This window comes from Sinohyriopsis cumingii, chromosome 6, assembly GCF_028554795.1.
Source record: "Sinohyriopsis cumingii isolate HCF-2022 chromosome 6, ASM2855479v2, whole genome shotgun sequence".
NCBI lineage: Eukaryota > Metazoa > Mollusca > Bivalvia > Unionida > Unionidae > Sinohyriopsis > Sinohyriopsis cumingii.
Window position 1 is genome coordinate 64,749,675 of NC_142966.1, and position 133,907 is coordinate 64,883,581.

General features: G+C 36.9%; 1 protein-coding gene across 3 annotated transcripts; it reads left to right on the plus strand.

The window, feature by feature from the left end:
• The first annotated feature begins 229 nt into the window (after positions 1-229).
• On the plus strand, positions 230-77,530 carry LOC149797099 (enteropeptidase-like). 3 transcript variants are annotated; one of them, XM_089961771.1, is made up of 24 exons: positions 230-383; positions 21,020-21,299; positions 21,978-22,010; positions 23,040-23,156; positions 32,421-32,537; positions 35,029-35,130; positions 35,394-35,584; positions 37,794-37,914; positions 39,456-39,572; positions 41,033-41,170; positions 42,151-42,388; positions 42,799-43,088; positions 43,425-43,569; positions 44,231-44,385; positions 44,736-44,846; positions 45,241-45,351; positions 60,936-61,062; positions 61,776-61,880; positions 66,675-66,715; positions 67,970-68,141; positions 69,537-69,820; positions 73,413-73,549; positions 74,190-74,346; positions 75,711-77,530. In XM_089961771.1, the coding sequence occupies exons 1-24, from the start codon at positions 348-350 to the stop codon at positions 75,737-75,739; spliced, it is 3,354 nt and encodes a 1,117-aa protein (XP_089817897.1). In that variant the 5' UTR covers positions 230-347; the 3' UTR covers positions 75,740-77,530. The 3 variants fall into 3 exon arrangements, with proteins under 3 accessions (XP_089817897.1, XP_089817900.1, XP_089817898.1); XM_089961774.1 differs by lacking the exon at positions 73,413-73,549; XM_089961772.1 differs by lacking the exon at positions 32,421-32,537.
• Positions 77,531-133,907: the final 56,377 nt, after the last annotated feature.

Consider the following 133,907-nt stretch of genomic DNA (forward strand, 5'->3'; position numbering starts at 1 on the left):
ATGAAGAAGATTCGTTTTGACCAAGTAACCTTGAGCAACGTATGCAATTCAAAGTACACCGATGTAATGCTTAACTTTATATGCCCTAAACTCTACCAGTGATTACAGTTTCTGTATTGACATTTCTGATTAGATAAATCTTTCGCACGAATGCACACTTTATATTTTGTACAGGTAAATGTTTAAATTTAGCAAACGTCTAACACTCAACAGTCTGAGAGTATACTGATCCAAACATTTTGCAGACCGGGAAGTATCATGTTTTACAGGTTCGTTACATTGTTGGATTGTGAGTCATGATTCATTATTGATTTGGGACATACATTTTCACCCATCTTCTTCCTGAAATGGATTTCTTGCGGCAAGAAAAGATCCCTGAGGAGGTAAGAGACCCCTGACAATAGTAAGAGAGCTTGATTACAGTAATCATTCTGCAAAAATCTGTCGGCGTATGCTTTCACCTGTGTCAAAATCTGCCATTTTAACACTTACCTTCGAGGCCTTGATTTTACATCAATGTCCTTTCCTTTTCCATGATCTTCTGAAATATTTTGTTGGATTATTTCAATACTGAAAATCAGTGGAACAACTGTTTATGCTTATCCATACAAGTATTTTGTGAACGGCTAATTCTCACAAAATATCACTCTGACCTGAATGTCGAATATCATAAACGTGAGATCTATCGAATGCAAAAATGCAAACAATATATAATAGAAAGAACGAGTGATTTGAGTCGTAATGTGGTGTATTGATAAGTGGGAATAATCTCTTTCTATACTGTGTGTGTATGTATATATCTGTGTTGAAGTATTTAAATTTGTGCTCAGCCAGAGAGGGAAAGAGAGAGACAACGAAGGAGAGATATAGACAGCAAATGATGATTGCGCAATAACAGGACAATTCAGCGGAATTTCTAGACTTTCATAGAAACGATTTTAGCAGTTTAGTGTTTGAAATACACTATATTCTCGTTATTAAGGTATTAATTAGGAGGGACAAAAGGAACAAAAATATCATGGTGGAAATAAAGTTATGTAGGTCTTAGTTTGATTTCAGTTTTGCAATGACGGTTTTTAAAATGTAATGATTTAGAAAATTGCATCGGATTTTGTCGCAATAGAACAAATGAGTTAATATTTTAAAAGTAAATTGTTGCTGATTACGACACACACACCTGTTCAGTGATATAATACTCATTTATTTATACGAAGCCTTACTCTGTTCTTGGAGGCAATTATAATAAACTTAGGTCTCTCTGCCTCCTCGTGACTATTTAATTCAAATTTGATCACCAAATAAATGCTAAACTGTTCGCACAGTTGCTATGCATATATTTACTTGTCTTACACCGTTGCTGTGCATATATTTACTTGTCTTATAACGAGTGACTACAAATAATAAGGCAATAAATTGCTCTTTTGCATTTAGTTATATATTTCTTCTATGTACTGAATTGTAAATTGGAGCATGCCATTTGCAGCATGTTTGTTTACGAGATTTTCATTAAGACACACTAATTAGATTTACATTAAGCAACAATAATAAGAATTTCTCCAAGCCACACTAATCAGGAGATTTACATTAAGCCACACGAATCAGGTTGCGATTTATATCATCCTTGATAACTTGAAACCTCCGGCAATAATCTTATTTGGAAGCTCTGCTAAATGGATGGAGATCATTGTCAAATAATTTAAGTAGAAAATATGCTACTAAAATGATGGTATTAAAGTCTTTTAAAAACCACAGAGAATATTAAAAAAGGGTTTAAAAAACTAACTTTGCATGAACACTTTATGATTCGAAGACTGAATGAATTTCAATAATACTAATGATATTTCGTCATTTTCAAATATTGATACATGTACATGTCTTTTATCTTGCATCAAAGATCATGTTACTAGTCAGTTATTTTTTATGAAACAACATTATATATTTCTTCGGGAAGCAGCAATCATAGAGTAAAGAAAAGGAAGAATCATATCAAGGAATGCTATTACTGAATGACAAAAAAGAGTATCAGCGCAGAAGAGCGAATAAGGAGCTGAGAAAATTAATCACAGAATGAGAAGAAATAAAACCAATCGAAGATAAGAATATTTATGGGAGTTTGCAAATCGTTTTGTCAGCAGTGGTGGAAGCTGAAACAAACGTATATATGAATGGACACGGATAAAAACCAATAACTGAGAGAGAGAGAGAGAGAGAGAGAGAGAGAGAGAGAGAGAGAGATTATTGTTTCCAAGAATGTATACATGTGCCATTCATTACATTTTAATTCACATAATTAAGTATCAATACATCTGATATGAACTTAAAAAAGACTTTTTCTTCCCCGTTTGTTATATAGGTGTCATATTGTAACTATTAAAATATAAAAGGTTAATTTCATTTCAAATTCTAATATCCTACGAGGAGAAACTTTTGCTGTTCAGATAATTTATAAAGACAGCAACATATTGTGTACATAACATATCATATCAATTTGTCCCTGAATTATTTCCTAATAGGTCAAGTAAGAAATTATAAATGAATCTAAGAACGAGGTCAAAGCAGACAAGATTTAAAAATAAACACGATTGCATAACAGAAGGTATACCATTAGATTCGTTATGTATATTTATTTAATTTATATCTGATTTAATTGTTTGTAAGCTTTAAAATCTTTTAATTTTTTAGTATCATTACGTGTCAAAATAATGTAGTTTCGCTTGCTAGGAACTCGTACTGTTTCCAGGAAATATTTTGACCTTGATAGTTCTTTTTCGTAAACATAAGGCTGACCTGGTTTCCGGCCTTAATTCAAAATTAGTAACAGCCACGTGAACAAGTTATTTTTAATTTATTTTTATTGTGGGAATAATAAGGTTGAGATCGAGGCTGTGTTGGATACATGACCCTCGACTTGTAAATAGTTTTAGTGAAGTAAACAACTTTTATTCTCGGAGAAAAATGATTGGTTCTTGTCAAGGACATACAGGGCTACGTGACTTTTTTTATTTATTAACATGATCACGTGATAGTAGTAAATGGGGATACCGTAGGGACTAGGGAACTTATCATTAAAAACATGGGTTTTGTACCGTAGGGACTATAGGAAAAAATCCGTTGTACTATAGGGACAACATAATGTTATTTTCCCATAGTCCCTAGCGTACAAATAACTTTACAAAAAATCATAGGTATTATAGGGACAAGGAAATTGAACATGGGGGGAAAATAACATTAGTTTCCCATTGTGGCTCTACAGTCCCAAGGGAATGGAACATGGATGGGTTTGTATAGGGACAATGGAAATGTAACATAGGAATACAGGACCGGTACTTGGGGGACAATGGGACTGTAACATGGTGGGTTTGTCTAGGGACAATGGGACTTTAACATGGGTGGGACTATAGAGAGACAAAAGGTATTAGGACTGTCTAGGGACAATGGTAAAAATCACGCTAGAAACAAAACAAACTCTTGCTTTGCTATTCACAAACCCCTAACCAGGGTGTATTGCCTATGTTAAATTTCCCCTTGTCGCCAGGGACTGTCTAGCGACAATGGGAATTTAACATGGGAATTTGAACAGGGATGGGTCTGTATAGCGACAAGGGAAAATGAACATGGGAATATATCTTGGGTTTGTATAGCGTCAAGGGAAAATGAACATGGGAGATGGAAATAACACAGACAAGAGACAAACACTGAGTTGACAAGCCAAATCTAACCCCAAGCTCTATTATCCACACAGAAGGGGAAGGTTAAATAACCACACACTCTACTATCCACACAAACGTACGTGAGGGCATACAAAATTCAATCATATACTATCAACACAAACGTACGTGAAGGCATACAAAACCCAATCATATACTTTTCACACACGCTACGCTGAAAAGCTAAAAACATAACCACAATCTATGGGCAGGGTTATACAGTGCAATGTCACTCGCGTCATTCTTCAACATTGTTACAATTTTTTTTCCGAACGTGTGTTTTGGGTTTAGATTTCAGAGTTAACCATAGGCAGGGTTATACAGCGCAATGTCACTCGCGTCATTCTTGAAAAAGCCTTGTGTTTGTTTCCTTTCTTGAAAAAACGGTAGATCTAAGGTTAGAATTTTTCCGTGACACATTGCAGTGCCAAAATAAAGAGAAAGCTACGATACCTGAATTGTACAAGCTCGTCCACTCCAGATTTTATTTCATCCACCGATTTACTGATTTACAATTTGTAAGGATATAAGTGTTTCAAAAAAAAAATACATGACAAACGGAACATTTCACAGAAATAGGATGACTACTGGTCACAATTTTGGAGAGGTATCTTCACACGGGAACAGATACCTTTAAGATTTCAAACAACACTACTATGACGGAGAGAGAGAGAGAGAGAGAGTTATTCCTACTGTAGAACATATCAAGACACTTACATTTGTTTTTACAGTCTATTTTCGTGTAGAAAGATTCAAAGAAACACTCATTCCACTCAGATAATCACAGCCATAGAAAAATTTCACCATTATTAAATATCACCAGAGTGAACTGCAGATTTAGGCAACTAAAATTCCCTCCTTTTTTGATAACGTGGATGTAAAGTTCTCACAGAATAGTTCATCCAAAATATGCTGTGATGTATTTGACTATAAAACTGATACAATTTCTGCGGGATCGCCCAGGGTACGATTGTTCTTGCGTTAGTTATACTTTTTTAATTATTTTATTAATCGACTAGCAGTGAGACACGACTTATCTCGACACTGTGTGAAGAGATATTGAAGTCAATTCGTAGTGAACGCGGTCAGAAAATAAGTCTAGCCAATGAAATCGTTTATGATGAGCGATGCATTGTTTTGTTCGAAGTTAGTGTGGCAAAATAATGCCTACGCTCTTGCATTGTTAACATTGCAGTGCAGACAGACTGAATATGAACTTGAATCGATCTGTTGTGTATTGTACCATTTCTTCTAGCCGTATCAACTACTGAAAGGTCACAGTACTGGTTCACTTTTCTGACATTGTCAATTTCTTTTTTACCTCACTTAAACATTTTGACATACACACTCACATAGGTGGAGTCAGAAGTGTACTGAGTGGCATGTTTTTTTGTTGTTTTTTTTTAATTGTGAATCTGGGGTTTTTATGAAGTAAATAAACTAAAGTATAGTGAACCTCAAGGATGGTGACCCAAGCTGTCTGTCTATTGATGCGTGCATTTACTTCAGAAGAAATAGGACTTCTAAAATAACAAAGATATACGGCAAGCATGATTAGAATGAACACATCGGCGGCTAACTGTAGGAACAAAGGGGGTGTTTTCCTTCACGTCCGTGTAACTTAGAGTTTCAATCCTCTTTCAAGACAAACTTGTATCCTTTTGTAGGGCTTGAAATAAAAAACTGAACAAACGTAAGCATTTTGCTCTAGATATTTCCATTTTGCAGCAACAGACTATACAGCATAAATACTGTTACAACAATAGAAAGCCTTAAATCTTCTAGCAAAAAAGTAATCTCGACTTTCACACATTGGCAAATGGAATACTGTTTCTTTTCTAGGGTTTTAGTTAGCCCCTATGTTCTTATTCTACAACAAAGAGACACTTACGTTTTATGCCAGGTCTATTCTGATCCAGTGAGAGTGAAATGAATAGTGGACCGTAAGACACACCCCCTTTATATAGGCGCTTGGTCTGCCATGGATATAAAGTAGCCCATGGTGTTTAAACTTTAGTCATTTGACGTTTTGCTATCAAGATGAAACGATTGAATCATTTCGAGAAGAAAGAAGAAGAAGAAAGCAAGAGGCAGAAACGTGATCCATCGCCTCGTACCATCGCTGAAGTCTTGGCACAAATTCATGCCAGTGATTTTGAAGATGATATGAGTGAACCAGAATCGAACCCCAGTGAGTCTGCACCTAACCCAAGTTCACGAGTCAACCCTGAAAAGTACTATCACATTCGAGAGACGGAAAAGTGCCCCTCTAGAAAATTTAGAACCACGACTTACAAATATACGGTGAAGTTTAAAGATTTCAAGTCCGACGTACCCTTGGAGAAAGCAGAAGGGTTCATTTCCGAGGTGTGGGATTCTTTGCAGACCACACTCAAGCGACAATGTCAACCCAAAGAAGACGATCGCTTGGGACTATCCATATATCACGACGGCTTGAAATCCCCTGTTTGGATCGAGTTTATCAGACCCGCAGAACTAACCCCTTCCAAAGTCATGGACAAGATACAACAGGTGCAACAGTCCAACGACCAGTTTGACATCACCGATGGAAAAGCCACAGTGAAAATGACCCACATCTCTCCTCCTCAAGGGAGCGGTCGCAAAAAGGTCTTTATGGTGAACGGCCTTCGTAGTATTAAGCGTAGCCTCGTCCAAATTCACAACCCTCAAGACCAGATGTGTTTAGCCAGGGCTATCGTGGTGGGACGAGCGTATGCCGACAAGAACGACACGGTAGAATGGAAAAGAGCCTGGGAGAACATTCGAAAATCGAATCGAGCCAAACAACGAAACGAAGCAGAACTCCTGTTACAACAAGCCGGCCTGTCCAAAGACACACCCTGTGGCATTCCTGAAATGCAAAACTTGCAAGACGTCCTAGCTCCACGCTACACCTTGAAAGTGCACCCTCAAGAAATGCGTGGGCCTCTGTTGTTTCGAGGCCAAGATTTTAAAGATGGAAAATACATTCACCTTTATCATCACGAAGAACATTTCGATATCATTACCACCATCACTGCATTCCTAGGATACGGTTATTATTGTGAGAAATGTGATTATGGCTATAACAATCGAGAGCAACACAAGCATTGTGGATTGAAATGCTCAGGATGTTTGGCCTCTCCACCCTGTCTGAGCGAAGGGCAAAAACCAGTGGATTGTCCAGATTGTCAGCGCACGTTTGTCAGCCCTGCCTGTTACCAACAACATCTCAAGACGCAAGGTTCACAGAAGAAATGTGCTTGTCAACTCCTGAGATTGTGCCCTACGTGTGGACAAGGCATACGTACCAATAGTACCAAGGCACACGTATGTTCAGGAAAGAAAAAATGTCACATTTGTCATCACATCGTGGACTTGGAACATCAATGCTACATGCAAAAATACCAACCCCACCAAGAGGAAGATGACAGAAACAAAGGCAATTTCATCTTTTTCGATTTCGAATGCATGCAAGAGACCGGCACTCACATTCCTAATTTCTGCGTGGCTCATCGAGCGTGCGAAAAGTGCATTGAAGAACCTATCGTGAGTCATTGCCCTCACTGCAGTAAGATTCCTGGAGGGCGTGAAAAAATCTTTCGAGGACCCAAGACGCTAGAAGATTTTGCCCAATGGGTCTTAGACCCCATCGACGAAACGTGAAGCCAAGAGGACATCGAAAATTATGGTAATTGTCATCGTCACGCCACAGCGATGGCTCACAATTTCTCCGGATACGATGGACAGTTTCTTCTCAGATACTATACAGAACATGGCACCGAACGTCCTAAAGTCACTTTGAACGGAGCCAAAATCATTTTCATGCAAGTGGGACAAGTACAGTTTAAAGATTTGATGAGCTATTTGGCCATGCCTTTGAGTCGAATGCCTAAAACGTTTGGAATGACAGAAATGTCTAAAGGGTACTTTCCACACTTTTTCAATACCAAAACCAATCAACACGCCGTTCTACCCCATTTGCCTAACGCTCACTATTACGACCCCGACAACATGCATACCGAACAACGAGAAGCTTTCTACGCTTGGTACCAGGCTCACGCCTCCGACCCTTTTGACTTTCAGGAAGAAATGTTAAAGTATTGTCGTTCCGACGTGGACATTTTACGGCGTTGCTGTGGAAAATTTCGAGAACTGTTCATGGAACACGGAGGGGTCGATCCTTTGAAAGAAGCTTGCACCATTGCCAAAGCGTGTTCTTTAGTATACCGGCAACGATTCATGCCTGAAAACACCGTTGCTGTCATCAGTCCTCAAACGACCAACTATGTCAAACGTCAACTCTCGGTCAAAACCCTACGGTGGTTACATTACTTGTGCGATAAAGAAGACAAATGGATTCAACATGCCCGCAACGGAGGAGGCGAAAAGACCATCCGAAATTGTTCCGTGGATGGCTGGGACTTAGAAAACCCCAAGATCGTGTACGAGTTTAACGGTTGCTTATTTCACGGATGTCCCGTCTGTTACCCTGACCGTGGTACTAAAAATCAGTTTTTACAACGAACCATGGAAGACTTGTACCAGGACACTTGTCAGCGACGCCTAAAGTTAGAACAGCAAGGATACCAAGTGTTGGAAATGTGGGAACACGAATACGATCGCCGTTTGAAAACCGATCACGATTTTAAAAGTGTCGTGGAAAGTTACAAGCTGATGGACCCCCTGAACCCGAGGGATAGTTTGTACGGAGGAAGGACCAATGCCATCTGTTTGCTGTACCAAGTCGACGAAGAGAAAGGAGAAGAAATCAAATACTTGGACGTGTGTTCGCTGTATCCCTACGTGTGCAAATATTGTCACTTTCCTGCAGGGCACCCGCAATTGTTGACGGAACACATCGACCTGGGCAACATTCGACAATACGAAGGCTTCATCAAGTGCAAAGTTTTGCCTCCCACCGACTTGTACCATCCCGTCTTACCTCACCATTGCCAAGACAAACTGATGTTTCCTTTGTGTCGTACATGTGCCGAAACGTGCAACCAAGACCAACCTTGTCATCACACCCAGAAAGGACGAGCCTTGACGGGAACCTGGGTCAGCGTAGAATTGTTCAAAGCTCTGGACATGGGATACCAGCTGTGAGAAGTGTACGAAATTTGCCACTTTCCCAAGACACAACAATACGACAAGGGTGACCCCACTCAGAAGGGCATTTTCGCAGACTACGTGGATGCCTTTTTGAAACTGAAGCAAGAAGCCAGCGGCTATCCTTCCTGGTGTCACACTCCCGAAGACCAAATAAAATTTAAAGAGAAATACTGGGAACAAGAAGGCATCCCTTTAGACCACATCGAGAAAAATGTAGGCAGGCGATCGTTTGCCAAAGTGATGTTAAATTGCTTGTGGGACAAAATGGCACAACGACCGTGTTTACCCAAGACGGAATATTTGACTGAACCTTCCCGCTACTTCCAGATGATTCACGACAAAACGAAATTCATCAAAGACGTGGACGTCGTTCGTAAGGATTTGATCTTAGTCAATTACGAAGAAGATCTGAACTTTGTACAAGACGATCCATTTGGAAATGTCATCATTGCGGCTTACGTGACAGCCCATGCTCGCTTAAAATTGTACGAAGCTTTAGAACTGTTAGGGGATCGCGTCCTGTACTTTGACACGGACAGTTGCATCTACATCCATCGCCCGGGTCAGCAACACACTAACATCGAAGGAGACCGATTAGGAGCCTGGACAGACGAACATCCTGATGACAAGATTCTAAGTTTCGCGAGTGGCGGTCCTAAAAATTACGGCTACGAATACCGTGACAAACAAGGAGAAGTGTACACGAAGTGTAAAGTGAAAGGATTGTCTCTGAATTATCGTACCAGTCGAGTGGTGAACTTTGGCGTATTCAAAGAAGCCTTGCAGTCTGGAGATTATGAAAATTTTAAAGTGACCACCCATCAACGGAACAAGATTGTACGTTTACCCACTCACCACATCCTTAGTCGACCCTTGGAAAAAGTCTATCAAATCGTGTACCAGAAGCGAGTGCGTCTTCCCAACCACTTTACTTTGCCGTACGGTCACATCGATATCGGACAGTATATCAAAAGGAATCATATGCAAGGCCAATAGTAAATGGTCAAGTGTCAGAAGAACCCGTTACCAAGGACAACCATTCCCTTCAGGACAGGACTGTCGTTTACATTCCAAAAGACCCTTTCGGGAGGACACTTGTGTGACAATGCCTCATGTAAAGATTGTCAGAACATTACACTCTGTCCCTAAGACATCTTAGTGACCAAACACGTTTTACAGAGACTTGTTTCTATTTCACTTTGTTCGTTTTCATGTGCCTTTTATCGTTGTACATAACTATTTGACTTTGATGTATTTTATTATTTCGTGTTTTTTTTTGAAACCTCAATAAACGTGTCCTGAAAAAGTATATAAACTCTTGTCTTGTCTGTTTTTGTGTCACAAGTGACATTCCTGACACTATGGCTACCTCTGCTGTCTCTGTTCCCTCTTCCTCCACTTTCAAAGTCATTGACGAACACTTAGATCGTGCCAGTTGGGAGGCTTTGTATCTTCGCCATCCCTTTAACATGCTTATTGCTGGACCTAGCGGTTCAGGCAAAACCGAATTCGTCAAACGTTTGATCGAACATAAACATCATTTGATCGATCGACCACCTCAACGCATCGTGTGGTGTTACAAAGAGTGGCAATCGGCGTACAGTCTCTTGCGAGAAAATCAGGGTGATTCCATCGTCTTTGTGGAAGGCATTCCTAAAGAAGACGACGGAATCGTCTCTGACTCCCGTCAAACCCATTTGGCCATTTTCGACGACATGTTAGGAGAAGACGAAGAAGAAATTAAACTGTGGTTTACGCGTAAAGGGCATCAACGTAATGCCAGTGTCGTTTACATCACTCAAAATTTGTTTCAACAAAGTAAAGCCCATCGTACCATCAGTCTCAATGCTCATTACGTGGTCTTGTTTAAAAGCCCTCGAGATAAAACGCAAGTGCAAGTCTTAGCCAAACAGTTAGGAACGTCTTGGCTCACTCAGGCGTACGACGATGCCACTCAAACTGCACATGCCTATTTACTCGTCGATTTGAAACCCACTACCCCCGATGACTTGCGATTTCGTACCCATTTGTTTCACCACTGGTGTCAAGACGGAGGGCCTGTTCTCTACACGTCCCCGTCCTCGACTTAACTTCACTCAAAAAAATCTATAAAAGCCTCAGACACTTTTAGTCAGTCTCACACAGCGTCAACATGATGTCCCTTCACTCTCATCTTCCCGTCAAATTGATTCGTGCCTTGCATGGCATCAGTCGAGAAAAAAATCCACAAATACGTGCTCGTGTCTTAGAAGCCAGTCTCAAAGAAGTCTTACGATGGTTCACGGTGACAGCACGTCAATTACTACAAGGGATCATTCAGATTCCTCATCAAACCAAACGCTTTTTTGATAGAAACAAAGTCGCTTTGACCCAACTGGCCGATCCCCGCATCGACACTCCAACCAAAAACCAAATCATTTTGAAACCTGGAGGGAGCGGTACTCTAGGTGGGGTCATCATTCGCTCCCTTTTAAGATGGAATCCTAATGATCCCAAAGTTCTCCTCAAGAAAAAAGCCAAACGAAGCCCCAAGAAGAAAAAGAGCCACGGTGTCAAGAACAGGTCACCACCCCAGAAAAAGAAAAGCCCACAGAAAACACGCAAGAGAGGCACTTCAGCTCGGACGCAACCATACATTCGCAAACCACGACCTGCAATGGCGGTGACCGCGTCTCCGGTAGCCTCAGGTTCATCCACTTCTCCGTTGATGACACCACGGAAGCCCGTGTCTCCAAGAACTTCTCCTCCAGGGGTGACACCCTCCTCCTCTCCCTTAGTGCCAGTGGCCGCTGCTCACAAAGTACCTGCTCCCAAAATCAAAGTCCAAGAGAAATCGGGCATGTTATAGAGTTTACTGGATTTGTCCAAGCCAGAACTGACTCTATTTAGTCCGTTGCGAACCCCTCCACGACGTGTGATGCCTGTCCTCAAGTTGATACGAAGTAAAGACAATCAGTGGAGACGCGTTCCAGTATAAAAATGACCTGAGATAAAGCCTGTGTATCAGTGTTTTTGTGCTCCTGAAGAACCAAAGATGTCACCCCCCAGAAAACATCCCTCTTCTAAACCCCAAAGAAAGAAAAGGAAAGGACTACCTCCTCGTTTAGTCAAACATGGGGACATGTCTGTCCTGTCCAAAGCTTCTCCACCCCTACGAAAAAAACTAATTCATCAGCCTCCAAAGATGTCATCGATACCGTGTGCGAGTGTTGTTTGAACGTCTTTCCATTTGATGGCCCATGCCAACGAATACAAAACTATCATCCAAGAAGCCAGGCTCTACGTACGTCGTGTGGAAGTGTTACCCAAAGTTGGAAACGACATCAGTCACACTTTGAGCAGAACCACCGCCAAGTATCCGATACAAAGAGTGGAAGTGAAAACGTTCACTATTCCTGCTGGACAGCGATCCATGATCGAAGATCATCTCTTCCAAGGACAATTACCCAAACGTTTGATCGTTGGTATCGTCAAGAATTCAGCCTTCAATGGACTTCACAACGAAAACCCTTTCTAGTTTCAACATTACAACGTAGCCAAAATCGAAGTCAGTCGCGATGGCAAGACTTTGTGTTCCAGACCCTTCGAACCTAAGTTTGGTGACAGGAATTATTTGAGATCGTACTTGTCCCTGTACGAAGCCACTGGTCAGTTAGGAACCAACACCAGTCACGGTATTACGTACGAGGATTATGCAGGAGGCTATGCTTTGTTGGCTTTTGATTTCACTCCAGACCAAGGCAGCGACGAGGGACATTTCCACCCTATAAAATCCGGCCGAATTTGACAATACCCTAGAAATCAACAGTTTGAGAGAAGTCATTCTAGACTATTAGAAGCATGGAAGACTGTTCTCCCTCTTTACCTAGTGGAGAAGCTTTGAAGATGGAATGTGAGGAGACCGTGGAAGGAGAATCCCAAGACAAAGACGAAAATGACATCGTGATCAAGTCGAGATGTCCAGAACAAGAACAGCAATTGGTCTCCTACTGTGCTACATACCTGGCAGACACAATTACGATATGGATGAAGCATGATTACTATGGATGTCAAAACATCAGTCAAGAAGAAAAATTCAACGAATATCTTTACGAAGCTTGGAGCCTGTTTAAAAAAGACGTGTTACGTTGGTGGTATAAAGACTTGCGTGAACATTTCTGTCCTCCATTAACGACTCAAGAAATCCATTACATCAAAGCCCTCTTTGACAAATTCAAGAGAAAGTCGAGATCGAAATTGATCACTTATTATCAGCAAAAGAACATTTAGTGACTTATTTTGATCGTGATTTTTCTAGAAACGATGAGAAAGTAAATCGTTGATTTTGTGACTAGTATGCTTATTTTGTTGTCTTCAGCTAGGAAACGTAGTGTCCATCCATGACTCAATGACTTGCAACAGTGGAAATCTCAATTTCATTCACAATGTTGTCTACCTAAAAGAGTGTGAAAAAATGTTTGTTATTGAATTGAATGATTATTGTTGAAAAAAATGTTTATTGTTAAATTGATTGATTATTGTTGAAAAAAAAATTGTGAATTGTTAGTGTTAAGTGATTTGAATAAAAATGTTGTGTTTTGAAAAAAATGCCTTTGTCGTTTGTTTTGCTATGGATATCATGATTCATGCTCTTTGACTTCTCTCTATCCCTCCCATGTCACTAATTTAGCGTTCCGACTCGATCTGTTGCTGCAAAAGGAAATATCTAGAGCAAAGTGCTTACGTTTGTTCAGTTTTTTATTTCAAGCCCTACAAAAGGATACAAGTTTGTTTTGAAAGAGGATTGAAACTCTAAGTTACACGGACGTGAAGGAAAACACCCCCTTTGTTCCTACAGTTAGCTGCCGATGTGTTCATTCTAATCATGCTTTCCGTATATCTTTGTTATTTTAGAAGTCCTATTTCTTCTGAAGTAAATGCACGCATCAATAGACAGACAGCTTGGGTCACCATCCTTGAGGTTCACTATACTTTAGTTCATTTACTTCATAAAAACCCCAGATTCACAATTTAAAAAAAAAACAACAAAAAAACATGCCACTCAGTACACTTCTGACTCCACCTATGTGAGTGTGTATGTCAAAATGTTTAAGTGAGGTAAAAAAGAAATTGACAATTTCAGAAAAGTGAACCAGTACTGTGACCTTTCAGTAGTTGATACGGCTAGAAGAAATGGTACAATACACAACAGATCGATTCAAGTTCATATTCAGTCTGTCTGCACTGCAATGTTAACAATGCAAGAGCGTAGGCATTATTTTGCCACACTAACTTCGAACAAAACAATGCATCGCTCATCATAAACGATTTCATTGGCTAGACTTATTTTCTGACCGCGTTCACTACGAATTGACTTCAATATCTCTTCACATAGTGTCGAGATAAGTCGTGTCTCACTGCTAGTCGATTAATAAAATAATTAAAAAAGTAAAACTAACGCAAGAACAATCGTACCCTGGGCGATCCCGCAGAAATTGTATCAGTTTTATAGTCAAATACATCACAGCATATTTTGGATGAACTATTCTGTGAGAACTTTACATCCACGTTATCAAAAAAGGAGGGAATTTTAGTTGCCTAAATCTGCAGTTCACTCTGGTGATATTTAATAATGGTGAAATTTTTCTATGGCTGTGATTATCTGAGTGGAATGAGTGTTTCTTTGAATCTTTCTTCACGAAAATAGACTGTAAAAACAAACATAAGTGTCTTGATATGTTCTACAGTAGGAATAACTCTCTCTCTCTCTCTCTCTCCGTCATAGTAGTGTTGTTTGAAATCTTAAAGGTATCTGTTCCCGTGTGAAGATACCTCTCCAAAATTGTGACCAGTAGTCATCCTATTTCTGTGAAATGTTCCGTTTGTCATGTATTTTTTTTTTGAAACACTTACATCCTTACAAATTGTAAATCAGTAAATCGGTGGATGAAATAAAATCTGGAGTGGACGAGCTTGTACAATTCAGGTATCGTAGCTTTCTCTTTATTTTGGCACTGCAATGTGTCACGGAAAAATTCTAACCTTAGATCTACCGTTTTTTCAAGAAAGGAAACAAACACAAGGCTTTTTCAAGAATGACGCGAGTGACATTGCGCTGTATAACCCTGCCTATGGTTAACTCTGAAATCTAAACCCAAAACACACGTTCGGAAAAAAAATTGTAACAATGTTGAAGAATGACGCGAGTGACATTGCACTGTATAACCCTGCCCATAGATTGTGGTTATGTTTTTAGCTTTTCAGCGTAGCGTGTGTGAAAAGTATATGATTGGGTTTTGTATGCCTTCACGTACGTTTGTGTTGATAGTATATGATTGAATTTTGTATGCCCTCACGTACGTTTGTGTGGATAGTAGAGTGTGTGGTTATTTAACCTTCCCCTTCTGTGTGGATAATAGAGCTTGGGGTTAGATTTGGCTTGTCAACTCAGTGTTTGTCTCTTGTCTGTGTTATTTCCATCTCCCATGTTCATTTTCCCTTGACGCTATACAAACCCAAGATATATTCCCATGTTCATTTTCCCTTGTCGCTATACAGACCCATCCCTGTTCAAATTCCCATGTTAAATTCCCATTGTCGCTAGACAGTCCCTGGCGACAAGGGGAAATTTAACATAGGCAATACACCCTGGTTAGGGGTTTGTGAATAGCAAAGCAAGAGTTTGTTTTGTTTCTAGCGTGATTTTTACCATTGTCCCTAGACAGTCCTAATACCTTTTGTCTCTCTATAGTCCCACCCATGTTAAAGTCCCATTGTCCCTAGACAAACCCACCATGTTACAGTCCCATTGTCCCCCAAGTACCGGTCCTGTATTCCTATGTTACATTTCCATTGTCCCTATACAAACCCATCCATGTTCCATTCCCTTGGGACTGTAGAGCCACAATGGGAAACTAATGTTATTTTCCCCCCATGTTCAATTTCCTTGTCCCTATAATACCTATGATATTTTGTAAAGTTATTTGTACGCTAGGGACTATGGGAAAATAACATTATGTTGTCCCTATAGTACAACGGATTTTTTCCTATAGTCCCTACGGTACAAAACCCATGTTTTTAATGATAAGTCCCCTAGTCCCTACGGTATCCCCATTTACTACTCGTGATCGTCTATTCCGCAGTTAGGCATTTCCAAAATTGCCATATACTTAGTTTAATAAAGATGCTTAGAGAGAGAGAGAGAGAGAGAGAGAGAGAGAGAGAGAGAGAGAGAGAGAGATATCTCACAGTCTGAGCTTAGAAATTGCTTGATGTCAAGTCGTTTCCTTCTGTTGTAGCCTGTTTTCGAGTTATATGTTAATTTTTCTTTAGATTATTTGGATTCTAAAAGATTAATTCGTTTCTCTGGAAATATTTTTGTGCTCATACAGAATTTTCGAACAAAGACATTTCGTAAAAATTTTATTTGGATTTCCAAAACCGGAGGATGATTTCTTGTGTTTGCACAAGGAACTGTAGACAACAACATTGAATAGGATACAACATACGTCATCGCCTTCCATATTGGATTTTTCGTGGGGTCTGGAACCTGAAATCATTAAAACATTTCAATATTAGAACTTCTAAAATTTTATTCGTGGATTATTCTTGGATTATTTTTGGATTTGATTCTTAAAACCGTAAGTTCTTATTTTTTTATTTTTACAGTATTTTTTCAGGGAAATAAATTATTTATTAAATTTTTCAAAGTTTGTTGTTTCACTTTTTCTTGTGTTACTGTTTATTCGAGCCTAAACACGTAACATAAGAGATAAAATAAATATTTTTCAAAATAAATGTTTCTTTCTCAAAATGAATACCAAAGTTTATAACTTCTACTCATGTGAAACAAAAATAGTTCACACACTTTTGTGATTTGATTTTCCAAGAACCAGTCCCTGTATCCTTTGGGAATTCGATACTTAGCTAGGAAAAGGCAATCATTGGAAATTATTAAACTTGTCTTTCAAGACTCCCGATTGTACGTAGATTTGGATTAGACCATAATGCTTAATACAATATTTACAAAGGGGAGACTTAAATAGTATGATAAAATTCACACTGATTTGAGTACCATTTCCCATTTGGAAACATGAGACTTCTTTCACATATTCTTGACTGGTCCGAAATTAAGATATTCTTGAGAATTATGTAGTTTATCAAATACATAGTAGAGTTCGTTTAACACTGTGGAGTTCATGTTGTTACTAGTAATCCTTATGAAAAAAATGTGTTCCTGGTAGGATATAAGGGGATATAATGTTATATATATATATATATATATATATATATATATATATATATATATATATATATATATATATATATATATATATATATATACCACATACATTAAAAATAGCATGGCCTTTGAAGTGGTGGTATAAAGCAACTTGATATACCAATAGTATTGGTATATCAAATTGTGATTTGCCCATGGCGTATGAATACACATAATGAACATGCTTTCATAGCTATTGTACTCTCTAAACATGGACATGAATTTATTGTAATATTACATTTAAAAAGGAAAAAAATAACAAGAAAATGATTTTCTTGTAAAATATTTTTTATAGAAACTAACATTTTTATACACAAAAAAAACAACAACCATACTCAATCCAGGAAAAAAATATTAGTGAGCTCCACCCTGTGTCGTGTGCTGTCATCTCTGCCAACACTGCTGTTTCCAGCCTCTCCCTCTGGCAAAAATCAAACACTGCAACTCTGGAAAAATGAAAACAATGACATCAGGTAAGGAGCAAGATGATGAAGCAACATTTAATCTACTGAACTGAGTTAATTGGAGAGTTTGATAGAGACATGGCTGAGACATTTGTAACTGAAAATGATCAATTGTGTTAGGGAAGACAGATTTGTACACCATGAGCCTGATGATATACTGAAATTTATAGAACGTGAGCAGAATGCAAACACTTTAAAAAGACACTTTTTGATGTAAGGCTAGTGACAGAATTCTTGCAGTCAAAAAATTAATTCAGAAATTTACACAAGATACACCCATCTGAATTGGATCAGCACCTGGCTGGTTTTATGTTCAATGTTAGGAGAAAAGATGGATCTGAGTTTGAACCGAACAGCTTAAGAAGCATCATCAGCTCAATTGATCGCCACCTTAAAATCAAGAAATATGCAAGTACAATCATGAGAGGAACAGACACAAATTTTGCATTAACAAGGGAAGCTCTTCGGGCTAAGCAAAAAGATTTAAAATCTAAAAGAAAAGGAAATAAACCAAATCGGAGTCAACCGATCACAGACGAAGAAATGAATGCCTTGTAGAGTAAAAAACTAATGGGGATGGAAAAACCTGAAGCCATTGTTAACACATTGTGGTTTAACAACTATGTGCATTTTGGTTTGAGGGGAGTGACTGAACATTACAATCTGAAATGGGGGGGGGGATGTTACACTAAAGAAAGATGTGAATGGCCTCGAGTATCTTGAACTCAGTGAAAGACAGACAAAAACAAGAACAGGAGACAATGTGAAGGACATCAGGGATATTAATCCTAAGATGTATGAAAACAAAAACAACAAAGACAGAGATCCACTTGCTATCTACAAACGGTATGCTGAGCTAAGACCAGCTGAATTTTGTCAACGTGAAGATCCTTTCTATATTGCGCCCAACACTATGCCAATCTCAGCGACAAACCCAAAATTGTCTAGGAAACAAGTCATTGGAATTAACAAACTTGGATGCATCATGAAAAAATGAAAGAAAAAGCAAATATTACAGAAAGAAAGAAATTAACAAATACAGGTAGCCGAAAATACTTAATTCAGAAGTTAAGAGACGAAAACATTCCCCCAACTGATATCATGCAAATTTCAGGCCACAAAAACGTAGTCTATAAACAGCTACGCAAACATTAGTGAAAAACAACAACAGACGTACTCCAGTTACCTGAGAAACACCGGACACCCAAATAATGATGCTGTCAACCACCACCCCAACAACAAAGAAATTTCCAACCGCACAGCAACAGAATGTAGTATATCAAGTTCCCAAACGTGTAATATTCAGTAGAATCAGATGATCAGCAACCCATTCTACGGATCAAACATCACCGTACAAAATATGTTTGTTATGAACCTAACGGAAAACATGAACGAGATCCCTAACTGGGTCAACTTCTTTCAACAGGCGACTTCTCAAATAGGGCCCACGCAGTGGAAACGTAGGAGAATTATTGAAAGTGACACTGACAGTCAGTAGGAATAGCGAAATATGGAGATAAACGATATCATTGAAATATGGTTAAGGTTAAATTGTTTAATTACCTATTGTTACTTCATTAATTTTATGTTTCTGGCTCAAATCGTACTGTTGCTATAGATCTATGAAAATGGCCGCCCTGTTACTGTTCATGACAACGAACGCTGCAGATTTAATGTTTGCATGCACATTATTAAAAATAGTTTGAATGTTAACTATCAACCTTGTGTTTTCATTTCATTTAATATTGCTAAAGGAAACAAATAGGAATTAATATGAATGAAGTGTACAGAAAATTATGAATCACAACAGAACTTCTTTTTTGAGCGTACATACATGCGAGGGGTTGTGAGGAATTCACTCCCCTAATGTGCACTGTTTGTGGCCGTCAGTTTTATCTCCCATATAAAATGAAAACTTTGATGTGGTATAAATAAAATATATGTATAGTATGTACGCTGTATCAATGATACACCACTCGTTTCCTTTTAATGAAAAATGTATACATCTCATGGTATAATATATATATATATATATATATATATATATATATATATATATATATATATATATATATATATATATATATATATATAGTAAATGCATGTATCTATACTGTGCCATTTTTAGTTATGACTGAAATATAGTGATTATCTATGAAGAAGATATAAATCTAATTTTTGTACACGAGTATAGATACTATTTTAAGATATTGAGATTGCATGTAGATTGGATGGGACTTATAAATAGGTTTTTGTAATGCTTTTAAAAATATTTATAATAAACCTGTTTAGAAACATGGGATTATTTCCCTTTAGATAGGTCGGTCATGAGTTTTATTTTACAATGTGGATTATTACAAAATGTCACGTAGCAAGTAGGGGAAACTTGTGTTTTGGGCCGTGTATGCATATATAAGGAGAGAACAGAGCAATTGCTTCATTCCTACTTAAGATTTTTATTTCATATATTCTTATGTTAAAACTGTCTGCAGATGTGAATATTCTTTTGTTTAGATATAGTTTGAGAGAACATTTGTTTTGATTATTAGTTGGAATTCCAAAGTTCTCACAGGACAAAAATGTTATTCTGGGACTATTGTGAATTTATTCAAATAAATTCTGTACATTGCCTTTGTGTTACATCATGCCTATTAGCAGACTAGTACATTCGAGATCAGAAATTCATACGGATCATTCGAATCTTTTGCACTTGTATATAGCACCTTTAGGATTACTTTTTAATTTATATAACTAAATGTGCCTCTTAAATGTTTGTTTGATAACTTTGAGAATTAAATTATTTCTCAAGTATTGCGAGCATTGTGAATGTCTGGTTTTTAAACTATATTCTGTCTATTGTTAGAAAGTGTATATACAAAAGAGAAACAGCGAGTCATTATATATATATATATATATATATATATATATATATATATATATATATATATATATATATATATATATATATATATATATATATATATATAATGCATAGAGTATACTCTTCAACATTTCAAACATAAATGCTTGTCTCTGTTTGACAATATTTTGCACAAGACAATCCATTAATAAGAATAGGTCAGGTGAAATATATTATACCATTGTACATTTTAAATTCCGGTTTATTATTACACAATATAATATGTGCATAAAGATTGCCCATATACATTCTAACTTGTATTGAAAAACGTATTTATTGTTGTTGTAATAAAAAGGGAGAGAGCAATATCTTATTAAATCAAACAACAAAAGAGCACTGGATCATGAGATCAGTGTACGGTTTTGATTCCAGTTTGCAATTTAAATGTCATTAAATTTGTATTCGTAGGTATGCATGTATGCAGGTATATTCATATATATATATATATATATATATATATATATATATATATATATATATATATATATATATATATATATATATATATATATATATAGTTACTTTAAATGATACATCTGATGGAAATTTCTAGGTACCTAAACTTGGCGGCGTATCTCAAAAGAGATATATTTATGCCACCGAAAACTATGCTTCCTCGGCTTCCTCTGTGTCAGCGTATGAAAACCAGGTTTACCCAGCTGTCTCCGTGCTAGAAATTGGAATGCAATCACTAGTTCCATATATGAAAAGTACAGATGGTCTGACCTCCAATGACAAACGGGAAATGAAATACAGTGGCAGACTGATAGTATTTACATCGATTTTAGTGATAGTTCTGATGATTCCCGTCGCAGGTGCTATCTACGGAGGAAGTAATGTATCGCTGAACCATCTTGTACCTCTTACAAATATAATCCTGATGATATGCAAACGTAAACGTATCACTGTTAAATTTATTGAAAGATGAGTTAGTAGCACAAATTATATGGATTATACATGTTACCAGTTCAGTATATTTCTAACTTGGTTAAAATTTTGGAAATATTCGTATCCTAATAACATTTTAAACTTTATCCCGATTTAAAGATGATGCCCATTTGTATATTTACATTCATAATCAGTTGTCTGTTTGTTAGAGAATCTTTCTTGAAAGGAATAATTAATACAATAGCAATTTTCTACGAGTGGTAATGAAAAGCGACCATTGCTACTCTTTGTTTTACCATATCCTATTATATTTTCTTGCGTATTTTAAATACCTTTCTCTCAGTAAAGTACAACATATTGATTATATTTGATTTGAATATCAGGTACATTCGCTATTTCGATGCCTAACCACACTGTTAGAAAAATGATTTATGTTTAGGAAAATTAGCTCATAGAAAAAGGAAAAGAAACTTTTAAAGGTTTGGTAAAACATATTACAGCAAAGCACATAGACTGCCAGGTGAAGTATTACAGAACAATAACTTTATTTCACATACTATAGCACATAAAGATCACAATCGGCAGAAATGAAATTTGACAATGGTCTTGCACGTCCTTTTCAGGACCAGTAGGTCCAATGGCAGAAGTCATCAGAGGTATGTTTGATTGAAACATATGAGAGAGAGAGAGAGAGAGAGAGAGAGAGAGAGAGAGAGAGAGAGAGAGAGAGAGAGCGAAAGGTGATATGTCCATTATCAAAACAACTTTAACATATACAAGTAATAATTAACAAAATTTGTGCGAGTGAACGATGTAATCTTACCTTCTTTGTCTTTATAATCTTGTTAAAATTAACATTGTTTATGTCTGGTTAGGAATTGTCCCGAAGTTACTGATGCCGAAAAGCAGCACCCCCCCCCAAAAAAAATTATATATATATATATATATATATATATATATATATATATATATATATATATATATATATATATTCGAGGTGCTGCTTTTATATACGTACTGGTTTTTACATTTATTCTTTCGATTTTACAAAAATGAGACTTTGTCGTTTTTAAATGATAATTCATTTTTAGTGTCCACTAATTGCTGTCAGTTACTATTCTAAATTTCGAGGTTTCTGTGGTTGCTATAAAACAAGAATCTCAAGATAGAACCAAACAACGTTAATTTTCAGGGAGGAATAGGACCTCTTTTTTAATTTTCAAATGTAAGTGGCAACAAAAGTGACATTTTTATCAAAGCCATAGATATTAATAACCACATAAATAAACGGACTCTCGATATAGCACTCATAAAAACTTCACGGAGTGTAACACCTCAGTTACTAGTAAACATTTATTACCCTAGTAATATGCAACCTTTTATCACAATTGTACAAATTTAAGCGTTATTAGACAATCATATCTTAGATTAAACCACAACGCTTGTAGAACATATAATGTGAGAAATTAAACATTTCAAATTCATATGCTACTATATGATGGTTAATTTGAAATTTAAATCTGGGATGAAAAGTCCACGTCAAAAACTGCCATTTAATGCTTTACCTCTTTGGAACTCCGAACAGTTAAATGATTTCGGATTTATTCTAGTAAGTATTCTTCTAGTGTTAACAAAGAATTTACATAAGTGTCATACTGAATAATATATACTATATTTTATTTCAGAGTGTGTCAACGATAAGTTTCTGTGCAGAGATGAACGTAATTGCATTAGTGTTTTGAAATTGTGTGACTCTTTAAAGGACTGCTTTGACGGATCAGATGAGGACCTTCTCATTTGTGGTAAGTCATCATTATCGAATATACAGCAGTCATTATGAAAGAGAATTACATTATAGTCAGGGTAACTTGCTAGGTCAGCAAACAAGTGGGCCATGTAGAAATGCAGAGATTATGGATTCTGAATTCCTCGTGGAGCTATCTTTGAAGTATATCGGATTACTACGAACAAACACGTTTTAGGACAACCTTTAAGATCCAGCAGTGAAGAACGTATGACCTATTTTGTCAGAGGATTATCAACAAATTTGCGTAAGGAAGGATATAACGAAATTGTGTGTGTGTTTGTGTGTGTGTGTCTGTGTGTGTGTGTGTGAGAGAGAGAGAGAGATTGAGAGAGAGAGAGAGTGAGAGAGAGGCCCGTGCTACATCTTATTTGTTATATTCTTTACTTTCCAGAGCCATAGATTTGCTATTGGTAGTATCTTTGGATATAAGGGATGGTTTATTTGATTCACCTCTTGATACCATTCTTATCCTATGGTACTTCAGGCGTGGTATAAATCGTTTCATACCTTATAGATAATATTGACAAGATTTATTTTTGACCAGTACTCCTTGCAACGTTTATAATTGTAAGTTTCGCACTTTTTTCCTTTTCATTTGTATTTTATATCTTATCCTTAACCCCTCCACCCACAAAAATAAAATATTTACCTTAGAATTCTCATGGCATCTGAGATATCCATATTTACCTATAGCAGTCACTTCCTGTATAACATTACTTCCCAGGACATTGAATGTACACTATAAGTAGCTTCCTTCTCTAATGAATAACATGACATGATTTTGCATCGATAATTTTCTTTTCGCTCAGTAAAAAATAGCGAAGTCCTCGCGTAATATGTATATGGTCATCAAAGACCTCTTGTGTTCAAGCTGGTGATTGGATCTGAAACCTGGTTCTTAACACTGATGGGTACTTGTAGGATCTCCGGGATCTATTCAGTTAGGCGCATGCCTCGTGCACTTTGTACCTTCAGTTTGGACAGTTTGCATATTGGCACAACTTAAGAAACTGTCTCCTATAAAGTGTCAATGACAAGCGGCAGCTTGTTGTCTCCAGTATTATACATGGTTTGTCGTAGACATTTATGCAGATAGTTCTCTTGAAAGATTAATAAAAGAATAAAAGATAAATGCACCAATAAGAAAAGAAAAATCAATAAATTCTACAAATGAAATGTATATATATATATATATATATATATATATATATATATATATATATATATATATATATATATATATATATAGTTACGATTCTATGGTCATAAATTAAGTAACAAAAAAAAGTGAATCTAACGTCTTGTAAAACTCAACAATTTAATTACAGACGTCATACAATTTAAGAGGAACTTACTGTTGAATGAATTAGATAAAAAATAATCCTGAAATAGTTATGTTAATCTCATAAGGAATAAAATGTTCATTATAAATTTTAGGTTTCTTGAAGTATGTGTCAAAATAGCTCTGTATAGCAGAACTCCTTTGGATAATTCACAAAAATTTCGGAATTATATTATAGTCCAATGAGCACTTTCTTTTTCCATTGAATAATCCAAACAAATGTTTTCCTCTAAAATAATACCTTAATACATCATAAAATCCGTCTGCAGACCTGATGTTAGAACGAGAACTCAAGAATTAGGAATCAGAAATATGAATCAATCCAAAATAGACATGAATTTGATTGTTCAGTTCCCTCCTTATATGAAGCTTAAAGAGTCTATTATGACTATATATCGCAATGTGCCCCACGTAACAGATCTTACTAATACCTATTAATGCGATCTAATCCACCAATGGGAAATAACTTAATTCTTTCAAGAATATACAGACTTCACCAGCAAATGAGAAATTACCCTAGTTATCAACATGTCTTATTATTAAAATTATTTTTTTAGTAATTATCAACACAAACTTAAGCATCGATTTACAGATCCAATACAAGTTTACGTTCCTGATATATTGAAACAGGCTATTCACGTAGGTTAAATCTAGCTATCGATAGTCACTAAAAGTTACAGTCACGAATAAAAATTAAAGAAATTATGGATATACATAACACAAATAAATATTTCTTTTTTCAAATTCATCAAAAACGCAATTGATACTAACAATGAAATTGCAAGGCAAGACGTAAACTGATTGTAATGAATGTACACAAATGTATACAAAATACAGAAATATAGAATTCCTGTACACGTTAAAATGTATATGCGATTCAGTTTTCTTTGTTGATGTGCCTAATGTCGATATAGTATTCCTGCAACATCAAAACTCCACCCTAACAATGTCTGATTTATATTTGTCATTTTTTTATGAGAGTTAGGGTGTTGTGATCACTGAAAATAATAATGCAAGAAGGATGTGAATTAACATAAACTTCAAAGTGTTGTAAAACCAAATTTACATCACAGCGCTCTTTATAGGTAGTGAAATAATTTCTCGAGTACATATTTCTTTTATAGAGAGAAATGGCACAGTGGATGATTAACGTCATCATTATATTCTTGAATTATTATGCCGCCTACTCCTACCTCACTTGCATCAACATACATTTTAATTGATTGTCTAAAGTTTGGAGCTGAAAGAATCGGTGCACTTTTAAATATCGCCTTTAATTTATCGAAGAATCCTGATTTTTTTTAGACCAATGAAGCTGGAAATTCTTACTCAATAAGTTTGTCAGAGACTCAGAAATAATGGAAACATTTTCAATAATATCCAGCCACACCCCAAAATATCGCATCAGTTGCCTCTTACTGATAGCCACAAGGAATTCAGAGATAACTTTACCACTAGCTTTTATAGGGTTAACTTGACCATGTCACACAATATGTTATCAAAATGTAAGAAAAGCTCGGCAACACTCAAATTTACTTAAATTAATTTTCAAATTGGCCTTTCTCAGTCGAACGAAGTTTTTCCGGATTGTTTCCAGGAGATTTTTTTATGTTTCTTTTCATATAATTAAGTCGTGGATATTAGCACCACAACCATCTAGACCATACATAACCATATTCATTAAACGCTGTATTGTTGAGGGAGAATTTTTCATGCCAAGTGGCATCACTTTGTATTGGTAGAGTCCGTCTGGAGTTGCAAAGGCCGAAATATCTTTAGCTCTATGCATAAGCGGAATCTACCAGAACTCTTTTAACAGGCAAGATTTGGTGGCATATTTTGCATTTCCAATTTTATCAAAACAGTCATCAATTCTTGGCATTGTAATTGAGTCTATTTTGGTTACACTGTTCACTTTTCTGGTGTCAGTGCACATATGGAAAGTGTTATCTGGTACCAGCATAAGAATTACTTTTGCTGGGTTCAATAAAACCTTTCACTAAGGATTTTTTATTGTCCTTTTTAGACATTCATGCTTTCGATGATTCGTCATGTAAGGATGCTGGTTTATAGGCTTATACTATACAATTTCAATATCATGGTAGAGTTAGTTTTAGTTGGAATGAATGCTATATAGGACTATCTCGATCAACATATTCTTTTGATATATTTATATAGTAGAGTTGTGTCTATCATATAATTTAAGTCACTGCCTTGCAATATAACTGTATAAGGACCATACTACCTGGACCGAAGATGACTTTGAGGTATGGGTAAAAGAGCCCAAAGTTTATCACCATGCTGAAAAGTTCTTTCCTTCTCAGTTTTTTATACCTTAATTTCATTTTTGACTGGATAGACTGAAACATATGGAGAGGAACGTTTTCAAAGCCGCATTTTAAGCCTTGAATAAAAACACTTTAACTAGATGAAGATTTCTCAGATAAACGCAAAGTACGTGACAATGAAAAACCGCAGAAGTTCCTGCGTCACTTGGAATATCTCTGTCTTTATTCTATTGCTTATTTTTTAATTAATAGCAATCATAAATAACGTGTCCTATTTTCTTGCAATAAGTTCACTTAGGAGAAAACAAAGAGTTTGAATCAATCTTATCAGACGTATGATTCTTACAATTGTGCCAGACTGAAATTTGTATTTGCTTGAGACCGTGGTGTTTTCTTACTAACCATATGCTGAGAGGAAGACATGTTCACTAATAAAACTTTGCGAGTCAAGGGATAGTTGACAGCTGTACGAGCAGCATTTTCTAAATATCTATTTTGTGTTTATAAAGTAAATCTTACCGTCACAAAGGATGGATTTCTTGAAGTCTTCAACTAATATGAGTTGTTAATGTTTGTCATAATCTTTATCAACATTTTTAGAAGCGCACCACCAATAAAATTGTAGCGCTTATTCCAATGCAAATTCGGCATTGGTTTTGGTCTCTTGCCTCCCTACAATTCCCAAACATCTGCCGATATGCTTCAAGTAAAACGCATTAGCTTTCAAGATCTATTCCTTAACTACATCATAATCAGCTCATGCTACTACTGACAATGAATTATAAATTTCACGAGCTGTGACAATAAGTTAGACTCTGTAATAGGAAAATCAAGTGCTTTATTGGCCAATGTAAATTCTCGGCTATTTTTCAAAATGTGAAAAATATTGACCTACATCTTTTTACCGAAAAGGGTAAACTAATTTAATATATTTTGTTAACATCAAAAACTGAACTTCGTAAGTGGAACGTTTCTGTCTGCCTTTTCCATTTATTTCAATCTACTTTGCATTTTCCTTTCTTCTTTTTGTATCGGCGTATGCATTTGCATCTACTGCATCTTCGCTTTCTGTTGCTTCCTATTGTGTTTGTTCATTTTCTCTTTCTTTCTTCATTTTACATTTGTAATTTCATCTGCATCTCTCTTTTTTCCTTTTGTATTTGCATTTTTCTTTCTTCTTTTATGTTTTGAAGTTCAAATATTTTTTAGTTATGTTTCCGTCTCGTGTTTTAATTGCAATCCTTTTAATTACATTTTTGGGCCATATACAGGTTGCCTGATTAACGCAAAGCATTCGAATCAAAATTATTTTGACCAAATATTTTATCTAAACCTTCCCAGTGTCTGTTACGAATCATTGGTCATAAACTAAGTAACACAAAGAAGCAAAACCAAGACGTTTTATAAAACTTAACAAACAATTTCGTTATCAACGTTATAAAATAAAAATTTAAGAGGAACTTAGTTTTATAAATTGTGTCCAAAATAATTTTGCAAAATATATACTAATGTCCAAGGAAATGAAATGTCCAGTACTGGTCCGCCAATAATGATGACGTATTAAAATGGAGCTGTCCAGCAGAATACCTGATCGAATAATTCACAACAATTCCAAAACAATATTATAGTCTAATGAGCACCTTCTATTTGTACTGAATAATCCAAATAAGTGAATTCCTCTAAAATAATATCTAAGTACAACATAAAATCAGCCTGCTGACTTGATGTTACGACAATGCAAGAAATAGGAATCCGAAATATGAAGGAATCGAAAATAGGCATGAATCTCAGTTCTCTCCTTATATACAGCTGCAAGAGTCTACTAGGATATAAGTCGCAATATACCCCACGTGAAAGATCTTACTACTTAATCTAATATTTCGAAATAAATATTCATGTGGTGACCTAATACATACAATGGGAAAGAGCTTAACTCTTCTAAGAACCTCCTGACACCACCAGCAAATGAGTAATTACCCAAACCTTGTCAGAAGGCCATTTTATTAAGATTATTATTATTATAGTAAAAGTCACACAGGTCATGTAGTCATTCAACGCCGATTGTTTCAGTAATGGGTGACAATTTTTAGAATTTGATTCTACATACCTTCAAATTTCAAGTATTCACTTCATTTGGATTCTTATACATCAAAATTCCCTTGGAAGGTTATTACTTAGAGGCCCCGATAAGTCCATACGGGAAATTCATGGTTAAAGTACGTAGACATTTTTGGAAATGAGCCTAAAGGTGTGATCCAGTACAATCCGGGTTCAATATCGCGTGTTGTAATGTCACAATGAAAGCTACGCATATTGATAAACCAATTCTTCCTACCTTATATTGTTACTATTCCACTCGAAGTGCTCTTTTCTTGAACAAAGTTTTAGTACATGGCCAACACTGTAAAAGACGTTAGAGATCGATAATTTTCGTCTGGAAGGTTCTTGATGACAGTGAATGTGCATATCGTTTAATAATCATGACTGAATAGACTTTTGGTTCAAGCAAAGTAGTGTTAAATTTTGAAAGCACAATTTATATCTAATTTAAAATGAGTAAATGCGCATGCATGACCCGTTTGATGTCTGCTATAGCAATTGTGAGCAATACGTAGGCATCTGATTATACAACCCACGCAATTTTGTGTTCTTAATATCTTAAAACATACCCGATTAAGGCAGGTTAAATCTTGCTTTATATATACATATATATATATATATATATATATATATATATATATATATATATATATATATATATATATATATCTTCTTCTTGGCATCCGTCCGTCTACGAGAGACGATGGCATATCTCCAAAGTACGCTTTATATATATATATATATATATATATATATATATATATATATATATATAGAGAGAGAGAGAGAGAGAGAGAGAGAGAGAGAGAGAGAGAGAGAGATGAATAAAAATGAGTACAAAGCATTCTAAGGTCTTATCTTGCCACTTATACTAAAGCGATACTATTGCCATATTCTGAAGAAAAAAAAAACACTAGGAAATTGCAAGTTGTTTGAAATGGAATATGCACATGAGGAACATTACTACTCAGAGACTGCTCTAACGTAGTTTCTGAAAAATAATTAGGGACGCATGATAAAGTTTCGACAAGGTAGGAGTTTTCAATGTTGCTTTGATAAACATATTTCCGACAATAGCAATGGATTCATTACATACGAATGTAATAGCCATTTCAGCAATTGGACTTTAATGGACTGAAAGTGGCTTTTATTACACTAGTCCTACAAGAAAGTTTGTTTCATTTCATTAATCTTTGGCTGTCGTCTTCTAAATAATCCATCTGGCCTTCTACCCGCCATGCTTTGCGTTGTGATAGGATGAAAGAGGACCTTTCTCAGAGAAACAAATAATTTCAGTTGTTTAACTTACTAAGTTTAAAATTAATAGATAATTTTATTTAATTGTCTAGAACAAACATGTGAGGTAGAAAATTTATTACATATAGCACAAAGTTCAAGCTGCAGATAAGTTCGCTTTTTATATTTTTCTTCTAATATTACTTGACAGTTTTTTAAGTTATTAGTCTGCATGGTACGTTTTAAATAAAATCAAATATCTGAAGCCGAACTGCGCATTTAATCGGTAACAATTGCGGTAATTATGGCAAAGATATCTAAGATGAACAGCAGGCTGAAGATTTTAAATTTCAAAGACGATCTACGAAATTGTTACTATAAGAACCTCCTTATGCACAATCAAGATACACCTTAAGTGTTTCAAAGTAGCAAAATTAATTGCAGAATCGGACCGTATGCGCTTGTTCACTGCGATTAAAAATGATCAACTTCTGACTCACTGGATTATTGGATGTGTGACAAAGGACTTCAAATATTGCTGAGAAACATACTGATGATATTTTGGAATGTTGCTCTCGTTGTCATTTTATCTAAGCCAGATTAATATTTGTTTTTATGCCAATGTAGACCTAGGTCATATTTCCTTCAAACAGACCACTATTTGGAAACAAAGCCCATTGCTACAAGATGAGTTCGTTGACATAAAAGTCGTAATTTTTAGCTCTGTTTATTTCTTGATTGTATGACATTGCTCCAGGCGTACTTTAACTGAATTGATTGTTTTTGTTATTATATCTAAATGGTTAAGAAGTCATTCACTAGTAACATTCGTTGTTTGCGTATGTTGCAAATCTTACATAAGTGTGGTTGCCGTCCTGTTAGGTTTCTCCAGAAAAGCTCTTAAAAGATGATAATATCCTAAACTAGTTATGCTTGTGAAAAATATAAAATAAATAATGTGTCTATGCCTATACGAATAGTATTTCCTGTGCATTGTTTTCTTGGACATATTTACTATTTGCATTATAGGCACAATTATTTAAAAGAAAAGGTTGAGTATATGTTAGAACTGACAAAGAGACTTAACTTACAGAATTGCCCAATTTGTTACCAGATGCTTCTGACAATTTGAATAAGATCTACCGATTAATTATATTGGTTAAAATAGTACCTAAGAAGTATAAAGTCTATAAGTCCTTCATAACTACGTTGTTTTTTGTTGTGTAGTCTGTCAGCTTGGTGTACTGCATATAGTTCTTTAAGGAGTATTAATGTAATTGTAAAGATCGACTAAGTTCTGTTCCAAAAATAACAACTGGCTTTTGGGTGTGTAAAATATTTCTGAATCTTTTGTCCTTCTTATGTGCGTTGAAAATTTAGACTTAGCATTCTAAACAGATCATTCGAGGTTTTGATATTAGTGATGCTGTGCAAGATCTTGTTGTGGAATAATGTTAATAGGGCGTAATCGTACTGATTTTACTGGGCTGTTTGCATTGATTCTGGGATGTTGCTTATGAATAAACGAGATGCTTATGTAAACAAATACATTTAAGTTATTTGATGATCCATGTTAAAATGATTGAATCAAGACGTCTATAAATGTGTTAATACCAAAACTTTAGGCAATGACGGAATAAGTTACTAGAATCCGTGATCTGGTACATGAAACTCTTACGCCACCCTGACAGTGAACGAGTTATCATGTTTTGCATTTATAGGACTCAAATTTTTTTCCTGCTTATTTTTCCCTCATGAACCACATAGTCATCTGTGTTTCCCGTACCAAGGTTTCATTCGTTTTAGCTCATGATTTGAATTTTTAATCAAACTAATTATTTTTCATGACATGATCTTTCCAGTGATAAATTATAAGCACTGACATTGAAACAACTTGAGCGGGTGTTCTATTCTGTACTTTGCCAGACTTCAGACACTGACACGGAAACAACAGGTGTTCTATTCTGTACTTTGCCAGACTTCAGATTCATATTTGGTAGTCATGAGATTTCCATGTGCAATTCTAACAATCTTACCTGGAGTGTTTTAAGCTATATATGCGTTTGGCACAACATATGGGAATACAACTTAGCCCCTTTTTTTAAAGCAAGACTGCCAGTTCTGTTTTTCAAGGCCCTAACCATTGTCTTTATATGACTTTTCACTATTGTTGAAAATAATTTTCATTGTACTTTTGTAAGCAGATATAAACATCATGCTACGAAATCACCTCACCTTACATTTGTATCTGATAGAACGCGTCATTTTCCATACAAAATTATTTCTCTTGTAGATATCACTTGCGACTTTGAAACAATTTACGGATGTGGCTACAAGAATGTAAGCTTAAAAGATAGATGGATACGGACAAATTCTGCCACCTCAGGCTTTATTGATAACAATAATTTTGGTATGAAAACCACTCTTTTCATTTCAAAGAACATAAGTATATGCATTAAAATCGATGTAGGAAAACCCAAAAGGAAGAGTAGAGTACGTTATGTCCAACTATTTAAACTGCAATAATAACAGTTTCATTTCTTGCATATTTACGGTGATTGAAAACTAAATGAGTATTTTGGATAAGAACACATTTGCTTTGATAGTTCATTTAACACCTTCACCTCTATGTTTGTTTATCATCTTCATCTCGAAAAATTGAAAATCATATTTATGTTATAAAAGCAATCAAAACTGCGTAGTGGGCTGTTATGAAGACAATTATAAATAAACAATATTGAAATGGATAGATATGTGGACAATGGGAATTTAGCATTATACAGCCATGCAATAGATCGCTACAGGTAAAATGAGAATTTAGCATTGGTTGATAGGTTTAATATTACGGGTCGCTAAATGAACATTCTGAATTTAACATTAGTGCTTAACATGGGTTCTGACAAGGAAATTGGGAATTTAACAACATCCTATTCGATTTATATTGTGGATCACAATAGCGACAATTGAAATTTAATATTACGATTTAACGTTGACATCTTTATAAGGGCAAGGGGTAATGTCCAGTTCAAACTATATCTTACATATCAACATGTTATTCAAGTGACTAACATTTAGCTATCTACTAAAGCACATCAAATTTGCTAACAAAATCCCAGTTACATATTAACCACAACGCATATTTACTATCTAACAATCCGATTAGAATGACTAACACCCACTCAACATTCAACTAACGCCTACACTAACTAACCATCATGTCGTTTGAGTGACAAACACCTAGTCATATACTGACCAACATTTATATTTTGAACCAATTCGCATTTTTAATCACCAAAAGTCATATGCTAACCAAGACCACACCTGATAATCAATGCGCTGTTTCGACTCATGAAACGCCCTCTCATCAATTAACTCATCTACTGACTGCCCATTTAATGGCGGTCTCTGTGAATTTACAAACAGTGCTCTGATGTTATAAATAGCTATACTCTAGGGCATCATCTGATAATAACACCAAATAGAATGACTAAAATTAATGCTAAAATTACTTAATAAATGTGGGTACTGGTCATTAACAAAATGTATTGGTGAGAACGTACGGGTGTTGGTTAGTGTAAGCGTTTGTCGGATGGGAGGAGTGTGTGCTAGTCAGTCAGATGGGTAATTGTTTGTAAAAGCTTGATTCTGAGTCAAAAGATATATTGCTTAGTAGATGAGCTGGTGTTAGCCATTCGAAATCAAGTAATGGTTAGTAGATGTGGGTCCTGGTCAATAAATTGCAAAGAGTTGCTCACTCAAACAGCCTTTTAGTTGCTATGTCTGATTGTCGGTTAAAAGATGAGTGGTTGATAGTAAGTGTGGGTGTTGGCTAGTTGAGGACCTGTTATTGTTTGGTATATGTGGTGCTGGTTAACAGATGACCAGTTGCTGGTCACTCCAATGCCATCTTGATTTGTAGGTATAGTTTTAACATTATATTGCCTCTTATCTATACTAAGTTTTCAACACTTAAAATACGCATTTCTCCTTTTGTGACTCCTATGTAACCAAAGTTACGGGAATTAAATATGTCTTGTTATGAAGTTTAAATTCCCATTGTCCCTGCATTGGCCAATATCATGGTGGTTTAATGTTAAACTCCCATCGTCCCCCATATCGACCTATTTCAACGAAGCGGTCTTGGGTTAATTTTCCATTGTCCCCATATTAGACAAGTATACTATTAACGAACCTTTGATTTTGTTTCAGTAAAAAGATCTAATTAGTTAATACTAGTTGTTGAAGGGATATTTTACATATTTTATCTCATTTTCATTTATCGCATTTTTCATCAGTTTTATTTTCTCTTGTATGTATTTGTTAAAAATGATTTATTTAACCTGTTACTAACTTTATTTAGGGCATATTATCTTCATCAAGACAGCAAACCTAAATTCAGTTAATATAAGATAATATATTGTTTATAAAAGAATGAAATAATTTAACTGTACATATGACTCGTTCTTATGACATACTAAAGTAATATTCTTGATGCTTGCATGTGACTATTCAGTGACGTTAAAATGAGACTATACCATGATATAGAAAAGTATTACAAAAGTTAGGTATACATAATGGAATACTGAAACGTTTTGTTTAAATATTGTTGAGAAATCCATACTCTGCATTTGGTTTTTGCAATAACATTTTAATGATCTTATTTTTAGGATGACAGTTTTCCACAAGCCGCTCATAATGACACTTCAAATAATATTTATTAATTGGTTATTGCAACCATATCTGATAACAGTGTAAATTATTTACGAAAACATCAGTTCTATGTCTGTACGTTTATCAATATAAATAGTTTAACAAAATATATCATGGTGACGCGATATGCAATGAAGTCTTTATTTGTGCTTTTTTACGAAATGGGAAAATTGTTTTATCTTTTTTTTCAGGATATTTCATGCTTGCATATCCTTTCGAGAATTTTCCCATGAAGATGCAGCCTGCAAACATAACTTCGCTAGAAAATAAATGCCGACTTTTCGACTACTACAGTACTAGAAGATTAATCGTAACATTTTTCTTAAGTCGCACGTAATGATACTTTGAATACAATTAGCAATTTTCTATTGCAATCATATTTGACGTAAAATATTTATATGATGAGAAATGAATATTTACATGAACATCAATTTCATGTCTGTACATTTAAAAATATAAATAATTAAGCAAAATGTCTAAAGGTGTAAAAAAAAGTTCCAAGAAGTCCGAATTTATGCATTCATTAAAATATGGAAAAAGCTTTTCATCTTTTCAGGATTGATCTTTCAAGCATATTCTTCCGAATATGTTTGCATGAAGATGCAGTCTCCTAAAGGAACTGTGCAAGAAAATAAATGCCTACATTTCGACTTCTACAATACTGGAAAATTGACTGTAACATTGGACTCGCCTTCAACAATTAAATGGACTGACAAAAGCAGACACAAATATTGGAGAGAAGGACAAGTTGGTATCCTATTTTAAATAATATAGCACACATGTTGGAGGCTCATTACAAATATGTATATCAGCACTAATTGGTTACTTTAAGTCTTGTAACCCGCGATATAATCCTGTACTGGTGACAAGGATAAATGCCAAGTAAAAGAAAGCTATTTTCCACCTTTATACAAGTGAGTGTTAGACATAACAAAATCAAATGTGTAAAACAAAATATACAGAAGCTTAACTAAATGAAAGGCAATACATTATCTCTGAATACTACAGAGACATATTTGACAAGTCCCATGATAACAAAATCAAATTAAATCAAATTGATTTTGAGCAAAAACAGTATAACTGTTTCCAAAAAATGATTGAAAAAGCTCCCTTTGATAGTTTGCAAAACGTAGGCAATGTCTGTAATGAACAACGATGAGTCCTAAGTCAGTTGAATGCACGCAAACGAAGGTAAATTCCTGAAATAAAATTTAAAAAAAAACGCAACTCCCAGATGAATGACAAAATGAATATCTACGTGAGATGAGTTCATTTTGTGATTGTTACTTAGTCGATACTTGATTAAACTATATATATATATATATATATATATATATATATATATATATATATATATATATATATATATATATATATATATATATATATATATATATATATATATATATATATATATATATATATTAAAACTTAATTATAATTACGACGTTCCTTTCCCATTGACAATGAATTCAAAATACCATGTTGTAAAGGAAGACACTCCTTGGTAAATCTATGAATACCTATGACCGCTCCGGTGGCCTAGTGGTTAGAGCGTCCGCCACGGATGCGGAAGATCGTGGGTTCAATCACCGGTCGAGTCATACCAAAGACTTACAAAAATGGTCCTAACAGCTGCCTCGCTTGGCGTTCAGCATTAAGAGGTTAGTGTTAGGTCTGGTCGGCCTGGTGTTAGGATAATGTGACTGGGTGGGACATCATATTACATGTCTGCGGCATGATGCCCCAGTGCTAGACATCACTATAAACTGCCACATTGCAGACATCGTAGCGATATGACTGAAAAATTGTTAAAGCTACGTTAAAAATCCAAGTCACATCATATCACATGATATGAATACCTATGACTGACCGCTTCAAATTCAATGTGACCCTATTTTCTGGGCAGGTTGATATCTCTTTATCCGGTAATGATACTTTTAAGCGTAAATAAGTTGGAAAAAGAGGACTCAATGCAATTAGTCTTGTGATGAAACACAAATCAAACGAATACTATTATCTATAACCAGTCGGTCTAGAACCTGAAGCCGGATGGATATTATGATATTCAGCCACACTGTATGCTGTTTTTAAATCATTTAGCAAGAATAATAAAAGATTCATCGCTGCACTTGCTGTGAGGTATATTCATATTGCATATGATCATCAGTAAACAAGCTTGATACGGACAACACTACAGTGTCTTATTGATAGCTCGTGGATTTGAATTAAACTCGAGCCCTGCATATGATCCAGACCCTGACGCTGTTAAATCGACGTGATACTGCAATCCGTATGAATTTACATCAACACTAATACCAATGTACGTATGGTTTCGACAGCAAAATATTGCATCTATACTTTCTAGATTAATTTTTAGATGAATCGCTACAAATTCAAGAAAGTATTAACAGTCCCCGTTTTCTAAATGAATTAAAACTTACACGTTTTCATCAAAATTGCCTCTGCTTTGGTCTCTCTCTCTCCCTCTCTCTCTCTCTCTCTCTCTCTCTCTCTCTCTCTCTCTCTCTCTCTCTCTCTCTTAATGGAGTATTATTTATTACTTTCAACATCCTACACAGCAATACTGTGGTGCAAGCAGAGACAAATTAATCTTTGCATACAAAATGATACAGATAAATTGATAACTTTGGAACAAAATGTCAGTTACCTTACTTGAACCAAAGCAGAAAATGATTTACTGTCAAAGACGTGCACATACCAAGTGCTTTAAATCAGCCAAGATTCATGTCAAATAAAAACAAAATCAACCTTTCGATGTAGATATTTTCGGTATTTCTCAGCCATTAGTCGCAGAATGTATTGTCAAACCCAACATAGTTGCTCTTTTGTTATTTCAGATTAGAGTACAAAACTAAACAAAGAGATTAGATTATCAATTAGCATTTAATATTCAATATTCGAAATTAATATTTCCTTTTTTAATATTTCGTAGCTCGATGTCCCTCCTGGTGATACTGTAGTATACATTACGGCAGAATGGAATGAAATGGATTCCCGTGTTGCGATCGACAACGTTAAACTTCTGGATGGTACTTGTAGTGAAAACTTACTGAGTACGTTGACTGCTTGACGTAGGAGACTTTTCGTTATTACTTTTATGAAATGTTTCTTGGTTGTGTGATGTGTTTTGTTCTTAAGTCAGATTTCATAAATGAAATGTTTATAAAACATGTTTTTCTAGTATGGTAAATAAAAACAACGGAAACATTATCCATTTCGTAGTTTAACTGAATAAAAACGAAATAATAATCGTGAGGTGTTGGAAAATTAATTGACAGTTGAAAACTAAACTGGATATATTTACAAATTACGCAACTGCAACATAAATATTTTGAACGCAACTGTTTAAATCATTACACATGTATGTATGTATGTATGTACGTAGTATGTATATAAGTAGGTAGGTGGGTAGGTAGGTATGGGAAGAATACATTTTGAATAGTCAATGACGAAATACTGTTTTGTTGTTAATGTTTTAATATAAACATTCCTCAAAAACATCAATCGAGACTGAACATATTTACTGACCTAGTTTGGTAGAGCAAGCCTTCGCTCAGTTTTCACGAAAAGAAATTATGTACTTGTATTTTATTCTAAAACTAACACGCAAATATAGTTGTTCTTGTACATTCAAAGAATGTGGGCAATGCTATTCAATAATGCATGTGCATCTTTATGACGTAAAGTCCTATTAAAATTATTATTAACAGTGCAGTTTGCAAACTTACTTAATAGTGACAGTTTTAAAATGTCCCCCTCATTTTGTTTCTTTTTCTACTTGTCCACTATTCCTTTTTTTGATCGCAAAATCACCCGTGTAGTGATGATTAATTATGATGGCTTGATATGTTGACGTAATTGTGTACTTGTATGGTGTTTGAATACAAGGGGTTTTGTTCAGTCAGATCGTGTATTTAATTGATAATCATCCTATCTTCTTTTTACTAACGATAAAATACGCCGAACCATCGCCTGATTGTTTCCCCATTTTGTGCGAAAATGCTTCCGTGCGGCAATCTGAAATTGGCACTGCTTAATAGCTTCTCCGGTTGTATTCTACCATTGTCTATGGTGTTCAACCAGAACATGTCTTGTGTCAGTCATGGTCTCTCCTGTACTACAACAAAATTGACCCCTCTTTAAAGCTTTTAGATACATAACACTGCTAAATAAGTTTCATTTGTGTTATGCTGAAGCACTTAAGGGTTATTACACTATGTTTCTTAGAACTGCTCAATTTAAATATCTGTCAAATGCAATAGCTAAATAATTAGAGCATTTAAACACGAACAGATAAATACCCATCTCACGCATTTTTAAAAGTTAGCCATAAACATCATATAAATAAGTCGATAACTTATCTATTTTTCATCTAAGAACTACAACCTAAGTCCAAAATGAATAAAATTAATTTGCATGTTTTCATTGCAAGTAATACACACACGATATAGACGGTAGTAAAAACGGTATGCTGATGTTCTCTGTACCGGTTCGAAGCTTTGCATTTATTTAGTAATCGCACAGATAGAGCTGAAATATTAATATCATTTGGAGATAGGGGACGATGACATACATTGATTGTGTATTATTTCAGAGTGCACAGACACGATGGCCCCGTGCGGTGATAATTATAAATGTATTGCAAAGTTTGCATTCTGCGACTCGAAGAGGGACTGTCTTGATGGATCAGATGAGGACCTTCACTACTGCAGTAAATATTCACTATCAAATAACCGAAGCCACTTCTAATGTATTTTGTAAACCATAAGAATGTTTTTCAATTGACATAATATAACAAAATTGTTTTATGTAAGGGAATAGTTTTGACATCAGTAGATATTTCAATAATGAAACCCTGACATTTTAAGAAGGCATTAATGTAATGTCAGCAAATCAAACTCTTTCATTTAAAAGTAGATCATTTCTTACGGGTGAAATTAATAGCCTAGGGGGTTAAAATGACATATATCATATTTAGGTATATATACAATTGTAGTAATTAGGGAAATTAAATTCCTGACTACAGGCGACCTTTGAGGCTTGTTAAGCTTTACTGAAACATGTATTATATCAGAGGACATCTAAGTTGTCATTAGAAATGCTATGAAATAATCAGCGCAAACTTGTGATATATATATATATATATATATATATATATATATATATATATATATATATATATATATATATAATGTTATGAGGTTGCGTAATTTTCAGCGAATTTAATTCGTGTTATTGGTTATGGGTTGTTCTATGTGCGCTTTTAGCAAACTCTGTCAATGGACTGATCAAGGGGAAAACTCATTCATCGACGTAGTTAATTTATCTCGATATCACCCATGCAATGTTGCTGAACAAATATTTTGTTTAAAAATGTTTAATAATTACTAACTGAACAGCTTTGAACGTTCAGATAATAAAACCTGTACTTTTGTATCTTATAGCAAACCTCGTATCCAATAATGTATTACTACGATCGTATGTTGCTCAGTCATTCGCAGATGTTCGTAGGACATGCATGAATGCATGATGATCAGCAAGTCACATATACAACACCGTTTGCAAATAATGGCGCAACTCCCGTATTGTAAGCATTTGGAAAGATAGAAACCAAACACAAGCGATTTATCAGTACCTGTGTGCCAGTGGTGCATAAAATTATTAATCTGTATTCATATATATACACACACACACAAACACACGCACACACACACACACACACACACACACACACACACACATATATATATATATATATATATATATATATATATATATATATATATATATATATATATATATATATATATATATTGGTACTAGCTGTTGTTCCTATATTTTCTTCTTTTAATTTTTAAAACATACTTATAATGTCCACTGATTCATCCTGGATTATGTGTCCTTGACCTCTGTGTTATTTACATAATGATGACCTATTGGATCATGCTATGCTACAATCTTCTCATCCTCCTCACGGCCAACACTACCATCAGAATCATCAATATCATCCTCGTTACCATCATTATCATTTCTTAATCTTTTCTTTTTCATATTACTCAAAATAATATTGCTATCTTGTTGTCATTGTTATTTTTAGCATTGTTATTGATAATATTATTAAAAATGGTATTATTGAAATTATTATTATTATTATTATTATTATCCTTTTAGAGTTTTCTATACAGTGCGACTTCGAGAAAAGATCATGTGGATACACTCTTGCATCTAACTCGGGCATACGCTGGAATCAACGGACGGGAGATCAGTTTACACGACCTCAGGTTGACAAAACATACGGAACACACAAAGGTTCGTCACAATGAATGCTTTCAGAATATGTACAATATCAATTGGCTTTGACAACTTTAGTGCTGATGTCTGTAGAAAACCCGGTAAAGTATTTTTATCAATGACAAATGAGCTGTGAAAACCTTATGGCACGATAAAATGTCGCTATTTATCTGCTTAAGTAGTGTTTCTACGGTATAGTTAAACTGTAATACTGACTACCAAAAATAATGACGACACAATATTTTTTTAAACTATAAGCAAGATCAAATGACGCCAAGTTAAGAACTGAAAAGAATGATCTAGATCAAATTCACGACTTTTTCAGTTAGATGCATTAATATGTGTCTGCATGTTTATGTTTGGACGTTGGTAGTCACGATGCTTACAATTTTGTAAGGTCATATTAACAGAGATACTTGTCAGCGTCTGAAGTTTTTCTCTGAAAATAAATATGCATGTGGTAAGCTTGAAATAACTGTAGCGACACTGGAGGATCGTATACAGTATAAATCCTTTGTTTGCAGGGTTCATATGAGGTACTTGATAATCCTAGTTTCGGACACAAATCGTATCCCCTTCATTAGATTTCCTTATCCTACTAAAATGGATGTAAACGATGTTTGTAACATACCATATAAATCTAATATTGAATTTTGAACATAGTTATCATCATCTAATCTCTGCATAAAATTCAGACTGACTTTACTCTTTTATGCAAAGGAATTCCTCCTATGACGTTTGCTGCATGTGAGTGATTCGTTTATGAACCTACTGACCTAAATGAAAGTTTGGTTGTTAGTAGACTGGGAGGGGAAATTATTGTAGTATGGCGGGGGCAGCATGATATTAAGAATGAGATGATCAATTTAATAAGGGTGATCAATATGAAAGTATTTAGGTTGCTATGATATTACGTAGTGATAATTACCAACAAACGTTTCTGATACCTATATTAGTCATGTCCTAAAATAGCGTCAGGTCTGAACTCTTCTATGCAGGTCATTTCATGGTCATCTCTGATAATAGCGACCCAAAAGACTATCTTGTAGATTCAGAGGGACGAGTGAGGCGGATTGGATACAACATTGCTTCTTTGATATCTCCGGAAGAAAATATTCAGTCGGAGTCTTGTCTAGAGTTCTATTATTACTTAAATGGAAGTGCAGTTCGACCCAGTCCTTTGTCGGCACAATTGTTGGTATACGTCATCAGTGACAATCGGAAAATTCTTGCCTGGTTAGTAAAAACGAGTTACTTTACATATATGAAATTTAGTTTCCCTTGTTATTTCTCAGCTAGTTACCTATTTGATCTTATTCTGCATTTGTTGTCATTTAAAATCCAATGTAACTATTACGATTGTAAGAAAGTAAGAGATACTATGATAATAACACAGTAGTGATTGGTAGTGGTAATTAGCAAACTAAATTGGATAGTATTGGTGCTTTTATCGTATGTTAATACATAACATATTCTGAAGAAAACCCTCTTTGGTAATGATTGTAACAACTTGAAGATAAAATTGACTTTAATTGACAAAATCTCTAGATTCAAAATTGTAACTTTCTTTTTTATACAGACGGATTGATCAGCTATTTATATACCTGCCATCGCCACTTAACCATAAAATGTTGTCTTCGTATTAGGTATGATAACGTTAACAGGACAATAAATGGATGGCTCAAAGGATGGGTGCTCGTTCCACAAGGTCGTACTCGTATTGTCTTTGAGGGAAAAACCACAACTACTTTAGCTGTCTGGCCCGGAGTTGTCGCCCTTGACGAGATCTCTATTAAACCTGGCTCATGTTTAGAACCACCACAATGTGGTTCTAATGCTTTCAAATGTGACAGATCTAGAGTTTGCATACCAGTCTATCTGCAGTGCGATGGCAAAAATGATTGTTTAGATGGATCGGACGAAGACGGATGCACCAGTGAATATATTTGATACATACATACATACATACATACATACATACATACATACATACATACATACATATACATGCATGCATATCTAACTAACCAAACAAATTGATATATTAGCCTGTGTACCTTCGGCAACATGTTACAGCCACCAGCTACAAACCGTAAAGTCTGTAAATTAGATTTGAATAAATGGATTAGATATATGCAACCATTTCGTAAGATATCAATATGAAAGAGGTATTATTGATATTCTGGCCAACTAAATAAAGCTTAGATTTTAGCTAATGGTCAGCAGATTTCAACATGTTCATATGAATAAGTATCTCATTTTTCTTTATCAGGTAAACCCGATTACGAAATTATTCTAGCTAATGGGGATGGGTCATATGGTGCTCTCGCAATATTCTACCATGGACAATGGACACCTGTTTGTTATGCTCATGGTGACACACTCGCCCCGCTTACTTGCAAAAAGCTGGGATACAAGTGAGTTTAAATTGAATATTTCGACTTAGGGCCCAACAATTAATGTAATAATGGCAAAAGTTAAAAAATGTGATCAACTGAAACGTTGATTATATTTCTTTGTTAGTTACGACACAAATATGTGACTCAGTGTTCTTCAACTTAATGAGAATGAACTGTGTTATTTTATTCATAGTTATATTTGGACTCCTCTAGTCTAAAATGAATTGGAAATTACTTATGCAAATATGTTCTCTGGGGCAAACATGTTTTAGATGCATTACAGTAACATTCAATTCGTTAGATTTCACGTTATTTTCAATTGTATTTACTTCTTTCTCACCATAGTGCGTATACCGTGATAATATGAACAGAGTGGAAATGTACGAATTTTTAAATGTATTTGGATACATTTAACAAAATCGCTGACATTAAAGCGGAAAGAAAATAACCATATTTTGCTCCATATTGATTTGGACGTAATATAAACAATGCAATCATGAACTAACGTGCCCTAACAATTGTGTTTCGATAAGGTGTATGAGTAACATAGTACCCATCGTATGTTTATATAAATCATATATAATAAAGGGCGCAAAAAAGAACAAATTGTACATTTGTGCATTTGTTTACCATTCGGTAAAGTTTGACTGTTTATAAATTTGTGATCTTTATTTTCAAGAGGACGGTACCAAAAAGCTTATGCTAATTCTTGGCACAATTCGGTGAGTCACACAATGAATATTACATGCAATCTGAAGCATACAGACCTTTCCCAGTGCTCAGTAACAACTTCCTTCTGCGATCTGTATCAATCAATTCTATGTAGCAACACAGGTAGGTATCGTACAATTCGCCTGCATTACATACAACTTTGTCTTGTAAAAGAGTCTATCTACTTAACAAGATTATAATTTAGTTGCTTGTGACCCCAGATGGTAACAGTAATTGAGTAGATATATTTCAAAGATACAGAGAATCACTGAAATTTATCTCATGAATTTTCCTGTTAGTTTGAAAGTCACATTTCTCAAGAGAGTAAGGTTCTTTAAATACTAACGATATCAAATGTCCGCATGAACTATTTACGCTGAAAGATTGCCATATTTATATAAAACGCATGACATACTTTATTTTAATTAGTAAAATATTATTTTTAAATATGTTTTATACTATCTATATTTCAGACTGTTTCTCTGGTGAACGAATTTGTTTCAACTCCAGCAAATGCATCCCTGATCAGTATTACTGTGACGGAATTATAGATTGTCCGTATGCTGATGATGAAATTAATTGTGGTAATTTCTTCTGTTTCCGTCGTTCATATATGAGTTTGCATAAATATTGAGGTAATATATCAGGACCACTTGATTCACATCTCAAGAGTATAATCAAGTACCAAATATTTTCATAATTGCAATTTTAGTAATCACATTATCATAAATAATTCCAAAGAATACATGTAATTAAGCTTTTGTCAATATCGCGTGATAATCAACATAACAAACAGCTTATATCAATATCAGACATCTAGTAAAATAATACAATTTCTGTTTTTTCATAGGCACCGATTTACAGCATTTCTAAGCGTATCTTTTAGAGCAAATTTGTAACATTTGAGTTGTTTTTAAAGGATTAATATAAGTTTTCAAATAAACAGTTAGTGTTACTGCTTTTTCTGTGCTATTCCAGCCAACTGCACCAGCTCACAACTGGAATGTACCAGCCATGAGTGTATCCTTATATCGCAAAGATGTGATGCTGTTCAAGATTGCAAAGATGCATCTGACGAATATCGGTGTGGTATGTAGACATAACATATATATGCAGCAAATAGCGTCTTTCCAAATGACCAGATGTGTTTTGTATATCGTTTTGTCAAGCAAATATAGTATAAAATCGTATACATTGAACAAATATAACAAAGTACAGTGCGGTAATTCACACAAACTGAGCAAGTGATTCCACCATCTATGGATTCCTTTACAAGGAGGACTATACAAACACAGAACAGTCACAAAAACAAAAACGTATACAAAATATGTATTTCTAACACTTTTATGGTGAAATCAACATCACAGTGTACTAATCGAAAATTCGAAAACCTGTAATCTTTGCAATGAGGCAAGAAAGTAATTGTGTGTTCAACTTGCACGCAGGCTAACCACTTAAGAACCTGAAGCAATAAAAAATACATTGTAAGTTACGACAGTCAACTATATATGGTTACCCAATAGTCTGTCCTGAATAACATCTAGTGAACAGTTGAAGTCCACAGAGTACAGATAACACACTTCCGAACGTAGGACGAGATTAAATAAACATAACTGAGGGGCGAATCCAAAACGTTTTCTTTGCTCTTCTGAGCCCCGTTTCAAGACGCAATGTAAGTTTACGCACATAATATTCGTAAGTTTTAAGCGTAAGAAAATCTTACTCTATTTCGTTAGCATGTTTCACAAAGATATCCGCAGGAACATTTCGTGCGTCTAAGGAAAACTTTTGCGTAAGCTACTGTTTTGGTAAATAATAAATCGGTAAAATATAACATAGCACATGCAAGATACTTACAAAGGAAGGCGACGAAGATTACGACGAAAAGAACAATAGCAGTACATTGACCCATGAAAATATCAAGCAAAAATGCCTTGACGTATTGGTCATATTGAATGAAGATATTATTTATGATTAAAGAATAACGTGTGTGTGTGTGTGTGTGTCTGTGGGTGTGTGTGTGTGTGTGTGTGTGTGGACATATTCATGATTTTGCAGCCACAAGGCATAGTTAGTGTAGCAGCACCGTCCCCACCCCGTCCAAAAATAAAGGTTTACAACTAAAGACCCTTAATCTCTTAAATAATGAAAAACTTGTAACTATATAGTGTTGTTTTTTGTGCAATATAAATAAACTTTTCAAAGAATCAAAGGTTTTGTACTTTAAAATTTTCAGCTGCTTGAATTTCTTTTCGCTCTAGGCAGGCAGCTGCCTTGTATGTCTAATGGGAAAACAGTAATTGTGTGTGTGTGTGTGTGTGTGTGTGTGTGAGAGAGAGAGAGAGAGAGAGAGAGAGAGAGAGAGAGAGAGAGAGATTGTCAAGCTATAATAATAGTCAATGAATAAACATAATTTAGCTTACTTGTTGAGGGTAGCGGCTAAGCCATACATCTTTAGCTGTCTATATCAATAAGGTTATATAATAAGATCACTGTATTTATCGACTTTTATTTCCTTTAAATTCATATATGCAGTTGAAGGTCCTCATCTTGTCCGTTTCAATGACAAATCAGAATAATCCACCATCATAAATGAGAAGGTAAACGTCCCTTTTGATGCAACCCCTTGCGTCAGTTAAAGCCTTCCTAACTTATTTGGTATTCATCGCAATAATACATGTTTAGTTATGTATTAATTTACTTTTGCTTAAATTAGTATCACTATACGACAAAAACTGAAAAGAAATCACTAGTCATTCGTGCTCCAACACCCCCTCCTTGTTTATAGGCTTGTCAAACCTTGGAATAAAATTTCATTGTACACAGTTCGACGTGATGCAAATGGATATCTTTCGAACGAAATCACCCACTTTCTCTCTCTCTCTCTCTCTCTCTCTCTGACACACACATTTAGTAGTTTATTCTTTCTATCTAATGTATCCACTAAAGTCTGCAAGTTCTAAAACGTCTAATACATGACTTAAACATTATAACCTATATTTATTTAAAATATTATGCATCCACTGATGAATGTTAGGAAAATCACTAAATAGTAATGAAGTCTGATCGAAGCAGGCGCATGATTATAAACAATTCAATACGGCTTCACTTATCTTCTATAGATCTGTCTTTCTCGAGATTTTTAACAGCCACGGGCAAGAACCATTCAACAAATACGAATGACTTGTAGCTAATTTTGTGCATGCTTACGTATATGAACTTATTAGATTTTAAGAGCGCAACAGCAGTCTATGTTTTGAGCATATTTTAAAACTGTCTGGAACTGGAGATTTTTTGAAAACAAATAAAGCCTTGTTACTAAGATTAAGCATTAATCGGTCGAGGCAGAAACAATGAAATTTAATAGTCTTATTTCGATCTGTAAGTAAAGAACCTAATGAAACTTACTGAAAATTCCATTATTTTTTTTATTTATTTACTTTTTACACATTTTTCAAACTTTTGGACAGCTACTTCTTAATGTAAACCTTGTAATAACTATTAAACAGGAACACTGGAAGTTGACAAAGGAATGAATGAAAATGTAACACTTTTTAGCATATATATATATATATATAAAACCGAGATGATAAATAAATATATAAATAAGTAAGTGAAGTAGCACATGTACTTATGATCGTTCTCGAAGCATAGAATTTCGGTAGAAAAGATTATCATTTCAGTTTTCTGTTCTGATAAGCATTTAAATACTCAACAGTATCCACATTCTAACCGTTGCTGGAGTATTAATGTTGTATGTAATATTAATGTGTACACCTGAATGTCATACAAGATGCATTGTTGTCTTTTGTTTTCGTTTTTGTAAAATTGCTTTTGTAAACCAGCGCACTTGAAGAAGAAATGCACATTAAGATCAGATGCCATAGTAAGGCTGGATGAAATAAAGAAAGAGTCATGTGATACTCTTTCAAGATGTCTGAATGTACTGATAGAAAATTCAATAAAATTTAATTTTGAAAAGAAATAATATAGACTTGTATTAAAATAGACAAATTTTTTCAGTAAAAAAGGCAAGCAAATTTATAATTATCTAGGATTAGAGAATACCAAAAAAAATTCTGCACACTACTACAAACTCAAATTAGAAGCCCGAATACAATATAATTAATCTATCAAGATAATTAGAGTTTTTGTTTTTTCAAATCTTATTCCCTTGATTTGCTACAATATTCCGCCACTATCTGAGTAATTGCCACGCTTTTTGGTAATCATTATTACCAGAAGTCAATGTACATTAGTAAGCAGCCATCGTGATTAAATTTTTTCAATGAAGTTTTGATGTCATGCACTGTGCACGATATGTTAAAATTTAACCGGCATACAGAATCATCGTATCGTTTGATTTAATAAAGGTGTGCTCAGGTTTACATAGATGAAGCAATGTTTCTTAATTACAACAGTTGTAGCTCTGAAGAATCACTGTACAAATATGCAATTTCAATGGATATAGAATCATAGAAAGTGAGAATGGTTTATTAAGATCACAATGGAATCAAAATAAAACACTGGCAGTAGTATATTAGTCTCTCTATAGAATAGTGGTGTCAATATGAAAATTTGTGTAATATTCAAATGGAATTAAATACTTCACAAATGTTGTTCCAACCAATATTTTTGTTACTTTCCATTTTAAATATTCTTGAATAATACAGATGTTGTTACTTTTATAAATATTATTTTCTTGTTTTAGCTGTTTCGCTGACACAATATTTTTAAACATGAAAGTAGGCCCACCATGGTTTGCATAAAATAATTCCCAATATTAGCCGTAAAAATTAATTCCCGTTTATTCCAGTTTCTTGAGGATAGGAATATCTGATTTTTGTGGCAATGCAAATGTTCCTGACGATGTTGATCATCGCTTACAGTAAAGGTTGTTTGATTTGTTTTTCATTTATTAAAAGAGAGAGAGAGACCCTAGGTGGCCGAGTGGTCTTATCACTGCCATCTTCCCTCCATCTGCGTGGTTTCGAGTATCGGGCTCGTCCAGTGTGGGTATGTCGTAAAGCTTGACAGTAGCTTCCCCATGGGTCGGTAGTTCTCACCGGGTTATCCCGAATTCCCCCTCCACCAGTTATTCTAACCACCATATATTGCCTATCATGCACTGAAAAATGACGATAACACAAAACATCAATATCAAAAGACAGCTGCTACTACCATAAAAAGTGGAAATGATGGCTTCGTCACACGTAAACATTCAGATAAAAAATGTATACGTACCAAATATAAGGTGTGAAAAAGAACTTAGTCTGATGGTTTAGATTTTCAAAATCTTGATTTATCTTATTGCTAACATCAATATATTCTATACCAAATTGGATGTTATACCTTTATGTATATCTGCAATTCCTGACGTTGACACACCGTATATAAATGCGTAGCAATCTAAATAAATTGATGACATAATATCTCGCTTGTTTATATTTTTCGGAATAGTCAACACAGGAAAATGTTTCATACAAATATTATTGTTCACATATTTATTTGTTTTTACCCGCTATACAGTATATATTAGAATGTCTTGGCGTATCTCATAAAACCCTTTCATGTGATTCTCGCTCTCAATAAACATGCTTACGAAAAAACGTGCCACTTACAGCTGTATGGTACTTGCCGTAAAATTACGTAACATTATAAGGGAAACTTAGGGGAAAATTTACGTAATTCTCGTTCCTGAAACATCCGTAATCAAATACAAACATCGTACGTAAAAGCTTCAGAAATTTTTGGGCGTACGTTGTTTTGTGAAATGGGGACCTGGTTTCAAAGTACCAGTCCTGACTATAGACTATTATAGTTATTATAATGTCAATGAAATGGTGTACAGAAGAATAAAATTGCTTGTTTTGCCAATCATATCTCTATAGGCCTCTTCACCAGCTTAGTTTTCCTGTCTCCCGGAACAATTGTGTTGAACGAACTTAAATTTAAAAATATACATCACCTTTAATGTGTTTTATAAATGATACCGTTGCTAGGCAACATAAATTATTTCTGTTACTGTGTTGTAGAAATCGCTAGTTTTTGGTATTTATCTCAACGCTGCATTTAGCTACTCCTAGACGGATTGAATTATCCATTCGTAATTTGGCTTATGACCGGAAGTAGTGTTTCAAATATTTGCAGTAAGAGGTATATTATGGTCGATTTATAGGATTCCGATGACTTAATGATGGATGGTGATTTTGTTCTCAAGGTGGCTAACTGGGTTGAAGTTAGGAGGAATGTCTTCAAAATATAACTTTGATTTAATGTAAAAGTGCGATCCGATTTTCAATTTTAAGTCATGTTATGTCATTATCGACAACTGTTCCGTACTTGTTTCTCTTGAGTAGGTATTAGGGCAACGCTTTAGATCATTTTCCGAATATCTTTTTGTCAAAACAGGTCTTTCTTACCCTTAGTGTCTGAATAAATATGATATTTATATACAGAATGTTTTGTGTCGCTGATAAATGATTGAAGATATTAATGTTTGTTTGTTGGTTTTTGGTATACATCCATGTGGAGCATGTTTTCCGTAATCTTTGCTGTAGAGTCCCAAAACAGATAGTTTATATACATTTTCTGATGAGATATTTACAGAAAGAATGAATTCATTTGTTTATCTCATGGTGCAACATCATTTCACTGCAGTCAGTGTAACATAGAAACTGGAGTAGATTGTACTAGCTCAAATGGTTTCACAGTTTGCCAAGCTGGCGATTTCTTCTCTGGTCTTGTTTGATATGCATCCCGCATTATGCGGAACATTGATATTTTGGGAAATTATGCCTAATAAAGTGAAGAGAGCAGTAAGGGGTTAGGTTTCAACGTTTATACCTTTTAGCCAAGACATCAGTGATGCTTGAAAATACAAAGAGAATTATTTCATAAATTTTCCCTGAAGGGTGATAATTACCATACATGTTTTGTGTCTCATGGTTTCCAGTTGTATGTATCTTTGGTAGTATGTTAAATATGCCTGCCTACGAAGATGGCAGAAAAGCATTCTAATGTAGGCGATATACAAGCCCAGCTTCGTACCTAAAGTGACGGTGCTAACAAAATATCTGCAGGGATACATAGTAACGAATGTACAGCGCTAAGTGCGGGCGGTGTCCTCTAAGGTATAGCGGTGCTTTGGTTTTCCAGAGTTAAATCTATTCACAGAGAACAACAGAAACACTCCAGAGACTATAAGGACGCTTCATACATTTTCTGCGTACTAGGTAAAAAGTTGCGTCTCGATGCCTTTCTCAGTGCACATGAACTTAGGTTGTTTTTGTATCCATTGTTTATCGCCACCCTTGTCAATCGGGACCATTTGTGTCTTTAACCTGCGAACACCGTTGGTCATCGTTAGAACTAATGTGGTTATAATCATTCCCAGTGTCGTTCGGATGTTCAGTATTGTGATGCCTTGCTCATTTATGATTGTGCAGAGACGCTCGGCCAGGTTAGTGTCATTGAAGACACGATTAGTGGCGTCGCAGATGCGATTTATCTGAAAGAGTATGGTCTCTAAATTTGCATCTGCCGACTCGAGTCTAGCCGACCGTTGGTCTTCAAGGCCGCTAAAGGCATTACGTATTTTTTCCGTTCTAATTTAGGTATTTTCATATCTTGTAGTTTCTATTTTGGGGCGATTGGCTTATCGAGCAAATCTAATCTCTCCAGATTGTTGACAACTGCATCTTTTGAGCGTGAAGCTCCTTGTCTAGACCCAGAAGAGTTAGAATGGGCATCTAGAACTGCTGCTCGATGGACGTGGCAATGGTCGTTAGCAATGATGGTGCATGTATTACGATATTGGGTCGGGTTTGAATTAGTAAGCTCCACAATATCTTTCCAGAGATATTTATTGTTGGTCACCAAAAACGCTCGGGGATTTTCATCGCGAGTGATGCAATTATGGCCAGAATCTTCTGATACCTTCTCACTACCATTATCTTTTAATGATGGTATTTCTAGTTGTATTTATATGGTTGCTGAGAATTATATCCATATCATAATATGTTCCTCATATTCCCCGCTTACATAAATTCTCGTATACAGTAATCCATTGATTTCAAATAACGTTCTGGACAGCTTCCTTGAACATCACTAAGAGTTATGTTTGTGTTAATCTGACATCAGACTTAATTTCAAGCCCCGTGACTGTTGGAGAATTGATTTTCTTGCCTATAGCGGGTTTCCGTTAGTATGAGATAAGGTCACAGTTAATCGGGTTGAAACTGACAAGCCTTGCTACGATCCAACGTTAATCCTATTGAGAATAAATTCCTTGATTTGTACCCTACTAGTGCTGTTGCTAAAGCTGCATCAAAAAAGAACTCTTGAGAATGATGTTGATCAAGAAATTGTGCCTTTAGCTGACACATGCATTGGGCGATCTTTGATGAGGTCACCTTTGCCACCAGTATTGACCTATTCTCTCTATTCCTATCAGGGTGACAAAAGACATCCACTAATTGCAATGAAATAACAAGATCATGATATCTTCTGTTTGTTTCAGCGTCTGTTAGTGAAACTAAAGACACATAAGTCTCGGTCCGTTTTTTTGTGAATAATGTGGCCCTTATAAGAAATGGTGATCACCTGAGGAACCTGATGGTGACGAGTGGTTCCTGAGCTGTCAACTTGTTGTTTTTAGGTCGTATCAACAGGACATTCGTAGTTTTGCATATGAAACTCAGGCGGCTGGTCTTTCTTTTAGAATGAATTCTCAGAAGATCTTCAATAAGTTCTATTGGTCGAAACTTAAGAGTGATATTTATAAATACTTTAGATCGAGTCACACTCGTCAGATGGTGGGAAAACCCAATCAGACGATCGCAACATGTTCCTGAACCATTTAGCAGAATGATGGTAGACTGTATCGGTCGTTACCTAATACTTCGTCAGGCAGCTAATACATGTTGACCATAATGTGTGATTTGTAAGACTTTCAGAGGTAATTCTTTTGAAAACTATTAAACTACACCTATTGTAAAAGCTTTGATATAGCTTTTAACGCATATTGGACTTCCCAAATCTGCCCAGTCTGATCGAAGATAAAATTTTATTTTTGGAATTTTTTGACAAGTTATAAATGAATTAGGCATCCAGCAGTTTAAATCTTCTGCATATCACCATTAAAGTCAATGAGCTTTGGAGGGATTTAATCAAACTTTAAAGAGTATGAATCGGTCAGATTGTTTTGCACATGGAAATATTCGGATGAAGATGGATATTCTGTTCGTGGACCATTCAATTTTTTAAAACAGATTCTTCATTCAATCAAGGACACAGAAATTAATTTTCCTGACTATGTCTCTAATTTCAAAAATAAATCGTGAAAGAACTGCTAAGTACCAACAACTAATGCTCACGTTTTGCAGTCAAAAATAACCAAAGAAGAAAGCATTTTTAACCAGGTTATATGGTTCAGACTCTCTTGCCCATACCTAAAATTCTTCTTTTCGCGCTAAACTTTATGTTCCTTGCAAATTGGAAAGAACGCAAATGCCTTATTTTGGAAGACAAATTAGTTATTCTGTCCGACATAGTGAGGATTTAAACGACCGGATGCAAACTGATTGTAGTGACTCTGGTTTAGCCAATATTCTGAATCAGAAATATTAAACAATCAGGACCGAAAATCTTTCCATCCAGAACTATATCAAATGTTATTTGAATATGAGCACTTGTTTCCTGATTTTCCATAGCGAACAAATAAAATCTGCTATGACGATCAGACTGTAGATTGTAAACCTGTGAAGCAGCGACCTTTTAGGATTATTCCTCTCAGGGAGGAATATTTGAAAAGAGAAATTCAATAATTACTGGAGATTTACTCCATAGAACTTTGCAAAGTAAAGTTCATAGCTTATTCTTGCGCCTAAAGAAGTTATTTCACTCCACTTTTCTACTGTCTGGTTCTGTGACTACTGTGCCTATAGCAGAGTCGACCCAATAACTTGGCCTACAATTCCTGCCATTACATCTTCGGCCCATTACATACTCTAACTTTCCTTGTTCAACTGTTATTTCAGCTTTGTTTTATTTATTTTGCAATAAAACATACTATAAAATAAACAGAATCAAATATTAATTCAATCGTATGCTGTATAATCAACGTTTCGAATGATTTATGGCAGTTATAATGATAAATAAATCTTTATTACAAAATGTGCTATCATAAGTTCAATCTGGCCGCCTTGTGCGACTGCTCCTGATTTATATGTCTTTGTCATGTAATTGTTGTCTATGTTCATCTGCATTGGTGGTTTTGTCATGCAGCAGCTGTTCTGTTGGAGTGTGCTTGTTCATGTACTGGTTTTGGTGGGGAAAGCTACTTGCCTTTTTCTCGGTTGCTTTGCCACAGTTACATTACAACCGTCTTTTGTTTTGAACTTGACGTCATCACGTTATAATCGCTTGTAATCCCGTTTATGCTAGGATAGACCCTTATTAATTGCATTATAAACTAGACTTAACAAACTGAGATTACATTCATTTATATTTAAATGTAAGCCGGCGATCAGCCAAAGTGTGTAATCTAACATCCTCCAGTAACTCCATCAAGTCGTTCCAACGCCACTCCTGCTGAGGTGCAATTGTTGTTATCGCAACATTCTCAATAATTCACCGTGTCAGTTACATTACAACTTTCAATTAGGAACATAAATCATTTGAGCTGGTCCAAACCTCACTCACAGTAGAGCATGGGTCTGTCCATAAATTTTTGCCGACTTTGTTGTGCGAAAACTTCCTAATGTGCCGAGTATGCTATGAGGAGAATTCTTAATTAAATTTCAATCCGCCGAATAAGTAATGGGCCGACTTTGATGTGGGTCGACACTGCTATGGGCCTAGTCTTGTAAATAAGCACACACCCTCAACAAAAATATGTGTTGATACTAATAGACAATATGTGGTTCTAATGTCACCTGTTTATTAAAATGTGCAGTTTTGCTGCAAGTAGATCTTTCCCGAACACAAATGCTTACTGTTTAGGCACTTATCCGTATTTAGTAGCGCAAAATTCTAAATGGCCGCAGAACAGTTCGTTGTGCTATTACACGTGGATTTGTAAGTCGCCGAGCATAACATCTGATATTATGCACATATCGCCTAATGAACTATTCAGCGGGCGGTTGATCAGTATCGTACAGAAATACAGGTAAGCGTATAAAATATACAATGATGTTTGCACAAAAAAGTGTCAGCAGTTTTTTGCCGGTTTTAATGAATAGGCGATATCATACCATAAAACGCCTGTCAATGTCATTACGGGTGTGAGGCTGACTTATCGGCCAAGGTATGGACCGAGATCTCCAGTCACCGTACTGACTATTGAAAAGTCAACAGTCTAACCAAAATGGACTAATTTCTAATGCAAAGAATATATGATTACATTAAAATTGTTGGAAATGCAAAATGTGCCATCAAGTTTGACCTTTTAAAGGATTTTTAGCACATTCCACTCACGGTATGAGAGAAACAAATTTCGGCATTTGCAACTCCAGATGGACTTTAGCGGTATAAAGTGATGTCATTTGGTGTGACAAATTCTCCGTGAAAATAACAACGTTTACTAAACTTGACAACATGTGGTCTAGATAATTATTATGCATACATCGATGACGTCATCATATATAACAATACCTGGGAAGATCACTTGGAAACAGTTCTGAAATTCTTTTTTTGACTCAGTGATGTAAATCGGACGGTTAATTTAATCGAGTTTTAGCGTGCTCGAGTCATATTTTTGGCAAGTTGTGGGACTCAGTCAAGTTAAAACTATAGATGGTAAAGTCAAGGATTTCTTTGAATTCCAGGTGCTAATAATAAAAAGTAACTGATGTGATATTGTGTATTGTTGGATATTATCAAAATGTTTGCTCAAAGGTTTCCATAATTGCTGACGACTGACAAATCAGTTGACTAAGAAATCAAAGTATGATTGGACTGAACATATCGTTAATCATTTTAAATGTAAAGACTGTATTTAAAAGCGCAAATGTTCTTTCAGCCCCAAATTGCAAAGAATCATGTAAAATGTGGTTTGATGCAAGTGATGTAGGGGTTGTTGGAGTATTGATTCATAAAAATGAAAATGGTGTATATCATCCAGTATGGTATCATTTTAAAACCCATAACAATCAGCAGAGATATTAGTAAAAAATCGAGAGCGAATGTTTGGCTTCTATTTTGTTTTGCAATACCTTGATGTGTATATTAGTTCAGCTTCTCTCCGATTACTGAATTTAGTAATCACAATCCTTTACTTTCATTAACAAAATCGAAAACATAAGTCAGAGATTTTTGAGATGGTGTTTGGCGCTGCAAGAATATAACACTGACAATAGACAAATCAGAGGAAAAATAATGTGATTGCAGAGTCACACTGTCATATGTATAAAACGTATATGTTGTTTATGAGTTCATAACTTGTATCATTCATAAGACATATTCCAATGTAATTTGAATTATGCTTTATTGCATAAATCATTCTCTTCCTTTATGAGGATAGGTGTTTATAAATATATATATTTTGAGCTTAATTTTTATTCTTGATTGAGGGCTGCGGATGGAGATTTTGCATACCTAACTTTTGTTATGGTTGCGGGCAGTGAAATTATATTTACTGAAATATGAGTTTAACGCCTAACCTTATTCACAAGTTAGTGGAATTTTCCAAAGAAATAAATTAGTTTTCCATAACGCTCCATTGTGAATTAGGTCAAGTAAAAAATATACACAAATTATATATATATACGTATGTATGTTTGTGTGTATATATATATATATATATATATATATATATATATATATATATATATATATATATATATATATATATATATATATATATATATATATATATATATATATATATATAATTGCGTTATCATTGATTGCAAAGAGTAAGTGCTCACTGACTAGATTATCACATAATTTAGGGATTTTATTAATTCAAAGGCATTCTGGTTTGCACACTTGGTATATATTTTAAGCCATTTGTAACATTTTATACATTTCGATTTGTGATATAACCTTTATTAATATTTTGGGATTGGATTCACAATATTGCATCTCTTTAATGTTCAATTTGTAACTTAGAGAAATAAATTACACTGGTCAACAGTGAAATCATTACTGACTTGAAAAGGCCCTAATCTGTAGTATTTTGGTGTGCCGAACACGAATATAACCGTGAAAAATTTGTATTGGCTCTCGTTTTGAAGATATTCATATACCTCATTTTCTATGTTTCACTGTGTAAATTTCTCCAGTAGGACTGCAGCAACATCCGGAATAATGATGTAACATTGCATAATACCATCATGCTCACATCATCCACAGTTGATTGCATCATTTTCTGATGCAATGCAATACTAATGCCATGCGGCTGCTGAAGTAAGTTGACGTCAGCAGTGTACTATACATGTGTAGGCCTATTATACTAATGCCAGGCGGCTGCTGAAGCTGACGTAAGCAGTGTACTATATAAAGCCCAATCAGATAGGTTCAGCATTTAAAATATTTTAGACGTTGTGCGAGACAGTTCAAGCTACTGTTACATAAATCTTATTATTTTATCCGTTTACGTACAATAAAGAACAGTAATGCCTCGAAAGTGTGTTAATACCGCGGACAATTTTTGCTATATTTGTGGGGAAGTGACATTTGCCAACCAGAAGAAAAGTATCAATTCTCAAGTGAAGAAGGCATATCATCTTTACTTCGGATGCAAGGTTGGTGACCAAGACAAGCCTTGGGCTCCGCATATATGCTGTGCTACATGTACAACATAGCTTTCACAGTGGTTGAATTGCAAAAGGTCATCAATGCCGTTTGCAGTCCCAATGGTGTGGAGAGAGCCAAGCAACCACCTAAATGACTGTTACTTCTGCTTGGTTCCTCCTCTTTCCGGCGGAATAACAAAGCGAAAGAAGTCGAGAATAGTCTACCCAAACATTCCGTCTGCATTGAGACCAGTTCCACATGGTGAAGGACTTCCTATTCCAGAACCTCCAGCAGAATAGTCTCTTGATTCATCTGACGAAGACAAAGGTGAGTCGACCTGTTCTTCTCCTGGTCCATCAGCATGCAGTGATCCAGATTTTCACTGTGGTGCATCATCAACCCCACACAGAATAACACAGGAAGAACTAAATGACCTGATTCGTGATTTGGACTTATCAAAGAACAAGGCAGAATTGCTAGGATCAAGACTCCAACAATGGAATCTTCTAGAAGAAGATGTCACAATTACTGCATATCGAAAGCGCCACCAGCAATTGGAGCCTTTCTTCAGAAAGGAAAGTAATCTGATATTCTGTTCCGATATTGAGGGCCTCATGAATGCTTTAAAAATCACTCATGACCCACAAGAATGGAGACTATTTGTGGACTCTTCGAAACTGAGTCTCAAGGCTGTGCTTTTGCACAATGGAAACATTCTTCCATCTATTCCAGTAGCGTATGCTGTCCACATGAAAGAGACATACGATAACTTAAGGCAGCTACTGAATTCCATTGAGTATAACAAGTACAGCTGGCACCTCTGTGGTGATTTGAAGGTAGTTGCCCTTTTAATGGGACTGCAGCAAGGATATACAAAATACATGTGTTTCTTATGCGAGTGGGATAGCCGAGCAAGGGAAATGCACTACATGAGGAAGGAATGGACTCACAGGCAGAATGTAGCCATTGGAGAGAAGAATATCCAACACCCAGCTCTGGTTGAGGCTCAGAAAATCTTGCTACCACCCCTTCACATCAAACTAGGTTTGATGAAGAACTTCGTGAAAGCTATTGACCGGACTTTGCCAGCATTCCGATACCTGCATGAAAAATTCCCTCGACTCAGCGAAGCAAAGATTAAAGAGGGAGTTTTTGTGGGTCCTCAGATTCGAGAGCTTTTCAAAGATGACCGGTTCAACAACTTGCTGGAAGGTGACGCGAAACAAGCATGGAATGCTTTTCGCCTAGTTTCTACAAACTTCCTCGGAAATGTTAGGGCAGAAAACTATAAGGAACTAGTAGAAGACATGTTGATGAAGTATAAGAAACTTGGCTGCAATATGTCTCTAAAGATTCACTTCCTTCATTCCCATTTGGATTTCTTTCCTAGCAACTGTGGTATTGTTAGTGATGAACACGGCGAACGTTTTCATCAAGATATCGCAACAATGGAACAAAGATACCAGGGAAAATGGTCCACTACAATGCTGGCTGACTACTGCTGGACACTCCTCAGAGATGCTCCCGAACAGCTGTACAAGAGACAGGCGAAGAAATCTAAGATGTAGTCAATGACTTGATTTTTTATAGGTAGGCTATTACAGTTGACCTTTTACTATTGGAATGCATTTCGTTATGTAAACATTAATTTCTTGCAGATTACAAAAAAACTAGAACCAATTTTGCAATTTGACTGTCATATTCGTGTTCAGCACATAAAAATTGATAAGAATTGACTAATTTTATTTCAGTAACATGACTTTTGTAAAAATTTGTTGTCCAGTGTTATTTGTTGATTTTGGTACACTTGTTTTTTTTTTTCGCATCTTTCTGTTACATTATTTAAGACGCAGAATCGTAACAAATGTTTCTGTGACATAACTGCAAAGGCCCTGAATCTAGATGAAACTAAAATCATTATTGTCAGACTAGCGAGAGATTTCAATTAAAATGACTATCAAATTTTTCAAAGAAAGAGAAATCGAATGTTTGACTTATAATAAATGTATGGATTTATTTTATGCTACAAAACTGGTTTGGACACAAGCTAAGCAGATACTATTAGCTGAGGGAAAGAAAGCGACTACATGGATAATGAATTATCAAAAACGATTATATTGTTTTAATGTTTGACAAACGTGATTATGTGATGAAACCGATTGCTTTCTATGCTTAGAAAGGCAGGAAAATGAATTCGCTAGAGATGTTGAGTGTTCAATATAATTGTTTTCAGGCAGTGTTTAGGGGTTCATAAATATACTAATAATTCATTTGTGTTAGGAGAGAACGGAATATATCCATTCTTTACCTCGTACGATATTTCAAATGCTCGCTGAAAGTTTTAAAAAACCTTTAATTCACTATTCAGGCCAATTATTTTAAACTTTGAAAGAACTACAGGAAGATAACCGGGTTTACTGATTTACTAAAATAAAAGAAGTGTTAGTTTCTTCGGATTTGTGTATGCCTTGTTAAAGTATGAATCGAAACAAAAACGTTTGGCACTATTTTCGTATTTAGCTGAGGATTGGTTTTTCCAAATGTGGCTATTATGCGTTATGAATCAGAAACATCCTGTTTTGATGACGTTCAATCTTTACTCCTCAAACTGTTGCATTTCTATAACGTTTATCATTCACGCTCATCTTAGGTTATGATAATAGTTGTGCCTTGATAATGATTGAAATATAACCAACCCACACTTTATTTTGGACATGAAATTCAGACCATACTAACAATATGAACTGCGGTATACGCTGTTACTTTGAATTTAGAACAATTTGGATTTCTTGCCCCGATTTTATCAACATTAATGAGTAAGGTATATGTATTATATAAGACAGGTTCCCATTAAATGGCTTTCACTCATATTGCTCTCTTACAAGGACCGCTTCATTTATCCTCGTTAAGTTATTTTTTTTTCTTTTTGTCAGTGATTGTCGAGGATAATACTAAAGATGTCTTCGTTTATCATTCAACATCCAAAAAATATTTCCCGGCTTGTTTGACAAATATGAATGACTCATTGGCGAAACGGATTTGCCTCCTCTCCGGAAAAGGGTGTGTATTACATGATGGATGCTCACGATGGATTATGTCTCAAAAATATTGTTTGTGTCAAATAATGTGCCATCACATTGGTAAACGTTATCGACTAAATGCATCATTCCTGAATTTACTTATTTTTCTGAATAATTTGCCTCTTTGTATTGATTTTCAACTCGCTATCAAGATATGGATTTGCAATTTTATCATTAAGACTGTTATACTTGATTACAAATTTATCAAACAGTTGATTGTAATGACTAAATATGCATGTTACGTGCAGTGTTTCGACATTATAAAAATTGTGCTCATTTGTTTGTACTATTCCCTTATTTTTATTAGTGTTTGAAGAAACAAGACATCACCTATTTTTTGTATGTTAATATATGATACTAAATCTTAGCTGCGAGAAATTCCTAGGTATTATTGACCAGAAAATCCATTAAAGTTAATTGAAATATCAATATTTTTATACTTTACATACTTGTAAGAATGTTGCAATTTTAAGAAAAAATAAAATATTGCATTTAATGAACACATGAATTATGTCCACCCTTACAGTACCATCCACTGGTACAAATGATCTTTAGTAGTGCAATGTAATAGGAATTGTTGAATCATAATTTGATCTAAGCCACATAACTCTTATGTTATTGGCACCTTTAATGCAAATATCTTTCTAGACAGTTCTATCACATTATTTTCATGTAATTGCTTTCTTTTTGCAGAGGTATATCATCGTTTTGGCCTGGAAAAAGAACCGAAGAAGGGCTGATATTTATCCCTGATTCATCAGTAGCTAACGCAGTCATTCCTGGGTATAGCTTATCAATGTAAGTTTTACTGAAGAAATATCAAATGATGTTATATTTGCTCAAAAAATGTGAATGTACATCTAGGGTAATGGGGAAAAAAACCAAGACAAAAATTATACTTTCATTTAATGTGCAATTAGTGACTTTGCTCATTATGATAACATATAAATCAGTTTGTATAAGGTAAATTAAATGTCAGATAGGTTGCATTAGAATATTTAACAAATATACTGCATAATGTGCAAAGCAGAAAGAACAACCTCAAATACATTGTATTTATACAGTCAAAGACATCGTCTGAGGAAAAATGGAAGACTAGCTGAGTTAATTTTCTCCCGGATCCGGCAGTGAAAAAAGACCTATTAAGATATATATAATCGTGCGCCAAATTGTTTTCATCACCGGCACAAACCTCCTATTTGTACAGTATCGTAACGGCTGGTTGCAAAAATGATGCCGTGGACACTAATATGTAAAGCACGTTACACTTTAGAAGGCGTGGCACTCACTCACTACTTGCATTTAGTTTAGTCTCGATTTCCAACCATTTATAAGTCCTTAATGTTATCTATTTAAGCTCTGGTCTATATATTGGCTCTCATGCATTTAACTCGTATCTGATATGTCCTAGTAAGTTATTTCGTGAGATGTCTTCTGCGCCATGTAACAGCATATTGGCTTGTAGTGTCTGGCATGCTATACAACATCTTATTAGATTTCTGATATGATAATAGTAGTACATCAAATAACTCTGAATTTGTATTATTTGTATGAGTAACCGAAAAATAATAAAATAAGCGTATCTATTTTATCTTAAAATATACATTTAATACAAAGATTCTAACCGAAATATTTACATATTTGAATATTACCTTCTCTGGAGAAGTTCGTGTCTTGTTGAAGTTGTCCAGATTCATTATTCTTGAATATTTCAGGGCATTGATTTATCGTGATAGTGGCTCATAATATCATCAATGTTCTTTTTTGCCTTAATTTCAAATAGGTTCTGTTTTTTTTTTCTCTTATTGCTGTTTTCATTACGAATTTTGCGGAACATGTGAATGGAAATTAACACGAAAATATTATATTTTGCACGTGGGTATTATTATTTAATTTTAATTCTTCGTTCCAAAAATATTCCTTACAAAATTATTTCTTTATCATGGATCATTTATTTATCCATTAGAGACCTTTCTCGAACATTGCATGTATTGTACGTCCCTCGAGTTAAAATAAGACCACGCTGTCATTAACTAGTTTTGTTCATGTGAATGGCTGATCAGGTAGGTTTGTGTTCTGAACTGCCAGTGGCAATCTTGACAGGTGATGTCACAGTTCTGATATTTCAGCATTTGTTATGCTGATTTCCACTTGAGGCAGGAGAACAATTGCCTCCTGGCTGACATATGCCTGTTGATTGAGGATGCCTTTGAAGTGTTTTGCCTATCTTTGAAGTATCTTTTCTTATCCGTGAGAAGTGTGGCGCAGTAGGCGTTAAGTATTCAGATTAACTTCAAAGCAGCATATAACTTTCTCCAAGACATTCATAAATCTCATCGGCATTATTGCTCAGCCACAAGTCTTGTAATTCTGAGTTTGCATTGGATGTTGTTGAATACTGCCTTCTTTGATGATGAGATGCTGTCTTCTAAGCAGGCCTTCTTTAGCCCACGTTTCTCATTCCTAAGATTCGGTACGTCATCATTGTTCTCATCAAACCAGTCTTGACGTTTCAATGTGGTGGGACTAAGGGCTTTGTATGCAGTTAGGTACACAGTCTTTAAAGGACGCCTAGTTTTACTCGAAATTCGTCGATTGTGTCCAGTTGGTTACAATGTTCTTTGACAAATGCCTATTTTACATTCTCCTATTGCATTTTGGCAACATTAAGCCTTTAGGACATTTATTGCCTTGTCGTCGCATGCTTGGCTGAATCCATATAATGAGTTTGGATATTTTGAGAGTGTGGTCAGTCCAGAATTCGACCTTGCATGCTTCGTCACTCGGACATCATATCTGTCTCTTCTGCTGACGATGCTTTAGTCAATAAGATACCAGTGCTTCTAGAGCACGTGGTTCCCAAATGTTTTGCTGCGGCTTGGCAGGCGGAAGACTGTATTGGTAATTAGGAGGTCGTATTTAATGCATTTGCTCATTATGAGGAGTCCATTGTTGTTGTATTTTTAAAACTATTTTCGGAAATGACGCCTGACGCCTTTGTAGTTTGTCATTGACGTCCTCCGGGAGGTTTATAAGTTTGCTAACTTGCTGCGATGTGATGGCAAAGCCAGCACCAGCTTCACCTCGCTCCTCTGTCCTTGGGACACTCCAGAAAGAGTGTATCCGGCTCATCCTTCGGTGAGTTACCCTTCCCCTGCTAGGTAAGTTGTATTCATTCAGTGCTGCTATTTAGATGTTGAATTTGACCAGTTCTCTACAAACGTAGACCCGTTCTTCTCTCCTTATTGTCTGCGGTGTACTGTTCATTAGTAAACGTACGTTGCAGGCACCGATGGTAAGTATCGGTACCTTTGTCTTCCTCCATGGTTTATGCCTACTAAGGTGGGATTCCCGTCATGCGTGCTATGCTAACCAGGGTTAAGGTGAAGTAGGCGATGTTGAGAGCACCTTTTGCAGCGCCCCTTCTTTATGCTACGCAGGTGAGCAATGTCATGCAAAAAGGGTTCGTTCAGTCACGCCAGGCGCTGCCGAGTTCCACTGCTGCTTCAGTCTCATGCAAACTACCCCATGCCATGAGCCGCCTGTAAGAAGGTTCGCAGCTACCAACCCCAGCGTATCCACACCTGTGCTCTACCGCTCGCCCATTGCCACATGACTTGAAGGAAACTTATGGTGAAGGAGGAGAGGTCGATTTAATGAGGGAAAGTTGCGCCGAATTACTGTCTCTCTCAATGTCTCTTTCTCTCTGTGTCTCTCGTCCAGGCCTGTCTCAATTCAGTGGCATGACAATGTCTAGACGCCTGAGACAGGTCAGGAATCAGTAGTTGATCGTAGGTTCCTACTGCACCTGAAGTGATGCCCTACGCTGTCAACACCACTCTTGCCATCTGCCTTCATAGCCAAGGGATGAACATAATCCACTTGAAAAGATTTACCAGAGGAAGGCAAGTGTGGCTGTCCACTCAGGTTCAACATCCACAGGTATAACTGTTTACTGTTACTTTCAGTAGTAAGCGATCTATGACCTGACCTACTTCACGTAACGACATACATTCATACCCCTAATCTGAATGTAGCTCCTATATTTGACACCTTTAAATTCTTTGTGTCATAGATTTTATTCATAGTGAGAATATTTTTAATTCGATTGAAAATGAATATCATTTTCGTTAAGTATGACCTTTGTACTATAACGTGCTTGTGAACTCACTTCAAAAATACTTCTGGAATAACCATCCATGAACAAGTGCATTGAATTCTTAACTTTTTGTATTAAGAAAATTATATGTTCACTAGATAAATTTGTTTGTGACGCGCTTAAAAAAAGATGTCTTTATCTCTTGAGTTATTTATTATAACCGTTATGTATATTTGTCCTTCCCCTGCTTTCCAGCTTTTGACCATTACCGTTTTGAGTTTCTTTTTTAAAATTGTTCATATGTCATTTCATACCATTTTATTTTTGATGAACCCATGATTGTTGTATATTTTAATATGAAACTAATTGGTGTACAGAAGGATTGTCTGATTTCTGCTGAACAAATGGATATGTAGGAAAGGATTAATAAAAAAAAGTAATTTGGTGAGACTGTCTAGAATTTTATTCAAATACTTGTGGTGCATTTATTTAAGATATGCATACGACCACTGCTGCTACTACTACTACTACTACTACTAATAATAATAATAATACTATAAATTGACCATCCAGATCATTTTTATCATTTCTCTTTTCATGACTGCAGGCAAATATAACTACTGATATTGTTTTAACCCTGAGGATTTTTGCTGGGTCTTGTGGTCATTATATATTTTAATCAGTTGCAGGGGCGGCTAGGAAGGAAAATGATTGCACCTGAAACGTTATTTTATATGTTCCGAAACTTGTATTCGGAGAATTACTTTTATACCACTAGAGGTAGTCTCCCAAGACAAATGGTCTCTCACTTAAAGTCATGTGACGTTAACATAGATCATGTGTTCATTGATGTTGTTTTTTTAATGACAGTTGGTCTTCCAAAACGGTTGTAAATCTAAACTGTATGATATTACTGTTATTATCATTTAACCAAATATCTCCAAGTTGAATTTTGCCAAGGGAAATTATAAATAGACAACTCAAACCTGAGATGACTTTTGCTAAGGAGAATTCAAACTGGACAGCTCAAGTTGAAATTTTGTTAGAGGAATTCTAATTGTTCTACACAAACTGAATTTTTATACGAGGAATTATAATTGAACAGCTCACATTTGTGTTGAATTTTACTGAGGTGAGTTCTAATTGGACAATTCAAACACCATTTTGCTAAAGTGAATTATAATTGAACAATGTGGACCTGGGAAGGATGGGATGAGAATAACCAGTTTCACCTTCGCTAGAGAATCAAAAATCTCAGTCGATTGAAACTCATTCAATAATAAGGGCATACTACGACCAGGAGGAAAGTGTTAGATAGAATAGTCAGTGACATAATTGTAAAGGTAATTTAATTGTAATATGAAATTAAAATAAAATATAACAAATAATAAATATTACAGCTGAATGGATATGATTCGTGATGTATTCACTAAATTTTGAGCTGACTTATACAAATTTTCAGTAATATTATTTTATGTATGGTTTTATTTCAGAAAATCATGTCGCCGTACTAAATTAAAATGTGGGCTTCTGGGTAAGCGAATACTTTGTTAAAAGAACGGTAATGGTTAATTTATTCAACCTGTTTTTAATAAAGCTATATTGTTTCATGTCGTTTAAAACACGGTTGCAATTACGTTTATTATTTTCCTAACAAGTTAACATTTATAAGAATATAGGTGAATAAAGGGATTTTTTTGATAAAGGTAGTCGACGATAGTTTTTTCTTTCAAAATCTCTCAAAACGTTATGTTTGGTGAATTGACTGTTACTTCGGATATGTTGGAAATGAATTACTGTGTTTAAGATATATTTAATATCTTGCTAATTTGTACTTATCTAACAACTTCAGTCCTGGCAAAATAATAAATACAAACAATAACGCCCCTACTGCTTTCTCAACATAGATGGACTACATGATTATGCTATTCAGTTACTATGTGTAACCACTCATAGTGCAATCAACGTTTAATAAACTGTTGAAATGCAAGGATCTAAACTAGTCACTTTCGTACCGATTTCGCACAAAAACTTTAATAATCTGCTCAGCAACTTGCAATTATTTGTTGATATTTCTGCTTAATGATAGTAAAATAGAGAGTTACTAAACCAATTATTGTTGTAAGACATTGGAGTGACTTTATCAGCTGCATAGAGGGATGGAACGTTCAAATTGTTTTGTTAGCATTCAAGAGATGAATAAGTGTAATAGCATTTTAGTTTAGTAGGTGATTTATGCAATCATTTTAAAGTCACCCCCCCCCCCGAGAATTGCAGTTAAGATAATAATGTTTACAAAACGTTGTCTTGGGCATGTAATGGGACAAAATATTTCAGCAGAACAGCAAATCGTCAACTCAGGTTTTAATATTTGTGTCATTTTATAAGTTCAAGAGTACAAATATGGCACAGAAACTGGGACATATGTGTGTGTGTGTGCGTGTGTCCGAGTATATCTAAATATGTGCAAGTGACTTTTTCAAGATAACATGTAAATATTTTGAAGACCAAATGGCATATGGGTCGTTTTGGACTAAATTCTTTATCTTATGTAAATTATTGTTTATTATTATTATTATTATTATTATTATTATTAATATTATTATTATTATTATTATCTTCGTATTATGAAATCAACTAAACAATCAGTATATGTTTGATGAATGAAAACTAAATTATACGTGAACAACGTGTGACGTTTAATTTACTGTTGTTTCATACTGCGTTTATTTTCTTCTTCTACTTCATGTATAATTTAGTTATAAATTTATTTGTGTATATCTCGCAGAATGTGGTACCAGACCTGCGATGGACGTCCTTTTGCCAAGGTTATATCATGGCCGAGAGGCTATTTGGGGTCAGTTTCCGTGGCAAATCGCTTTGTATAATCATTACAAGTTTTCTTGTGGGGGATCCATTATTCATCCGAACTGGGTTCTCACTGCTGCACACTGTGTTGAGTAAGTAAAATATATGTTCATGATTATTGTGAAATTAGTCTAAATATACGAGGTGACATGAATGCAACGTATATAACAAGATTGCATTGTTCTTCAGAGATAGTTAATTCCAATACTTAATGCTTGGTAGAAGATATGTGGTGCGTTCATAAAACAGATAGCTCATTTATCATACATAGGGGAGTCTTAACATAATGTAACACTCACTGCATTAAATAAAACATTCATGTATTGTGCAGCGATTGACTAGATTACATAGCAACACATTCACACAATGTAATTAAGTAGGCACTGCTGTAACGCATCAAACATTTCTAATTGGTTCAGAAGCAATATAATTATTGTTAAATAAAGAAACAACCATTTTTGATGGCACAGATTGAATCGTCATTATATTCCATTTTATTGGGATAATTTCTTGCAAGGCTATATTTGTATATAATCATGCATTTAAATTTCAAAGCTACCATAAATGAGACATGTCAGTGTCATAGCCGTCATAGGTTTTCATCTCAGAAAACAAAGCCCAGATGTTATAAAACATTCAGATGCTAAGCCTAAGGCTCAAGTCCAAAAGTATGTTTTATGACTGATAATGGTTGACTTAAGACTGGTTATGTTTGACGCATAATTGGTTATAATTGAATGATGATTGAGTATAACTGACTCTTGCATGTATATAAGTCAATGAGAACTCAGAATTTTGAGTAGAGTAGCAGTTTTTGTAACGGCATGATTTTGTGGCTTTGAATAAACGTAATTGTGAAAATGTATATGCTTTACTATGATGGGATATATAGAGTTCACGGTAGAGACCCTGTTAAAAAGATCATTCGTACACGGAGAAACTAATAACTAAATAAAGTAATGAAGACAAACAAAAGAAGAGAAAAACAAAATAACAAACAATAACACTTAATAATCAATACATGAGCTGTTTTCAGAGACCATTTGCCGATATTTATCAGATTCTCTATCGCACTTATGATTAAGATACCTATTTTTGAGTTAACTATTTATTCATGACACATGATGGATTATTCTGCAATCACTCAAAGCGACATACTAATATTAGGAAGTAATTATACAATATTTATTGAAATAATGCCGAATGAAAATAATTATAATATGAGGAAGATGACATATTCAAAGTGTCCTTTCTCTTTCTCGCACTAAGAGGTACGTTACATATGATCGTGAAGATTAAAATGAATCCTTTCGAGCACTAAAGATCGTTATTATTATAATACAGAAATAAATATTCTTACATAATGCCCGATTCGTCGGTTGATCTTGACGAGATTCACTAATAAAACTGCAAAATTGTATTTTAAAGTAGATAAATGCAGGTATAAATGACTAGCCCATGCAAATAAAAGCTTAAATTTGTTTCAGTGAATACGACTATAGTATAAAGCTGGGTACAGTTGATCTAGACAGCACATCTCAAGGACTCACAAAGCAGGTTTCAAGAAAATATGTCCACCAGTCATATCATAAAGGAAAACTATTTAATGATATTGCCCTTTTGTACTTCTCGACGCCAATTGTGATGACTGATTACATCAGACCAGTGTGCTTGCCCTCCAGTAAATTCTACCAGGAGTTACTGAATCAAGGAAGAGATACAGAGTGCTTTATAAGCGGATGGGGTGAAACGGAACAGAGGATCTTTCGTGGTGAAGTATTGTCTGAATTTCTATTTTCTAACAAGTAATATTTATATTCGCATTTAAAGCCAATAAAAATGATTTACTCGCGCCAAATTATATATTACTTGACATGGTTAACATTTATAGTAGTTCATCTTGTTTTGGAGCGTATAGAAGATTCATATGTCCCTTGAAATATACATTTACGCAAGAAAACATGAGTGAGGCTTTGGGCTCTTTAGGTAATAAAATTCACGTGCAGCATTATAACCCGTTTTCGTGCATAGAGAAAACAGAATGCAAATATTATGCTTTCTCTATTTAAATTAATTCCATGATCTAGGAAATAAAGGTCTGGATCACTGGAACCGATACAACATCTTTTCAAAACAACATTCGTCTTGTTTTGTGGTAGCTGAACAATCAAGTATAGAGGGCACAAGTTTGATTTATTTATTCTAGATTGAGGTATGTGAGTACAACGCGCTTTATCTGGATAACATACTTTATGTTGCCTAATAACTAAATTAGCTACAGTATATATTGAAACGTTTTGTTGCCTATATTTAAGGCATTGGTACGTTAAACATATTATATATTATAATGTTAGCAACAGACCCCATTATTATATCTAAGATTTTATCTTTTAAACATTTCGCAACTTCGAGAATGAAATTTTACATTAGGTAATAGTTTGTTGTAGAAAATGCTAATTGTGACCTGAGGTCAAGTAGAGGATTATGTAAGACTTGTTTATTTAGATATTACTCATTCGTGCTGTAAGATCTCAGAATGAGTTGGATTAGTGTTGCATCCAGTATTTCATTTGGGCTGGAATTTATTTATTGAAATTATTTAATTCAAGTTATTCTTCTCTGGAAATGCACAGTGCTCAAAAATAATATTCGTGAAATGGAGACTTGGATTTTTAGAGAAATTCAGTTAAGGATATAATCTTACATTGAATTAGCATTATCCAAAAAAAGACTGTTAGCATGACACCACCACACGAGCGAACACAGGCACATAAACACTTCCAGTGTTGAGTTTATTCCGAACCTTAATTATTAAGACTTGTGTTAGAAATTCTATGATTATTGAGGATTTAAATCGCAATAACAAAATTGTTTTTTACATTTTTCACTTTGTATTTGAATTTTGTAAATCTTGTTGGTTTTCTATTTCATACTTTAAGACCATATATATATATATATATATATATATATATATATATATATATATATATATATATATATATATATATATATATATATATATATATATATATATATATATATATATAAGCAAAATGAAAAGAAAAGATAGTATGTAAGATTTAGCATGCTAATTGCATATAATTTACCATGTGACTATGGAGCTTGTCATTATTCCTTGGAATCAGATAGCTTGTCTCTTATAAAATAGGGTTTAGATACCAACTTTGTGTAATTGCGTGTTCTAGATTTACAATATGAAATTATCATTTATATGTAAAATATGTAGATCACTTTAACTGAAAATCTTCCTTAAATAAATATATAATTATTGTTAACGTATTTAATAAATGGTAATTTCATAATTGGCAGTTTATGAAATAGATATATGTAAGATATAGTAGATAAGGCTAAAAACTTTATATTAGCATAGTATGTCAAATATTGACACAATTGATCAAACGCATTCGTAACTTTGTGTTACTTATAATATGTAAAATCCTGAAAAATTCTGCCTTACGATTAGCCGTTTTGTATGAAAGTTCCATGGTCCTTTACTTTCTTATTTTTCAATAACGGCTTAGTGATAAGCTTTTAAGCAGAGGGTGAAGATTTGTTTATTTCCGTCATTAATATTAAAAGACACCAGTATTTTGGCACATCAGATGACGCAATTTAAATCAGTCCATATATCAGAATGGATTAATTGTCCCTACACTACACACTATTTATAACGATTCGCATATTCAACAATATATAATATTAGTGAATGCTGTTTGATGTGCTATCAGCTTTAACCCACTAACCCTTAGGCATTTTTAACACCCTACGTCTTTTTTTCTTCCTGACATGTACTCGTGTGTATTTTTAAACTTAGACCATAATTCCATGATCTATCTGTAGACGACTAAATGATGTGGACCGCACAAATGTGCGTTTGAAGATTTTTATTTCCTCACTATTGTGCTAAAACTACTTCGTTTTTAATTGAGTGTGGCCTCTTTCCATCTAATAATATTGGTCTTCATTGCTATCCCAAAGGAGCAATAATTCAAATCAAATATAAACTTTCTTTTCTTTTCTACAACAATAGGAGGCGTGACATTTTATATCATTATAGCATACAACATTTTCGTGACATTTAATGTGGTGTTCTTTCTGCTTGTTTTATTCGATATGCGCCATTTGTCTTCAGCCGGAAACATAAAAAAAGATCTGATCTCTGTCAAAGTGTGTTAATTATATAAATGTGGTTGTGCGCAACATACAAATATATTCTATATGTTAAAATATAAATCGTATTACAATGGTTTATAGAAACATCGCGGAAGTAAATACTTGTGAATTAGTACTATTATTTGCTTTTTATAGTCAACACCGATAGGCAAATACAGTGAAATAATGAACAGAGAGACATTGAGTCTGAGGTATTGCAAAGTTACAGAGATGTGAAGGGCTGTATTTTCAATCTTCTTGAAGCTCCAATGCAGCTGTCTGTCACAAATTTCACAGTTCGTCCAATCTAATAAAAGTTTGAAAGGAATGAAATGATTTGTTTTTTAAAAAAACTATCGAACATTAACAGTTCTTTGAAATAAGTATGATGTTAGGTTAAACGACGTTCAAATATTCAGTTTAGAATTAAGAAGTACCACCTACTAATTCAGTTGTCAAAGTCGCTTGTAATTCCGTTCGTTTTCGGGAGTGCCCCAAAGGTAGTGACGTCATGCATTCGACAGTTTCCCCTAGTGACTAATCTAATAACAACAACATTCGCATATGGCAAATAAACTGATTAGAGAAGGAAGGAGGACAGGTAGTCCCTCTTTTTAAGCGCATTTAAGAATTTTTAAATTGCATACGTTTGTACATAAATACAATATGCTTGACTTTTTTCCTTTATTTCGTATACAATTTAGTAATTTGGAACAAAGTAAGCTAGAATAATATCACATAAGGATTTCCTGCTGTATCGAACATAGACTGGTGTTAGCTTCCTCTGTTGACGCTATCAAATCTTATGTTCCAGTTCGAATGAAATCGGTTGACCCATAAATGTTGCCGATCAAAATCCGTTTAAATCGTTTACATACATACATACATACATACATACATACATACATAAACGTTATCAGATCAAATGACATGGCTCATAACGTGATGAATCGTCGATCTAGTTCTAAAGGCACCCAACGCTGTTTAGTACCAATATATTTCAGCATTCCGTATTATTCATGTGATTTGGTTCGTACGAATTTTTGCACGTAATGTCGGCATGTGTTGCCTTAAAGCAAAAAACATTGCATGGAACTTAAAAATTCAATTTGAATTTTGGTGAAAAAAATGTTCATTGTAATAATAATCGTGTTAAAATTATCCATATATTCAATTATTTATATTTGTAGTGGAAAATATAAGAACGCTTTTGGCTACTAACGTGAGGCTTATTGCTTATGAGAAATGCAAACAAATACACACATGGGGTATTCAAAATACAGTGGTGTGTGTAGATAATTCAAACTTTGGACAACCAGCATGTTTTGTAAGTATAACAAGTTTTAGTCTAGCGTCGATTTTTTTTTTATAATAAAAGTACAAATACATATTTTTGTTTCTTTGTAGGGAAAATTAATACATTAATTTCATGATCTGAATAAAGCTTGAAATCGAACATACCTTTTATTAAAAAGTACTTATCATAATATAAATAGAAATGCATTAAAAACCAAGAGAGATATAATTAATTAAAATAATCTTGCATTAAGGAAACAAAACTGAACTTAGTTCGAATAAAAATTTATAATTTGTTATTATCAAGCTTACATGCAAGCAAGGTTCTTCAACGCATATATGTATATTTTTCTTTTAAATTTTCCTTTGTAATTGATTCAGAAGTATACTGAGTGAGTAAATCTTTTTTGAAAATTTATCACAAAATTCTGATATGTTATTAACCTTACTATATATTATCTTCCATTATATATATATATATATATATATATATATATATATATATATATATATATATATATATATATATATATATATATATATATATATATATATATACATATGAGTGTGTGTGTGTGTCTGTTTGTGTGTGTGTTTGCGTGTGTGCATGCAGATGGCCACTGCAAAGGTTATGTCGCTTCCATTTTTAAACAAACTCATTATTTTATCAGGGAGATTCAGGTGGGCCATTAGTTTGCAGACACAGACGTGGACAATTTCAACTGCTTGGTATTACCAGTTTTGGTTCAAACGGAACCTGCTCCGTAGAAAAACCGGCTGCCTATCAACTAGTCCATCATCACTTGGACTGGATAAGGAGTGTCACAGGTATCAGTCAATCAGTTAATTAGACAGTCAATCAATCGACATATACATTGAAAGTATTTGACCATATTCTTTATACAATGTTCTCTTAATAGTTCATTTCTATGTGATTCTCTGAATAAATTGCCTAAGGCTGAACCGCGTTTCTTTCTTTCGTCTTTTACATTTTTTTCTTTTAACAAGTAGAATGATTGTTTTTGTCATATAAAAAAGGAGCTTTAAACTCTGCAAACTCATGAATGAGATCATTTGATATATAGGAATATTAAAACGGAACATGTTTTACTGAACACACTGGAACTTCAAATTTCCGGAAAGGTCAAAGCACATTGTTTTATTCTTATAATCGGTTTCGCGTTTTGCGAAAAAAAAAGCTCTTCGCTAAGACCAAGCAATGGTTTTATTTTATTCGACGAATATATGGCTGATAATTAAGTGTTACAACGTAAAAAGGAATGCCTTTCTTTATGAATCGTTTGACAAACTCACCCAGCGTACGTATGAATGTGCAAAACATCAACACTAAATCTGTCGGTGTATGATCACTTTGAAGATCGTCGATATTTATATGTTTAAAAAATCGAGTAAATCCCTGTAGAACCCCTTTAGTTGAGGTTTAACTGTATAATTACGTCTCTGTATTTTATTGTGTTGTTATTTTGTTCCTTTTGAAATACACTTTATGTCATCAAATATTTAATTTTAAATTTGTCAATATAGGACATCTACTGCCATGACCGAATATCATATCTTGAAATTTCTGCAAATGAATTAGGCACAGTGTTGTACACTTACCAAAATGAATTAATCAACACTTTAACAGACTTCATGAACCACTTGAAAAATAAACCAAAAGTGTATTAAAATGTGTTATAAATTTGTAAATATAGAATCCTAATTCATATGATTGAACATCATGTATTAAAATTTACCAATGGCGGATTAGGGGTGGGGCTGTGGAAGGATAGAATACCGACACCCCACACATTAAACATGATTGCGATGCACCCGCTATATTTCTAAAGTACGTTTTTGTTCCATTTTTATGGTTAAAAGTATTCCCTGGAAACGTATGAAGTGCTGGAGCTTCTACGGGCTTCGCATTCTTGGCATCCGCTGTCGGTTTTGTCCTTCAGATTCGTCGACTACTCGATTAACCCCACCCCATCCATCCAACCCCATCTATTTATTCAAGTCAGTCTGGATGCCGTTTTGTAGATGTATAAAAATTGACCATTTTGATTATTTTCATACACCTAAAGCGAGTTATGCCTTTATTACCTAAACTGAATTTGACAAATTTGGACCTTCGAAGAAAATAAATAAATTCGTCTTTACCTGATGTCATGTGTTTGTTGTTTTTACAGGAATGAGTTTTACTGACTCCGAAAGCTAACGATTAAAGGAAGTCCAGAACGGGGGAAGAAATATCATCCGACCAGTTTATACAGTAATAAACATAAATATAGAATTTTTCGATGATCCTTTGTGAAAATTGGAATATTGAATTTTTCTGATAAAATGATCACCTGTACATAGCTACTGTTGCAACGAATCCAAAACCATTGAAAACCTTGTATGTTTGTATGCATTTTCTAGCTCCACTTTCACTAAATATTGCCTTGTTTGATCTATTCCTAACAATCCATTATCTAGCGTAAGGAAAATAAACACAGCAGTTCCCTGCGGTTCGGTATTTGAACCTTTGTTACTCTTGGTTTATGAAATGATACTGATGAATCAAAGAATTCTCGTCTTTCACAGCTGACTCATATTTACAATATTCATCAACGGGTATTGTCGACATTTAAACAATGTTTAACCACGATTTTAAAAACATCCACTGATTTGTCAAAACAGTGGTTTATTACACTGGATGCTAGAAAAACGGAAGTATTCTTGTTTTTGGAGGTAGTCAAATGTACGATAAGATAACATAATAATTCTTTATTTCAGACTACAAAGTCCATACCTCTAAATTAAAATATAATTATAAAGTAAAAACATTGTCAACATAAAAGAACATATGTATCATACGTACAACTATACAGACACATCTACAACAATTAATTGTGCCATGCATTGTTAAGAATGAAATAAAGTGGCGCATTTAAAGAGTAATTTGTTCCATCTACTAATAATATGAGAATTTAAATGAATGTCACAGTTCCAAAGAGATTTCAATATACAGTTCTTACTGTTAGATATTCTTGTCATCATTGAGAAAACATACTTTCTCATTACTTCATCAACACTGAATACATTATAATTGACAAACATGTTGGAGGCACTGTTCCACCTAGTATGATCTAATATACTAGCACGTAAACTAATTTTAGACAGCAAAAGCCTACATTTTCTTAATTCTCATACATACCTTCGTTTGAGTATTTAAAAAAGATTTTAATTGGAAAAAACACTGAAGATGCAGTGAAAGAGCGAAGAAAAAGCTTTTATTTCAAGAGAGCTGTTCAAGCTTTGGAAAACAATTTTTTACTAAATTGTACCAGACCATAATAAAACTCTTATTGGAATCTGTCAGTATTGTTTTGGGGCCCTGAGTGGACGAGTGGTCTAAAGCGCTAACCGTTACGGATCACTGCCATCTCACCTCTCTCTGCGTGGGTTCGAGTCTCGAGCTCGGCTAATGTGGGTATGTGAGAAAGCTTGCCTATAGCTTCTCGTGTGTAGGTGGGTCTTTCCGGGGTTTTCCCGGGTTCTTCCTCCACCATTAATACTGGCCGCCATGTATAGCCTGACTTGTGCTGCAAAATGGCCTTAAACCCTATCACAACAACAACAACAGTATTGTTTTAATTTTGATTTATTATTTAGAGAATGTCCGAAACTATCGAAAGAGCAAAATCAAACTATTGGTTTTTGGCAGTAGAAAATACATCAAAACGTATTAAATTTTTCTATATCAATAATAAGTGAATCTTTTTCTTGTATCTCTGACATTGGATATAGATTCTTGTATCCTTTACATTCTTTTCTCTTTCTCTGTATTGTTTTGTCGTTGTAGTCACTGTAATGTGTATTTATCAAATTATTGTTATAAAAATGCCAATTATTTTAAACATGCTGCATTACAAAGTATTCTTTGCATGCAAAAGGTGATAATAATTTGCTAAAACTTTCAAGACAATCGCGACTGCATTATTTGCAATAAAAATGTTTAATCTATCATTCTCAATATGTCATGAATGCTCATATTGCAATGCGAACAATGCACACATACTTAGGATATTCTGCAACTTCACCTAAATATATGGTGTGCGAGAAAAAGAATATTTCCCTATGTAAAATGAGGATACGGAATGATAACCATCTGAGAATCAGTATCGTATCAGGACTTCGGCATGCCTCGATCCTGCAACGAATCGGCACCTTCGGATTATCTTTAGCTTCCATAACCTTCCCACATAGATCCATTGAAAAATCTTTATTTTAAACATGCACTTGAATACCAACTGATCACGTGAAGCAGGTAGGCATATACAAATACACTCAAAGAAACAACACAAACATGCAAGAATATATATATATATATATATATATATATATATATATATATATATATATATATATATATATATATATATATATATATATATATATATATATATATATACATCAGTCACAGTATAATATCAAGGACAAACAAGTGTACTTTAATTAAACCAGGAAGTATAGATAGGTACGGGAAAATATATTAATGAGTGTTTAGTACAGATATATAGATTTCAGAAATTTATGTAAAGCTGTACCCATTTAGGAATATATACAAACGACGAGATATGTGCTATATGCGGTGGTCCACATGCTGTAAGAGATATGAAGGCGCTAGACAACGAAGCAATGAGGCATTTTAATAAAATTATTTGTAAAATGTGAGCAAAAAGAACATTTAGAACGTCGGTTGACTTATATAAAGTTAAAGTTTGTGATGAACACAGCATTATATATAGTATTATTTATTTGAACTCAGCTTAGAAATGTAGATTCAGTTATATAGATCTTGTCATGAACACATGATCTAGTCTATTATCACATGTTTGAATGAGCTTATTAAACAAAAGATAATATTCCAAATCAAATATGACCGGGGACGGATGGACTACTGACAAGTATGGCCATTTTACCAATTCCTGCTCATGAAACTTTGTCTAAATAACAGACGGTTCCGACTAAGCTTGCTATTATTTGTACCCAAAGTGCAACAAGTTTCTTCTCTAACCCCTTTTTCGCCCTTGATCAGCAGCACGAACTACCAACCTTCTTTGCTGGAACCAGTCTACTATCTTCTGCCAATGGAGAAACTAAATGATTTTACCAACAGGTCGTAGGGTGTATCAATAAGTTCTCCTACGATGTGACCCCAAAGGATGTGCTTTCACGTTACATCAGAGAAGAGCTGGTACTATTTCGTAGTTGCCGTAATGGCTAGCCCTAGGTCTCATTCTTGCACATCTGCTACTAGAGGGCACCAAGGAAGGTCAACCGATGTTGTCCGCGCCTTTACTGCTAAGATGGTCCGGCTGCCATCTTTGAGTTTGACTAGCGCAGAGTCCCAGAGGTGGTCGAATTTTCCCTGCCTGCTTTTACTGAGGGGAGGCAACAAGCACTGACCTCAATATATTTCTATCGAGGCATGATTTTGTCACGGGCTTGGTTCTATTTTATGCAGATTGGCGGGGAATAGACAGTACGATCATTGAAGAGCTTATACCACACACAATTGTGCCTCTCAAGGCAACCATGGTATTTTGTGAGATGCACATCTGTGATAGCAATGAAGTCGTAACTACAACAAGAAGTATGTAACAAACCTTGTCTACTGACTTGCCGACAGACACTGTAATAAAACAACTTGGGATTATCTCTACAAAGACAAGAGCGATGCATCAGCATACAATAACTGTCACCTGCACACAGAGCTTGACCAAGACCTCAACCTAGTTGTTGACTAGGTACATCCTGCTGCATAATCTTCTTAGCGCTTTGGGCGATACTGTACAGATCGTGTCAACATGACTTTGGCGGAACAGGAAGCCTGTCTGCGTTTACAAAATGAAGCTACTACTGTGGGCAGCAAGATGTCGTTCACCTTCGTATCGATACCAACACCCGTTTGCATGAAAGTTTGCTCGCTTGGAGTCTTGATGGTGGCCGTATGACCACGTATGCGAGTCCTCTCGAACCAGTTACAAATTTACTATGAGTAACTAATGAGACGAAAATGAGACTATAAAACCGACAGAATCAGACATACCGCTAAAGTGGGCGTCAAGGAAAAAAGAGGACGTAGCAGAACTTCTAGATGAAATAGAGATCCTTGAAGTCGAGCATTTTGGGAAGCGTATGCAAATGTACATGCCAAGAAGTGGCAGTCTCTTGGTCGTTTGGCGTTCTCACAGAACTTGAAAAAAGCACCCTTATCTTAACTGTGGAAAAATAAGTGGTGAAGAAAAAGTACAAAAGCGTAACTTGTCTGCCCAATCAACCTCTGTTGCGACAGAGCCACCAAGAACTACGTTCTGGAGGCCATCACTATGCACAGCTTAAATAATTGCAGACCGGAAGGTGCGCAGGACGACAGAGTCAGTCCTTAAAGCGATGTCATCTTGCAGAAATCTTCATCTACACCGTGTCGCAGCATGAATGGATTGTTTTTTTTTAAAGTTCATCCAGATGTACAAATGGACGAATATCATTCTCGGTAAGGTTGATATGTCCCAAAATGAGCCTGTCTCACATATCCATGGCAATGAGACGTTCTAAATGGAGGTGCTTGATCAGATCATTCTGCAGTCCAAAGACTATGACATAGACCAAACTACCATATCTCAGGTACTTAATCCCTACAAAGCGTTTAATAACGTCCACGTGGACTGTGTGAATGTCTGGTCACGTGATGATCGGCGGAGAGGTCACAAACAGACAAATGGAAGGTTGCAGACCACGTGCTATATCGCACTGACGACAGGACTTAAATAAAAGAGAAAGATAAATGCAAACTCCTACTACATTGTACTCGAGGTCACATAGACCCACCTTACCATGTGAGGCTGCGATATCGTTGACCGAACTTTGAGGTGAAGGAGACTTCCACAATCGCCCATTGCAACAAGCTCTACATCCACAATTCTAGCCACAGCCCCCCCCCCCTCCAAGTAACAGCCGGCTACATGGTATTTACGAACTGCTGCCCCATGAATGTAATGGTGATCACGGATGACTCTATGACCCTTGTCCACCGTATTATCGAAAGGCGCTTTTTAAGGATACAGAATTGCTAACGACACGGTTGGCAAGGGAACGCAATACTTCAATGTCAACTTCGCCCACAAGAAAGAATGTAGCCACTAGACAAAAACTGCAACATAAACCGCATTGATAAAGCTCAAGTGTATACAGGACAATCAACCGATCATCTACAAGTGCTGCCACAACGCCAGTACACACGTTCCCACTAAAAAAATACAGTCAAGACAGTTCAAGAGCTGTTTACGCGCGTAATAAAGAGGACAGCGGTTCTGATATAGATGACATTTAACAGCTTTAACGATGAGTGTTGCGAAAGAACTCTTTGCATCCGGAGACAAAAGCACAGCTTCCTTGCATTCAGCTTGTCTTTACGCCTAAAGAGTCGACAGTTTTCGGGAACTGTGGCGGTTTAACCACGATTACAAGAGCATTTTCAGAGCAACCGACTCTAGCAGCCTCTATTTTACGCCGAGCCTCTAAATATCAATGACCAATTTCTACCTCTAGCAGTGCATTGAGACACAGTCGGCAACCAATGAACAGAAAGAGGGAATGATTTAACTTTCTTAAAGCTGATGAATGCCAAATCCCCACTCTCGTGGAGTGACTTATTTTATCTCAGTCTCAAATACTTGATTTTGGCTACCGATGCAACAACAGTGTAAACGTCCTACCCAAAACCATTGAGGGTATAATGGTGGCAGGCAACGAGGTATCGCATATGCGTGAGCCAAAGTTAGTACCAATGATATGGAACAGAGCTGAGCAACTGACCGGGCGCATGCAATGTATGCAGCATCTCGTGTTGACAGAAGCTTGTTCGTCTATTGTGACAAGAAAGTGGTGTCACATCACGTAACGGACACAGTGTAGTTTAAGAATGAGACGCTCGTCGATTGTCATTGTGCGTCAACAGGATTGAAAACCGTTTCAATGTGGATACGTTTACCTTATAAGTCGTGTCGAGACGTTTAAGCATTACGACTTGCAATTGTGTCAGTGTCAGACAGCGCGTAATCAGAACAATTTGCTATTCAAGCGCAATCGGCAAGTGTGACAAGACAATAAGAACAAAAATGGCCCTAAGTTCAGAGAAACGTGGCTTGAAAGGTTTAACACCTCTCGAGCCCTCTAAATTCACAGCGTTTGCGTAGAACAACGATATACAGAAGCACTTAAATATCTGTCGTATGCCTGCGTGCCACAATGCAACGCCGGCGAGGACATGAATTATTAATAGGCAATATAACTGCGGAGGCGAGTCGTCCACCGACAAACACATTGTATTTTTGTTGCTCGGGCTTGCAAAAATCAGAAAACTTAATCTCGTTGACAATACCTGCGATTCATTCTGTTTGAGTTTCTTTTCGCCTGTTAGCAGATAATAATGGCGCATCAAAGCATCGATATTATTATAAATGTTTTCCGCATGATGATCGACATATAACTGCGCAATGATGTAATCAAGACGTTCGGTGCTCTTGCGGGAATACATAGCGTGTGCAGCTTGGACGTTTTTCATTGCCTTGGCATGTCGAGCACTATTGACGTCAGCTTCATTTGTGTTAGCATTGCATAAATAGGTCTAATTAATTATATTGGCAGGAATAATGCCTTGTTTAATTAGCATACCCTGCATCCATATATATAGTGTTACAGCTTCAGCAAGCCTTCCACCATGTTATTAGTGGCAAAAATTGTGAAGAAGGACGGCGTCTCGTTATTTAACTTCCTTAGTCGGCAAATCATCATGCAGTTCATCCAGTACTGCATCAGCATCTGTGATACATATTTTAAACTTTCTCCTGTGGTTCTTATTATGTTCCGATGATTGACAAAATGTTTAACTCGGAGTAATTTAAAATAAAATATCCTAAGAACAAAAGTGATAAAGTATTACTAATAATACACAAAAATATGATTCCACCTCATCGGACCTGCGGAAAGCGAGCTAACAAATCTGGTTAGATACGAAGTCCACCGAAGCGTTTCCGTCTGAGAAATACATTAATCAATGCACTCACCGTGCCCTTCACGATATAGTTTTGAGCTAGTACATCCTTAAATGAGCTTAGGCCTTTATACTAAAGTAATGCCACTCTTAATATTTGCAGGAGAAACTCGCAGGCTACGGCTTCGTGTTTTTGCATTATGACCTACACACTGATTCCGTAGAGGTAGGTAGTGAAGGTAAACGCATTGGAAGCCGTTTCTTTATACCGGATGCCAAAATGAATCGTGGACTACTTTAGTAGAAATTGGTTTCTATAACTCTGGGGTTGACCAAGCTTACTTCCGCGTCGTTCTTGCTGAGAAACTTTGTCCTGTCATATGCCTCGTTTAGAAGTATTGTTGGGTATATGGTAACAAAACAATCGAAGTGGCTCTTAAATGCTGATTCAATAACACTGGTCAACAGTGAAATCATTACTGACTTGAAAAGGCCCTAATCTGTAGTATTTTGGTGTGCCGAACACGAATATAACCGTGAAAAATTTGTATTGGCTCTCGTTTTGAAGATATTCATATACCTCATTTTCTATGTTTCACTGTGTAAATTTCTCCAGTAGGACTGCAGCAACATCCGGAATAATGATGTAACATTGCATAATACCATCATGCTCATATCATCCACAGTTGATTGCATCATTTTCTGATGCAATGCAATACTAATGCCATGCGGCTGCTGAAGTAAGTTGACGTCAGCAGTGTACTATACATGTGTAGGCCTATTATACTAATGCCAGGCGGCTGCTGAAGCTGACGTAAGCAGTGTACTATATAAAGCCCAATCAGATAGGTTCAGCATTTAAAATATTTTAGACGTTGTGCGAGACAGTTCAAGCTACTGTTACATAAAACTTATTATTTTATCCATTTACGTACAATAAAGAACAGTAATGCCTCGAAAGTGTGTTAATACCGCGGACAATTTTTGCTATATTTGTGGGGAAGTGACATTTGCCAACCAGAAGAAAAGTATCAATTCTCAAGTGAAGAAGGCATATCATCTTTACTTCGGATGCAAGGTTGGTGACCAAGACAAGCCTTGGGCTCCGCATATATGCTGTGCTACATGTACAACACAGCTTTCACAGTGGTTGAATTGCAAAAGGTCATCAATGCCGTTTGCAGTCCCAATGGTGTGGAGAGAGCCAAGCAACCACCTAAATGACTGTTACTTCTGCTTGGTTCCTCCTCTTTCCGGCGGAATAACGAAGCGAAAGAAGTCGAGAATAGTCTACCCAAACATTCCGTCTGCATTGAGACCAGTTCCACATGGTGAGGGACTTTCTATTCCAGAACCTCCAGCAGAATATTCTCTTGATTCATCTGACGAAGACAAAGGTGAGTCGACCTGTTCTTCTCCTGGTCCATCAGCATGCAGTGATCCAGATTTTCACTGTGGTGCATCATCAACCCCACACAGAATAACACAGGAAGAACTAAATGACCTGATTCGTGATTTGGACTTATCAAAGAACAAGGCAGAATTGCTAGGATCAAGACTCCAACAATGGAATCTTCTAGAAGAAGATGTCACAATTACTGCATATCGAAAGCGCCACCAGCAATTGGAGCCTTTCTTCAGAAAGGAAAGTAATCTGATATTCTGTTCCGATATTGAGGGCCTCATGAATGCTTTAAAAATCACTCATGACCCACAAGAATGGAGACTATTTGTGGACTCTTCGAAACTGAGTCTCAAGGCTGTGCTTTTGCACAATGGAAACATTCTTCCATCTATTCCAGTAGCGTATGCTGTCCACATGAAAGAGACATACGATAACTTAAGGCAGCTACTGAATTCCATTGAGTATAACAAGTACAGCTGGCACCTCTGTGGTGATTTGAAGGTAGTTGCCCTTTTAATGGGACTGCAGCAAGGATATACAAAATACATGTGTTTCTTATGCGAGTGGGATAGCCGAGCAAGGGAAATGCACTACATGAGGAAGGAATGGACTCACAGGCAGAATGTAGCCATTGGAGAGAAGAATATCCAACACCCAGCTCTGGTTGAGGCTCAGAAAATCTTGCTACCACCCCTTCACATCAAACTAGGTTTGATGAAGAACTTCGTGAAAGCCATTGACCGGACTTTGCCAGCATTCCGATACCTGCATGAAAAATTCCCTCGACTCAGCGAAGCAAAGATTAAAGAGGGAGTTTTTGTGGGTCCTCAGATTCGAGAGCTTTTCAAAGATGACCGGTTCAACAACTTGCTGGAAGGTGACGCGAAACAAGCATGGAATGCTTTTCGCCTAGTTTCTACAAACTTCCTCGGAAATGTTAGGGCAGAAAACTATAAGGAACTAGTAGAAGACATGTTGATGAAGTATAAGAAACTTGGCTGCAATATGTCTCTAAAGATTCACTTCCTTCATTCCCATTTGGATTTCTTTCCTAGCAACTGTGGTATTGTTAGTGATGAACACGGCGAACGTTTTCATCAAGATATCGCAACAATGGAACAAAGATACCAGGGAAAATGGTCCACTACAATGCTGGCTGACTACTGCTGGACACTCCTCAGAGATGCTCCCGAATAGCTGTATAAGAGACAGCGAAGAAATCTAAGATGTAGTCAATGACTTGATTTTTTATAGGTAGGCTATTACAGTTGACCTTTTACTATTGGAATGCATTTCGTTATGTAAACATTAATTTCTTGCAGATTACAAAAAAACTAGAGCCAATTTTGCAATTTGACTGTCATATTCGTGTTCAGCACATAAAAATTGATAAGAATTGACTAATTTTATTTCAGTAACATGACTTTTGTAAAAATTTGTTGTCCAGTGTAAGTTCGTGGGCAAGAACATTCTTGCCGCTGATGATCATAACACAGTATGGCTGAATGTTCCCTAAGGTAAGGTTGCACTTAATGCATTTTCCGTTTTTACAGAGATACCACTGTTGTTAGTAGATGACCGACACAAACTGCCAAAACATTATCTACAAAATTATGAATTGAAAAACCGTCACAACAAATTTCTTGGGAAGGTGTTAAGCCGAGCAAATTTCCAAACTAGAACGTAGTCAAAGTATAGCATTTATGCAAAACTAGGTATATATATATGGATCACTTTCAGCAGATAAACAGTTAAACGAGGGACGGAAGACCAGGATAAAGTCTGTCAGCGGTAACCGAGAAACCCTTGCTGCACAATTCCTCATATCAAGGAGTCCATCAGTATGTTTCAATGATTCAAGCCTCGGAAATCAGCTGCAAACATTCATAGACAGAGTATCACCATAGCTTCGATTCTGAAGTCCCTGGGAATCATCATTAAGTAAGGCGGCACCTACCATTGATACCACCAGTCGTCCATACATCTAAACCAGATGACAGTAGCGTATAATAATGGATGTAAAAGCATCTGGAGCGACTGCCTCGGATGCAAAAATGCTCGCAGAAAAGGCTTTAACAGCGCTACCCAGTATTATTGGCACTTCTGAGTTGCTTCTCCTAAAAGCAGCTGGGAATGTCATTGGCTAGACGGACGGAAATTGTTTTGTGCTTGTCATTATGATAGTGATAACATTCTTTACCATTCGTTGCACTTAAACGGATAAAGCACAGAGAGAAAATCTTGTGCATAAACACGATGGCCGCAAACACCACCAGAGTATCTCGAATTTTTCGCTTTCTTGAAAGCGGGACGTATTGCACTGCCTGCGATTATGTGACACTTGTTCTGATGTCTGGGAAAATGGGTTAAAACCTAACTGGATTTGTTTTGCTTTTTTTATCTTTTTTTTTTATTATTTTCTTTTTGCTTGCTGATCCGGTTTCAACAACTGCAATATTGGGTCTGCATTGACAGTGGGGTTAGTCCCTGATGTAAATGCCGCATTGTTGAAGTCAGATATAATAATTTTGTTGCTATACTCCTCATAGTTGCTAACATTAAGATCTGTGTTGCTAGAAATCATGTAGGTTTGATAACCCAGAATGCGATCTAGATATTTGGACATAGTGGAGAACGTATTGATATTCTTGTTTGAACTTATCCACGTCGTCTTCGTGAACAATGATATATTCGATGTTTGTGACAAACCTTATAGGGGTCTCAATAACAGTCATTACGACCCATAATACGGATGTCGTCATTTGGCCTTTGAAACCTAGAACTGACCCCACATAAAACGGAATGATCTCATTTGGACACTCTTTACCGGGCTTGCGACTTGTCAAGTATGAATTTTGCTACACTTGGCCTTTGTGAAATGTCGTCAAATGTCAGCTCGTATATGTCAGTACTCTCTGGTACAAAATCCACCGGTTTCTGGGAATGTTATTTCGTTGGCTGTGGATCAGTAATGCGTCCTTACAAGTCCATTATGCGAATTGTCTTATCTTGTCAGTTTGCATCCACTTTAGACCCTATAAAATAACCAGTAGTCAAACATATCAAAACTACACTGTACTCCAACCGGTTTTATTCTGATTAAATATCACACCTGTTACATTCTTTTCTCTAGCCTGCAAATAAGCATGAAATATGTAAAAGCTGGAAGACATGGATTCGTTCGCGAACAGATGGTCTTTAACGGAGACACAGCAGACTGTTGTTGCATACTAGAAGACAAACTTCACCTAATTTGGCCAAAAATGAATTGAGCAATTGTACAACGTGTCCTTTCTATCAGCAGACCCAGTGTTAGGAAGTGCATGCTTATTGTTGTTTGTATATAACTTTGGTTTCGAATGAAGAATTCTCCCTCATAAACAATTTTGTGTTAATTGAAAGTTCTCATTTTTGTGCGCTCTCCTTATCAGTACAATTCAAGATACCGTCAATGCCATACTTTAATTTATTATTAAATAAAGATTAAGTGTAATGGTACCATTATCGTACGAAGGCCCACAATCAACGTTATAGTGACTAGTCACCTAATTGGCTAGGTGTATCTAGAACGTCTACTACTGACTTGTCATGGTACCCGAAAAAGGCAAGAAAAGATTTCATTCAGACCAGGTTGGTTCAACGTTTCGGTGTTGCCTTGCTACAACAGATTTATAGTAAGCCTGACTTCAAATAGCCAGGTGGTAGGCGTTGAAATTAGCGGGTCAACCCAAACTATCAGTTCGATCTTTGCCTGCTCGACTTCATATTTGGATTCAAAGTATCAGGTTATGACGAAGACCCAGCACACACGGCAGCCAATAGCCTACTGTTTGTTAAAGTCCTGTGGCTTTATGTAGATCTCGGTCAGATAAATACAACTGGATGTATTCTTGATGGAGTAAAACGTTACCCCGTTAAAGTCATTCCTGCAGGAGATGAGTCTTTTGGGGGTAAACACTTACTTCCTCCTACTGAAAACCAAATTGGTGTTAACTACGTGAAAGCAGCATACAGGAACTCCCGATATGTAGATTAAATGTAAAACAATCGGCGGTGAATATGCTGACGTGCACTATTACCTGTGAGAACCATTAATGACAAGCGTATTGCAGGCGCCTTGGGGTCATTACCCAGTTTAATGTCGCCACAAATGCTAAAACTATTTTTCATGAAGCAGACTGTGGTGCTGCCTTAAAGGTTTAAAAGGCTGATGGTACAATGAACAGTGTGCTGCCAATGAAGAACAAATTGATACAAAATGTACAAGACCCCTTGGAATCGCTGGATGCTGATACTAAACAATTCGTCAAGGACCTACCAGATGTGCAATACGTACTATCATCACCTTTCTTTGTGAAACAAGATGGGTTGTTTGCCAAACTTGTGTACTTGCACATCCCTTAAGTGACAACCATTTGTGTGAGAGGATAACCAACGTCATGTCTACCAGAATGACACCACATATATCAAGATATATCAAAAGGGAATAAATAACTACCACAGCAACAACCTAGTATCTGACAATAATCTCACATTTATAATCTTTTTTGTTGATTATGTAAAATCCTCAATCAATCAATTTAGCGACGACCAATGAACAGTTCTTTTGTCAGGAACACACTACAATATATGAGTAATTGGTCGCAAGGTAGAATCATCATGCAACTTTTGACGAAAAATGTAGGATAATATCAGTCCCAATTATTAATAATATTCGTGAGTCTGGTGATAACAGGGAAACCATCATCTTCTTTTACATTGCCACTATCACATCTGTACGCACATATAGTTGAATGTGTGGGTCTGCAGACTAACCATCTCCGCAGACGAACTGTGGTGTCATATCATGCTTGCTTATATAGGAATTATAATTTAGACATACCCAAAATTCCAGGAGCCAAACGATTTCTGGCTTAAAAAGATCAGCGAATTTGAAACCTTTTTATGGGCACAGATTGAAGTGTAATGCTTTATATACAAAAGGTACAAGTGAATAGTAAATGCAGTGGATGGCGCTCACTGCTGTGTATCTTGGTATTTCAGCAAATTGTGACCGAGAGTTGGTCACTAAATGTTGAGAGTACTAAAAGTGGTCCCTGTCATGAAAACATTATGTTACCATGAAAACAACAGTTTAAACAATTAGAACTCTTCAAGTACTAGTATATTTTTTAAAGCTATGATAAGTTAAGGGTCAGTGAATGTCAAAATCTTGTTATTTGTTGTCCATTCCGACTGTGTTACGCTCACACCATATCACTTGTATTTTTAAAACTGTTTAGTTTTATTGATACCTTGTCATGCCAAAATCAGAAACCAGCAGATATTTCTACAAATATGTACAGGTATTGCAAACTCACAATCGGAGGAAGCATTTTAAATGTCTTCGCTGATTCCCACCAAAATTCATTCAATGCAATCTATATATATAAAGCATGATTTGCTGTAATTTAATTGGGATCATGATGTAAGAAAATTAAAATTTCATAGGTGCCCTTGCATATTTATAGAAATCGTGCTGGTTGATATGCTTTTGCGTGACATAGTATCACAGTTTTGAGATGCAGGTGACCTAGGTTATGTGTACTACTGTTCAACTAAACAACGAAATGCAAAAATTAGCCTTTTCTGACACTTAACTTTCCAAATGTCCAATTCATAAAGCTGTGACATAACTTTTTCAAATGCAAACTTTCTCCACGCTAAAATGGCACACAGATCGCTGACAAGTATCACTGCAAACATGAAAGCCATTAGGAAATCGAGGATTAGGTGTGAACCTGCAAACTTTGTCTCTTATTATTTATCTAAGAGGCTATGTAATTAGAATGATGTTAAAATTACCGTGTTCACTCTGAATATAATGTTTTCAAGGTTGGGATCTATTTTGATTTCAAGTATTGTCAGTGGATTTATTTTGTAAGAGTGCAAGTAGCATAGTTGGTAAGTGGTCTGTGTTGAATCAGGTAACGAGTAAATGTTCCAACTTACTTTTCTCAGCCAAAATTACTATGCAATCAAGGTTTAGAAAGCCAATGATTCATTATTGTTTTTGTGTAGAACAGTCCCTGTTTTTGAGAGTGTATTATAGGAAAGAGTAAACTTGTTACCTCAGAAGGATAAAGAGGTTGGAGCATTTTTAAAGTTGTATACAGCCAAAGTAAAAGACAAAGTTATAAAACAAAATGTTATACTTTAATTCAGCATGTGATATTAACAAAATACTGTTCAATACGAATCTCATACATGTTGTGGCTAACATTACCAAGAAAATGAAAAGCAAACTGTTTTTAGATAATGATAAATAATTGATAGGTATGTATTTAAACTTCTACACATAGGTAAAAATATGCAATAGAAAGATGTCAGTATGACACAATTCAAATGTATATCAGCAAAAACAAATAGAACTGGTTTTAACATATTCATCATAATCTGCCAAATGAATCTTTAGAAACGCTTTAATTTTCAGTGTCTTAATTTTAAAGGAATGAATACAAAATGTTCAGCAAAAAAAGAATGTCCATGTATTTTTGCCCTTGTTTTGCATGCCAGCAATATTTGCCTTTCATCCCAAACACTTTCCCCATTGGCAAAATCATTATTCTGAAAACAAATGGACACATGTACCCCTCCCCCTCTAATAGTGACCCAAAGTTATTCTTAATGATTTTCTAAATCGTTGTTCAATAAGCATCACAATAGTATGCATATACAGGTATGAGCTGAATCACATACCAATGACCTCAAAGGCCTAATGAGAGGAAGTATACTTCTCAATATAAATATTATCATCATTAAAAGATCAGCAAACAAAAACAAAAAGATCATCACATTTCTGTCTGTTTTAAATACAAACTAAATAAAATAATCTTCCAGAAGCGATGTTTAGTTTTAGCGTTTGAACGAATTTACACCAGAGTTGTAGGTTGACTGCATATATACACAAACAGATGAGAATTCTGGATGACTATAGTGTTCTTGCTTTATTAGACCAGAAATACTTCAAACTCATTAGTTAGTCTGAAAATCAGTAGCCTCTTCATCCTCCATTTCTCTGAGCTCTGCCTTAGCATTTTTGATCTGACGTCTTAATTGTTTCCTTTCCTGTTCTTTATTTGCTTTTCTCTTTCTCGCCTCAACTTGTCTTAATTCCTCTCTCAGCATCCGCAATTTCTCATCATCACTCTCTTTAATAATAATAATAATAATAATAATAATAATAATAATAATAATAATATTGCCTGATTGGGACTTATGTTCTACTGGTGATAAGACTTTCCATGAATTCAACATAAGACTATTTCTTACCTTTAATCACTGAATTTTGAAATCATTTGAGATATTTTTCAGTGGTAAGAAAATTTTAAAATTAACTACAGTTGTGCATATATTGGAGGTCGCCTTGTCGTAATTTTCATTTAAGAGAAAGTAGGCATCATTAGAAGTCTTGCAGTGAAAACCTTTTGTCATAATGATCATTCATTCAGCGGAGTAGTGACAACATGACTGTTATGACAGTATTCATAGCAGCCATATTGTCTGGTTGGCACCATTTGCGTTTAGGACCAACTAGATACTATAAGAGTCTATTGGTGAAAACCCCTTTCTAATATCCATTTGGGATAGCAGAGATAACACTATTCTCAAGAAAGACACCTTGATGACCATACTGAGGGTTAGTTATTTCCATTATGATGAAAACCTCATGTCGAAATGACTTCTACTTAACAGGAGTAGTGAAAGTAAGATTTTCAGTGAAGGCTACATACCAAACATTGTAAGTCTTTTGGTGAAAACCCCATGCTGATATGACCACTCAGTATAAGTAATAATAACAAGATTTTCAAGCTAACCAAAGCAGCAGCTATATTAGACATCAAATCAGCAGCGTTTTCATTTAGGCTAACCAGACATAATAAGACGTCTTCTAGTGAAAACAATATGATGATGTGACTTTCCATACAGAAGAAATAGTGATCACAAAATTTTCAAGATGCTGTCGTGGCAATCATATTGTACCTCTTATCAGCACTATTTTCACTTACAACCGAATACATATCAGAAATCGTTTGGTGAAAACCCAATATCAATATGACTTTCCAATCAGGGGTATAGCCATAAGACGATTCCCAAGATGACTGCTGTGGCAGCATTTGGTAGCCATATTCTACATCAAATGTTCAAGATGGCAGCCAGATTAGATGCCACATCAGCACCATTTTCATTTAGGATCAGACACCACAAAAAGTCTTTAAGTGAAAACTTTATTTTGAACCAAGTATGCATTCAGAAGAGTAGCAACACGATGATTTTCAAGATAGCCATGGTGTTGCTTGCACATCTAGTATGGCCACCACAATGGTGGCCATACTAGATGTCCAAGCAGCACCATTTTCACTTAGGATCATCTGGACCATGGGTTGAATGTGCCTGTAATTTTTTATGGCACGAATGCAACCATAAACTTGTGCTGACGGACAGACAAATGACAGGTGATGGACGAAAGACCATTCGATAAGCTCTTCTGGACAGTAAAGGCAACCATTCATTTAAAAGGTTCTTGACATGTAAAGACAATATATGTAAGTGTAATTCAGACCTCATCTGTGATGTGTCTCCCTTAAATATTTCATTATAAAGAAATGATGTGATAGTTCATTTTGTAATTTCCCATTAAGACTTCTTTTATGTGTAAACTATGTTACTTGTGTCACATTATGACTGTATGTGTGTGATATTTGTGCCTCATAAAGTTTCCTCACATGTGTAGACAATATCACAAAGTGTGTATTAGTACACTCTTGTAAGATAGATCTTTCTATATGGCTTTCTTGCATATACAAGCTATGCTACACAATGTGTTTGAGTGAAATCTTATAAGCTAGGTGTTTTCAGAAGGCTGTGTAAACAATGTCACAATAGAATTAATGTTCTTGAATATTTTCTTCCGTAAGGTTTCCTTAAAGGGTCTATGTTAGTTTTGGTCAAATTTTCAATGTAATTTATAATGTGACTTACTCCATGTGCTCATCTGTCTGCCCAATTGTACGTCCATGGATCTGCCCATGAATCCCATCTACTCCTAAATGGCTGGGTGTAAATTAACCACCCATAAAAGCCATGATTTTTAGTCCTCTCTCCTGGAGTCCATGAGCAAAAGTCTAATGTCAAATACAAGAGGCCCACGTGAGCTTGAATTGGGTGACCTTAGTAACTTACATATGCAAGCATCTGAAAGAAAATTCAGACATGTATTGAAAAATTCATTTCAGCATTTTGAAGTGTTTTTCAACACGGAACAGTAAAAAATTCACAGTTATTCACTGATATTCGAGTCTTATTCCTTCCATGAACCAGCCATGGTTGTGCCACTGGTCCAGGAATTATACAATCTTACTCGTTATGGTAATCCTGTAATTAATAGGCATTGAAAATGGGTACCATTGAAACAGCAAGGCCATGTGCAAAGTGCGCATGTATAGGCAACGTAGCTGGATAAGATCCACTGCTGCATTGCATAATCCGAGGAAACTCTCTGGCAGAAACCCTCTGACTGTTATCCATTTCTTGTTCGAAATGGACTCCGCAAGATCAAGTATTTGAGCCATCCAAGGGTGGGGAAGATGTACCAAGTTCAGGTGGATGAGGTATTTCATATCCAGATGGACAAACTGTTGAGATGCATAATGGTAAGACTTTTCCTAATTGATCAGAAAGACCTTGATGACGTGAAAGGGAAATGAGATGGTTCTTTTCTTCGACTGAAACTGAACTTATTATATATTTCTAGAAAATGTTGACAAAATATGATACCATGGAAGTTGATGCTGTCAGACAGAAGAGGGAGATGATGGAGGTAAGTAGTTTCAGTTTGAGAAATGAACGATCTTGTATATCCCCGTCTCCCTGCATCCCATGTTTGTGGGAGATGGTTGTGTACAGAGGTGAAGGAGCAGTTCCTGGGCTGTCTGTTTCTGTACTTTTTTTTTGAACAGTTGAGACAATCCCAAGGTAATGGTTTGCAGGGTCGGTGCGTAATGAGGCTTGAGCGAGATACAGCATATGCATGTGTCTTGCCACACAAGATCCTGGTGATCGGAAACCGTCAAATGCCATGGCATGGTGAGTTACTTGGTTAATCACTTTGAATATGCTAGCCGTCAGCTCCCAGAAAACTGCCAGCGATGCCAAATCCAGCAGCGAAAATATGGCCACAAAGTTGCGATTAAGCTTTGAAGTGGCATGCAAAGCTCCTTCTTTATCCTATAGTAAGTAGGCCAAGTCATATTGACTACAGCATTGTTGTTGTCTAACGCTGGGAGATTTGTGGAAAAGGCATCAAAATGAATTATATGCAAGCTCTTCTTTTTAGATATAAAGGATGCTGGTATTTCACTCTCAGACAAAAAGACATTTCCTTGATTTTTCCTGACTGAGGTAGAAGACAAGAGGAAGGTCAGACTTCCTGATCATCAGTTTCGGATAAGAATTCACCCTGCATGCCGGTAGAATAGGGGTGGGTGGGTGGACTTTCCATTTCAACAACACCCAATGTATTTCCTCTGTGGCCACTTTAAAACTATAGCCAGTCCTCTCCATGGTGGCATCTGAGTGTGAGCTATCATCAAGTTTATCTCCACAATAGTTATCATGTGGGTCATCCTGACTAAGATCTACATCAATATATTGCATACCCAGAGATATAGAAGTGGCAATCACGTCTTCTCTAAAGCTGTAATGGGACTGTTCCAGAGGGTAATCCGTTAATAAATGGCTAACTGTAACTGTATATGTCAAACCAGGATGGATAGCTTGTTGAAGTAGTAATGATAAATGGATGAACAAATCTATCAATAAGATCGCAGACAAATCCAATATTCCACAGCTCTACTTGATAAATCATGGTACGGAATGCCATATAAGCCATATGATCACTGAATTGCGGTATGGATTGCGAGGTCGACGGCTGGACTGAACAGTTGGTAACCGGTATGGCAATAAACTGAGGTGCGTCAGGACGGTATGGCACATTCATTTCATTGGTAAACCCCGTGCTCCCTGATTTATAGGCCATAAGACCATGCTCTGACATGCGGGGGAGGGAGGGGGACTTATAACCACTGGGCTACCTAGAATTGGGTGGAAATTCTTTGCAAATAGTGTGTAAATTCTAAGCTAGGACAGAAGGAGACGTAAGTACGTGAAAAGTTTTCCAGAACTAATTGACTTTGTTGTCACCTGCTGTACCACATAAACACTTCAATGTCCCTGGTATGTTCTGAAATGACAAAGGAATACAAATAATAAGAATAATAGTAATGCTAATAGTTAACGACATCAACAATGTGAGATGCCTGTTATTCTGAGGGATACTCAATACACCAGTACTCTCAGACTTTGATTTTTTCCCCATCACTCTTGTTTCTTTGAACTTTTCCTTAGTACTGTTGACCATGTAGTGTCTGACCAATTAGAGCACATGCTACATATAGCTGACGACATACAAATGGTACAGGCCATGCATAGATCACGTGAAGTTTTGCTGGCCTAGAATGTCTGTTCACTTCATACAGATTGTTGTCACTGTTATGGTCTGAAATAACAAAGGAGTAAAGAACGAAAAAAAAAAACGAAATAACAAAGGAGTAAAGAACGAAAAAATAACAACAACAGTTATAATAGTTAACAATGTTTAACATGTCAAAGACGCGCTATGCTAAGGTTGTTAAATAAAATGACAGTGTGCAATAAGTGAACTACACGTTTTTTCCTATAAGAGTGTAGATGTGAGAACTATGCCGTCTGGGAACGATGAGACTAACTCTACATATGTGGAAACAATTCACATACATATCATCAAAATTTAAGTAATAAAGTATACCACCTGTAGAATAAGAAATGCTAAGTTAGAAAATAATATAATCCTCAATAGATGGATGAATATAACACAATATCTAACCAGTATTTGGGAGGCGAAGCATTAAACTGATGTCACCTGTACATGGCAAGAGTTGGTAATAGGCAAGAGTTATTGTCCTTTGTCTATATATTATAGATAGAAAGACAAATGTTTGCCTTTGGGAGGGCTGGATTTCGGAGGTTGAAGGATTGATATTCCTAACATTAATGTGATCGGGGAACATAGGATAAATATAAGAATGTAATATATTTAATATATGCACATACAGGTTTTCCCCTTATAGTTACCATCCCCGCCCCCACTCCCCAAAATCATGTCGCATTTTTACTGGCTATAGTTAATCTGGTATTTTCATCCACTATAATGATCAATATTTCATATTTATATTTCTTCATAAATTATTCAAAGTTAGTCCTAGGCCTTCTGGAGGGAATGAAATAAAAAAGAACTGATTTATATTTTCTCAGGAAACAAACAAACAGTAGCAGTCACTTTCGTTGTAAATTAGCTTCAAATACCATAGAGTAATAGTGATCAGGAATAAATATCAATCCAAACAGATTTAAGTCCTATAATTTTATGTGAACCTAACCTACAGTCTTTCTCTATTTTTAATGGTGCTTAAAACATGGAATTCCAGAGTGGAACCGTAAGGACGATACAGGTGAAATAAATGTATTATTCAATATCGCTGCAATAGCTTCTCAAGATAACGTCTCGCATCCATAATTTGCTTCAATGTTATAGTCAAGAATTCAAGTCAGAATTATCTCATTCGATTAAAGTTGTACTGTTTTCATTGCGTATTTTGCAATTACTCATTAATTATCGGAGAAACATCAAATATGTGTAAAGTTAAATGCACAATATGCTACACGTACAAACGTATTATGATACATGTTATATATTAAGGCATACCACTGTCAGGAATATTATTTTCAAGTTTTATGATAGTGTGTTCTTCTAATGCAGGAGAGATCAACATAATCATGCATATGCATAAATGTAATAGAGGAATATCCCAAATGCATGTCACAGTTTTGCATCCGATATGAGTGCTGCCAAGCGTCGGATGTAAAATTATGATTGGTAGGGTGGACTGTGTATATTACCAGATTAATGAATGACAAATGGTGGTGTAAATCAAAATGGCGTATTTGTGAATATGCAGATTGAAATATTGAACGTCAGTTTATGATGACATCAAAGTACATACCAGTGATCAAGAAAGGTTGTAGAGACTACTGAGGTAACGGCAATATGCACCGTCCGAAATTGAGTACAAAGAGTGATAAACGTGCACGATTTTACAAAGGTAAACGGGACATAAAATGTGTACTTATCCTTAAAGATTAAATGAAACTGACAAAAACATAATAATGTAGTCTTCTGTTCCAAGTTAATTTAGAACTGATTTTTATTTCATAAATAAGAGGAGAAAAAAACATTTGAGAGATAGCTGTCTATTTTTAAACATGATTGAAGGTTTTGTAAAAGAAATAGGTTGGTGTCGGAAAAACTAATCAATCAGAATAAAACAGTACAATCTACATGCATCGATTCTCATGCCTAATATTATCAGCAAATATCTGAATTGGAAGACCTACCGTCTGAGCAACCTTCGTGGGATGGGTGGGAGTTTTTAGACCGTACATACTTTCAACACTAGGGCGTAGACATAGACAAAAGCGACCACAACAGAAGTAAAATGTTTCGCCACGAGATAGAGATCAGATTCAACAGCTGAACAAGCAATACATAAGAGAGGCTATCGGATGCTTTTTCTTATGATTCCCCATCACCTAACGTAGTTATAAAATACACAAATTCCGATTATTAGTATGGCATTTGTAGATCGTGCAACTGATTCAGCGGTAATGGTTGCATAATGCAAACAAATGATTTCCACTTCTGAGCCACATTTAATCATCACAGATGCTTTGCAAATGTAATATTAAATCTAAATGTAGTGCTGAACCAGATGGACAACAATATGTTTGGATATGAAAGTATAGTATTATTATAAGCATCTTTCTACTAGACGACAAATTATACAGTACTCGTTCTAGTATTTTGCATATTATCCGGCGCTGATCTCAACTTCTTCAATTTTTCCTTCGTGCTGCCTTGTTCGATCATATTTGTCCTAGGAAATGCTGGAAGCCATATATTTTTGTATGTCGTTAACATGTTGAGAATCTTTAGCTTGAAATCAGTATAACTACTGTGGAATATGGTGATGTGTTTCGCAAATATTCTATTGCTTATCACTGCACTGTTAACATCCAATTTGCATGAAACAAAAATATCAGGTACAATCATGTTATATGAATATTGTTTTTGCATGCAAAAACGACTGAGTAATTGAACTCCTTGTGTTATGTTCCCTTGCTGTTTGGAATTATGCATTTACTGTATGTATAAATCTTTGCTATCAGTTGTGCTGAAAGAGGAAACGTTATCAACACAAACTTCTAGGCTGGTAGGCAACATGCTCTAAAACTCTCAACAAGTACAATAAACATTTATTCATTAATATTCTTATCAGAAAGGCGGCAAAATAGTTTAAGTTTAATTTCATTTAATTCACATATATCATCGTGGCTAGGAGCCAATAAATAGAAAGATAAGGAATAATTTGATTATTTCTTTTAAATACTGAGAACATAAACCTTCATATCACAATCTTTCATTCAAGTGGTCAAGTATGTTTTCAATGGAATTCTTCCATTATTGACCAGTATTCGTCTAGTACCAATTTGTGCATAATTGTTTGCTCAGCGTACAAATGTAATAACACAACTTGAACAAAAAGTTGTTTTCTGTTCATAATCAACAGTTATCATTTGCTCCTTAAATCATAACTGCTGTTTTTTGTGCTGAAAAGCACAAGACAATCGAAACTTTATAGCCAGAATTCATTTCTTTTTAGATGATTCTCTATTGATCGTAAGACATTCCGACACTCCTGTCAATTATCATGATGTGAATACCATGATCTTTGATATAATATATGCTATGTTTCCAGGAAAACAATACAAACCCTTATAATATTAATTCGATTTTATTTCCAGGTAGATTGCAAATGTACAAGAAAGAGAACTTCTCTTCTTTATTCTGAAATCTAAGAATGGCAGGACACCGCAAGAAAATGGAAGAAAAACTGAAGGAAATATCATGTTTTAACATATCGGGCATTTATATTGAAAATATAAATTAACATTTGAAATGTATTTGAGTTTTCAAAGGGTATTGTCATAGTAGAGCTATTTTATAGAGGTTATGGGCGTAACCAATATAATAGAGATTGTGAAGCTTACAAAAGAAATATTGAAACTCACACTTAAGCAAACTTTGATGTTTACATATCTAATCCAAGCAAAACTTACAATATTATGGAAAGTCTAAAACTAGTCTCAATTAAGTAAAATAACTCAAAACTAATACCACATTAAAATAGATAGGTAAATTCGGATCCAAGAAACATTAGGTAAAGCATTCAATTCTGGTTTTAAAAAAAGAATCGGATCGATAAAAAATAGCAATCAGAAACAGTCTCAAGATCTCATGTCAAAGCTACTTCATAAATTACAAAAAATGGTGAATAAGAATCTGACCAGATATATAAAAAATGTCATGTCATTTACAATCTAGCCTATGAAGACGTGTAGTGCATTTTTAGTCCTTCCTTATCTAGGTTTCGATATATCATAGCTAAAATTCCCGTTGTATTTGTTATACCATAAATCTGTCGGGAACTAGTCCGTTTGTAGTCTCACGCATGTAATTTGAATTATTTTTCAAATTTTAGGACAAATAGGTAAATAAATAATCTGGATACTTTTCTCATTTCATATCTCGGACTATGACAGCAATAATTGGTTCCAATGACCCAATAGTTCTCAACCTAAACTGTCGAAACTTCAGCAAGTTAGAAACGATCATTTCACATGAAGTTCACAGCATGTACTCCCATTCAAGTGAACCCAACAGTGATGTCAACTTGAATACATGTTTCTTATTCCCGAGTAAGTAGCCCCCTCTAGCTTCTATCCCGCTATAGTGTACTAGCAAATACTGTGTTACTCGAGCTTGTTAATATGGGTCAATATATTTTATATCTAGTTATTCGTGGAGAAAAACATAATGATTTACTATTTTATTTCTGTGTGAGCATATGTGTTATGATATCAACATCTTAGTTCTTGGGGAATATTAAAGAAATCTTTTAAATGTCAGTCTATTATCATTCATTTTAAATCTGCTAATTTACATTAAAACGAGATATAGCTCTGACATCTTCTGCTTTTGAAACAGTGTTGCATCTTGACATCAGGACGTGATCTCTTCATTTATCTGAGGTGAATAACTCGGTCTTTATCTCATCACCGGAGATAACCATACACATTACTGATCGAGTGGTACGCTCAGATTATCCGGGATGTGGCTAAATGCTGGTAAAGGTAAATATTGCATAATTTCTCCCTCATGCGCTATACTTCCTGCAAGAGTTGTAGCTCTATGGACATTAGTCACTTTGGTCAACCAAAACACGATCACTTGTGATACATTCATTGCAGAGTTTACAATTTCTACGCACTATAATACAAGAATTTTACTGAGATTCTCTAGTATACATCAATAACTGTGGCGTGTCGATGTTGTTATGCCGACACTGTGGTAGGTGTGGGGTGGGTTGCTTTCAGTATTTATTGAAGTTATTATAGATGTGCCACCCAGGCTCGATATTGGTTAGAAGTTAAATTAGTGAAAAATAGATGTAAAGCTCCTTGCCCCCAATCATTAATGTCGACGGAAAAATGATTAAATATACAAAAAGGTGAAATTCAACGAATATCAATTTAATGATAATTAAATAATCAATTTATTAATATTTCCCAAGTACTCTCCTTCCGCTCGACCCTGTGATAGCCTATTGCATCAGTTGATTTATAGTGTGAGATAGCTTTCCACCTGTCCTTGTATTCTACTCATCTGTGTATTATTCGCTCCTATTCCTTCAATTCTTTTTCCTCCTCCTCCCGACTTTCTCCAAATTCCTTCTCGACTTCTCTATACTACTCCTCCTTTTCCACCTTCTTCTCCTCGACTCCCTTTCCTCCTTACTCATCGACTTTATACCGACTAGACGATACCGACTGCTCTGCTAGTCGCACTTCGGTATCACCTAGTAGAGACTCGGGACTTAACTAAACCGGAAGTTCTGTCCCCCTAAAGATTCTTGTGAAAACACAAGGACGGTACAATATTTTCTTTAGCCCTCTCATCCCACACTACACACAACCTATCATCAGATAACGGCCATTAAATATTTTCGGTCACGCGCTCATTCACATCGAAATATTCATAAGTTCTTCTATGGTAAAATAACATCGTAATAAAATAACGGTATCAATTACTTCTTATACAAAGTACACAAATATTCAAATATCCATGCTCTGATATATGCATACAACCATATTAACTAATCTTACACACTTTAACCATTTTCCAAATCCACAATTCTAGCATGTGTAAATTCTAAACATATCACATGAAAAAGTGCACTAGTTTACTACGAAGTAACGTATTAGCGAATGACAAATTAATTCTGACCACAAGCTAAAATCTACATATTTCTCTACATCATACTCGTTTCTCAAATACGCATGTAGATTAAACACTACAAAGGTAGTTCTACGCATTAAACGATCCTAGTAATTAAGTATACATACTACACATAATTTCAATTACAATGCTGTAATATTCTGCAAAAATCGAGCAAATAATTTACTGACCTTTACGACGCTTTGTCTTTCCTTAGCATCTCCTCTATACGTTTTCTCGCCAAATTACGAGTTGCTTTCTCGAAGTAATCCTATTTGCTCATCAATCTTATAAAGAGGAAAATTTTTTCGCTCGGTAGTTAGAAGCTATAATTCTGATCGAAATTGTTATCACATCCTCCGTCTCAGTTCGATTGGTTGTCTCTTTGATTCGATAAAATCAAACTTAGAAGACAATGTCCTTCTCGCTCTCTGTCCACGTGGGGACGGACTTAGAACATGCCCCGGTTCCTCGCGGTTCCTTTGATCTTGGACAAAGCCGTAACACCTATGTGGATATAGTCTCGATCTAGAGCCTATACCGATTCAAGAAGACGGGTCGTCAGTAGTAAGGTGGGCCACCATAGCCTCAATGGGAATTAGCATTACAGAGACCCCTGGGCCACTATAGCCTCAATGGAAATTTAACATGTTTTCCACATCTTTTCTTTCTTCCCTCCATTTCTCTTTAATCTTCTCTACTTCTTCCTCCATTACTTTTCTCATCATATCTTCCCCTTTCTTCACCTTTTCCAATCCCCATTTTACATTTCTCCACTCTGTCCAGTACAATATTTTTTCTAGGAAGCACCGGACATTGATGACATTATCCAGTGCTTCCTTCAAACTTCCCACTCTGAAGTAAGGTGGGTTAATGAAGCCTCTTGACTTATTGACTTCTTCTTCAATCATCCCTGCTATGATATCTCTTGCTGTCTTTAGGCCTTGAACTTGACTCGTTACAAAGTCTTTCATATCTCCATGCCTCCATTCCTCTTCTATTCTTCCTAAAACATATTCTACATCCATTATCCAGAAATAGATGTCTCTCAATAGATTAAATAGAACTGATACTTGAGTCATTTTGTCTCAGTTATTCCTTAGAATGGTTCCAACATCAAACTTTGTGGGTTCTTATAGTCAAAGCGCGGACGTGATGGAAAACACCCCCTAAATACATAAAATTGATCTTACCTAGATCATGACCAAACAACGCCGACGTGAAGGAAAACATCCCCACTTTTCTCATTTCATATAATAAAACCCAAACTATACTCTCCACATACGCTAAGAAACCCATAATCTACTATTCACACAAACATACCAGAGCTCTTACAAACACTAACACACAAACACATACCCTCACATTTTTTTAAAAAAGAGTCAGTGTTTATATTCACACTACTCTACCTACACACATTGGCAAATCGATGGTTATTTCTTTTCTAGAGTATTGGGTAGCCCTGAAAAGGGCTGGGGTTTTTTTTGAACTTCATGGACACCTGGTTAATGGTGGCACCTTCCAGGCCTGGCGCCACATACACATCTTGTCCCCCAGTTACTTTTTACCTTTTGGGGTGAGAGAGCAGAGGCAGGATATGTGGCTTCACAATCCCAATTTTCGCTCTCTGGGATTCTGAAATTTCTTCTTCTTCTTCTCTCCTTTTCCTCCTCCTCTTCTTTGTTTCTTCTCTCCTCCGCCTCTTCTTTGTATTTTCTCTCCTCCTCTTCTTTATTTCTTCTTTCCTCCTCCTCTCTCATCCTTCCGTCTTCCACAATGGCTTCCGCGGCCAGTTCATTCAACAGGCGCCTGGCATATTCCAGATGCACATGAAGTTCCAACAGTTTCGCCAGTCTCGTGTTCATTTTTGGTGTTGATCAATCAACAAGGGTAGCTAGACTGCCCAGCGAGTTTCAACTTATAGTGAAAGCGCGGACGTGAAGGAAAACATCCCCCTAAAAACATAAAATTGATCTTACCTAGATCATGACCAAAGAAACAACGCGCGGACCTAAAAGAAACACTCACTCACTTTTTATGCTACCCATCACTATTTTAAAATTTTTTTCATAAATCACTTCAATAGACTATCCACATACGCAAAGCAATCCAATCTAACCCCAAATATACACCTCAAACACCAGAAAAGACATCATTTTAATCTACTATCCATACCAACTTACTTGAGCACTTACAAACACAAACACACAAACACATACCCTCACATTTTTTAAAAAAGAGTTAGTGTTTATATTCACACTACTCTACCTACACACACTGGCAAATTTATCGTTATTTCTTTTCTAGAGTATTGGGTAGCCCTGAAAAGGGCTGTTTTTTTTTTGTTTGCTATGGCAATTTTTTTTTTAGTTTCTAAGAATGCGATGTCCTCTGAGGATAGACTTTCTGGCGATAGGTCTGCTTCTTCGGAAAGAGAAGAAGAACTCTTTGGTGTCGATACGACAATCGACAAAGCCTCTGTCAGGTTCAGGTTGCTGCTGCTGTTGCTGCTGTTGCTGCTGTTGTTGCTGTCTCTGAAGTCTGTACTTCTCTGTCCATTCTTCTTTCTCCCTGTTCACTTCTTCTCTGAAGAGCTCTTCTATCAGGTCTTCAGTGACTTTTAGCATTCTCACATTCTCTATTTCTTCTGGCTTCGGTATCAGACTGTGTCTGACCCTATGCAAATTAACGTAGGCTTCGTTGAGCTTAGCTAGTTTGGAGCACATTTTCGTAGGAGGATGAGTCGACAATGGATGGTTAGACTGGAAACAACCCGGTTCTTAAAGTCAAAGCGCGGACGTGATGGAAAACATCCCCACACGGTTTTCGAGTCGCAACGTTCAATGAGTGTCATGAGAGGGATAGTAAGAAATTAAAGAGCATCAATCCAACATTCTTATAGCTAAACAAACCACAAAGGCATTTTTTTTCAAAACACAACATTTTTTATTCAAAAATCACTTAACACTAAACAACAACTCTAACATATTTTAAACAATAATCCAACATCATAACATCTAACATTTTTTCTTCAAATACAGTCTACTTTACACAGGGCTGACAACTTTGTGAATGAAATTGTGATTTTCACTGTTGGAAATCATTAGGCCATTGATGGACACTACGTTTCCTAGCTTGAGACAAAAGATAAGCATAATGGTCACAAAACCATCGATCTACTTTCACATCGTTTCTAGAAGAAGAACGAGGATCAAAATGAGTCACTAAATGTTCTAAGGAATAGCCCAGGCTGCGATGATGCAGAAAATACACACAGTACTGTCCACACACCAAGGAATCTGTGCCTTGTAATTTTACATTATTGAATCGGGTGGTCTGAGCATTTCTTCTCATAAAGTCGATGATATCGTCTTCCAAAGGGGGCAATCCGTACGAATCGAAATATTCCACACATCCTTCTTGAGGAAAGTAGACGGCTACCCAGTGGGTTCCTGGGAGATGACTGTCGTCCGTGTTGATCACGTAAGCTAGATGGTCTTGAGGTTTGCGATGAGGGAGTTCATCTTTAGCACAGACGACAGGATTCCAAGAAGCCGTATACGAACTGTGGTTCAAAAGGTAATAAAGTTCCCAGGTATCCATTGTTTTGTGTGGTTTTTTTTCTTCTTCACAGGTAATAATACGTTGTCAATTCGATCCTGACTTTTTGCTTGAAAATGTCTGACAAATAACCGTTTCTTCGTTTCGTCTCCTCACTCTGATTCAGGAGAGCTTCGATACGATGGATCTCTTGAGTGGTTAATGGTGGACAAGAATGTTCACGCAAGTCTTTATACCACTGGTGCAACACGTCCTTGTCCGAGATGAGACTCCAAGCCTCGTCCAGATACTCGTCCAATTTTTCTTCTTGACTCAACATCAGGCATTTATCGCGTTGAATTTGACTGGGATGAGCGTTTTGACATCCATAGCAATTTTTCTTGATCAATTCCGTCATTTTTTCGACTAAGTGTTTGGCAAAACAGGAGACTAAATGGGCTTCTTGTTCTGGCCATCTTGACTTCATCATGAACAGTTCTTCTTTTTCCACGGTCTCCTCACATTTCATGTCCAAAATTTCTCCACTAGGTAAAGAGGGATAACAGTCTTCCATGGCTTCTAGTAATCTAGAATAACTTCTCTCAAACTGTTGATTTCTATGGTATTATCGAATTCTGCATACAGGATGACGTTCACCGTTTCATCAGGGTCTCGGTCTTTAAACTGAATTTCCACACAAATCTGGCCGGATTTTATAGGGTGGAAATGTCCCTCGTCGCTGCCTTGGTCAGGAGTGAAATCGAAAGCCCACAAAGCATAGCCTCCTGCATAATCCTCGTACGTAATACCGTGACTTGCATTGGTTCCTACCTGTCCGGTGGCTTCGTACAAGGACAAGTACGATCTCAAGTAATTCTTCTTGGTAAAGTCAGGTTTAAACGGTCGGGTACACAAGGTTTTGCCATCGCGACTGACTTCGATTTTGGACACGCCAAAGTGTTGAAAGTAGAAAGGATTTTGAAGGCTGTATTCTCGACGATACCAACGATCAAACGTTTGGGTAACTGTCCTTGGAACAGATGATCTTCGATCATGGATCGCTGTCCCTTGGGAATGGTGAAGGTTTTCACTTCCACGCGTCGTATGGGATACTTGGCGGTCGTTCTGCTCAACGTCTGACTGATGTCGTTTCCCACTTTAGGTAACACTTCCACACGGCGTACGTAGAGTCTGGCTTCTTGGATTTTGGTTTTGTAACCGTCACTATCAGCCATTAAATGGAAAGCGGTACTGCTACGATTCAGTCTCAGGCGGACATCCACCCCGTTCAGCAAATACTTTTCTTGCAACCACATGTCCAAATGCAAACGATCCATCAGTTCTAAACTTGTGTCGACTCCCGTGATTCTCTTTCTTCGTTCTAAAAATCCATCATTGTTGTCTTTCTTTTCATCAGTTTGCAATATTTCAAACTTGGTAGGTTCGTCAGCTTCCCATACCACACAGTCATTGAGATGAGTGTTCTTGGTATCTATTCCGTACGTCAAGAGATTTTCCAGGTAGGCACGATAAGGGTAAGTATCTATGCTGCTACTGACCAATTTGTTATTCAAGTACAAGTCCACTCCACTGAACAAGGAATGCATGAAATTGTTGACGGGAGCTACTGCTTCATCGTCTATAGGACCTCCAGTCTTATCTAGAACTTTGACTTTCAGGTACAAGTAACTGCTATTCAGATCGATGTAATCTTCGGGCTGTCCTTTGATTTCAAACTCGATGGGAGCGGAGTCCGTCAAAGAGGAGACGGGGTGAAATTCCACCCACTGGGATTCTTGCATGGTCATCATGGTGGGGGGCATGGCAAACAGATCCAGTTCCGACTTGGAACAAGCGCAAGACTCTCGGTGCATCATTTTTTTGTTCTTTCTCAATAATCGAAAACGTCTAAGTCTCGAACGGTTCTTCTTTTCTTGGCCTTTCTAGCTTGAAGTCTGGTGAAAGGGTGTTTTCTTCGTCGTCTCTTTCTGCCTTGTCCTTGCTGAATGCCTGACTCGGTAGCGTGTAGGTCATTTATAGGTGTGTCTCGTCGGCCTAAAATGTCTTTGCCCGTTTGCAGCAAGACATTTTTGCCTGCCCTCATGAAGGCTTCTTTAGGGTTTTGTTTGTCGATGATGACATTTTGGAGAAATTCTTTGCCTTGCGTCAGTGCCGCATCTTTCAAGGCGTGCAATCCGCGTGTCACCATCGGTTTCAACACCGGGGCCACCGAACGAAAGGTCGATTTTAACATATCTCCTAAACCGTGTCCTCGCTGTCGAGCAACCCCTCGGTACACTGGATACATGACTTAAGAGTCGTGAGAAAACCGTTTTCGAAAATGGAGTTTCACCGTGACTTTTCCTTTGGTGAATGGAATATTTTGTCCCAAATCTCCTTTTATAGCAATGTTGACCGTGTCCAAATACGACTTGCTGACCGGCAAATAGCGAGGATGGACAAATTCGCGGTGGACGTGGTAAGTGTTTCCACCTTCCCCGTCAGCGTTCGTGGCAGAATCTACTTTGAAAGGAATGACACGCAGTAACGGTACGGAGGTGTGTCCCACCACGTTGTACTCCACCACATCGGAATACACAAACATCAAATTCAGTCCTTGGTTCAGTTCTACCGGGGCACGAAATAACTTGCTAAAACACTCGTTGTCGTAAACGATGGGTAATTCGTTTTTCTTGATCATGGCCTTTCTCATGTCCATGTCTCCGCCCAACATGTCAAACAATTCAGGACAAAATAAAATGGACATGATTTTACTTCGTTCAAATTTCATCAAGAAGCGACGAGCTGCTTTGTGATACTCCATGGTGACACTTTTGTTGACATGCTCCAAAGCTTTCAGAAACACGACATTAAACCTGGAGGTTATGGTGCTGACCAAATGTTGACCACTAAAATAATAGCCTGGGGGAATGAACAAGTGATAGGTGGTGTACTTTTGATTTTGTGTACGGGTTTTCTTGTCATATTTGACATTGCTATCCATCCACTGTTGCATTTGCTTGTCATGAAGTTCCACATCAAAAAAATTTTGATTGGGAAGGACATTGAGGACTTGGGTCGGGTGAATCATTTCTACTAAAGCCACTTCCCAATGGGCTTCGTGATCTAACTGGATGGCTTGAGGTAATTTGGCCGTGTAACAGCACAACGTGTTCTTGGGAAACACCTCCATGGAACTGTCACTGGGTAAAGTTAAGTAAAATTGGTTTTGGTGACTCATAATTCCAGAGTTCTGTGGCTGTCCGAGGGGTTAGTGGACGTCAGAGGCGTGTCTCCGCCCAAAATGGGGTTCTGGTTGTGGTTGGAGTGGTGACTGGCACTGGCACTGGACACAAGGTTCCCGTGGTTCCCGTTCGAGGTGAATTTCAGGGAGGGATTAGGAAGCAGGTAACCGATGCAACTGCTCAGTAAGATGGTCCACAATTGTTTGTCTCCTTGTTGCAAACTCAAATTGGCGATGGCTGCCCCGATGACACAATACACCACGAAGATTTGGCAGAAAAAGACGATTTGCGTTTTAGGCACACGTTCTCCACACCACACCCACAAGGGTTGTTTTTGTAAATCTTGCACAGAAGAACTAGGTGAAGGAGGAGTGGTCGACGTAGCTGCGTCTGTGTGAAAAGGCATGATGGTCACTTCTTTTTATAGTCGATGACTTGCGAAGCGTCGATCCAAGAATCAAAACTGGGTGGATATCCTTTCCGACGTACTTTGACTTCTTTGACACGTCGTTTGCCCACTTTACGGGTTCTGCGTTCGAGAATGCTTTCGATGTCGTATACGTCGTCTTGTTTTTTGGTGACACGTTGTAACTCGGGCAAATAAAACGTTCCTTTGAGCACTTCTCCATTCATGTCTTCCAATTTATAGACGGTAGGATGACGGCCATGCACTCGTCCAGCGACGCGAAACAATTCGGTCGTCCAGTTAGGTAAGTAACCTTTGTCAAAAGTGCGTTTGGTTTTGCCAATGCGCACCCAATCTCCTACGGCCAACTCTCCACTTTTCTTGGGGACAGCCCTCGTCGGGGACGTACCAAACAGGCTCTCAAATACCAACACTTCGTTCTCGGGAGTCACGTCTTGCGGGGCACGTCCGATGCTTCGATGGTAAGATTGGTTGTACGCTTGCACCAGGTGCGGTAAGATGTCGATGTACTTCAGAGTGTGGTGATGCGTAAATATTTCCACATGCGTTCTTTCAAAGTGCGTTGAAAACGTTCCACGATGCTGGCTTTGGTTTCGGGATTTTCGGTGGTAAAAAAAATGAATGTCACGTTTCTTTAATTCTTTTTGGAAAGCTTGGTTCAGAAATTCGGTGCCTTTGTCCGTTTGTCATCGAAGAGGGTGACGACCGCTTTGTTTCAGCACTCGTTGCAGGGCTCGCACTAACTAGCTGCTCGATTTGGATGTCAAGGGCACGACCCAGGCAAATTTGGAAAAGACGTCGATGACACAAAACAAATATTTGTAGCCACGATTGTAGCTGGCCAAATGAGAGACATCGGCTAAATCGGCTTGCCATTGATGATCGATGCCTTCCACTCGGGTGCGACTTCTGGCAAACTTGCGTCGAATGGGTTTGTGTAAAGTGTAGGTAGCTTGTTCTTGTAACCATCGTTGCACTTGAGGTAAACGGAGACTTTTCAGTCGCGTTTTGGCAGCACGATACAATTTTTGAACTCCTGCGTAACCTGCAGGATGCGAGGGATCGTAGTAAATGCTGGCTAAGACTTTTTCCATTTTTTGTGTTTGTGTGTTAATAAGGCACCCACTCTTGGAGGATGCTGCTCTTTTTTTCTTGGGGTACTTTCTTGGATTGCAATGCTTTGCGTGTGCGACCGGCAATAGGTGTTGAAGAGGAGGATGTCTGAGCGGGGGATATCGGTTCTTGTTTCACTTCTGTCTTCACTTCTGTCTTCACTTTCTTTTTCTCTTGTGATGAAGAAGGGTGGCCATCATCTTTTTAATCCATCCAATTCTGGAGGTAGGTGGTGTTGTTAACTTGCGTACTTTTTCGGGTGGAGTTTGAAACCCTTCATCTTCTTCTTTTCTGTCTTGGTCACTGGTAGTGGTGGTACTGGTACTGATACTGGTGATGGTGCTGAACTTTTCATCAAGGTCTTAAAATCTTTCAGAGTGGGTAGAGCTGTTTCGTCTAAAGCTTTCTGGTGAAAGAGTTGCAGTCGTTGCAAAAGTTGACCGTACTTTTGCGATTTTTCTGTTTCGGACAAATCTTGGCGATCCATCAAGGACTGCAATTCGTGTTGTAACTGGGACATCTCGCTCAAATTGGGATTGGGAGGTAAATGCGGGGTGCGTTGTTCTTGCCACCGATGGTATTCCATCCATCGTTTGTAAGGCACTAAAGCTAGTTTTCGTCCTTCCATGGGGTTGTCAGGGGTCGATTCTGAGATCTTGGGACTTCCGAGGGTCTTTTTATCTTGCTCCCACCAGTCCTCCCAACATGGTTCCCAAGACTCCTTTCAGTATGGGGCCTAACAAGAGAGGCAAAATGCCTCCACGTTGGACCAACATCTTCTTTTTTTGACGAATGGGAATTTTCTTTTGAACCATTTGGCGAAGAACGTGACGATGTTTGCCTAAACATTGTTTCTGGTGTTTGGACAACGGGATCGTGCCTTTCAAAACGTTCAAACAACATTCGCACACGGTATCGATGACCTCTTTGGAGGCCGTTTGAATGAGTTTTTTTCGTAGGGGTGGAGAAGCTTTGGACAGGACAGATAACATGTCCCCATGTTTAGCTAAACGTGGTGGCAGTCCTTTCCTTTTCTTTCCTTGGGGTTTTCTGGAGGGTGACATCTTTGAGTCTTCAGGAGCACCAAAAAAACACTGATACCCTACTCGGTCACAGGCCTTTTTTATACTGGAACGCGTCGCCACTGATTGTCTTTACGTCGTATTAGTTTGAGGACAGGGATGACACGTCGTGCAGGGGTACGTAACGGACTAAATCGAGCCAGTTCCTGCTTGGACAAATCCAGTAAACTTTGTAACATGTCCGATCTTTCTTGGACTTTGATTTTGGGAGAAGGTACTTTGTGAGCAGCAGCCACTGCCACTAAATTGGAGGGTCCTGCCACTGGGGAAGTTCGTTTTGGGATCATCAACGGAGAAGTTCTTGGTGTAATCAACGTCGCCAAGTACTCTTCAGTTCTTGGTGTCATCAACGGAGAAGTGGATGAACGTGAGGCTGTCGGAGACGCAGTCACTGCCGTGGCAGGTCGTGGTTTGCGAGTGTAAACTTGCGTCCTGGCTGAAGTGCCTCTCTTGCGACTAGTTTTCTTCAGTGGACTTTTCTTTTTCTGGGGACTTTTTCTCTGTTTCTTTTTATGGGGGCTTCTTTTCTTTTTCCGGGGTGGTGTCTGGTCAGAGGAGGGTCCCGCCACTGGAGAAGTTCTTTTTGGGGACCTGGTCTTTTTCTTTTTCTTCTTGGGGCTTCGTTGGACTTTTTTCTTGGGGATAACTTTGGGGGCATTAGGATCCCATCTTAAGAGAGAGCGAATGATGACCCCTCCTAGAGTACCGCTCCCTCCAGGTTTCAAAATGATTTGTTTTTTGGTTTGAGTGTCGATGCGGGGATCGGCCAGTTGGACCAAAGCGACTTTGTTTCGATCGAAAAAGCATTTGGTTTGATGAGGAATCTGAATGATTCCTTGGAGTAATTGACGTGCCGTCACCGTGAACCATCGTAAGACTTCTTTGAGACTAGCTTCTAAGACACGAGTTCGTGTTTGTGGATTTTTTTCTCGACTGATGCCATACAAGGCACGAATCAATTTGACGGGAAGATGCGACTGAAGGGATGTCATGTTCACACTGTGAGTGAGACAGACGAAAAAGGGTCTGAGGTTTTTATAGATTCTTTTATGTGGAGTGAAATGAAGTCGAGGACGGAGACGTGTACAGGACAGGCCCTCCGTCTTGGCACCAGTGGTGAAACAAGTGAGTACGAAATCGCAAATCCTCGGGGGTCGTAGGTTTCAAATCAACGAGTAAATAGGCGTGTGGCGTTTGAGTGGCATCGTCGTACGCCTGAGTCAGCCAAGGCGTTCCCAACTGTTTGGCTAAGACTTGCACTTGCGATTTATCTCGAAGGCTTTTAAACAAGACCACGTAATGCGCATTGAGACTGATGGTGCGATAGGCTTTACTTTGTTGAAACAAATTTTGGGTGATGTAAACGACACTGGCATTACGGTGATGCCCTTTGCGCGTGAACCACAGTTTAATTTCTTCTTCGTCTTCTCCTAACATGTCGTCCAAAATGACCAAATGGGTTTGACGGGAGTCAGAGACGATGCCGTCGTCTTCTTTAGGAATGCCTTCCACAAACACGATGGAATCGCCTTGACTTTCTCGCAAGAGGCTGTACGCCGATTGCCACTCTTTGTAACAGCACACGATCCGTTGAGGTGACCGATCGATCAAATGATGTTTATGTTCGATCAAACGTTTGACGAATTCGGTTTTGCCTGAACCGCTAGGTCCAGCAATGAGCATGTTAAAAGGATGGCGAAGATACAAAGCCTCCCAACTGGCACGATCTAAGTGTTCGTCGATGACTTTGACAGTGGAGGAAGAGGGAGCAGAGACAGCAGAGGTAGCCATTGTGTGAGAAATGTCTCTTGTGACACGAAAACAAACAAGACAAGAGTTTATATACTTTTTCAGAACACGTTTATTGAATGTTTCAAACATGAATACGAAAGACAAAAATACATAAAAGCCAAAGGCTTAAGTACAAGGATAAAAGGCACATAATAACCATTAACGTGGAATAAAAACAAGTGTCTGTACAACATGTTTTGGGTAATGTTCTAACCAGTTCTATAGTAGGGGGTAAGGTCACACAAGTGTCCTCCCGAAAGGGTCTTTCAGGCCTGTCCACGACAGTCCTGTCCTGGGTAACGGGTTCTTCTGGCACCGTCACTAACACGGGTTGAAAAGTAACATTTTTCCTTGAACAACTCTCGTGCATACTGGGCCACTTCTTGGGTCCAAGCCTCAAAATCTCATTCTTTCCAGGCATGGACATCTGTCCAATGGGGATGTAAGTCACAAGCTACACACACATCGTCATACACGTCTTGGGTAGCTAAAAGTTGACGAATCTTTTTTTCCCGTAGAGGTCGAGAAGTATCCAGATGAAACCGCAAGGCTTTGAGCAAAAGGAGTTTTTCGTGACCATTTAAGGCCATTGAGGTGGTAAGTACTGATCGTAAAGAGTCCACAAGGAATCGGCTGGTAAACGAAATCCCAGAAAACAAGTCACTAAGACACACACTACTAGTCGTCCCAAATTGAATGGATACAGTTCTTGTAATAATCGATGGTAATGATCCACGGTTTGAATATGGTCATTGAGTTCCTTCCACGGAATCTGTTCAATCACTTGTGACATAAGCCGTGGCATGGCAGCCTAATTTTATAGTCTCTTTGTTTCGGAAGCAATACAGCTCTCGGTAAATCCTTTCTCTCAACTCCTCAGGCAAGCCCAAAATGTTCTCTTGTAAAGTATCCATAAGTATATACACTGTTTTTGGAATCGTTGCGTGGTGGCCAATAGCCTCGTTTAACTTTGTGCCTTATGTAATATCCACTCATAATCAGTCTTCTTGTACTTTGGAACAAAGCATAATTTAAAAACGGTTGAATAACTTTGCGTTTGCGTTTCACTTGTATTTTGATCAGTTCTCGGTAAATGCGTTCTCTCAACTCCACAGGCAAAGCACGAATGTTCTCTAGCAAAGTATCCATGAATGGGTCATACTAAATCCTCTTTGGTCTGACACAAGAAATGTACTCTTTACACAAACATGGTTTTACTTCAGTGTCGAATTTAAATCGTTTAGTCACTAATCTACACATTACAATTCGTTCAGAAGTTTCCTCTTTCACTAAGTTGACATTGTGTTCAAGATGTTGGTAATTCGTTAACTCTTCCTCTGGAATTCGATGCAGTAAGTTTACAATGATGTAGTAGATAGAATCGTCCATAACAAACCAATCCTTTTTAAAACCAGGGGATCGTTGATCAATGTCTGTCCAATGGAACACTTTCAATTGAATCAGTCCTTGTATAGCCTTCAGGTACCAGTGGTTCAAACACCGGTGACGTAACGGATGCAATTGTTCTTTACGTTTCACTTGTATTTTCACCAGCTCTCGGTAAATGCGTTCTCTCAACTCCACAGGCAAAGCACGAATGTTCTCTTGTAAAGTATCCATGAACAGATTATGGTAAGTTACTTCAATGTCTCGGTCCCACTAAGGGTAAGTAAAGACAATTCGGTGACCATCGAGCATGTTCTACGTAGGCCGAATCTTGCGGTTCCCAGTGGTGAAGTGACACACCGCAACTGAAGCACTTGACTTTATCTCCTTCGCCCAAGTAGAAAAATCCGGCTCTGGCTAATTCTTCGGGGGTCGGTCCTCCCAGATACTTAGGCCATTTTCCTTTGAACGATTGAAGACGATTTTCAAAGTCGCAGTATTCCGACAAACGCACAGGAAACGAATATTCGTCTTTCACAGGTTCGTTTCGATGAGGGTTGGGTGACATGAACAGGAGTTTGCTCAGGGCTGGATGACATCCGTAGTGGGGGTAGACGTGAAGGTGAACATTCCCCTTTAAAACGAAACTTAGTAAAATGTCCAAGAGGACGAGCAGCATCACTTTCGCATCCCTCAGGTTTGACACGCACAGCATCACTTTCCATGATAAGGGTAGTGACACTAAAGTTCCCATGATGCTTTACGGCATCGCTAAGGTCACAACGTACATCATCGTACCCATCGCAAGGCTCACAATCGCATTCCACTTCCGAACCTCACACTTGAATTGTGCCTTTCTAAACAACTTGTTCTGTGTTTCTCTGAAAGTATTCATCTTGTTCGCTCAGTCTTGGTAGTCACAATTAACTATCGATCTTGCCTAGGGTTCCCTTTTATATACAGACCAATACCGACGAGTCCATACGGTAAGGTGAAATGATTGGGAAGTCGCACTCGCTTCTGGTATACGATTTGATAGACTTTTTCCAAGGGCCGACTGACGATGTTTTGAGTGGGTAAACGTACGATCTTGTTCGGTTGATAGGTGGTCACTTTAAAGTTTCCATCCTCTCCCGATTGCAAGGCTTCTTTCAATACCCCAAAGTTGACCACACAACTGGTACAATAATTCAGAGTCAGTCCTTTCACTTTGCACGTCGTGTGCACTTCTCCTTGTTTGTCCCGGTATTCGTAGCCGTAATTTTTGGGACCGCCACTGACGAAACTTAGAATCTTGTCGTCGGGATACTCGTCTGTCCAGGCTCCTAAACGGTCTCCTTCGATGTCAGGGTGATGTTGACTCGGGTGATGAATGTAAATGCAACTGTCCGTGTCAAAGTACAGGACGCGTTCCCCTAACAGTTCTAAAGCTTCGTACAATTTTAAGCGAGCATGGGCTGTCACGTAAGCCGCAATGATGACATTTCCAAAAGGGTCGTCTTGTACAAAGTCCAGATCTTCTTCGTAATTGACCAAGATCAAATCCTCTCGAACGACGTCCACGTGTTTCATGTATTTGGTTTTGTCGTGAATCAACTGGAAGTAGCGGGAAGGTTCTGTCAAATATTCCGTCTTGGGTAAACACGGTCGTTGTGCCATTTTACCCCACAAGCAATTTAACATCACTTTGGCAAACGATCGCCTGCCTTCGTTTTTCTCGATGTGGTCTAAAGAGATGCCTTCTTGTTCATAGTATTTCTCTTTGAATTGTATTTGGTCTTCGGGAGTGTGACACCAGGAAGGATAGCCGCTGGCTTCTTGTTTCAGTTTCAAAAAGGCATCCACGTAGTCAGCGAAAATGCCTTTCTGACTGGGATCACCCTTGTGGTACTGTTGTGTCATAGGAAAGTGGCAAATTTCGTACACTTCTAACAGTTGGTATCCCATGTCCAGAGCTTTGAACAATTCTACGCTGACCCAGGTTCCCGTCAAGGCACGTTCTTCCTGGCTGTGATGGCAAGGCTGGTCCTGGTTGCACGTTTCGGCACAAGTACGGCACAAGGGAAACATCAGTTTGCCTTGACAATGGTGAGGTAAGACGGGATGGTATAGGTTCGTGGGAGGCAAAACTTTACACTTGATCAAGCCTTCGTAATGTCGAATGTTTTTCAGGTCGATGTGTTCCGTCAGCAATTGCGGGTGCCCTACAGGAAAGCGACAATATTTGCACACGTAGGGATACAGCGAACACACGTCCAAGTATTTGATTTCTTCTCCTTTCTCTTCGTCGGCTTGTTACAGCAAACAGGTGGCATTGGTCCTTCCTCCGTACAAACTATCCCTCGGGTTCAGCGGGTCCATGAACTGGTAACTTTCCACGAGGCGTTTAAACTCGGGATCGGTTTTCATACGGTGATCGTACTCGTGTTCCCACATTTCCACCACTTGGTATCCTTGCTGTTCTAACTTTAGGCGTCGCTGACAAGTGTCCTGGTACAAGTCTTCCATGGTTCGTTGCAAAAACTGATTTTTAGTGCCACGGTCAGGGTAACAGACGGGACATCCGTGAAATAAGCAACCGTTAAACTCGTACACGATCTTGGGGTTTTCTAAGTCCCAGCCATCGACCGAATACGTTCCGATGGTCTTTTCGCCCCCTCCGTTGCGAGCATGCTGAATCCACTTGTCTTCCTTGTCGCACAAGTAATGTAACCAGCGTAGGGCTTTGACCGAGTATTGACGCTTGACAAAGTGGGTCGTTTGAGGGCTGATGACATCCACGGTGTTTTCAGGCATGAATCGTTGTCAATACACTAAGGAACACGCTTTGGCAATGGTGCAAGATTCTTTCAAAGGATCGACCCCTCCGTGTTCCATGAACAGTTCTCGAAATTTTCCACAGCAACGCCGTAAAATGTCCACGTCGGAACGACAATACTTTAACATTTCTTCCTGAAAGTCGAAAGGGTCCGAGGCGTGAGCCTGGTACCAAGCGTAGAAAGCTTTTCGTTGTTCGGTACGCATGTTGTCGGGGTCGTAATAGTGAGTCTCAGGCAAATGGGGTAGAACGGCGTGTTGATTGGCTTCCGTATTGAAAAAGTGAGGAAAGTACCCTTTAGCCATTCTGTCATTCCAAACGTTTTAGGCATTCGGCTCAAAGGCATGGCCAAGTAGCTCATCGAATCTTTAAACTGTACTTGTCCCACTTGCATGAAAATGATTTTGGCTCCGTTCAAAGTCACTTTAGGACGCTCGGTGCCTTGTTCCGTATAGTATCTGAGAAGAAACTGTCCATCGTATCCGGAGAAATTGTGAGCCATCACCGTGGCATGAGGATGACAATCTCCGTAACGTTCGATGTCCTCTTGGCTCCACGTCTTGTCGATGGGGTCTAAGACCCATTGGGCAAAATCGGCTATCGTCTTCGGTCCCCGGAAGATTTTTTCACGTCCTCCAGGAATCTTGCTGCAGTGAGGGCAATGACTGAAGATACGTTCTTGAATGCACTTCTCGCACGCTCGATGAGCCACGCAGAAATTAGGAATGTGAATGCCAGTCTCTTGCATGCATTCGAAATCAAAAAAGATGAAATTGCCTTTCTTCTTGTGACCGTCCTCTTTCTCTGGTGGGGGTTGGTATTTTTGCACGTAGCATTGGTGTTCCAAGTCCACGATGTGGTGACAAATGTGACATTTTTTCTTTCCTCGACATACGTGTGCCTTGGCATTATTGGTAAGTATGCCTTGTCCACAGGTAGGGCACAATCTCAGGAGTTGACAAGCACATTTCTTCTGTGAACCTTGCGGCTTCAGATGTTGTTGGTAACAGGTAGGGCTGACAAACGTGCGCAGACAAGTTGAACAAGGCACTGGTTCTTTGCTCAGACAGGGTGGAGAGGCCAAACATCCTGGGCATTTCCATCCACAATGCTTGTGTTGCTCTCGATTGTTATAACCATAATCACATTTCTCATAGTAATATCTGTATCCCAGGAATCCGGTGATAGTGGTAATGGTATCGAAATGGTCATCGTGATAATAAACATGAATGTATTTTCCGTCCTTAAAATCTTGACCTCGAAACACCAGAGGTCCGCGCATTTCTTGAGGGTGCACTTTCAAGGTGTAGCGTGGAGCTAGGGCATCTTGCAATTTCTGCATCTCAGGAATGCCACAGGGTGTGTCTTTGGACAGGCCAGCTTGTTGCAACAGGAGTTCTGCTTCGTTTCGTTGTTTGGCTCGGTCCGATTGTCGAATAGTTTTCCAGGCTCTTTTCCATTCTACCGTGTCGTTCTTGTTGGCATAGGTTCGTCCCACCACGATGGCTCGAGCTAAACACATCTGGTCTTGAGGGTTGTGAATTTGGACGAGACTCTTTTTGGTGCTGCGAAGATCGTCCACCAATAACATCTTTTTGCGTCCAGTCCCTTGAGGAGGAGAGACGTGGGCCATTTTCAGTGTGGCTTTACCATCGGTGATGTCAAACTGATCATTAGATTGTTGTACGTGTTGAATCTTGTCCATGACTTTGGAAGGGGTTAGTTCTGCGGGTCTGCTAAACTCGATCCAAACAGGTGATTTCAAGCTGTCGTGATTTATGGATAGTGTCAAGCGATCGTCTTCGTTGGGTTGACATTGTCGCTTGAGTGTGGTGAGCAAAGAATCCCACATCTCGGTGATAAACCCTTCTGCTTTCTCCAATGGTACGTCGGCTTTGAAATCTTTAAACTTCACTGTGTAGGTGTAAGCCGTGGTTCTAAATTTTCTAGAGGAGCGCTTTTCCGTCTCTCGAATCGAATAGTATTTTTCAGGGTTGACTAAGGGTGGTGAACTTAGTTTAGAGGTTTCAAATTCTGGTTCACTCATGTCCTCATCAAAATCACTGGCATGAATTTGTGCCAAGATTTCAGCCCTGGTACGAGGCGATAGATCACGTTTCTGCCTCTTACTTTCTTCTTCTTTCTTCTCGAATAAATAGGATCGTTTCATCTTGAGTGAAAAAAGTCAAATGACTCAAGTTTAAACACCATAGACTAATTTATAGTCATGGCAGACCAGCGTATATAAAAGGGTGTGTGTCTTGTCCTTTCACTATTCATTTCACTCTCAAGCTGAGCACAACGATGGAAGAGACTAACCAAATCGAACGTTTCATCAGAGCTTTGCGAGGGGTCATTAGAAAATTCTCTTCAGACCAGCCCACGGACTACTCTCCTTCCTTTCGAGATAAAAGTCAAGATACTTGCTATATCTGTCAGAAGAAAGGGCATTGGTCTTCAGAGTGTCCAGACCGTCAAAAAAGAAAAAAAAACAGGGGCTAAAAAAGACAAAAGTAAAGATACCTGTTATTATTGTAAAGAAAAAGGACATTGGTCTCCAGATTGCCCAACAAAGAAACAAGAGGAATCAGAAAAAAAGAGGAATTCTTCAAAAGAAGAGAGGGATTCTTCAGAGGAAGAGAGGGATTCTTCAGAGGAAGAGAGGGATTCTTCAGAGGAAGAAGAGGAAGAAAGAAGACAATTCTATTTACAAGAGGCAAAGAAACAGGAGAAGAAAAGAAGAAGGGAAGAAAATGAGGAGAAAGAAGAGGAAAAGACGGTGAAGAAATTCAAAAAACAGAGAGACTAAACAAGGAGAAAGAAGAAGTCAATGAACTTTCTATTAAAGTTTTGTGTTGTGAATTGTGAATTGGATTGTAAAAAATGGATAAAAGAATAAATTAATGATATAAGGTAAGTGTCTTTGAGTTTTGATTTTAAAATAAGAACGTACACTCACGCACTCATACACAGAAACGTACTATAAGGGTAAAATGGGTGGGGTTATTTTTGAGTTAATGGCAAATTGAAATTGTATTTCTTTTCGAGAAATGTGGGTGGCCCTGAAAAGGGCCTTTTTTTCTTTATGGTGTAGGGGTGAGTTTAAGCAATCAACTTTAACTGCCTTAAGCCTTTGCCACGGCCAAGGCCTACTTCTGGACTGCGTAATGATGATGATTGGGTTGAAATCACTAAGGGTGGTACGGTAGGCTTAGTCACAGGGTTGACTTGCTTAGCTCGGGAAGGTCGTATTCTCTTCGGTCGTGATAAAGAAGTCTGATACATTTGTTTCAGACTTCTTAACTCCGCTAAAATGTCCAACAGTACCGTGACCGTTTGATTTTCACCCTCTTGTTTCTTTGCTGCTACTTCTTCTTGCTGTTGTTGCTGTTGTTTTTTTCTTACCTGTTCTTCTTGCTGCTGTTGCTGTAGGAGAAAAGCTTGTTCCGCTTCCTTTTGTCGTTGTATAAATTTCTCCAATTCTTCTTTCTGTCTCTGTCTAAAATTCTCCACTTGCGGTAATGAAGAAGGTAACGAAGGTTCCGGAACAAATTCTTGCGAGGAGAGAAAATCCACAAAATCCCAATTCACCTCTTCTGAAAGTAGGTCCGGGTTCCCTTGGGCAGTCTCCCCTGTTGGTGCACCCCAATGGATCGTTTTCTGAGTTTCCGTCATGTTGAATCACTGTCGCATAGATTGACTGCACACAAGCGCTAGCGAATCTATATAGACTACGTGACGTCACAGACTGCTCTCTTCGGATTGGATGCGGGCTGACTGAATTTTGTAACGCGTGTTAGGATTGGTGAATGAACTCAATCCGTTTCAATTCTACCTCTACCTATAAATAAGCGCAGTTCATTGCATTGATTCACCTGTTCTCGTCGCTTCAAGATGTGGACCGATGTGCAATCTTCTACGCTTGTGTCTTCCATGATGTTCAGGACGGACATGCTCATGTATGTCCGATCCAAGTGGACCGTTGTCCACAGGACAAACACTAGTCTGTGGATACGTAGGATCTACGTCGAAAGACAAGGATGCCTCAAAAGAGTGCTGATTTACGGGCCAACAGTGAGACGCAGCCTAAGGACAAGAAGAAGACCAATGCGGTGCCCTTTATGTTAATGAATAGATTAACATAAACCCAAAGGCCCTTTTCAGGGCCAGCCATATTTCTCGAAAAGAGAATGACTTTTCAATTGCCTACCCTTTTTTAAAATTTAAATTTAAATTTAAATTTAAAAAAAAAATTAAAAAAAAGTCCCATATTCAATTCCCCTTGAGGCTAGAGTGGCCCAAGACTTTTTCTCCATGTTCAATTCCCCTTGAGGCTAGAGTAGCCCAAGACTATTTCCCATGTTAAATTCCCCTTGAGGCTATAGTGGCCCACGATTTTTCTCCATGTTAAATTTCCATTGAGGCTATAGTGGCCCAGGGGTCTCTGTAATGCTAATTCCTATTGAGGCTATGGTGGCCCACCTTACTACTGTCGTCTCTCTGGTCACGGTAACGTTGCGCGTAAGAGATTAACTCTAACCTGCGGAATGTTCAGACATCAAACATGGCTTGTAATAATAATACCTTAGTTTATTCACGACTCACAAACTGTGGCTGAGCAAACATGACAAACTGAATGTTTCTATTTCTGAGAGATGGTTGGGACATGTAACAAGTATTTGCACAGTTTATTTAAGTATTGCTTTCACAAGCAATATTGTATAACTTATAACCTAACGTTGATTAATACGTTGGGCAAGGTATACAGGGAATAGAGTCAAATGGAGATTTTCCGCAGTGCGATTATTTCTTTCCTCATTTGATTAAGGAGTCACTAGGCTCTTCAACCTTAAAAACACCACAGTGTACGGTACATTTAAATCATATAATTTAAAAAAAGGATTATATATTATGAAAATCTCATAATTTTCATACGTGGAAATTCAAATTTGTAGGAAAAAACAAATGAGGATGTAATGAATGGTGACTCGTATATACTGCAGACCAAAATAATATTTTCCACCCAAAATAATTCGCATTAAACGATTCATATTCCATGTCAAAATTACTAGCAAGAAAATAAACTCGACTTTGGACAATGTCAAGTCGAAAATACAATGTTACATTATAAATAGCATGTAATTATAAACAAATAACTAACTACCAAACAATGCAAATTAAACATACAAAACACTGCAACTGTATGAAATGGTATTTATATTTGTTTTAAATTGAATTTAAATGACAAACAACAGAATTTTACCCAGTGTCAATTTTTTTAAAATTCATCAATTGAAAATATCAGAAGCAAAGCTACGTTAGGCTTAATTCAAGCACAGGACATATACATTTTTCTTTGTAGTATAAATAACAATAAATTAATCTTTCAAGTAAGTATCAGGGAGTAGTACGGTGTATATAGTTCTGAGTTCAATTTTATATATTTGTCAGTTCCATAATCTTCCCTGTAGCTATTTTGTGTGGTATACACAATTATTCTCAAGTGAGTACATGACGAGATCAATGGAGCAATATTGAGTACAACATAAGTAGATAGCAAGCATCCATTAAAAAGCCTTCATCGGCTAGAATAAAATTGCCTGCCATGATTCAAGCGTATTGAAACCAATCAAATGTGACCACTCCAAGCAAGTGTGATAGATGTCAGAGGCGCGCCAATAATCTGGTACGCTGCCCAACATCACAAACAATTACGAAGGATTTTTCGCCCAGGACTACTACATAAAATATAATTTAATCACTCATCCTCACCTCCAGAAAAAGCACCAATCAAACAGGTTCTTTTTAATAATATGACACGAAGTCTTGTAATACTAGCTTCATAAATATCAGTGATATCGTTGTATGGGAAAAAAGTGTGGATTTGTGTGTAGAGTGTATCATGCATTAATATTTTGAAATTTTCAGAAACGTCTAGTCGTATGCACATTAAAACATCTAAAACATGTAATTATGTACATATTGTTTGCTGATCGACTAAGACTTTGAACAGACGAGGTGGACGTTAACAACAGTATTAGAGCAAAATCCACGATTCATGAATCAGCGAAATCTCATATATCCTAATATCAACTGTTATTGACCCTATGAGCTGAGATAAACATCGTTAAACCTTGTTGATGATACTTGTAATTTGGTATTCAAGGTCGGAATGATAGCATTATAATGATGCCCTATGTATAATAACTTGAGGGCATTGTGGGAAGAAGGTAGCTAGTATGTTATCATTATGAATTACGCTCGCATATAACTATATGGCGCACAAATACACTTTTGTGGGTGTCTGGGGGTGGGGTGGGGTAGGGATGTATGCGTGTGTGTCTGTGTGGCCCTCGTCTTTAGAGAAATAACCTATCCATCACGACACATTGAACAATCTATCACTCATCTAATTCTTTTTCGCACAATTAAAATGGACCTTGAGTCTGGCCCTGTGACAAGAGGATATAAGACGGACACGTCCACCCACACACCCATCCACCCCACACATCATTAAGTCAGTTATCTTCATGACTGGCATAGATCAGCCTTTCAGTTCAGTCTGCCTACAAACATATCAATTATTGCAAGATATGGGACTGACATGCACTTTTAAAGACATAATTGTGTGATTCTGTAAATACTGAATGCCAATTGGCTGAGACTTTGTGCAAAGGAGCTCGTCATAGTCCACAACAGGTCAAAATCCCTGATCCATCAGGTACGCAAACCTCACGGACGTCAATATTAATCCATATTTAATGTATGACATACTCATGTATACTACTGTCAATGTGATTTGAGAAGCTGTGGACCATTCAGTGTTAAGTTGGCCTCTTGAGAAATAAAACTGCCATCGGCTAGAATAACATCGATTGCGATGTTTCAAATATATAAACGTCGAGTAAAATGATAAAATTTTAGGCATAAATTGAATGCATCGACTATTCCGCTTAAAACCGACTTCTTTTAATCGGGTGATTTAGTCATCAGTGAGGCCGTAACGAGCGGCGTTAGAGCTTTTTCCAACACATATCGCACTAGAATCTTAACGTCCATGGTTGGTTCCAGAACATACGGAATAATCAATTTGACTGAACAAATATATTGTTTATACAGACGATACAACAACAATAAACAAACATAGGGAAAACGTTTTGAACTTTAAACAATTCTTGAGGCTATCGTTGACATCGTGGAATGGTAATGTATTACTGTATGAAGGTGGGACCCATGAAGATTACTTTATTGGAAAATATTATTCTTAGTACTTTCTTGTACAGCATATGTATCAAGAACAATAAAAGTTCCATTATAAAAGAGATCATCATGATGTAAAATAAATAAGAGAGGAAAAATAAAGAGACAGACAAGGAGAGATAGACAAAACTGGAGAACGTGGAGTTTCCAAACAATATTATTTATAGAGTATCTAAAAAAAATAACTTGAACTTTCAAAATGGTCATTGTAATATTAGTACAAAGTAATATCAATAATCTTAATTTTAAAAATCTGTAGACGTATCAAAACCCACAAGTACACCTTTTGTTATGAAAGTGTGATTCCATTTTCTAACTGGATACCAGATTTATGAATTTTAGATCTTTTTTACTTAACGCTTTTACTAAAACAGATATAATATCAAAGTGGAAAGTGTTATTTATGCATAAGTTATGTCGTTCCACTTTTTGAAGAATTGTCTTATATGAGATATGCATTTATTTTCAAAAAGACAAGAATCAACACACATGGACATAACATTAAATACCACACTTAGCAATTTGTTTTCATTTCCGTTGATTACATAGTCATAAGTTAATTATACTCTTAATAGATTTATGTATTGGATGTGGAAAGATTCTGCAGTATCTAGACTGGAGAAATCTTAGTAATTTCCATTTCACTTAGCAATTTATTTTTGAGCTATTCGTTTAGACCCAGATCTATGTTAATATAATTGTATGTAACTGCAGCACTATACTATAAAGGAAGTTCGTTATTTACTTTAAAAAGTAAGTGCCTTGAAGGATTGAGTAATGACATGATTCTTTGCCTTACAAAAGTTCATGCATTTTAAGAAGGGAAAACGAAGATATTTATAATCATCAACCATATTTTAAGTAAATCGTATTCTCTAATTAAACAATATACATAACACCATGTATTATAATTTATGTTCCTGGATAGTAAGTGTTATTTCGTAATCGCTTACGCTTAAAATATACAGAAAATGGCTATTATTCCCCACAAACTTTGCTTTTGTGAGCAGGATAGTGATATTTTTACATTTACCTATTTCCAATTAGGAAAACGGACAAATTTGTCTTTTCGATCACATAAAGTCAGAAAAAAACATATGAATCAAAATTAAAATGTATTTATACTAAAGTCATACAAAAATGATCACCAACTATTTAGAAGTGAGTAGTTTGTTAGATTTACGATTATACTGTAAATCACTCACTAATCAGCCCCCAAATGTAGTCTCCAATCATGTGCTCGTCCTAGTGTCCTTGGTAGTGGCGTTCAACGTCCAGTTTATCCTGGTGGAAGAGCTCACCTTGCTCCTACCAACCAACAAAGACACCTTCCTTTATCTTAACTTCACTTAATCTTTGAAATTTTCCACGGCGGTCCTTGAAACCTGCTTGTGTTTTGTAAATGGCCTTGACAAAGTTCTTCATCAGATCCCTCTTGATGTGCAAGATAATAAGATCTTCCTTGATTCAACAAGTGGTGGATGCTAAACATTTTTCCTGCCAGGCTCCAATGTCTGTCAGAGTGGCCAATCTCTTTTGATGTAGTGGAATTTCTCGTGGGGAAAACAGTAGTACTTTGTGTATCCAATCTGCAGACCAAGCAAGAGAGCAAAATTCTTCAAATCATCACAACCTTGCCACTGATGTTGGTCATAGTTTATGCACCTCAAAAGATGTTTCAGGTTTCCTTCATATGGACTGTTCGATCAACTAAAGTTGTTGGCAAAACATTGACATTATGCAGCAAACCAGACTTAAGACTCGTCTTCGATGAATCAATGAACAGTCTACACTAATCAGGATCATGAACGATGTTGAGGGCTGCTTACACATCATCGATGTTGTTGCAGGCTACAAGATCACCTTCCACGACGAAGAATGGAACAATATCCTTTTGACGGTCACGGAACAAAGAAAAACTAACATCACCTGCCAATTATTCCACTACTGTAGTCTAGAGCCCAACAGCTCTGCTTTACTCTTGGGTAGTTCCAAATTCCTGACAAGGTCATTCATTTCACTTTGTATTTTGAGGTGTGGTCCAGATGAGGAGGATATGAGAAAATATGGGTCATGTCGCATTGATAGTTCAGGACTAGAAGTTTCCTTCTCTTCCTCGTCTGACTCAAGTGATAATGATTCTGGTGCATCATGAACTGGCAGTCCTGCTCCGTGGGGTACTGGGCCTATAGCTCATGAACGTTTGGATAGTGCACAGTCCACATTTTCTTCTTTGACACACATTTTCCCAACTGGCACCATGCATAAGTAACATTTGCTGATATGATATGTTGGCTCTGTCCAAATTATTGGCACTGCAAAATGCATAGATTTCCTTTTCCTGTTCAACCTATAACGACAATTTGTTGCACAAGTGTTGCAGCATATGTGCGGTGCCCACCTCTTGTCCTGATCTCCAATTTTGCTACCAAAATAAAGGTGATAGGCTTACTGGTTATACTGGGCTTTTGTGATGGAAAAGTCGCGTCACCACAAACACAGTGGTGATCTGTATTGTTCACACAAGTAGGAAGCATCTCTGCTCACTTTGGCTAAACAGAAGTATGTCCCTTTGCAAAAGCGAACGCTGACAAATAAGAGAGAACTACACTGTATGATCTCTAGAGCTGATATAGAGCAATTTGTTCAGCAGAGTAATGTAATCTTAGTTATGCTTGTGTAATCCATGACTTCTCGGAATGACGTGATCCAATTAATATCATGTATAACGCAATACCAGTTTCAGATTGCATCATGCATTGTTTTGCCTAAAAGCAAGTTCTGTCCAAACCCAGTTATACCTTTATTTATAGATCCAGTCAAAGATGTATTTTAGTCATTTCTGGTTTAAATTGAGATCCCTTCCCTTTATAACTCACTTATCCTCCGCCATTCCCAAGTCAAGGGTAGTATATGCTGACCCAATATCTTTAAAACTAGAACCAATCAATAACTTTAAGGATCATTTTCATTCTCAATGACCAAGAATTAGTAAAGTTTGACAACATTTATTTCGGAAGAATTTCAGCTGTAGACTAGTGTCATCTTTCACCTTTTTTGTTTCCAGCCACGTGGGTGTCTAACAAATCCTTTTAAAATATTAAATTGATGAATTATACTTGATATACGTTTGAATTTAAGTCGTTACTTGAATATTACGATGCTTCGTTGTACCCTGTCATAATCATTGAATGGAGCATTATCGACATTAAAATGGAGTCGCAGTAGCTTATTCGCAAGAGCATCGAACTCTTTTTAACATTTTGGCTGACAAATAAGTTAAATTACATAAGGATTGTGGTGATATCGCTTCATACAGCTACATAATTGTACATGATGAACAAATTGATACTTCAACATAATCAACATGTTCCCCTATTTTTCGCTATTTGAATAAGCTTCAAATCTGCTTTTTGCAGAGAACCAGGGGCATCCTTATCCTCTGGGATCATTCTAGTTCACAGCACTTGTACGGATTATTAAAGTAAATGAAAATGTGTTTATTGTTGAAAGAATTTGGTATTATTAACATAAACTAACTGAAACCCCCTACGGGTCCGGGGTAATAGAATTGGCCCGAAGTGCCTCACTACGTGTCGTAAAAGGCGACTAATTAGAGGCAACCTGTTTGCCGTGGGTTGAGTCCCGTGTCGGGGGAGGAAAGGATCCTGGTAGTTGAGCAGATGCTTTCCATGCAATACACTACTTTGGCCTCTACTTCTCTTAGATGGGTGATCGGGACTGGCCCGGTCTCGACAAATCGGATGGTCACGACGAGACCTAGGAAGTCTTTATTTACTCTCCCACCTTCTTTATCTTTCTCCTTGTATCTCTCTTGATACCACCGTTGCCCCTATAGTCTATTCCTTTATCTTTCCCTTTCTCAAATCTTAGAAGACTTCCTAGAAGGCGGTGACTTAACGAGTCAATCGGGAGGTAATTTTAGAGACCCTAGAAGGTGGTGACTTCACGGGTCAATCAAAGGTAATTTTATCAAGTCAGTATGGCATCTGTGTATCCCTGGAACTTGAAAAGTGTCTCCTTGTTGGGCTCCATGGTGGGCGGGGAGCACGGGTGCTGAATTTTAATTAAAACCAACATGGATATTTCCAAAAAAATTGAAACAAAAGAACGAAAACTCTATCTGACTCGGATGACGAACCATGTAGTGTGGAGTAATTTCCACGCTTCATGGTCATACAGTCTAAAGATCCCACAAAACCGCTTTCAGCACTATCTCCATTTGTGATGGAAAAGACAATCACAGGATCGATTGGTACACAAAAAAGCGTCAAAAAAATGAGATCAGGTTGCCTTCTTGTTGAGTGTGAGCGACGAGGTCAGAAAGACAATATCAAGAAAATGAAAACTTTCTTTGATATTCCAGTGACCTCATTCGCTCACACCACACTCAATACGTCCAAAGTCGTGATTCGCTGTCGTGACTTAGCTGGAGGCACCGATATCATTGAAGGAATACAAAAATGAAGGTGTCACTGCAGTCCGTCGAATACGTATTAAACGTAACAATAATCTGCAGGACACAACACCATTGTACTCATCTTCAACAAACAAACTGTACCGAAAGTGGTAAAGGTTGGTTTTTTGCAAGTGAAGGTCGAGATTTACATCCCAAACCCCATTCGGTGCTATAAGTGTCATAAATACGGCCATCGCGAAGACCGTTGCTCAAAAAGCCAAATATGTGGCCGATGCGGAGACAATTTTCATCAGGAATCTGATTGTAGAGCAACTCCGCATTGTATCAACTGTGGAAAGGAGCACCACGCCAATTCCAAGGATTGTGATACCTGGAAACAGGAGAAAAAATACAGAGAGTAAAATATACATCTAACATACCCTATCCAGAAGCCACAAAACTCGTTCAGGCCAAAAACAGCCCATCCTGCCCCATCCGTCTCCACTGCAGTGAATAACATTCCGAAAACAACAAAGGACGCTCAAACACAAACAGAAACACCCGATTCAACAGCAAGCTCAAACACCCCCCATTACCAAGCACAGAAAAACATCGCATCTACTCAAACTACTTTCAATAATACCCAACCGCCTAAATCACCAAAGAATAAAAACAAATCTCATGGAAACAGGCAACAAAAGGGGTCAGATGACCCCATCAAACTCTATAACAGGTTTGGAGACATTGAGAACATGGATGCAGAAGACACTTCTCTATGCACTCAAGGTAGCTCCAGAACTACAAACAAAAAAATTCACCCCCGTACTTCCTCCAGAGAAATAAGCACACAAATTTCCTCCGCGAAAGGTCTAACCTAGCTCCACAATCTTCAAATTAAACATATAATGAAGAACACCACCATACAATGAAACTGTCGAGGATTTAAAGCCAACTACCATGATATTCTTCTGCTTTTAAACGAACATAATCCTGTAATACTATGCCTTCAAGAAACGTTCTTGAAAAATACAGATCACATCACACTTAAATACTACTCCCTGTTTAACACCTACTCCCAAAATGTTGACAGGGCCTCAGGAGGAGTTTCTGTTATTGTAAACAACAGAGCCCCTCATAGCGTCATCCCTTTAACCACAAATTTGCAGGCCATTGCTGTAAGCGTCACTCTACATCGAGTGATTACAGTTTGCTCTATTTACTTACCACCAAACACTAACCTAGTACAAAAACGAATTAGACAATCTTGTTCAACAGCTTCCCGCGCCATTTGTTTTACTCGGAAATTTTAATGCCCATAACATTTTATGGGGATCAATTCATATAAGTGACAGAGGTTAAAAAGTTTTAGACTTTATTTCTAGACACGACCTGTGTCTATATAACAACAAAACACCGACATATTTACACCCAGGAACGGGTACATACACGTGCATCTATTTGACAATTTGTTCTCTTTCGCTGCTTTTGGACTATGAATGGAAGGTCGCTGATGACCTTCACAGCAGTGATCACTTTTCAGTCTCCCTTGTAAATATTAACTCTACAACTGATGACGTAATTCCACAATGGAATTTAAAGAAGGCCGACTGGGATAAGTTTTGAAAGACTCTGTAAAACTAAGCTGAATGAGGATACAATTTTCAATGTTAATTACCATATTCAGCATTTTACATCTATCTTAACCGAGATTGCAGAAGAATCCATTCCCAAGTCCTCACCAAACTATAAAAGAACCCCAAAACCTTGGTTCACTAAGGAATGTAAGGAAGCCATTAGACAACGCCGAGAAGCACTGAAAAAAATTTAACAATCGTCCGACGCCCGAAAATTTATGTAAATATCGTATTCTACGTTCCAAAGCTCGCCGCACAATCAAAGAAAGTAAACAGCATCATCGAAGAAATATGTTTCCACTTTAAACTATCGTTCCTCAAATTAAGAAAGTTTGGGACAGAGAAAACACAATTCTCTCCGACATATGAAACTGAACAATAACAATTTTAGTTCAAAACGTGACATAGCAAATGTTCTTGCTGACACATTCTCTAAAAATTCCTCATCATCTAATGATTCAGAAGCCTTCCAAAAATGGAAAACTCAAAAGGAAAAGTCACGTTTAAAATTCACATCCAACAACTCGGAAAGTTATAACCAACTGTTCTCATGATCAGAACTAATGAAGGCTTTCGACAAGGCCTATGATACACCCGCTGGGCCTGACGAAATGCATTACCAGTTTTTAAAACACCTTCCAGAATCATCATTAACATCTCTTTTGAAAATCTTCAATGATTTATGGATTACTGGTAATCTACCTAAGATTTGGAAAGAAGCAACAGTAATACCAGTTCCCAAACCAGGTAAAGGTAGCGATGATCCTACGAACAACCGACCTATTGCACTCACAAGCGGTGTGTGCAAAACAATGGAACGAATTATCAATTCTCGGCTTGTATGGTACCTGGAAACTAACGATTTAATATCTCCTTTCCAAAGTGGCTTTCGTTATGGACCGAGCACCAATGATCATCTGGTTAAACTGGAAACATTTATTCGCGACGCATTTTTCATGAAAGAACATTTAGTAGCGGTTTTCTTCGATTTAGAAAAGACCAATGACACGTCATGGAAGTACGGGATACTAAATGACCTGCACGATCTGGGTCTAAAAGGCCGTCTGCCCTCTTTCATATCCAACTTTCGCTCAGATAGAGAATTCAAGGTACGAGTGGGCTCTGCTCTCTCAGATTTGCACGAGCAAGAGATGGGTGTGCCCCAGGGCAGTAATTTATCTGTGACGCTTTTCAATATCAAAATCAATAACATCACCAAGGGTTTGACTCCTGGTGTGGATTGCTCGCTATATGTTGATGACTTTCTACTATGTTATCGATCAAAGCACATGCATACAATTGAAAGACAACTACAGCAAAATATGAATAAGATCCAAAATTGGGCTAGTAAGAAAGGCTTCAAATTCGCGAAATCAAAAACGGTATGCATGCATTTCTGTCAGTTACGACAACACCAAGATGAACCTAAACTCAAGCTGGAGGTGAGGAAACAAATTTTTTTGTTTTATATTTGACAGAAAACTGACTTTTATTCCACACCTAAAGAACTTGAAAGCTAAATGTTTACAAGCACTTGACCTACTTAAAGTAGTAGCGCACACTGACTGGGGTGCTGATAGAAAAGTCATCATGAATTTATATAGAACGTTTATTCGCTCCAAACTGGATTATGGTTGTGTTGTGCATGGTTCAATCAGAAAGTCATATCTTAAAATGTTTGATCCAATTCATCATCAGGGAATAAGTCTGGCTCTGGGAGCATTTAAAACATCCCTGTGTGAAAGCCTTGTAGCTGAAGTGAACGAACCACCGTTATCACTTGGTAGAGAAATGCTTTCCGTACAGTATGCTCTCAAATTAAAGTCAAACCCTCTGAATCCTGCTTTTTCGGCTGTTTTTCAACCCAAATACAAAACCTTATACGAAAATAAACCAAACGCCAATCCTTCCTTTGGCATTAGAATATCATCCAGCCTTGACAGTACAAATATAGATCTTTCTAAAATTCAGAAAACGTCAATCTCCAAGACACCACCATGGCTACTTAAACAACCAAAATTACTTTTTACCCTTCTCTCTTCCACAACTCTTACCATGAAATCCTCACCAAATTTACAAACTACACAAGAATTTACACCGATGGATCAAAGGATGAGGAAACGGCTGCTACAGTCTTCGTTTGTGGAAATCACACAATGCAAGTTCGCTTACCAAATGGAACATCAATTTTTTCAGCCGAAATCAGAGCAATAGACCTTGCTCTGCAACATATAGAAAACAAACGTATTATAAACAGCATCATCTTCTCAGACTCACTATCAGTACTTCAGTCACTACACAATATAAAACCGGAGAATCCATTATTGAAAAACATACTCGTCAAAAATACCGCGCTGAGTGTCTCCCACAATATAATATACTGTTGGTTACCTAACCATATTGGTATTAAAGGTAACGAAAAAGCGGATCGCGCTGCTAACATGGCCCTTACTCAAGAACCATCTGATCTTAAAGTACCGTATACTGATTTTAAACCTAGTGTCAGAAATTCCTTACGTCACTAGTGGCAGGCATCATGGAATGATGCAGTGAATAACAAACCTTATGCAATCAAGCCAAATCTAGGAGAATGGACTCCTTCTTACAGAACCATTCGTAGGGAGTAGCTAGTCATTGCAAGAATCCGAATTGGTCATAATTATATCAACCACTCCCACATACTACAAGGTGAAGACCCACCAGAGTGCGTTTCTTGCAATGAACCATTCACTGTTAAGCACTTTATGATAGAGTGTTTCGACCTGCAACCTACACGTGATCAGTATTACAATCTGCATAACATGAAGGAACTGTTTTATACTATAAACATGACTCGTATTATAGAGTTCCTGAAAGTAGAGAATATTTACTCTAAACTCTAACTTTTATGCTGTCACCTCGTGCAGTTTTATTCAATATACATACCGTCCATTTTTAAATACATTTTCATCATTCTTCATTAACATACACCATTTACATCTCCCGTTGATCGTGAAGCTTTATTTTTCCCCGTTACAATCTTATCGTTTTAATTTCAACTATTTGTTTTGATATCGCTGGTCGATATGAGACTTTTTACAATTTTTAAAAGATTATACATATGACATTTTGTTTGGCGCTAAATAGCCTAACAGTGCTGTTGCGCCGTTAAAATACAATCAATCAATCAATCAATCAATCAATCAAACTAACTAACTGGGCATATAGACAAGCTACGATATATTGTATGCTTGTGTTTTGCTACTGCACACAAACACATGCATAGATAGATAGGTTGGTAGATAGATAGATAGGTAGATATATAGATTGGTAGATAGATAGATGCATAGATAGATAGATAGATAGATAGATAGATAGATAGATAGATAGATAGATAGATTGGTAGATAGATAGATCGATAGATAGATAGATAGACAGATAGATAGATAGATAGATGGATGGATGGATGGATGGATGGATAGATAGATAGATAGATAGCTGTCGCATGCTACCCAAACTGCCGAGAGTAAATAAGTTTCTATTGTTTTTGTATTCACTTAGTCAAGTGACGGACATATCTGTGCAGGGTTGCGTCAACTAACTGGATTATCTAAGTATAAATAAATAACATATGTTACGTAATAAAATCTAATGATTGTCAAGCTATGCATGTATATGCTCAGTAACAGTAGCGTAATGTATGATAAATAAAT

Bases quoted from the DNA above. Each gene is read 5' to 3' on its own strand.
- LOC149797099 (XM_089961771.1), top strand. From the start codon at position 348: ATGGATTTCTTGCGGCAAGAAAAGATCCCTGAGGAG. The intron at 22,011-23,039 runs GTATGTTTGATT...ATTTTATTTCAG, and splicing joins AATGGCAGAAGTCATCAGAG to AGTGTGTCAACGATAAGTTT. The intron at 44,386-44,735 runs GTAGGTATCGTA...TCTATATTTCAG, and splicing joins AATTCTATGTAGCAACACAG to ACTGTTTCTCTGGTGAACGA.